The sequence below is a fragment of the Peromyscus maniculatus genome, chromosome 21, assembly GCF_049852395.1.
Source record: "Peromyscus maniculatus bairdii isolate BWxNUB_F1_BW_parent chromosome 21, HU_Pman_BW_mat_3.1, whole genome shotgun sequence".
Taxonomy (NCBI): Eukaryota; Metazoa; Chordata; class Mammalia; order Rodentia; family Cricetidae; genus Peromyscus; species Peromyscus maniculatus.
This window is the reverse complement of record NC_134872.1, coordinates 32,075,108-32,219,286: the sequence shown is the minus strand read 5'-3', so window position 1 is coordinate 32,219,286 and position 144,179 is coordinate 32,075,108. Positions and strand designations below refer to the sequence as shown.

The 144,179-nt window shown below is 42.3% G+C and overlaps 1 protein-coding gene and 1 long non-coding RNA gene across 4 annotated transcripts; one reads left to right on the top strand and one right to left on the bottom strand.

Annotated features, from left to right (window-relative positions):
• Positions 1-56,226: 56,226 nt before the first annotated feature.
• St6gal2 (ST6 beta-galactoside alpha-2,6-sialyltransferase 2) lies at positions 56,227-129,722 on the bottom strand. Of its 2 annotated transcripts, none has more exons than XM_042265845.2 (6): positions 128,937-129,722; positions 89,437-90,428; positions 80,309-80,406; positions 76,376-76,477; positions 75,004-75,178; positions 56,227-60,908 (listed from the first exon to the last, which is right to left on the bottom strand). In XM_042265845.2, the coding sequence occupies exons 2-6, from the start codon at positions 90,362-90,364 to the stop codon at positions 60,637-60,639; spliced, it is 1,575 nt and encodes a 524-aa protein (XP_042121779.2). In that variant the 5' UTR covers positions 90,365-90,428; positions 128,937-129,722; the 3' UTR covers positions 56,227-60,636. The 2 variants fall into 2 exon arrangements, with proteins under 2 accessions (XP_042121779.2, XP_006993980.2); XM_006993918.4 differs by lacking the exon at positions 128,937-129,722 and adding an exon at positions 128,548-128,887.
• Positions 60,806-67,314, top strand: LOC143269896 (uncharacterized). 2 transcript variants are annotated; one of them, XR_013046687.1, is made up of 3 exons: positions 60,806-60,934; positions 62,152-62,237; positions 67,121-67,314. It is a non-coding gene; the product is annotated as an uncharacterized LOC143269896 (long non-coding RNA). The 2 variants fall into 2 exon arrangements; XR_013046686.1 differs by lacking the exon at positions 67,121-67,314 and having other exon boundaries at positions 62,152-62,828.
• Positions 129,723-144,179: the final 14,457 nt, after the last annotated feature.

Genomic DNA, 144,179 nt, shown 5'->3' with positions numbered 1-144,179 from the left:
GGAATTAGTCCAGGTACTGAAGATGGCTTTTCTTAATGCACATTCCTTCAGGAAGACTAAGAAGAATAAGGACTAAGAAGCATCATAGGAGGAGCTGTCAGCAGTGTTACAACAACCACAGAGAACCCAGGTCTTCACAACATTCACTTGCTCACTAGTCTCCACACACCCCTACCTGACCAAAGACTCACAGTGGCATTTGAAGTCCTCAGAAATTGAAAATTATGTTACAACTTTATCATTGCACATTTTGCATGTCAAATAATTCACACATTTTAAGAGTTTAACCACAATGATTTTTAGTAGACTCCTCATTTATTGCAACTGTCATCCTAGATCAGTTTTAGAACATTTTCTCTAGCCCAGTAGGAACTCCCTTGCCTATAGTCCATTATATACTACAAGCCTATAGTAATTAATGAAAATCTCCCTAAGTAAACTGAAAATATGTAAACTTGACTGAGACTTATTCTATTGTGTGGGTGAATGATCATGACTTAGCTATGACTCATATTTAGATTTTTTAAATGTTGTGATTATATAGATAAGGACACAGGAAACACAAGAGGTTGTAAATATTTGTGTATATTTGTCAGCATACACTAAGGTGTATCTATAAACAAGAAATGTGTGAATATTTGTATGGACCATGCTTTGCTGTTCTAGGGTGGTGCGGTGGGTTGCCAAGAGATAAGAAATAAGCACAAGGAGGTAGCATGTGAGGAGAAAGGCTTACTGAAACTTACTAGCAGAGATGCGGTGAGGCTAAGGGTCAGCAATGCTCACCTCCCTCATGTTGCTGAGGCTGCAGGACCAAAAGTGCCTCTCTCTTACCATGTTACTTTACTGCTCAGATTATCCTAAGGTTGGAGTTCTGGAAGGAAGCCCACATAAACAGTGACCTTAGATGCTCCAAGAACGGCTGACTGGACATACTTGCAGGGAGAAGGTAATTGTCTAGGTCATACCACTTGGCCTTGTTCCCAGTGAACATGACAGAGAGGGCCACCAGGCCTTAGCTTAGTATTCTGATCTCTACTACTTCTATTGTTCTCTTGAGTTGGGAAGGGTCCTAGGAACAGCAAAGGGTCTTTCAGGGCCATGGTGTTTCTCTGTCTTTTCCCCTGAGGGACAATACAATATCAATGATATTGGCGGAAATATTAAGGCAACTCTACATAGTTAAAAGGGAGGTTTATTTTATGGGGTAGCTTACAAGTAAAGGGATAGATTACAGGGTCCGGGAAAGGTGCAGTGCAGTCCAACAGTGTTCTCTGGAGAACACTGCTAGGTCTACCTTCAGCATCCAGGATTCAGGAACCAGGAGAGCTGGCACATCTGGATCTCAGGTCTTAAGCACTCCTGTCTCGGCCCTGCCTCGTAGGTGTGACAGTTACTGGAAGCCTCAATGGGGGTCGTACTTCCAGGTCAAAGCTGGAACAGCTACCCACTACATCTCTCCCTTTTGTCTCACCCACTACACAGTACATTTAAGCAAAGAACATTCAGAAATCATAAAAATTACATAAATGTGAAAGAAGAATATGAATATTGGGGAAGTCTTTGCTGATTGTACAGGTGACAAACATTGTCACAGAAATCATTATTGGTGATGGCCGATCCCTACTGTCAAGTGACCACCCAGCATGTATCAGGGCCCCAGTGCCTTCACATTAGTAAAGCTGAGAAAATTATCCCAGGGTCTCCCTGAGAGTCAAGGAAGGGCCAAAGGTGGAGCTTAGCACCTGTGGTTCTCAATGATGGTGGTTCTCAGCATCCTCCTAATTACCCATATCCATTCTTTCTCCATCACATTTGGCCACCACCATACCCACGGGATATTTTAGTTGAGTCTTCAAGCCCAAACAAAGAATTGAACCCTTGCTGGGATTTTTTTTTTAAATGGTACTTATAATTTTAGTAGGTACCGTCCTTATGCTTTATTTTCCAGAAAATTGTGAACTAGATCATAAATGATTTTTTTTTCACTCAGAGTACTTCCTAGTGTTGGATGATTTTATTCAGGCTTTATTGTGACTGTGTGTTGCATTACCTCCTCTTAATAAAAGAGAATGAAAAACCTGTTCTTTTCTAGGTTTTTGTTGTTGTTGATGATGATGATGATGATGTTGAAGAAGAAGAAAAAATCCAATAGTTTGAAGAAATCTGATACCCAGTGCCACAATTGGCATCTCCACGTTCTGTCAGCTGACCTCCTCAGGTACCACTGAGGCTCTGTCTTCATGGACCTCCTATTGCTTATGGGTAGAGGGTCAATCTCAATGAACACAGAACATGGTTGGACAGAACCTGTGGAGATCAGAAGGCACCAGCATGGACTCACGTAGATTTATTACATCACATATAGGTACCAAAATAATAGGTTTGCTTATTTTAATTGACTGTTTTATTTTTTAAATTTTTGTTAAAAAGAAGCCTATTTCAAAGGAATAAGGAGACAATTCACACTATGGAAGTAAATAACCTAGTCAAGAGCCCTATAAAAGACTTTACTAAAGTAGATATGCAGACAGCAAGTAAGCATAAGAAGATATGTTCACTATAACAGATAACATGGGATTTACAACTTACAATAATACATTGTGACTACCCATCAGAATGGTCAAAATCAAATTCACTGAAAATACTATGTGGAGGATGTGGAGCCACAAGTACCCATCTACAACTGTTGTGACATCAAAACAATATCACATTATAGGACAGTTGGGCAGTTTCTTCCAATGTTCAATAAATGCTCAGCTAACCCAATGATTGTGTGTTGCAGGATATTTGATCACACTATGTGAAGGTGTCTCTATTTTACTTTACCTGCCTAAGGCACCTTCTGATTGGTTTAATAGAGAGTTAAATGGCTAACAGCTAGGCAGGAAAGGATAGGCGGGACTTCTGGGGAAAAAGAAGAACTCAGGGAAAGAGTTAGAGAGGCAGAGATTCCACAGTGAGATGTGGAGGAAGTTGGATGTACAGTATGAAGGAGAGCTAATAAGCCATGTGGCAGAATGTAGATTAATATAAACAGGTTATGCCAGGCAGTGGTGGCACATATCTTTAATCCCAGCACTTGAAAGGCAGAGCCAGGCAGGTATCTGTGAGTTCGAGGCCAGCCTGGTCTACAGAGAGAGATCCAGGACAGACATCAAAGCTACACAGAGAAACCCTGTCTTAATAAACGTGTGTGTGTGTGTGTGTGTGTGTGTGTGTGTGTGTGTGTGTGTGTGTGAATTTAAGTTATAAGAGTTAGTCGGGAACAAGCCTAAGCTAAGGCTAAGCTTTCATACTTAATAAGAAGTCTTTGTGTCATTATTTGGGAGCTGGTGGTCCAAAAAAAGTCTGACTACAATTGTGCTCTTTGCTATTTACTCAAATGAACTAAAAACTTATGGTCACATGAAAACTTGTGTGGGGGTATTTCTAGCAGCTGTATTTATACCCACACAAAGGCACAAAGACACTCAAGCTTATAGACATCCAGAACGTCCTTCAGCGATTGAATGGATACACTCTGGTTCCATCCAGAAGATGAAATGACTTTTAGTGCTAAAAAGAAATGGGCTTTCAAACTATGAGAAGAAAGAGGAAAGCTTAAAAGCACATTGATAACAGAAAGATGCCCAAAGTGGCTGCATGCAATATGATTCCAATTACAAAGCACTGTGCAAAAGGCAAATGGACGCAAGACAGAGGCAAGTGGTTGTTAGGAATTGAGGAGAGGGAGAGATGAATAGGTGGAGTGCCAGGCTTTAAGGGCAGTGAAACCACTTCCTATGAGGCCCAACTGCTGGAAGCTGCATTTATCAAAACCTGTGGAATGCACAACACAGAAAGCAAACACTAATGCAAACAGTGGACTTTCATATATAATGAGTTATGAATGTAGATTCATTTATTATGACACATCTGCTGCACCGCTGGGGAATATTGATAGTGGGAGAAATTATGCATGGGTAGGGCAGGGAGGGTGTGGGAAATTTAAAACTAATTTTGCCGTGAATGCAAAAGTGTCATAATGTATTCATACATTATGAATACATACATAAAACATACATAATGTTAAAATGTATTCCACTAACTAGGACTATAAACAACTGTTTGTGTGTATACATGGATAACACCCTGCTTCCCCCATACCCAACTATATCAGTGAGAAGCATTCATTATGTACAGGTTTTTTCTTCTGTCTATTACACTAACTGACCTGCCTTATATCTTGCCTTTTGCACCATTCTGTAATGAACTGCTAAGGGTGCCTGGAGAAGTGGTTGATTATGTGTGTTATACATTAGTCAGTATGCTTCCCTCTCCACTCATAATTTACAGCCTTAATGGTGCTATTTGGAGATGGGTCCTTTAAGAAATCATTAGAGTCAAGTTTCCAAGGGTGGAACTGAAGCCTTGTAAGAAGAGACCCACAGATGTATGATTTCACTTTTTCTACCATGTAAGTAAACCCAGCAGCATGAATAAGAAAAGTGGGACATAAGGTGAGGGGTAAATTTCTTCAATGTCAAATGAAAACAAAAATGTGGATTAATTTCAAGCGGACAGAACAGTTTTGGAAAGAAAGACGTATTAGGGTGGTTTGAATGAGAAGAGCCCTCATTGGCTCATATGTTTGAATACTTGGTCTCTACTTGGTGGAACTATTTGGGAAGGATTGGGAGACGTGGCCTTGTTGGAGGAGGTATGCCACTTGGGGCAGGCTTTGAGGTTTCAAAAGCCCACACCATTCCCAGTTATCTCACTTTCTGCCTCATGGTTGTATCTCATGATGTGAGTTCACAGCTACTGTTCCAGCACTATGCCTGCCTGCCTGCTGCCATGCTCCCTGCCATGATGGTCATGGACTCAATGTAAATCCATGTAAATGTTTTGTAAGTTGGCTTGGTCATAGTGTTTTATCACAGCAATAAAATATCTACTAAGACACATATGGATAACAAAAGTGGAGATTAGCTCCTGTCAAGAGCTGTCTCCTTTCTTTCCCAGCATGCCTTGGATCAAATACATAGAGGGCTGTTTGGAGAGTAGAGTAGGCAGGCCAGGAGGGAATATGTCAGAACATATAGGACCTCAGTGAAACGGAGGCATGAAAAATAGGAGAAATAATATTAACAAGTATGGTGATATCTTATTTGTACTGAAATGTGATTTTATTTGTATGTTAATAAATAAAGTTGCCTGGGGGTCAGAGCTAATAGCAAGCCATAGCAGAGCCGGGCGTTGGTGGTGCATGCCTTTAATCCCAGCTCTTTGGAGGCAGAGCTAGGTGGATCTCTGTATGTTCACGGATACAGCCAGCATGGAGACACACACCTTTAATCTTAATACCAACCATAGAAGACCTGGAGGTCTGTACAGATGGGCAGTGACGAGGCGGTCATGTGGTTGGGTTTACAACCAATGAGAAGGCAGAACAGAAAGTCTATATAAAGACAAACACACAGGAAGTAGGTTTCTTGGCTGAAGAGGATAGCTGCAGCAGTGAAGGGTAAGGCTTTTAGCTCTGACCTCTTGGGCTTTCATCTGTGCATTGGCTCTGTGTTTCTTATTTAATAAGACAGTTACTTCTACAAACAAGTAGCAGGCATTTCTCATTAGGTGACACACAGCATGAGGTGAACCAGGACAGTAAAGGAAAGAAGGACACTCATTGATATGCTGTGGTTGCTGTGATGAATCTCTACAAACCTGGTGCCCTAAACAAACACAGGGTTACTACTTTATAGTTCTGGAGGTCAAAAGCCAACACAGACCTTCCTGATCCCTGGTTAAGATCTGGCTGAGCTGCATTTCCACCGAAGTCTCCAGGGAAAACCTGGTTTCTTCTTTCTAGCTATAGGGATTGCCCACACTTCTGGTGTATTGGTTGGGGTTCTTTATAGAGGAACCAAACTTATAGAATGAATCTATATTTATTAGAGTGGCTTCCAAGTGTGGTCCATCTAGCTCAACAACAGCTATCTCCAAATGAAAAGGCCAAGAATCAAGTAGTTGTTTAGTTTATGAGGTTGGATGTCTCAGTTAGACTTCAGTCTATGTTGGAATCCTGAAGAAGTTCTAATGGCAGTGAATGATTTAGCATCAGCACAGATGAACTTGCCAGTTGGAGTGAGGGCAAGCAAGGCAAGAGCAAAAGCTTTCTTCTTCTGTGCCCTTCTATGTAGGCTACCACTAGAAAGTGTGGCCAAGATTGAGGGTAGGTCTGTGTGTAGCTCTGGCTGTCCTGGAACTCACTCTGTAGAGCAGGCTGGCCTTGAACATAGAGATTTGCTTGCCTCTGTTTCCTGAGTGCTAGGATCAAAGGCATACTAACATCTGGAAATTTAGAGGTTTTATCTTAGATAGACAAGAGGCAAATATAGCTGGGTTTTCCCTTGTCCTTATTAAGAGTATTAATGTTCATAATAAGCTGTGGATACCACAAATTGCAATTTGTATAATTGGCAAGATATGTCCACTGTTGCCATAGTGGCATGAGTATTATAGGGGTACCCAGCTTCTCTCCAGTAGGATTTGAATCCCCCTCTACAGTAGGAAACTCATGTCTGGTACTATAAACCTGGTCAAGAGCCTGTGGCTACAAAGGTCATAGACGTTAGGGCAGAATGAACCTCCTACTGTTGCTATGTCAAACATACACTGTGTCAAACTGCCTTTGAAATACTTAACATTTATATTTGTAGAGTGGTGCTGCTCTCAGCTTATGTCAGGGAAGCTTCTTCATGCAATGGGTAGCACTTTAATGCAGAGATTCACAGTCCATCAAATTATGGAAAAGTGACTATGGCCCTAATGGACAGATGTAATTCCCTCTTCCTCCAAAGCTCAGGAAGCATCTTGAAAGAGAGGGCAAAAGAGTGTGAGAGTCTGAGGTTTGGTAGGAGTGCTATGAAACGTGTCTTTTGGACATGACACAGCCATTGCACTTATGAACATATAGGAGCTATGGCTAGCTGCAAAATATGTGCACAGGCCTGGGCTCTTCACAGTTTACCATGCATCGGGGAGGGGCTCATCAGGCTGGACCTCTCTCTTAGGGACTATGGTTGGCTAATGGATACTAGAGGAAGGGATACCATCTTCTTCAGTGATGTAGCCACTAATCAGTTACCCATGTTCTGGTGTATCACTCCTCACTCATGCTCATGCAAGCAACCATGATGAATGTCAGGGGGTGCAAAAACCAAAACAAAACAAAACAAAAACAAAAAACAAAAAAACACAAAAGCACACCAAAGTAGGAAAGAGTTTGATTGGAAGAAAAAGAGTCAGTTGGGTTAGAGGGGGAAATCAGAAAGGGTAATGGAGTATGTGTGAGGAAATGTCCCAAACTCACTGTATACATGCATGAAATTGTCTAAGATTAAAATAATAAAAATAAAGAGTGCTATGGAGACCATGGGAAGCTAAGCCCTGACAGTGAAGGCCTCCACTTTGATATATGTTTTCTTGATGTCTGTTCAGGTGGGCAATTATCAGTGTCTCTTTAGAGAAAAAGAACATTAAATTTCATTCACCCATTTTGATAGTTTTTGCAGTTTTGGTATGGGGAAGATCATATGTATGGATATTCAGTAAGGAACCACAAACTCTTTAATGCAATAGTTCTGTGGTGTGAGGACAAGGAAATTATGTTGGGCTTAGAGTTTCCTTAGGTGGCCACCAAATATCCTAGGCAGAGGTCAGGTGTAGGAAACACATACTTCCTTGGGGGAGCATGGTCTGAGATCGCCAGTGGATGGCTGTTACTGGAGCTCATTTAGGCAAGTAGCCTGTGCATAGGTGAGGAATCCATTGGCAACCACTGTCACACCACTGTATCCAAAGCATTATGGGGTGGAGCAAAACATGATGTTTTTTCCCTCTATATTTCTAGATTCTCTATCTAAGGATTCAAGTAATTGCAGACAGAAAATATCCTACATGCAACAAGAGCAAGAACATTGCATCTCTCCTAAACATGTACAGATCTTTCTTTTGTCTCTATTCATTAAATAACACACTATAACAATTTGCATGGCACTTACATTGTATTGGGTGCTGTCATCTAGAGCTAATTTCAAGTATATGGGAGGGTGCAGCTGATTTTATGTAAACTCCATGCCATTGTCTGTTAGGGAACTTGAACATCTGCTAATTTTGGTTTGCTAGGAAGTCCTTGAACAAATTCCCCAAGGACTCTAAGAGTGACCATAACACAGGCTTTAAAACAAAGTAACTATGACTACATGATTGTAGAATACTACTGGATATAGACTAAAATTCAGAGGAAAAGCAAGTCATAGGGAGAATGTTAGAAAATAGCAAATACTAAGGAGAAGAAGAAAATCTAAATGAATTCATTTCAGTGATTATCAAGGAACTGACCCTGGTAGAGAGAAAGAAAATAACTAAATTGATATGAAGGTAAGATCTGTTCCTAAAATATATTTAGTATAACTCAAAGGCCAAATCTTGCCAATTCAGAAAAATATGTAGTTTCCAACAACAAGAAAGAAAGAAAGAAAGAAAGAAAGAAAGAAAGAAAGAAAGAAAGAAAGAAAAAGAAAGAAAGGAAGAAAGAAAGAAAGACAAATGAAATAAGTAATGGGAAACTTTTAGATTAACAGCATGAATTTTAAAATAAAGAAGAACGTGTCTATTCGTTTTGGAATGAGTTGGTTCTAAGTAAGTTTAAAATAATGTATATTCTCTTCTGGGAATAGAAACCCCATTCCTGACTCTGTCTCTATTTCTATTGGTGAAATTTAAACGGGCAATCTCCCATTTCATCCTCCACAGGCGTGGCAGGCTTGGCTTTCAGTGGGTTCATGAGAGGAAGTGCTGAACTTATATGAGCTGCCAACTGACAGAAAAAAGTTTGGAGGGCTGCCATGTTAAATGAAGAAGACGAAAATCCACTCTGTGAAATTCTGGAAGGCCAGAGCTCCTCCACCCAGAAGGGCAGGGCCAAGGGCAGTCTGTTGGGAGCTGACCTTCAGGGAAGTGAGCACACAGCTTGCAGCTCACTAGAGGATGCCAAGGCTCTTGCTTCTTTGGAAGTAAAGTCTTAGGCCATAGGAAAGCACTGCTTTCTAAAAGAAAAGGACTCTTAGAAAGGGTTCTAGTCTCCCAGCTCAGATCCTATGGGAGCTCTTGCGGTTAGAGTGAAGCATCTGGCTGCCCAAAGATACCTTTGCTGGGAACAGGCTATGGGTGGCCCTGGTTCTGGAAGCATCTCCTGCCCCAGGGCCCCACAGAGCAGACAAACCACAAAATCAAGCTGAACTCTGAAACCAATCAGCTTTCTTTGAGAGGAAGAGAGGAAGAGAGGAAGAGAGGAAGAGAGAGAGAGAGAGAGAGAGAGAGAGAGAGAGAGAGAGAGAGAGAGAGAGAGAGAGAAAGAGAGAGAGGGAGAGAGGAGGGAGAGAGCAAGGGAGAGCTGCCAAACTGAATTAGCACAATACAAAAGCACTCTTTACTTTTAACCCTATAAAGTGCTTTGAAACAATCAGCTTTCTGCTTTTACTGTTTTTTTTTTCCTTTTCTTTTCTGCCAATGAAGCCAACCTCCTTTGCTCAGCTCATGGCACTCATTCTATTTATGGAATGAGTTATTGTCCAACTCTAGCCTTGTAAATGGCAGTCAGATAAGATGTTTATAGGAAACGTATTGTGGCATCGTCTTGACCTTTCGAAGGACATACTTTAGCCGATTGGGTGTGTCACCCCATCTTGTTTCTTCATGCCCCTTTGCTATTGTTTGTGCATGGGATTGGAGTATACAGGAATAATCATGGGGACCCAGTGAGGGGAAAAGCCCTTCAACCAGGACGCCTGTCAAAGCCTTTGCTAGAAGTGGAGCAAGAATTCCAGCCAAACTTGGTAACCTTAGTTCTATCCCAGGAATCCACACAGTAGAAAAAGAGAACTGGCTCCCAAGTTTTTCTCTGACTTGCACATGTGTGCTCCCCAAATACATACACACACAAATAAATAGTAGAAGCAAATAATTCAAGCACAATTAATGATACATGAGGCTTTCCCCTCTTCCAGGCCATCAACCAGCAACTTATAGAAATTTCACCAGAAATCCAATTTTCAGGGAAAAGACACAGACTACAGCTCCTCTACAAAACTCTAGTGGCTTCTAGTTTTACCTTATCAGGCCATAGATCTCTGCAACCAGGTCATTTAATAAGAAAGATGGATGAGCTGGTGGCCGAGGTGAGATGTACAATCTGATAAGGTAAAATCATTACAAACAGAAGGGTATACAACAAATTCACAACAGAACCCACATGTTAACTTTGGACTCTAAAAAGGACATCGTTTTAGGCCATTTTGCCTGACTCATGTCCCACTTGGTCCATCCTAACCTTTTGCTGAAGGGCTTCTCTCCAGGTTCCACCAAACCCTGCAGTCCCACAATCCACGTATAAAATAATCACTCAGACGCTTATATTACTTATAAACTGTATGGCCATGGCAGGCTTCTTGCTAACTGTTCTTATATCTTAAATTAACCCATTTTTATAAATCTATACCTTGCCACATGGCTGGTGGCTTACCGGCATCTTTACATGCTGCTTGTCCTGGCGGTGGCTGTAGTGTCTCCCCTCCCTTCTTCCTGTTTCCCCAGTTCTCCTCTCTCTTTGTCCCGCCTATACTTCCTGTCTGGTTACTGGCCATCAGCGTTTTATTTATATAGAATGATATCCACAGCACTTCCCCTTTTCTTCCTTTTTTTAAAAAGGAAGGTTTTATTTCTGGTAAATTTATGGTAAAATTACATATAACAAAACAATTACTGAGGAAGAATTATAGTTACAATATTAAAGAAGATGTTCTATCTATCTTATATTTGTGAGTTTAAGGTTTTATATCTAACTTATCTTTTATCATAACTGAGGAAATTACAACTATCTAGTCTTCAACCACATCAAAGACCTGAGAAGGAACATAATGGTACCTGAGAAATGGTAGATGGATGCAAGCAACTTTCGGGAATCTTGCAAGAGTAGACCAAGACAGCTGGCAGCCTGGACAGTCACCTAATGTTTCTCAGCATTGTTGGTGCATTCAAAGTGGCTACAGGCCTAGAGTATATGACAGACCATTTTTAGAAGCAGGAATTCTGAAAGACCATCTTACCCTGTCTTGGCAGAGTACAGTGGTCACTTTCCTTGTGCCCCGCTTATCCAGAAAGGACAGCATTGCATTCGTACTGTTAGCCGTCAAGGCAAGGGCAGTTCTTTGTCCAGTAGGCCATTTTGTGCCAAGAAGACAAACTTCTAAATGGAAATGTCTTAGAAGCCCAACATTCTCTTGGGAACAAATTGGTGCAGCCAGGAGCAATTGTGTCTCACGTCAACAGAATTCTAAGTTATTTAAATGCCATATTCTCTAGGTCTATGAAGTGTTTGAAGATTACCTATCTATCTGAAATATATATATGTATACCTAGAAGGCTTAACTAACATGGCTACAAATATGATTATTATAGATGACTAATTATTAATCTATTTTTAATTATCCATTACAATTTTAAATGAGTTACATAAACATAATACCTCAAACAAGAATAGAAATATATATATACAGTATAACAAAATTAACTTCAAGTTTGTATCAATAAACTAAAATTTATACCAATGTAAAACATTTTAAACATAAACTAAAATCTATACCAATGTAAAACTTTTTAAACAAGTTGTTCTTTAAAAGTAGGTTCCTTAATCTACCCTTTTATCTTATCATCTCTATATCCTCCTATATATCTATATCATATCCCCTTTTCTTTTTTAGAAAGAGATCACATTTATAATCAACCTGTTTTAAATAAAAATATTGGTTTTTCTCTGTCCCACACTAACCCTCCATTAGTCACTGAAGGCTTGTCTCTCCATAACCCCCAGAAAATTCCCTCCTCCACTGCCTAGAGGCAGATTAAAACCCAAACTGTACTATAAAAATACCCCTTTACTAAGCTTTGTTTCTGAGGGGGACTATGCCATGGCTTTCAGCAGAGACCCCGTTTGGCGCAGTCATCTTCAAGGGCTCACTTGTGGCACAAGGTCCTCAGCTGTCTTGGGTGGGCCATTTGTCTCACGGCTCTCCCGGTTTACTAATCTTTGTGCCAATTTGGGAGCAGGCTGGGAAGATTTTGCTTTTGGAGTACAAGCATAAGAACAGGGAGTTGTTACGTTTTCTCAGTTTACTCCCTCAAAGCATGGGCACAGGTAGCTGGTACTTTCCTTCCTATGTAAAAATCCACCTGGGCTTAACAAGAGTTCACACTTACTCTGTTTGCCGAACACAGTATATTGGGTGGCCTGTATTTGTTTGCCCCTTTAATGTTATCCACATTTAAAAAATGGTGTCTAGTCTGTCTTGTGCTGCTGTAGCAGCACAAGAAATACATGAAATACATGAGACTATGTAATTTATAAGGATCAGGAATTCGTTGACTGGAGCCTCTGGAAGCTGGAAATTCCCAGAGCCATGGGTTATCATGCTGCAATGGACTTCTTGCTGCATTATCTATCGTGAAAAGCAGAAGTGCAGGCAGAGTAAAACAGGGTCAGACTTGCCTTCAGTAAATAATTGCACTCCATCCATGTTGGAATCAATCTCTTCCTTCTGCTTTCATGGCCCGGTCACCTCCCACATTTTTTGCATTAGGAATTTAGTTTCTAGTACATTCTTCTCATGCTACACATTCAAACCACCAGAAATATGGGTTCTCAGGAAACTAGCTCATATAGAAAATCATTAAAAACAATTATGTATATGCCTTGCCCCAACAGAGACATTGTCATTCCAATCATAAACGATGATGTGGTACAGAATGTCACAATATTAATATCTACTTATTCACCTGCTGATCTTTTTTAAATGCATTCAGACGATGATTCAGTCGGTATGAGGTGGGTCTGAGAATTCACCAGGGGACCACGTGCTTCTCTGTTGAACAGCAGAGAGCTAGACAGAAGATGGAGCTCCACTGAGCTTTAGGACTCTCAGCCATCTACTAAATGTCTGCAAAGTGCCAGGAAAGACTGCCTTATGTTTACAGAGAACAGAATGCATTAAACCAAGGTGTTGACTAAGGCATTGTCTGAACTATGATTCCTCCATCTTTTTGTCAGATATTTGGCTCAGTGTGCTGAGAAAAGCCACTAGTACTACAAGTACTATAGGCAACCTGCAGGAAAGCTTGGGTGATGGTTATTGTTTGTTTATTTTAATCAGCTTGACACAAATTAGGGTCATCAGGGAAGAGGAAACTTCAACTCAGAAATTGCCATCATGAGACTGGCCTGTGGGCATGTCTGTGGTGTGTTTTCTTGATTAATGATTGATACTGAAAGGTCCAGACTACCAGGGCGGGTGGCACCCCTGTGGGGTGGCACCCCTGTGCAGGTGGTCCTGCATTGTGTAAAAAAGCAGGACGAGGGGCAAGCTAGTAAGCAGCATTCCTCCACGCTCTGGGCTTGACTTCCTGCTTCCAGTTTCCTGCTTGAGTTTCCACCCCGAGTTCCCTCAGAGAAGGACCATGATATAGAAGTAGAAGCCAAATAAACCCTTTCCTTCCCCAAGTTGATTTGGTCAGTGTTTTATAACAGCAGTAGAATGCAAACCAGGGCAGCTGGCTCGGCTCCCAGTGCTCCTAAGTGGAGCTAGGGTTAGTGCTTAGCATTCAACTCCAGAGTTTACCTTGGAACCACATAGTGACCTGCTGGAAGCTTGTGTGAACTGAAGACCTTCTCCCTGCCCACAACCTCTCTTGATCCAGGAGGCTGGCTCACCCAGATGGTATCCCAAGGTCCTGTGCCCTGTGACCTCTAGCATCTCCCTGACTTGGGTTAATGGAAATCAGTGGATATTAAAGAGATGAGAAGAAATGGGCTCAAGGATAGGTTAGTCTGATTCCCTTCTTCTATGGCCACCTCAGGTTGGACTGTGACCCTCGCCTGGGTCACAGCCTCTCTCAGGTGGCCCCTGTGATCTTTAGCATTAACTGTCAACCAGACACACCTATAATCACTTGGAACGAGCACCTCAAATGGGGATTGCTTACATGGGGTTGGCCTCCGGGCCTGTGTGTAGAGGATTTTCTTAATTAAGCCAATTGGTATGGGAAGACCTAACCCTGTGTGTAGGTGGCACCATTGTCTCTGCATAGACTCCTGAGTTGTATCAGACAAGGAGAGCTGAGCAGAAGATTTGAGCGAGCATCCATGCATTCATTTCGGTCTGTTCCAAACTATGGGTGTGATGTGGCCATCTGCTTTAAGTTCCTGCTGCCTTGATGTCCCTGCTATGATGGACTGCAACCTGGAACTAGGAGCTAAATTAACCCTTTTCTTCTCTGAGCTTCATTTTGTCTTGGTGTTTCATCACAGCAAGAGAAATGAGATGAGAAAAGCTTCTTGGGTACTTGTCCTGTCTGTTTTTTTTTTTTTTTTAACTACCTGTCCTTCCCTTGTCTCTCCAAACCCAGGAGTTCCTCTAAGTACTGAGTTGTTCCTTTGTGTCCTCCAAATGCAGCTATAGGTTTACATGTGATCCTGTGTAAAATTCTGATGAATGGTCTCATTTGAGTATAACCTCTGCAGTCTGAGAGGACCATAGACCCCTGTAGACCTCAGTATCATGCATGTGCTTTCTCTGTATTTCATATAAAGAAAATCAGATGGCAGTATGTGGTGCCAAGTAAATGCCACAAAGTTCCAAAGTCCTTGGCAATAGTATGCTATATTTCATTGTTGAACAACCTCCCTTATTTTTTTAAAAAAAAAAAGTCCTGCATGCCCCAATAACACACGACTCTCATTGCCTCCGATGTCATGGATGTCATAGGCAATAGCATCAGGATATTTCGAGTTCTGCTTTCCTCTCGGCTCTCCCGAGAGATAGATTAAACTGTCATCTTCAATTAATAGCAAAGCCAGACACAGCAGAAAGCATGGCTTTCTCAAGGTCACTTCAAGCTAATGACCAGGATAACACTCAAGTGCCGACTCCCTGTGTCTTCTGTGTATTTCTCAGACTACAGAAACCATGTCACAGATCTGGGATCTGCCCAGTGTAATTAGTTCATGGGATGAGCTACATGGAAAACGAGAATAACAAATTCTAAAATTCCATTTCCCCCTCTCTTTATTGAGGAATTAAGAACAGATTTTAGGCAGCTCTTTTTCTGTCTACTGTGTGCAGATGTTGGGGGATCAGTGGTCACATGGGCAGTCTGCTGAAACTGTTTAGATGACTCTTCCCTCTCCCCCAACCCCATCTCTTCACCATAATTTAAATTTTCCATGGTCTTAAAATAGCAGTATGGGATGCTGCAATGTACTAATTCATAAGTGCCAATTTTCTTCTTGTAAATTGCTCTAGATACTAATTGGATCCTAACTGTGCCCAAATGATTTTTGCTAAAAGCTGTTGCACCTGATTCCTTGGAATTGCTCAGGGTTCATTTACATGTTGTTCAGATGGGAGAAAGCTGAAGATGTCCCAGTCTCCTCTGATCCCTAACAGAGTCAACCACCCAGAGATCCCTTAGTGAGTACTGTGGACAGATTCCCATCACTTACGTGTCCACCCCTCCATCCATTGTTCTTCTTCGAAGGCCTCTTTCCAGTCTGGGGTGCTGGAGGTTGGAGAGTGGCTGGGGTCTTACTGTTCAGCTTTTAGTATATATTAAGGCACTGTGACCTCCAGCTACAGCAGCAGATGACATTGTCAGTTTCATCATCCACACACAGGAAGATGCTTCAGCAAGTGGGATGATCATCTAGCTGCCGGTGTAAACAGAGCACAGAATGATACAGCCCCAACTCTATCTTTTCTGAGGAAGGATGAGCAGGGCTGATGTTTGATCTGAAGTGTGTGAAATTCATAAGACCATTAAACTTCATTTTTGCAGAGCAGGTCAAACCATCTAGAAAAATTGCTGCAACATTTTGCTATTGAAAAGTTTAAACGTATAATAAAACTGAAGACATTTCAAAATGAGGGCCCATGTCAAGGGCTGAGTTATATCCTTCCTAAAATTAATGTTGAGGTCCTAATTCTCAGAACTATAGGATGTAATTATATCCAGAGATGAGAGCCGTTAAAGAGATGATATTAAATGAAGTCACTACTGTGTGCTCCAATCCAGTGTGACCGGTGTCCTTACAAGAACTGGCAACTAAAACAGGGTTCAAACATGGCAGACCATGCAAGGAGAAGATCGTACACCTGCAGAGGACAAGCATCAGCAGGATGCTTAGACTCTCAGTCTTCAGAACTGTGAGTAAGTTCTTGATGCTCAGTGCGTTATACGTTGCTATACAGCCATGTGAAGCTAGTGCAAGCCATGGGCCTGTTGCCCGGATCCTAGCATCAACATGCTGCTATCCTTGATTCACTGTTTGAATCATTTGTACACCATTCCCATGTTTTGCCTTCTTGGTTGCCGTCATGCCCCCGCTAAGACACAGAGCAACACACTGGGTCTCTGTGGTGATATATTATGTCCCTCAATATATTGTGCACCTTAATACAGCTTATCTGGAGATCAGAGGAATAGGATAGCAACCACCAACCTCACTTTACTGACTCTTCAACCTCCAAAAAGACCTACTTCCTGTATACCCGCGCCTATATGCCTTTCTGTCCTGCCATCTTACTTCCTCTTTCCACCCAGCTACATCACTTCCTCATTCTGCCCAGCTTTGTCACTTCCTGTCTGTCTTCACAGACCTCCAGACCTTTATGGTTAACAAGTGTTGGAATTTAAAGGTGTGTGCCACCACGCCTGGCTCTGTTCCCAGTATGGCCTTGAACCCATAGAGATCCGGATGAATCTCTGCCTCCTGAATGCTAGGTGTGTGCTGCCACTGCCTGACTTTTATGTTTAATGTAGTGGCTGGCTTTTTCCTCTGATCTCTGTGGTACGTTTACCCACCAACCCCACAGTTCTCCAGTTTTCTTGAGTGTGAACAGCAGGAAATATTAGATAGAGGGATTTAGATTGTGGAGATAAACAGAAAATAAAGGATAACCTCAAGGGGGCCTGGAACCTATTCCAATGAGCCCTGACTATCTGCCCCAGGGTATTTAGAGAAATGCCAAAGGGTGGAGCAAAAGACCTCCCCCCAGCACAGCCAAGTGCAGACCATCTCAGACACCTGCACTCAGGCCCGTGGTCCAATCATCCTCTCTATGAGGACCTGCTGGGTAAAGCCATGAGGAACCTGAAAATAGGCTCCCACATATCTCCAGATAAGCTTTATTAGGGTGTACAATATATGGGGGGGGGGCACCATATATCACCACAGGTCTTGGCTGGGCAGCTATCAGTTCTGTACTAGTGGGGCATATCTATATTAGTATGACCAAAAGTATCTATGAGTCTTCATAGCTGTATTAATAAAAATAAACAACTTTGTGATGCTGGTATTTTTGAGGTGTAAAATAATTCCTGTAGAAACCACAGCCCAATGGAGACCTGGTGGTCTCTGGCTGAATTATGAGCTATGAAGGTTTCCCTAAGAGGAGGAAGCAGAAGGATTTATACTGTGCATGCATAATTCTGGTCAAGGGCAAGCAGAGGGATGAGCACAGTTAAGAAGTTCCCATGGTACAAGTGGAAGAAACAGTTCAAGATCTGGCATCCCATAGTCTAACCAAAGACTTGGTCACCATGTGAAGCAGACTCTCTTTTGAAAAAGCAGAGAGTTGCTTAGGTCTAAGTGAACACTGAACTTCACAAACAGGGTAGATAGTTCCCCCTCCCTTGCCAGAACTCTGGTTCAGTATTACCAGGTTTTTTAATTAGGGTTCCTATTCCTGTGATAAAACGCCATGACTGAAAGCAGCTTGGAGAGGAAAGGGTTTATTGGCTCACATTTCCACATCGCTGTTCATCATCAAAGGAAGTCAGGACAGGAACTCAAGCAGGGTAGGAATCTGCAGTCAGGAGCTGACACAGAGGCCATGGAGGGGTGGTGCTTACTGGCTTACTCCTCAGGGCTTGCTCAACCTGCTTTCTTATAGAACCCAGGACCACCAGTCCAGAGATAGCACCACTCACAGTGAGCTGGGCCCTCCACCATCAATTACTAATTAAGAAAATGCCCTATAGGCTTGCTTACAGCATGATCATATGGAGGCATTTTCTTAATTGAGGTTCCCTCCTCTCAGATGACTCTAGCTTGTGTCAAACTGACATAAAACTAGCCAGTACGCCAGGTAAATCACTGTTAGTGACAGCACCTCTGGGGACCTTCTGGGGAAAAAGACACTGTGGGGAGAGATGCTTTCCTTCTTTGCCTTTTTCTCCATTAGTCTGCATTTAACATGTAGCATGTGTTTATTTATTGATAACAATGATAATCTTGCATTTCTGTTGCCTGGTAAATGTATGCCCAAGGAAAGAAACAAATATACAAATTAATTTTGCTTCCTTGAAGTGGGGTGGGTGAGTGGGGGGGGGGCTTCTTAGATTCTAGTAGTAAAGTTACAGCTCTCTCCTTGAGGACACCTCTGTCACTGTCATACATATCACTGCAATTGATCCCCATGAAGCATTTCCTGTTACTCGGTGTTTGAACTCAGTCAGACTGGCCCCTGAAACTGCTGTTGGAGACCATCAGAGATAATGGTCCAAGGCATGAATGTAGACAGCAATGTCTGGATAGCACCTTCCAGCACAGGCAAGGATGGTAAGAATAAACAGGTAGGACGACATGAAGCTAAAAGGTTTCTGCACAGGCCTCTCAGCGGAGCAAAGAGACTGCCTACAGAATGAACAATACCCATTGCCTGCTGTATACTCCAGGAAGATGAATGCCCAGGATCGATAAAGAACTCCAACCATTGAACACCAGAAACTCAGTTCATCCCATTAATGAATGTGCCAATGAGTTGAATAGAAAGTTAACAGAAGAGAAAAATAAGATGGCCAAATAAATATATTTGAAATGTTCAGCACCCTTAGCCATTTGGGAAAGAAAGACAAAACATTGTGTGTCACATTAAGGTTCCATCTTACTCTAGTCAGATTGGCTACCATCAAGAAAGCAGATGGAGGCTTGAAGAGATAGCTCAGCAGTTAAGAACACGTGTTCTTACAGGATACCTGGTTCAGGTCCCAGCATTGACTCCAGTTCTACTGGATCCAAGGCATCTTTTGGTCTTTACAGGATCCTGCACATACATACACATAAAATAAAATAAATATATGTAAGAAAAGAAACCAAATAACAGCAAATGCTAGGGGGAAAGATGAATAGTTATACATTGCTGGTGGGAATGTTAATTTGTGCAGCCAATATGAAAAAAAGCCATGCTCTTCAAAAAAATCAACCAAACAAACAAATCCAACCAACCAACCAACCAAACAAACAAACAAACAAAAAACTAAAAAAAATTCCAAAAAACAAAAAAACAAAACAAAACAAAAACCACTTGAACTACCTTGTAGTTCCTGGGTGTGTGTCAAAAATATGCCAGAAGACCACACAGACACTTGTGGACCCATTTTAATCATTGATCTACTCATGGTTACCAAGATATGGAACCAGCCCAGATGTTTGTCAGAATAAGAATAGATGAAGAAAATGTGATAGCTATCCACAATGGAGTCTAGTCAGCCATAAAGGAGAATGACATTTGTCATTTTCAGAGCAATAGGCAGAATTGGAGATCATCATGCTAAGAAAGATAAAGCCAGATTCAGAAAGACAAATAGCACTGTTTCCTCTTATGCACTGATGTGAGTGGTGTGTGTGTGTGTGTGTGTGTGTGTGTGTGTGTGTGTGTGTTTGTGTGAGAGAGAGAGGGGGGAGTTAAAAGGGGATTATGTGGTTGGGATAGGGATCTACAGGGTCATGGAGGCAAGAGAGCGTAAAGTGAAGAGAAAGAAAGACAAAACATTGTATATTTTTACTTGGATACAGAGTCTACGTTTAAATACACACTCATATGCATGCATAGGCATACACACACACACACGTGTGTGACACGAAAGCAGAAAGTGTACAGTTGGTGGGCAATAAGGGTGGGAGGGTAGCAGACGAGGACAAGAATAGGCAGAGCACAGTTATTTTGTGCATGAAAAATAAAAAACAAAAGAGCCACAGAGCAAACTCTGATGAGGGAGGAAGGATAGCAAGGGGTGAGTGGGATGGAAGCAGAGCCTGAATTCGTGGAAATAGCAGAGGAAGCGTATAAGGATCCGGAATGAAGGATAATGTTCAGCCATGTTTCCTAGTCAGAGATGGGACCTTCCCTGACTATTTTTTCAGTGCTAGAGATTGAAGCCAGGGTCTTGCACATGCTAGATAAATGTTTACTACAGAGCTGCATCCTCCTTAAGACCCAGAAAACTTCTTGGAGGATTCCAGGAACAAGAAAAGCCTGGTGCCAGCCTCTCTGGAGTAAATTCCCAAAGCCACAGGTTATGGTATGGACAGGAATTCACAGAGGCAGGAGCCCAGATGGAAGCCTGGGAATATCTTTCTGCCTCTAGAAAAAATCAGAATTCTTGAGAGAAGGAGGCACATGAACTGATAGAGAAGTCATGGGGTCAGTGTGATAAGTCCTCGGAATGGGACAACCCAACACCCCACCCAGTTTTGCCAAAAGCATAGCATGTTTCCAAACCCTTTATCACAATAATTTACAAATACTCAGTAAACATGAAATACTTATACATTAAATATCCATATAGCCATTACCTAGATACCACCATTAACATTTCATAATCGTTTTTTAAAAGTCATGTATTATTCATCAGATTTCCATCTGTTTATTAAACCACCTGAGTTTTTCAATCCATTTCAGAGTAATTTGCACACGCCAGTGCACTTCCCACTAAATTCTTTGGTACTCACATTGAGAGGAATCAAGACAGACCTCCCCAGGACATGCCAACACAGCCGAGGATTTCTCTGACGACAAGACAATTGAACATTGCAGATGCAGGAAATGATTCCCTCCAGCTCCTGCCTATGAGCACAGTACCGGTCGTGAAGGTATCTGTGTCACCCATACCAAGAAGAGAAGAACAGCTCTGATCACAAATAGAAGCGGAGCCAGTGTTCAGTCTGCAGACTACTCCACAAACAGCCTTTGGATTGCCTTCCCCTGGGACTTCTAGTGACTTTCTGATGGCCTAGCATACTTACCAACAAGTTCAATGCCCCTTTCCTTTGTCAAGATGAGATATAAGCCGGAATCTGAATCCTTCTTCAGGTTCCTCTAATTTTCCATGATTCCAGTGTGGTGCTATTTGTCATATAAGAAATAAAGCTTGCCTGAAGATCAGAGGACAGAGCCAGCCACAGAGGTTAAACAGAAGTCAGGCAGTGGTGGCACGTACCTTTAATCCTAGCACTTGGGAGGCAGAGATCCATTTGGATCTCTGGGAGTTCAAGGACACACTGGGCTACATAAGATTGACACAGTCTAGGAGAGAAACAGAGGCAGGCAGTGGTGGCATGCACCTTTAAACCCAATATTTAGGAAGCACATATGCCATTAATCTCAGCATTAGGAAGGTTGAGATAGGAAATGAAATGGCTGGGCCGAGAAAGGCATATAAGGCGTGAGGAGACAGGAACTCAAGAGAGCCCTTCAGCTGAGGACTGAGAGGCAGGCAATCTGAGGATTCTTGGAGACAGGATCCTCTCTTTTTGGCTGAGAAGTTGGCAAGGTGAGAAGTGGCTGTGACTTGTTCCTTTGTCTCTCTGATCTTTCAGGATTTACCTCAATATCTGGCTCTGGGTTTTTATTATAAGACCAATTAGGATTCGTTCAACATTCCTGCCATATGAATATTAACTAAGGTCCTATTCCACATGAAATATTAATCATAATGGTGTCCTTTCCTCCTGTTTACTTGCCTTTTGTCACTTTGCAGACTCTGAGCTAGTAAATCTAAGAGGGGAGAAGAAAGGTTTTTCTTTCATGGCATGCCTCCATGACACAGACTTTGGTTTTTGTTTTGTAAAAGTTTAGAACTGTGTAGCCAAACCTTCAATCAGCCTAAATGTATCCACACTGTATAGATTACCCACCTGTTAAGGACTTAGTAGCTTTTTCAGACACCACGTCAAGTGTCATGGTATTGCAGTTCAACTAATCCTTACAGCTATTCATAAGGCTGAGTTAGCAGGAAGCAAACATAAAGAAACTCTGCATCCAAAAAGAAAGAGAGAGGAGGAGGGGAGGGAGAAGAGACAGGAAAAGAATCAGACTTAGAGAGAAAGAGAGAGATGGAGGGGAAGAGGGAGAGAAAAAAGAGAAGGGGAGAAAGAGAAGAAGAAGAAAGGAAGATAGAAGAAGGGAGGAGTAGCAGAAGGAGAAAGGGGTGAGAGAGAGGGAAGAGGAAGAAGGAGAGGTGGTGGTGAGGAGCGGTAAAGATATTGATTACAGTGTTTCTCCTTATTCACAATTTTGAGTTCTACAGTTTCAATTATCTGGGATCATCAATGGTCCGAAAAATATTAAGTGGAAAATTCCATAAAGAAAGAATGCATAAACTTGGAAGTCAGGCAAGGTGACACATGGATATAATCTCAGCACTAGGGGGCTGGGGCAGGAAGATCATAGGTTCAAGACTTGAGAATCCAAGTGAGACCTTGTCAAAACAAAAAGAAAAACAAGAATAACAACAACAACAACAACAAAACCCAAAGACCCACAAAATAAACAACAAAAACTCAAAGAACCCAAACAACAGAGCTTTCTCAGGTCTCAGATCAAGTGTTGTGGTGCTTGTGTCCAATTAAACATTTATTGTATTTAATAATTTTGCTAAGGTATATGATTTGTTACTATTTACCACTCTAGAGGTGGTGGGACCTGGAAGATCAAAGCCTAAAAATGAGGCAGACCAAAATCTCATGCAATAGCCAACTTTATTCAGAGCCTCGGACCCTTTGTACCCCGAGAGTTCAGTGGAGTCACTTGAGTAAAGCATACAACCACAAGGATAAAGTACATGTGACAGCAAGCCACACATGCAGCCAATACCAACAGCCAGTTGTAATGAATAATTTCAAGCAAACTCACTCCTATCTGCTACACCTGGGAGGAGTATAAAAACACATTCCAAAACCAATTCCATGACTTGAAGAAAATGAGGTCACAAGATTCTTGCCTTGTTTTCTTGGAGTTTTCTCACAAGCCCTGAGGATTCTCCTCACCGGACTCCATTTGGACCATGTTCTGACTGTTGCTATTATTAGTTCTTAATCTGCCTAAATTAAGAATTGAACTGCAACATTAGACATATATATTTCATATACATATTTATATATTTATATGCACATATATTTCATATATATGAAAAAGATATTATGTGTACAATGTCCTATGATAAGGATAAGGACATTTCTCTGGTGATAAGGAAGAACTACTGTATTTTTTTTCTTTAATTCAATAAGGTTCATGAAAACAAAAGAACACAGAAGAATTTAAAGTATGTATTTTATAACAAGAATCAAATATTTATTAAGCTTTGATACTTTACTTGAAGACAATATTTTGTTAAAATCTTGTAAATTGGCTTCTGGGGGTTGGTCACTGATTTCTTTTTCTTTTGTGTCTCTATATAAGATAGCAATGCTTTATTCCTATAAGCTATAAATATGGAAATAAAATATACATATATACATATTAGCTTCTCATTTTCAATAACATTCAAACATCCCCTTTTCAAGATGAGGTAACAGCAGAAACCTACCTTGCAGCTCCATTAGGATTGGATGTTGTGTCTCCGATCTCTCCTGGTGGCTTTGTACAGTGTAATGCTGACAGACACACACTGGAAGGAGACAGCTGCGGTGGGAGTAGAGTCAGAGATGGAGAACAGGCCCCTGCAGCTGGTCTGCTACAGGGCTGGGGATGAAAGTAGGGAATTTGTGTGACAGAAAGGAAGGAGAGTGAAGGTCACCCATCTGATTCCCAGGCTGGGTTCCCAGGGAAAGAGTGCCTCTAGGTACCGGCTGACATGAAGAGGTAAGTTGAGGTGGGGGGGAGGGCTGGGTCTTTTGAGGGTCTCCTAAGGGAACTTTTGAATTTGGACCAAACCCTTTTTGCATTATGATATGGTATAAGCCCATGGAGGCCAGGGAGTGGAACGTGGTGGTTTATAGGAGAATGACCTCCATAGGCTCATATATTTGCACGCTTAGCCCACTCCCCCTTGATAAATTGTTTGGAACGGATTAGGAGATGTGGCCTCCTAGTGTTGGAGGAGGTGTGTACCAGGGGCAGGCTTTGGAATTTCAAAAGTCCACGTCAGGCCCACTATCTCTCGCCAACTCCCCATCTGCTTGCCTGCTGATTGATAGCAGATCAGTATGTAAAGTTCTCAGTGATTGCTCCAGCACCATGCTTGCCTGCTTCCCACTGTAATGATAATGGACTAACCCTCTGGAACTATAAGCAAGCCCTCAATTAAACTTCTTTTGTAAGAGCTACCTTAGTTTATGATGTCTCTTCACAGCCATGAAACAGTGATTAAGACAGGAACCTAAGAATCCCAGGACAGAGAGGTATATGGAAATGGTGGTTTGATGAGTTGGAAGACAGACTGACAGACTGGGGTGTAGCCAAACAGCAGCCGGGGCAGCGGCAGGGGGAGAGCTCACCAAACATTGTTGGAGCAGGGTAATGTCTGTGGCAGGGTGGGTGAGTCAGGACTGAGGAGCAGGTAGTGCCCTAGGCTGTGTGAGGTTGAGCTGGCCATTGCTGAACAACTCCTCAGAGAGGGTGGACCCACCCATCATCTAAGGAAGGAGATGCTTTGGATTGGATATTGTTCAAAACTATCCAGACTCAGGTTGAGATGTGGCTGCCAAGGCAGCAGACTGAGGAAGTGGCACCTTTAACACAGGCACTCATCTCTTTCCCATAAGACTGGCATAGGTTTCCTGGGTTGTATTTTTATTCCTGAGAGCAGGTCCTTACAGAGTGGGCCAGTTCTTTCTTTTCATGCCTCTTGCACTCTTTTCTTTCCTGTTTTTACCATGAGTTTGTCACCAGAACTCACAGAGATGATGGTACCATGCTCTTCACTTACAAAACAATGAGGTGGATAATTTTTTTTCTTTATAAATGACCAGCCTTCAGTATTCTGTGAAAGCACCAGAACACAGACAAGGAAAAAAGCATTATAGATATAGTTAATTGGTGTGGTAATCAGTGAGACTGCAGAATTGAATACAAAACATAATGTAACTTTCTTGGTTTAACTCTATGTTAAATTTTAGGAGTTATTGGAGTTATTAAGGCAAGGTCTGTGGGATATGTTGAATTTGTGATCTCCATTGAATTCACAAGTAATGAAGAAAGTATTAGATATAAAAGTCTGGAATCTGTTTAGACAGAAAGGCGAGGTATGGGAGGGGTTAGAGGGAAGAAAGGAAAGGAGAAAAAGCGTGTAGTTACATATATATATATATATATATATATATATATATATATATATATATATATATATATACACACACACACACACACACACATATATATGTTTTTCGAGATAGGGTTTCTCTGTGTAGCTTTGGAGCCTGTCCTGGATCTTACTCTGTAGACCAGGCTGGCCTCGAACTCACAGAGATATACCTGGCTCTGCCTCCTGAGTGTTGAGATTAAAGGCATGCGCCACTGATGCCTAGCATGTAATTATATTTCAATTAAGAAAAAAAATCTGAAAAACCCTCACTCATGATTTGGCTTCAAAATAAAGTAATAATGCTAGTGATAATGATGATGATGATGATGGATTTTAGCTAGAACTTGAAGCTGTCAGACTGGATGTTAACATACACAGCTGTTCTTACAATGGGACTCTTTAACACACCTGGTAAGTGGACTCAGAGAAAAGTAAAAAGGACAAGTTACTTAAAAGCTCATTACCCGAGGGGTAATACAGAACTTATAACTGGCCTCATGACAGAGATGGACAGATGCTGGAGAAGGTTGTATCTAGGTGGGACATGCCTAACGAGCTCTGCGATTGTGTCTGTGGCACAATATGTGCACAGGGCCTAAAACATATCAGCAGCCAGCTGGACTCAAGGGAATGAAGAGTGATGGCTAGTGAATAGATGGGAGCTTGGTGGAAGGTCAGTCAGGTTTGCTAGGATAGCTTAGGGATGGCCCAGGGTACTATCCTTGCTGTGAATGAGTGTGGCGGGGACTCTTTCAAACACTGGCTGTTTCATGGTATTTATGGCCATTCCTCCTGGTAGACTCTGACTTTCTTCTGGTGTGAAAATGAACCTTATCCTCCAGCTTTTCTCTTACACAAGGGATTGTGGGTGAGTGCTCAGGAATCACTAAGCTGAGGTGGGGAAGGGTATGCCAACCTTTGCCTTGGGAGAGCCCAGGGCAAGGGCAGCAGTGTAATGGTTTGCTGCTGTCTTCTTTTCTGCAGTGGGGTGAGGAATGCTGAGGGGCTGAGGCAATCTACTGATTTGCCAGCCCCATGGGTCTCCCAGCGAGAAAAGCAAGGCAGCATTCCTATTAACTTAAAGATTGGGATAATGTGAATGGCTTCTCTAGGATGTCTTGTCTCTTCATTTGGCTAATTAGTAAGGTAAACCTTATTTTCTCTTTACATCAAGCCCCAAGATGCCTTGCATGAAGCTAGGCTGAAGTATTGTTTTTTTTTTTCCATGCGAAGGAATTAGGAATCTTTCTCTAACACAAAACTAAGTGTTCACTTTGTCAGTTGCTATTGCTCTGCCACTAATCTCAGAGTGGAGGCCACTACTGGCCACTGCCAGCAATAGTAAATATTTGAAACAGTAAAGTAACAGTGCAATATGTGAAGGTCAACTCCAACTGTCTAGGAACATATATTGGAAACCCTAGACAAACTAAAAACAAACATAGGAGCAAGTGTAAAATTAAGAGTTTTAAGTCAGCTTGAAGAACATAGCAGGACCCTTTCTATGAAAAAAAGATAGGTGGTCCAATGGTCTTAGTTGGGACACACTTCATAACTGCAAACAAGACCTCATTAATTTTTAATAATTCCTTCCTATTGTTTTCAGTTGTAGCATTTCTTATAAGTCTACATATGTGCAGTCATTGCTCATCTGAAAGTCAAACTTGACTTTGTAATTATCCATTACCAAGCCATAGTGATTAATGACACACAGAAAACCCACCAAGAACAGTGCTATTTTGTATTGGAGACTAAGACTGCTCAGCTTTTCCTGCAGAAAAGTTTTGAGCAATTATACAAGGACACTGAGATTCCCATTCAGGACTCACTTACAATTCAATAGATGCCAATAAGCACTCAGTGTGTACTGTTTGTGTGCAGGGCACTGAAGATACACAGTTCATGAAATGCACACAGCAATATGACCCTCAGAACCTGAGCTTGTTAGGATCATTTGCAGATAGGGTTACATAAAAGAAGAAAGATAACGGTGCTCATCTTTTGAAAACATAGCTGGGCAGAAATATTGTCCTAGTCTTCTCATCCTTCTATAAGAAAATAGCATCAACCCAGTAGCTTACAAACATCAGACTTGCATGCTCTGCACTTCTTGGGACAGGGAAACCAAGGATCAGGGACTGGTTGTGATAACTTAAATATCATACATTCCTAAAGGTTCAGGTGTGATACTTTTAAGATGTGATTGAATCATAAAGGCAGCAATGTCATCCATGTCCAAGCTGACTGGGATATTAGAGGTGGAGCCTAGGAGGCAGTAGGTCACTGGTATGTGTCTTAGATGGGTGTCCTGGTTTCATTTTTTTTTTATTGCTGTGATAAAATACCCTGTCCAACAGTCACACAGGGGAGGTAAAGATTTGTTTACAATTCCAGGTTATAGCCCATCATTGTAGCAAAGGTATAGCTGGTATATCACATCCACAGTCAAGAGCATACAGAAATAAATACACCAACGCTGCCTGCTTCTTGCTAGTTGATTTGCTCCCATCTTGCTTTCTCCTGTCCTATACAATTCAGGACTTCCTGTCTAGGGAATAGTGCCACCCACACTATGCTAGATCTTTCCACATCAAGTAACAAAATAATCCCCACAGCTCATTAGGCCAGCTTGGTTTGAATAAGTCCTCAATTAAAGCTCCAAAGTGTTTCTAGAAGGTGACAAATTGACATTTAAAATGAACTATTTTAAATGGCATGTGTTGCCATTGACTGCCTGTATTCTCACCCCACACTTAGACATTCCTACCCTGCCCTTTCCCTATTGTAGGAAGTGAGAAGGCTTCTTGACCACACACTCCCATGACCATGATGCCTCAACATAGGCCTAAAAGTAGTAGAGCCCACTGATCAGGGACTGAGACCTCTGAAACCATGGGCTGAAATAACCTTTAGTCCTTTTAAATAGTGTCCTAGTCATTCTTACCCAGTGACAAAAGCTCATGTACTGGTGTAGTCCCATTTCTTCATTCAGAAATACACCTTTACATTGTGTTCATTGTGCTAGTGCAGGCCCATTTTCTTATTCATAGGTAGTACCTTTACATTGTGTTCTCCCATGATGGAAGCCATGAGTTGTCTCTCTTGATTCTCTTTTGTAAGTTGTCTCTCTTGGGTCCATTCCATACATGAGGTCTGCTCTCTCGTGGCTTAATTACTCCCAAGGCCTCTCCTCTTAGTACAATCCCAGGAAGGATTAGAATGGCAATGTATGAATCTTGGGGATGACAAAACATTCAGACCACAGCAAGCATTTAATATATATCTTTGTAGGAACTGAATGTTCATTTTCCTGGGACAAAGAGCTTTCCAAATGTCATTTGGAAACATACAGAAAGAAAACTTTTATTTACTGAGTATACAATTGGCAGACAAATCTCTTGAAATGCTAGTGATAAGGGTCACAAGCAATACAGATTTTGGGATTCTGCCACTGGAGGTTCAAGGTTCAATTCAGGATGTCTAGGAAAGAAGTCTAAGCACCTAAACTATAACATAGGTGGCTGGCAAGTTATACCTTGAAAACACCTTGGTAGGTACTTTCCAATGTCTTGGCTAGATCCCAGAGGAGCCAAGAGGGGATTGTAGAGCAAAGGACTACTTCTTCTGAGCTCTGGAAAATGCAGCCAAGAAAGACAGAAATACAGTTTTATGACAAAATAGTGTTTCTCTTTGTATCTGGCAATATGAGAATGGGGGCTAACTAGGTACCTGGAGCCCCACATTATACAATACTGGTAAGTACTAGTCAAAATTTACCTATACCCCTACTCCTTGGTGTTGACTGTTAGAGTCTCCTCTGTGTTGGGTCAGGTCAATGAAATTTCTAACCTGATCACTGCCCTTAAGTTCTTATTTAGATACCCTTTTTATAGTTTTTGGGACCCTGAAGCTATGTGAGGTGTCCTGCTCAGCTTATTCAAAGACTAACTTGGGCTATACTCTGACTTCCCCGCACTACCACATGGGACCTGCTTTGGTCTCTTACACATAACCAAGAACATTAGCCTGCATAGCATTACTCCCAAACACTGGCTTCTGATTTCCAGGTTCCTCAGCTTTTCAAACTGATTCCTCCTTCGAAAGATTAATTATTTTCTAAATCTAGCTTCCTCAGGATCTCACCATTGGCCAGCCTGTATCAGGTTTTCTGTTGTATGTGGTGCATCCAGGCATTATCATTACTGTGTGCTACCAGCCTGGTCTCCTACAGGGCCCTGATACAGGTGCTTGAGAACTACAAGTACAGTCTCATACTTTGTTCTTAGCCTCAAATTCTCTCCTGTTCAGCTTCTCAACAACTCAGATACCTCTACCTCTTATTTTCCTTTCAGAAGTGTTTATTCCATCAGAATTCAGCCCCGGGGGCTTTTCAAGTGAATGTGGTTCTCTTTTTAGACAACACGAACAATATCAATGTGAGCATTTAGTGAATACCTAAATCAGCACATGCAAGGGAAGGTCTACACTTTCCTCTTTTCTGATGAAAGGCAGGAGATGGTTTTTCTCCAGTGAAGATGGTATAAATCATATCCTGGTTTACAGCTGGACGAGGAGAACAGCCTGTTTCTGGCAGAGGGAGAGACTGGGCAGTAGTGGAGTTTGTATAGATGAACCACACCCAAGTAACCTTACCATCATTAGCTTCCCCCAGGTCCCTCTCAGTTCCTTTAAAATAGATGTTCCTAAAAGCTCAAACCAGTTTTCCATTTAGTCATTTCTCCACAACCTACAGCCCTTTGTTAAAGTGGTATATTACCTTCCCTATGAACACAGAATTATCAACATCAATAGATATCATCTCGCCTTATCTCCTTTTAATGTGAATCTAGCTTTTGTTAAGTGAGCTTTTAGGCCTCAGCTATTGAATCAAACCAGGGAGATGCTTTTCTTATATATGCTGGTATTATGATCAATATGGGCATTCTTATCCATTCCTCAGGTATTTTCTTATTACCACTGAAAGCTTAAAAGAACTTAGAACTTAACAGCTTTGCCTAAATTCACAGAGACAGTAACCTGAACAATGTGTCTCCAAAAGAACAATGGAGGCAGTGGAACACAAGGAGTTATTTGGTGGGGGGTGGGGGAGGCCATTGTAAATGTTGAAACTGGTTGCATAGTCATAAGTTTAATGATGATTAGTAGCTTAGGGCATGAGAAAAACAGATGAGGACCCTATATTATTTAGTGTAATCTTAGTTGGATTGATAAATCACCCTCTGTTCTACTTTGCTTTCTATTACTGTGATAAAATACTGTAGCCAAAAGCAACTTGGGAAGGCAAGGGTTTATTTGGCTTATATTTCCATGGCACAGTCCATCACTGAGGGAAGTCAGGGCAGGAACTCAAGGCAGGAACCTGGAGGCAGGCACTGATGCAGAGATCCTGGAGGAGTGTTGATTCCTGGTTTGCTCATCATGGGTTACTTAGCTTGGTAGTTCTTATACCATCAAGGACCATCTGCCTAAGAGTGGTACCCATAGTTGGCAGAGCCCTCCCACATCAATCATTAGTCAAGAAAACACCCCACAGATTTACCTCCTGGGCAATCTGATTTCTCCACTTAGGGTCCTTCTTTCCAGATGATCTGAGCTTGTGTCAAGTTGAAAAAAAAAAAACCCTCAAATACAAAATGATTTAACACAAGCTTCATTTTATTATTTTTTTTTCTTGTGGTATAAGTCTAAGAAGTTCAATCATGAGGGAGAGGAGCTTGGCCTAATGCAGCCATTTATGGACCCAAGTGGACTGAGGCTCTGCCATCTTTAGTTCAGAGTTTCTTTGCTCATCCTGATACAGTCAGAGAAGAGGAATGGACCCAGAACATCACACATGAAAACCACATATGATCCAGCCCAGGAGTCAGTGACTGTCATTACTAGTCACACCCTATGCCCTGTTCTAATCTTAAAGGAAGCCAGGTGACATTGTTAGCCATGCAGAAGGAAGGACAGGAGGTTTCTTGTGAAGCTGGCAGTCTCTGTGCCAGCTCATGTTTCTACTCCCCAAATACTGATTAATTTCCTTACTCTGCATAGAGCATACTGACTCTGCTCAGGTGAGGACAGTTGAAAAAGTATTCAGCGTCTGGATCTGGCTTGAAACCATGTTCTCTAAGTAATGTGCATCTCCTTCATGAAGGTGTGAGTGATGTTCTCTAAGGTTTGACCACCTAAGGAGCAGGTACACTTTTTCCTGCATTGCCTTCCTGACCCAGGGATGAACGCCCCCCCCCCTCACACACACACACATGGTTGTGGGGTCATCTCTTTGAATATCCATAGCAATAATGGAATGCGTTCATGTAGGCAGCAGATTTTGGTTGGAATTTCCTTTGTGGGACTGCCAGCCCACAAATAATGCTTTATTATAAAAGCTTGGCCTTTAACTTAGGCTTGTTCCCAACTAGCTCTTATAACTCAAATTAACCTGTTCCTCTTAATCTTCATTCTGTCACATGGCTATTACCTCTCTCTCTCATTCTGTACATCTGACTTGTTCTGCATCTTGCTGGCATCTCTTGCATGCTTAGATTCATCTCCAGTTTCTCTCTCTCCCTGGAAGTCCTGCCTATTCTCTCCTGCCTAGCTATTGTGCATTCGTGTCTTTATTAAACCAATCAGATGGTGCCTTGGCAAAGACACATCTTCACAATATACAAAATGATTATCCCACAACAGTAGATGGCCCTAGCCTGCAGGAGTACTTCTTGATGTAACTCTGCTTGGCATGAGAAAACTAATGATAGCAAGATGAAATCCTTCCTGACCCAGACAGCACTGGAGCTGGGACATGAATGTGGGAGGGGCTTGCCAAATTTATATAAGTATTTCCTCAATACTTAGAAAAGCCTAGAGGAAATTTCCCCTCACTCTACATGTACTCTGCAGTGTGGAGACATCAATCAAATACACACATAGACCTGTGGAACATCATTTTACACCCACTAATACCACAATAATTCCAACAGGATGCTTCACAGAAGAACTCTTGCTCAGCAACCTTGTCTCCGTCACTTCATGGCCAATGAAGCACACCTCCAAATAGCTTATGTGAAGTTTTTCTTTGTCTCCCCCATTTAGCCTTCTTGAATGTATTATTTCTTTTCTTCATTTTTAGAGGGGTGAAGGTATATAGAATTGGGTATAGGGTCTCACACCTATTAGGCAAGCACTTTACATTGAACCACATCTCCAGACCTTTTGTTACTTTTTTATTTGAGATAGAGTCTCCCTAAGTTGCCTAGCCTGGCCTTGAACTCACCCTGCAGTATAGAAGGGCCACTGAGAAATTATGTTATGGTGCTTATTACATAAGGCTTAGACAATTTGCCAAAATATGCATTTGGGTTATATATTTTTTCCAGATTCTAATATTGGATGATGGAATCGCTGCAAATCTTTCACACTAGAGTGCAACACATCCTCTCTTCACGTTCTTTGCCTCCTCTAATATCTTACGGGAGCCCCCAAGTGTACAATCTGCCATGATTCAGTAGCAAAACATTCATTTTGTTCAATTAAATGCTTATCAAGAATAATGGAGGTGCTAATGGGACGTGCACACAGGATCAAGCCTTGACATTTTGATTTATCTCTGATAGCTTGGGGGAGTGATAAGGAGCAGGGAAAGAATTGAAGTAGTCAGCATCTGCCACAGTGTCAGGGAAGGGAAAACCACCAGCAGTCCCTGGAACTCCCACAGACAGCCTATGGGGTCAAAGACCACAGGAACCCAAATGCCAGGTTTGTGGTTCCTTTCCCTCGGGAGAGAATGATAGTTGAGTCCTCCAAACTTGCCTGTAGATAAAACTGTAGCAGCACATAGTACCTGAAAGTATGTGAGGGTGCTTGAATGGAGTTAAACTTTTCTTCCCTATCTTGGCTCCACAAAGAAAAATAGGACAAACAAATCCGCAAGACTCTAACAGCACCAAAACCCCACTCTTAATTCAGGATACGAGAACAAGCATTTCTTTCCTGATTGAAGTGTTTACTGTTAAATGCTTCCTAAAATCCAAAATTCTCTTTGCCAGGCATGGCTTTATTCCAACACTGAAAAAATAATTCAGACTTTATTTGCGAGGCATTTTATCCTAGGGAGAAGTTATATTAGTTGGTGTCTGTGTTGCTGAGATAAAATATACTAGAAAAAAAAAAACAACTTAAGAAAGGATGGGCTCACAGTGTGAGGTACAACCCATCATATCAGAGGAGTGGCCAGAGGTTGAAGTAGCTCGTCACATCTCATTCACAATTAGAAAGTAGAAAGCAATGAGTGCAATGTTACCTCAGTTTCCATTCTCCCTTTACCATCCAAGATCCCAACCTAGGGAATGGGGCCACCCAAAGTGGGCAAGACTTCCTTGCTGTAGATAATTGGTTGATAAATAAAACACTGATTGGCCAGTAGCCAGGCAGGAAGTATAGGCGGGACTAACAGAGAGGAGGATTGGGGGAACAGGAAGGTGGAGAGAGAAGATGCTGCCAGTTGCCATGATGAGGAGCAGGATGTAAAGTATTGGTAAGCCACGAGCCACATGGCAAAGTATAGATTAATAGAAATGTGTTATTTTAAGATATAAGAACTAGATAACAAAAAGCCTGCCATGGCCATACAGTTTATAAGCAATGTAAGTTTCTGTGTGTTTACTCATTGGGTTTGAGTGGCTGTGGGACTGGTGGGTAAGAGAGATTTGTCCTGACTGTGGGCCAGGCAAGACTGGAGAAAACTTCAGCAACACTTCCTGACTCAATGAACCTAATCAGGATAATCATGCATAGACATGCCTAGAATATATCATTACGTTACAATAAAGATTAGTCATCACAAAAGTGCATGCCCCCATGACTGGAGGGCATCCCAACAAGGGCTGGGTATCTACCAATTCTTCCAAACTCAGACTAGGGATAATGGTGTCAAAGTCAGGGAGAATTTGGCTCTTCTAACAGACTAACACAATAAATCCTGATTGTGATGGAAAGAATGTGATGCTACTGGAATGAGTACTTTCTAAAGTAGAAGCTTTGACTCAGGGCACACAACAGACTTCATTTCCCAGTCTCCTTTGCAATTGTATATGGTCACATGACAATGTGTAGCCAATTGAGCAAAAAGTGGTATTCACACCGCCACAAGCACATCCCTGCATTCTTTCTCTCTACACAACCAGAGAGCAGATATGTGACCTCAAAAAGGCACATATTAGAATGAATGGTGTCTCCATCAGCCTGCACTTCAGAGTGATACTGATCACCATTGAGATGAGACAGAACTTTTGATAAAGCAGTTACTAGCATCACTCTGAAGGTTAACCAATTATTTGTAGGACTGGTTGTCCCCTGTGGAAGTATTGGGTATGGGCTAGGATGTTGTGTGTGCTGCTTGCTCCTGCTTCTAAAAACTTACTGGGAAGACAAATTTTGTGATGTCTGGCCAGCTTGCAAGCAATAATAAAAAGAAAGTAGAGAATATGCATATATTTAGGGTCTTAGAATTCTTAAAACACCCAGACCTCAAATTTTTATATCTAAAGGCTGAAAAGTACTTAGAGCAATGATGATCGACCTACAAAGTCTTCTCAGCTAAATAAAGTGATTCATCCTGGTGGCAACATCAGATCAAGCCTTCTGCTCTCCACCCACAATTGTTTCACATAGTTATAACAGAACTGCCTTTACCATGAGGCAGGCATGGATTCATGTAAGAAAAGGCTTTACATTACTGACATGGAAGAGAGTCAAGTAACATGGGACAGAAGGACACTATAGACAGGTCATAGCCCCTATTATTGTTATTATTATTATTCTAAATGGACATAGTTTAAACTAGCTCATAATGACCCTAAGCTAATGCATCTTTCAACTCCCATCAGAGAAGCTTCTATTTGCAGTAAATGGTCGACAACACAACACAGATACCCACAAATGGTCAGAGTGCAGAGAATAAGAGATTGCAGAATGCAAACATCAATGCCATACCTCCTCCTCTTAAGGCTCAGGAATCTTTGTGGAAGAAGAGGCAGAATGGCTCCTAGAGCTAGAGGTAGAGGATGACCATAAGGAAGCAAGGGTCCTTCAGACACATCAGTAAGGAAGATGTATAAATGAACTCACAGTGAATGTGACAGGATGCAGAAGGCCTGTGCAAGCTTAACTAATAAACTCCAGTTTATTAGTTAAGACTCATTAGAGTAACAGAACTTAGAGAACTAATCTTTCTATAGATAAAAAGAAGATTTATTAGAATGACTTACAGGCTGGGGTCCAGCTAATCCAACAATAGCTGTCTATGTATGGAAGATCGAAGAATCTACTAATTGTTTAGTCCATGAGATGGATGTCTCAGCTGGTTTTCAGTGTACACAGGAATCCTGAAGAAGTGGATTCTAATGCCAATGAAGGAATGGACTTACTAGCAAGTGTGAGAAGAAGCAGGCAAAGAGAGAGAGCTGCCTTCTTCCATATCCTTTATATAGGCTTCTAGCACAGGGTGTGGCCCAGATTAGAAGTGGATCATCCCATCTCAAAAGATCTGGATTAATGGCATATATTCTCACCTTAAAGACCCAGATTACAAGTGGATCTTCCCACTTCAAATGATGTAATTAAACAGAAATAAATAAGTAAACAATCAATCAAACAAACAAGAGAATGAATGAATGAATAAATAAATAAATAAATAAGTCCTCAGAGGTATACCCAGCCATTTTTGGGTTTTAGGTAGCTCCAAATGTAGTCAAGTTGAGAACCAAGAATAGCTATCACACTCAGCATGGAAAAGAAGTAAATTTGATCTCCCATTCTTAGCAGAGAGCTATTGACAAGTGACGGTTTCTGGGAGAGGGAGATTTCATTTTCTTGAAGAGTGTTGCCCCCGGTAAGTTGACCATGCTCCACTGGAAGGCCACACATTCTAGAGCATATGGGGAGCACAAACCAGACATGATGGGTGGAAGTAAAAATGAGGTGGGTAGAAAAAGGGTGTGGATCTGGAAGGAGTTGGTGGGGTGGGATGAAAAAGGTAAAAACACACTGTACAAAATTTTCAAAGACCTAATAAAATCGGGGCATCCTCTTCCAATATGACCTGATTGTGTGTCAAGTTGAGAAAACAAACAAAAATAAACAAACAAACAAATGCCACCATAATAAGTGCAACCTTGCCGAGACTATATATCCCGCAGAACATGAACCAGCAGAAAGTGGCCTCCAAAGAACAAGGAACAGCTGCTCAATAACATCAAACATGTTTTTGTTTCCTTCTAAATTCTTCTTCAAAGAAAAACAACTTTAATCACCAAAGAAAGAATTTTGAAAAACACATATCTTGAAAATATATACATCATTTGTGTTCAACTGGCATCAGTAAGTGATCTGACCAAGCCACCTTTGCTGGCTAGTTTTATATCATCTTGACACAAGCTAGAGTCATTTGGGAAGAAAAAAAAAGTGTTAAGAAGATTCTTCCATAGGATTGGTCTGTAGGCAAGCCTGTGGTGCATTTTCTTGATTGATGATCGATGTGGGAAGGACCAACTCACTGTGGGCAGTGCCATCTCTGGGCTGGTGGTACTGGGTGCTTTATAAAAGCAGGATGTGCTGTGGGATGTTCTGTATGTCAAATGTGTTTATCTGATTAGTTAGTAAATAAAACATTGATTGGCCAGTAGCCAGGCAGGAAATATAGGCGGGACAAGCAGAGAGGAAAATTTTGGGAAGTGGAAGGCTGAGGCAGAGAGACACTGCCAGCTGCCATGACAAGTGAGATGTGAGGTACCGGTAAACCAAAAGCCATGTGGCAACTTATAGACTAATAGAAACGGGTTAATTTAAAATAAAAGAACTAGATAACAAGAAGCCTGCCACAGCCATACAGTTTATAAGCAATGTAAGTATTTGTTTACTTGGTTGGGTCTGAGTGGCTATGGGACTGGCAGGTGAGAGAGATTTGTCCTGACTGTGGGCCAGGCAGGAAAACTCTAACTACAAAGAGAAAACTCTAGCTACATGGATGAGCAAGCCATGAGGAACAAGACAAGTAAGCAGCACTCTACCATGACTCTACTTTAGTTCCTACTTCTGGGTTCCTGCTTTGAGTTCCTGCCCTGACTTCCTTCATTATAGACTATAAAGTACGCCTATAAGCTAAAACAAACCTTTTCCTCCCCAGGTGGCCTTTGGTCATGGTGTTTTACCACAGCCATAGAAATGAAAACCTAAGATAACATTCAAGGTCAGAAAGGCAGGAAGAGCAAGGCAGAAAATTTCTAGTGGTTTGTGGGAAATGTGATCATATGTACCAGCTACAGGCAGCATTATAACATTTATGAACTGCTCATCACACAGTATACCCATTGCTCATAGCAGGTTCATTCTGTAACTTGTAGTCATGGGGTGTGTTTCAATAGCAAAGGACTTTGTGGATATAGGCTTCATTACTTGCCCTTCTCAAAGAATAACCACATTAGAGGTTGGCTTGGTTCGGAATGGCATCATAGGGGATGGAATTTTCTAAAATTTCATGAATTAAGGCACTGGCAGAAGCACGGTTTATTCTCATTTGCAATTTCAGTGACTTCTGGTCAACCATGACTAAAAAATATTAAAAGGAAATTAGCAGAAATCAATAATTCATAACTTTAATTTGCATGCCATTCTTAGTAGTGTGATGACAAACCCTTGCACTGCCACTCCATTGCATCCAGCATATTCACACTATGGGTGTAGCCTGACCATGAGTCCATTAGTAGCTATGTTTGTTATCAGATTGACTGTGTGGTAGGGTGCCACAGCACTTGCGTTCAGGTAGCCAATGGCAAGTCATTCATATCAAGGAGAAATGACAAGATGCTTCTTACAAGTGAATGCACCACAGAAAGGAGCAAGGCGAGAGGCTGAGGTTGCTGAAATCTACAATAAGGATGGATTTGCTGTTTATAAAATTGTGAAGGAAAAGAAACTCATGGTATTTTCAGTGCTGTGAGAAAGCTAAAGTCAGGGTACATGTCCAGAGATCAGTGGGGATGGACATGTGGTCGATGTGTTTTGTTTGTGTATGTAGAGGGAGAAATAGTACATAGAGGGTTGGGGACTTTATATGGTAGTGGGCATCCATTGGGGTACTGGAACATACTTCCACAGGGAGGGCTTGCTGCACCACAGGCAGGGCTGCAAAGCTATAATTGAAGTAACGGTTCAGCAAAAGCACACCATCTTCCATCTTCTTCATACCCACCTGGGGTCCAGTAGGCTGTGTGGTGAAGGAGGAGGTGAAGGGTATTGCCCTGCACTGTGGTGGACTCCTTGATCAGCAGCTAACTATATTTTGTTGGAGGATGACCATCAAACTTTCCATTATGAGCACTATGCTCACAGACCTACTGGGCAAGCTTTTAGGAAGGTTCCAGAGGGATTGCCTGGCCCAACTGCGCTATGCTACTATTTTAGAAACACTCTAGCTACCAGGTGTTGTAAAAAGCCCCAGGATACCAATGCTCTCTCATCCTGTGACTTCAGCAAGGTCCACTCCAGGGCTGATTCCTAGAGTAAGTTGTGTTGCTGGCATCTCTTCTTGCAGCCATAATGAGCAGTCCCAGGAAGCCCTCCCTCACCTCTTCCCCAGAGGCGCCTCACCTTTTAGGCTGGAGAGTCATCGATGCCACTTTCCAATACAGCTGTATGTGTCTGAAAACAAGGTCCATGATATATTTTAAAACCTGAGTCACTTGGTTCTTGGGGATCCCTACTAGGCCCCCAATGTGTGTTGAAGGAGAGACGTTAGGCAGGAGAAAAAGGCACACAGAAGTTGGAATGCTTACGTAGTCATAAACCCTGTATTCCTAAGTCTTGCTGGAGCCTGTTTCACTGTATGACACTTCAACTTGATGATGGGCGGTGGTTTCCCATACTCAATTTTGTAGCTGAGTGACTTAAAGAACATGTGATTTCTTAATGCAATTTGGGATCATGTAGAAACTACCAGAAGGTATTGTTTGTTTCCTCCAGAAAGAGAGGGTAAATTTGTTCTAAAACCTACAGGTGACCTCCTCTCGGGAAGTACTACAGACCACATGGGATATGCTGGAAGATATGGTTCCTGTGAAGAGCATCTTGCCCAATAGGATGGATTAGCTATAGAACCTTCTCCTACTATGGGCTCACATGAGTCTGGTAGCCTGACATGTAGCTAGGAATACAGGCTAGAATAGTATGGTCAAATGTGTTGTCTCCAGAATCTATTTCTATGTATGTTCTTACCCTTAATGCATATTGGTTAAATTTTGTTTCTTATTATATGTATAGGGCCTCCTTTGAAATGACATTTTATGCTGTGCTTCTGTGGTCCACAGCGGATCCATAGCTGTCACCAGACTCAATCATGATGAAGCCAGGAGAGTTGCTCGGCTGGTTTGACACAAATCATCCCAGCAAGGTGCCCATGTAGGTGTGGCTATCATATGGTCTTGAAGGAAGCATAGACTCACCTGCCCAGCCTGAGGAAGCTATTTAGAACAAGAGAGGTTTGCTAGGGTATGCAACTCAACTTACTCAGCAGCACAGAGATCTTTCCTAACTATCCCACTCTAAGTGCAGCGAGTGCTCATTTTCTTATCTACGTCCTCACGCTATCTAAGAGACCTGGAAAGGCTGTGATGTTCATCTGTGTTATAATTCAGTCAATTTCAGAATTCTGCTTTGGGTGAGTCCTCCTACTTCCCACACTGTTTGGCTGTGGGAAATGAAGCCTATCTTCCAGGCGGCTCTTGCAGCTTCCTATTCCGAACACATACAGTCAGGGGAGGGCTGAAAGCAATGCGATGCTCCCCCCCCCTTCCCCCACAGATTCTGCAGCAGTAATACACAGCCATTAAAGTCCACACTCTTCATTCCACCAGAGCCTTCCATGGAGCAGCCAGTCATCCTGAACCTGGCCTTCCGTAGCATGTAGGTTCAAACAACTGCAGTTTAGAATTTACAGCTTTGCACAGCATTCCAAGGATGGTTAGCATCTCATTTTCCCTTCAAATCTGGCTATGTCTAAGGGAAAAATATTACGTTCTCCAAATTGTATCCATCAGCATTCAGATGCGAAACAGCTACTCCACAAACTTAAGTGTAAGAAACACTGGCTTTCCCAGACCGCCAGGAGAAATGGCATGTGAAGGCTGGGGAAGCTGATCCCAGTGACTCCAGGCTGGCACAGATTCACAAGCATACTCCCTATAGCCATTATACTTCTTGGGGTGTCTGACAACATTCCATCAACTCTCTGCTGAGGCAGTGGAGTAGGGGGACCTTGCAGGCTCGCTAGGAAGCTGCTTAGAATCACACAGATGACCAGAGCTTTACCCCCGCCCTCCACCCCAGCTACCTTTCGGAAGCCATGCTGTTTGTGTGAGGATCCAGGGGAAATGAGAAGCAAGGCTTCACCTCTGTGATGCAAAGAACCAAAAGGGAGGTTTATTTGCTATTGCTAATGATGGTATGCTCTCACTCTCCTAGACTGCTCTGTGTTTTTCCTATGGCACTGTGCTATTGTTTGGATGTCCTTTTCAAAACTCATGCAGCTGTTTAACTCCATGGGGTCTTTCAGAGGCAGCTAGGTAATGTACACTCCTCCCTCCCAGTCCATCACATTTTTGTGGGAGTCATCTGCCCATGGTGGGTTATAGGAGTATGTTCACTCAGACTCCACTCCCCTCTGTTCTGCTCACTTGCCATGTCTTTCATTCTTCCATGATATGAAACCACTAGAAACCCTTGTCAAATCCCAGCATGTTAAGCCTAGACTTCGCAGCCTCCACAAGTATGGAAATTTCTTTTTCTTTCTTTCTTTCTTTCTTTCTTTCTTTCTTTCTTTCTTTCTTTCTTTCTTTCTTTCTTTCTTTCTTTCTTTCTTTCTTTCTTTCTTTCTTTCTTCCTTCCTTCCTTCCTTCCTTCCTTCCTTCCTTCCTTCCTTCCTTCCTTCCTTCCTTCCTTCCATAAGCTATCTAGTTTGTGATACTGTGTCATAGCACCAGAAAACAGAGAGTAATAGCAGTTTTCTGTTAAGAAAAATTTATGGGGAAATAACAGTGGTTTAGATATGGATACAGGCTTGTAGCAGGAAAAATGAGGTCCAGGAACTAACTGCCCAAATGCCACATTTCCCCCTACTCTGAGTGCATGTCCTTTAACAAGTGCTACTTTTTCCTCACCCACCCATGAAGTACCACAGTTCCTTTCCCTCTCTCTGAATGTGTAAGATGTCTGTGAGCTTTGGACCCCAGCTTTTGTTTGCTTGGAACTCTGTCTAGACATCACCTAGGAAGAAGCTGACCACCTCACAGAAAACCCAGACATCCCCACAGAGAAGTGAGAGAAGCCACTCAGCAGGCGCACTTCCTGCCAGAGGTGTGAATGAGACCAGCTTAAACTTGCTGGCCCAGGGCCACCCACCAGTTAGGATGCTCAAGAGAAACACATAGGTAGATTTCCCAAACAAACAGCGACAGTGTGAGAAAGAGCCCTGTTTTCACCTGTGACAGTTTGCTTTGAAGCAATAAACAGTATCCAATAGAGCAGGGAAGCACAAATAGAGTGAAAAGAAATTGGTCACACCACTTATTTTTGGTTATATTTTCCCTGGGGTGTTTGTACAGATTTTGACAAGAATCGCTGAGATATTCTTAACTCCTTTGGGGGCAGTCAGTCAAAGACCTCTTGGAAATAGCTCTAGAAATAGAAGTAGGGGAGAGGAAGAAGAAGTATATTGACCTGTGGTAGGGTTTCCTTTGTTTGTTTTTGTTTGGTTGGTTTTTCCTTTAACTTTACAGAAGATGTTTCCCCAGGTTTGTTTAGGGAGTCTGGGAAACAAGCCACCAGACAACTTCAGTTGCTTTTAAATGTTAACGAGATGAATGTTCCTGAAGGCACGGCCATCTAGCCTCTATTAGAGTTCTTTCTTTTTTTCTTTTTGGTTTTTTCCGAGACAGGGTTTCTCTGTGTAGTTTTGGTGCCTTTCCTGGAACTCACTTTGTAGCCCAGGCTGGCCTCAAACTCACAGAGATCCTCCTGCCTCTGCCTCCCAAGTGCTGGGATTAAAGGCATGTGCCACCACTGCCTGGTGTTAGAGTTCCTTTCTATTAATTAATTAGATATATTAGACTGAAGAGATCAAAATATGATAGTGACAAGACCACTGATAGTTCACTTTCACCAGGCATCACACAATGTTAAATGATTCATCTACATTGTCTAAATCCATAGTCATAATAATACACTTGGTGGGAGCTCTTACTGTCTCTGCATTACCCATGAGGAAATGAACCTTAGATGTAGCCATGCTCAAAGCTCATGTAGTAGTTCAGGAGGCAGGGACTGGACTCTGGCTTTCTATTCAGCAGTGTGATTCCAGAGGTTTACCATGATGATTTGGCCACTGATACAGTGATGATGCTGGGCATAGGAGTTCTGACAGCATGAGTTGCTGTGGACATTTGGGGCTCTGACACAACTAGCCTCATCACACAATGAGCTAAAAAAAAAATCAACAGACAAAAGCAGGATGAAGATTTCACCTCTGATCAAGCCCCATTGTGCTCCATCACCAGGACGTGAAGTTTTCAAAATATTTTTAAAATATGCTTTCTGTGATCATATGTATTGGTCTTTTAGAGATGTGTGATATAAACAATGACCATTCTGATAATTATTTTGTTCTTCTAAAAGACTTTGGGTCCTACAGATATGAGTGATTCAATATGTACATTCAGTCAATCTTCAGAGTCCATGAAGGATGGGGTCCAGGACCCCTGAGGTCAGAATTGTATGATGTTCAATGTGGTGGTATTGTGTTCCCCAAAATATTGTGCACTCTAATAAACTAATCTGGGGTCAGAGAACAGAACAGCCACTAGATACAGAGGCTAGAAAATGGTCACACTCATGCCTTTAATCCTAGCATTCCAGAGGCAGAAATCTGTCTGGATCTCTGTGAGTTCAGGTCCACATTGGAAACAGCAAGGCATGGTGACACACGCCTTTAATCCCAAGAAGTGAGCCTTTAATCTCAGGAAGTGAGGGCAGAAAGCAGAAAGGTATATAATGTGTGAAGACCAGAAACTAGAAGCTTTTGGCCTGGCTAAGCTTTTAGGCTTTTGAGCAGCAGTTCAGCTGAGATCCATTCAGATGAGGACTCAGAGGCTTCCAGTCTAAGGAAACAGGATCAGCTGAGAAATTGGCAGGGTGAGGTGGCTGTGGCTTGTTCTGCTTCTCTGATCTTCCAGTATTCACCCCAGTACCTGGCTTCAGGTTTGTTTTTATTAATAAGACTCTTTAAGATTCATGCTACATCTCAAGTCTTTTATAAGATGATATAGTATTTGCATGTAGACTGCACAATCCTCCCATGTGCTTTAAGTTGTGTTTGAATTATTTACAAGATGCCAAGTAAGGAGTTCTCATGCTGTATTATTTAGGAAATAATAAGAAAAAAGTTTTTCAGTATAGACACAAGTTTTAAAGACACTTGATCTGTGTTTGACTCATGCATAATAAATCCACAGACATGGTGGAGTAAATGTACATGTTTATAAATAGTGTATAAATATGTGTGTATATGTGGGAAAGAAGGTGACTAAATTACTGTTTTCTATCCTGGTTTCCCTTGGTCTTGGTACACACTGTCATCCTTGTGTGTTTGTAAACATACCTTTCATAGCTGCAAGAGATTCCCTTAATGTTTTGTTCTATGAGCTCAGATGTTTCACCAAATTTAGAGCACAGAGGAGCTAGACCACAAGGAAACTTCCTTGGAAATTACACCAATTCACTGTGGATGTTTTTTTGACATAGGTAAGTCCCAGGGCTTACACCTGTCTTCAATTTTCTTCATTAGGCAAAAAGTTAGGACAACAAACAAACAAACAAAAACAAAAACAAAAGAAATCACTATAGGCTTTAGGTGTGAAGACTTGAGCTCAAATCCTGTCTCACTGCAATGATCTTAGTCAAATATAAGAGCTCCCTGCAGTCTTGATTTCTCCTCATAGGAAATGTGTGATGATATCTAGAACCAAAGGTATGAAAATGGCTACATGATGGGCATCCAGACTTCACAGTTATGTTCATTCCTTTCAGGATTCTACTTATTTATTTATTTAGGAGAAAAGGAGAGAATAGTTAGGTAATGTGCATTGATATGTGTGCATGGATACAAGCATGCATGTATGCAGGCATTCTCCCTTACTATTCTCTATCTTATTTTTTTAAGACATAATTTCTCACCGAAGCTTGTGCTTACACAATGATTTGGATAGACTGGCTGGTTAGCATGTCCCAGGGACCCTCTTTTTTTCTGCTTCCACAGTGCTGAGGTTACAGACACAGGTCCCATGCCTGGTTTTTACACGGGGAGCTGGGGATCCATACCCAGATCCTCATGCTGTGTGGCAGCCATCTCACCAGCCTAGCTAGTTTTAAATTCTGATTTTCTTGAGCTCATAACATCATTTGAAATAGCTATCTAGTATGTCCGATAGATAATATGACTTTTAGTAAGCTCCCTTAATAGCCATAACATATCAGAAACACAAGAAAGAGGCTAAGGGCTGTGGATGCAGCTGCTGGGCTTGATTTAGGAGTTTGACACTTATCCACTTTCCAACTTGAACTAATCTAGTCATTTTTGTCTCTGTTTTCTCATATGCCAAATGCAAAACCCAGAGTTTATCCTCTTGATCACCACATTACCACTTGTGATGCTCTGTGGCAGGACACTGGCCCCCAGAGAGGGCTTCATGTATGCTGCCTCTGTGATGAAACACCATTTTTACCACCAGGCAGGTGGTGGATTTCAGGCTGACAGTGTGGCAGGAGCTCTGCCCACTATCTCAAGGCCTGAACCCTGAGCTGCCCTTTCAAATCCCACAGTAGTGTGTCCTCATATTCTGGAACAGGCAGAAGGTGATGTGGCGGGCTCTGAAACCCTCAGGGGAGGAATCTGTACCTTTATCATGTGGAGAGAGGAAGACATGTTGGCTAAACACCCCTAGACTCTCATGTAAACAAACCTTAAGTCTGGAGTGTAGACGTCGTTACAGCAGCACACTGCTTTTCAGTATGTCAGTCACCATTTTCTAATACAAGAGGGAAATCCTGGTAATTGATAAACTTTTTTTTTTTTTTTTTGATGAAAGAGGTGCTACATAGACTTTTCCCTTCAATCTTTGGCTCCTTGGTTCATTGCCAGTTAAGGATACCAGCTAATGAAAGATCAAATCACCAAGTCATAAATGAGAAATTGGAAAACTGGCATATTGATCATTCTTGCTTCAGAAATATTCCCTATTGGTCTTCAGGGATGTCCATGGTTATTTTTATATTGAATACATTTAAGTGTGGGTTGTTATGAATCAGACTTCTATGGACATCTTAATTCTCCCAAATTCTGTGTCTGAAGTGGATGATGTTATCAGGATTAGCATCTTGCTTCAAGTTAGGGTAGGAAACCAAGGGCAACAACAATTACTTATATTATCTGAGAGTCTTTTGGACTCCCCTGGCCAACTTCTCTTGAAGGGGGTTTTCTCATGCCTGTCACTGGGAGTCTTGTTAGTCTCCAGCTCTTTGGGTGAGCATTATCATCCCAAGTAATGTAATTTCATCTAAACTATACACACACACACACACACACACACACACACACACACACACACACACACTAAGTAAACATAAAAATATTTCCTTGTGAAATTTTCAAACATCCTTAGTGTTATTATCTGTCCTCTTTTTCTCTCTCTGTATTACCACCACTCCCCATCCACTGTTAAAGTATGCACAGAGAGAGAGAGAAAGAGAGAAAGAGAGAAAGAGAGAGAGAGAGAGAGAGAGAGAGAGAGAGACTTTTCATTTTCCCCTTTATGCACCCTTGCATCTCACTATATTCATCTTTTAAGTTCTACAACCTGTTGTACCTTGACTTTCCTGGTTTCAATAGTTACTTCAGGTTATATACTCACCTCCAAAGATTTGAAGCTAGGACCATAAATAAGAGACAACAACTCCTTGACCTGCTCAGTTTGGGTTACTTCACCCAGTATATTTTCTAGTTCCCTTCATTTTCCTGCAAATTTTATGATTTCATTTTTCTTTACAGCAGACTACGTACTACATCTCCATTACCTATCCATCAGTTGAAGGGCATTTAGACTGTTTCCAGTTCCTAGCTTTGGGGAATAGTGCACCAGTGAACATGGCTGAGCAACCATCTGTGGAGTAGGATTTCAAATCCTTTGAAACTATGCCAAGGAGTGGTATCACTTGGCCGTTCGCTAGATCTACTTTTGGCTTTTTTGAGAACTCCTCACACTAGTTTCTACAGTGGCACCAGTTTCCAATCCCACCAATAGTGAATGAGGGTGCTCCTTTCTCTGTATCATCACCATCATTTCTTGTGGGTTGTTTTCTTGATCTTGGCCATTCCGAGTGCAGTGAAGTGAAACTACAATATAATTGCTAAGGATTTTGTACTCCTTTAAAGACATTTCCTAGGGCATTTTTACTCCTTCTTGTGGGAGTTATCTGCTCAGGTCCAAAGCCCCATTTTTTAAAAATTGGTTTGTTTGTTTTCTTGATTCTTTGTTTTGAACTCTTGGCATATTTTGTATATTAATCCTTTATTTTGTGTATTAGTCCTCTTCTGGGTAGGTAGCTGGCAAAGATTCCCACTCTGTGTGTTTCCTCTTCACTTGCTTGATTGTCTTCTTTGTTGTACAGAAGCTTTTTGGTTTTAGGAGATCCCATCTGTCATTTGTCCCCTGCATAAAACTCAACTCCAAAGTCATCAAGATGAAAGCTGAAATGCTGAAACTTTTAGAAACTTAGGCAGCATCCTACAAGACATAGGTGTAGAAAAAGATCTTCTCCATAGAAACCGCTAAAGAAATAGGTAGTTGTTTTAAGTAATTAAATCCTGTCACATTCCTAAGTGTAATATATGGGGACTCTAGTTTTTCCTCACTTTTATCAACACATGATATGTTTCCCACTATCTTAGTATGTCAACTTGACACAAGCTAGAGTCATCTGAAAAAGAGAATCTTAATTGAGGTAATACCTCTATACAATCCCATTTTAGACATTTTCTTTATTAGTGATCAATGGGGGAAGGCCCAGCCCATGGTGGGTTGTACCATCCCTGGGCTGGTGGTGTTAGGTTCTATAAGAAAGCAGGATGAGCAAGCCATGGAGAGCAAGCCAGTAAGCAGTACCCCTCCATGGCCTCTGCACCAGTTCATGCCTCCAGGTTTCTGCCCTGTTTGAATTTCTGTCCTGACTTTCTTTGATGACAAACAACAATATGGAAGAGTAAGCTAAACGAACCCTTTTCTCCCCAGCTTGCTTTTTGGCCATGGTGTTGTAGAGAAAGAAACCTAAACTAAGACAGTGGGTGTATGGTGATAGGTATCACACTGTGTGGTTTTGATGCCTAGTTCCCTAATGATTAAATAATGTTGAGATATTTCTTTTCCATTTTCATTGGTGTTATATAAAGGATGTCCCATGACATCTCTTTACATGTGTGGTTTGTTCATTTCCATTTCCTCTCTCTTTTACCTTTCCTGACTGTCCTCCCTCTTTCTCTTTGCCCTTCCATATCTCTAGTAGCCCCCTATTTTACTTTCAAGTCCTTCTCCCTCCAAGATTCAAATATGCAGAAAAGCATGTGATTCTTTGCCTCCTGGGTTTGGCTTATTTCACTTAACATAATGATCTCCAGTTAAAAAGTTTCATTTATGGCTAAGTAAAACACAACCCCCCCTTCTCCCTCTCTCCTCCCTCTTTCCCTCTTTCTCTCTCAGTGTCTCTATCCAGCCAGCCGCTGATGTGTACCTAGGCCAATTGCATAAACTGTCTGTCATGGAAAGTGCAGCAATAAAGTTGAGAACGCCGATATTTCTATCACAAGTAGACTTTGATTTTGAGAGTGTTTCTTCAGAGGCGATATGGCTGGATCACATGGAACTTTTAACTTTTTAGAAACCTCAGTAGCTGGAATAATTTACATTTATATGAGAAATCACAATGCTGAGTAGAAGTCACTTCCCCTCTAATAATAATACCCAGTTTTTACAACTTATTTGTAGACATACCTATTTGAAACTTTTTCCCATTTAAATAAGGCTTCTTGACTGTTTGTTATTGAGGTGTAAGAGTCCTTTACTTCTAGCAATGTGTGATCAGTGAATAATTTCCACTTAATGGACTATTCTTTTATTTTGATGATATTCTTTAAAGCATAAACGTTTTAAATTTTGATAATGCTCAGTCTATTTTCTTACTGTTTTTGATTATGTGATTACATATATATACATATACATATACACATGCATATATATATACATATATATGTATGTTTGCAATATATGCTGCAAATAATGAATATTTCTTTGAGATAATGTGTTTTGTTACTAGTCTATAATCTATTTTAAGCTAAATTTTGTGTATCGTGTGGAAAATAGACAAATTTGGGCTTTCCTTTGATTCATTCTTTTTCATCTATGATTATAAAAAGAGGATGTGTGTATACAGACTGAGCAGGTTGTACATGCCCAAACACACACACACACACACACACACACACACACACACACACACACACAATTTCGAAGAGCTGGGCAGTGGTGGCACATGTCTTTAATCCCAGCACGTGGGGTGGAAGACAGCCAAGGCTGCACAAAGAAACCCTGTCTCAAAAAGGAAAAAGAAAGAAAGAAAGAAAAGAGGTCATGAATTTGAGAGAGAGCAAAGAGGGAGCAGTGCATGGCAGGGGTTGGAGGGAGGAAAGGGAATGTGGAAAGTGATGTAACTATAATCTCAACAATTATAAAAATACATTTTGGGCTAAGGAACCATAAAAAAGAATACAATTAAAAAATCAAAAGTTAGATAAAAAAAAAATAGTATGTGTGTGTGTGGGAAGGTGTCTGTCTGTGTTGGGGCCTGTCTACAGCATTCAGCTGGATGTGAGACTTCCATGCAGGCACACTGTGGCTGTGAGATTCACAGTGATCACATGACCAATTCTGAGACAACCATGGGCATCTCATTTCCTAGTGGATCCTTATAAGTTGGCATCTTATTGCACCAAGGAGGGTCTTTATCAAGAGCTTTGGAGCTTTACAATTCCTGCTACATGGTTTCATCAAACACCCCATGGGTGGGGCTACCTCCCAAGAGCTGAGTCAGGTGTAGGAACTTCAGAGGATGGGACATCTCAATGGGCTGTGAGGATCAGAGACCCGGCTTCCTGGGCCGCCTTAACTGTTCTGACTCCTCTGGTGAATTCTGGCCTTCTCATTTCCCAACTCCTGCAGTGTGAGGCTGTCATGACTGAAGACAGTTATGGAGCTGGGGAGTAAGGAAGTAGACAGGGCAAGACAAAACACCACAAAGTGTCCTGTTCTTACTGAGACTGCTCAGTTTTTCTTGAATTGAAAATCCTCAGTTAATTTTCAAAGATAGGAAAATTTTGTTTGGAGAAATAATTGCCAGCGTTTTTGCCTTCATGCAGGGGGTCGAGTTTTGGGGGGCCTCATGCTTCTAGGCCAGAAGTACCTCTGCAGCCTGGAATTCAAATGTAATCCTTAGGAGAGTGGGCCTAAATCCACACTAGATCAGAGATGGAGCTTATATACACTTGGGGAGGGATGGGCTTAGTGAATCATGTTGTTTATCATCCTTTCTCGTGTCCTGTGTCTTTACAAGTTTCCCTCCAAGAAAGAAGGTTTTAATCTGGGAGGAAAGAGCTGTACAACAATCAGTATGATGTCTTCTAGTTTTAGCCATGTTATTCCAAATCACAGGACTTTTAGGCTGAATGATAATTCCACTGCATGTATATGTATACACACATATATTATAGATGTCTTATTTTCTTCATCCATATATTTGCTGATGGATATTTAGGTTATTCCCTGGCTACTGTGAATAGTGCTATAGGAAGCATCAGAATATGCAGAGGTCTCTTTGACATGCTGCTTTTATGCCCCTTGTATATAAATATGATCATATGGTCATTCTGTGTTTATTTTTGGAACTCACATATTGTTTTTCATAATGGATGCATTAACTTGCCTTCCCAGCAATAGAGTACAGGGCCCTTTTATGCCTCACCCTTACCAGCAGTGATTTTCTTTTCCATAATAGACACTCAACTTTGATGAGATTTCATCTCACTGTGCTTTGGATATGCATGGTCTCATTCTAATAAAGCTGAGCTGATTTTCACATGCCTGTTGGCCATTGGAATGTCTTCTTTTAGAAATGCCTATTAGGTGTATTGCCAATTTTAAGAATCTAACTATTCTTGTTTTTAACAGCTGAGTAATACTCCATTGTGTAAATGACAACATTTTCTTTACCCATTCCTCGGTTGAGGGACGTCTAGGTTCTTTCCAGGTTCTGGTTATTACAAATAAAGCTGCTATGAACATAGTTGAGCAAGTGTCCTTGTGATATGACTGAACATCCATTGGGTATATGCCCGAGAGTTGTATAGCTGGGTCTTGTGGTAGATTGATTTCCAGTTTTCTGAGAAACCACCACATTGACTTTCAAAGTGGCTGTGTAAGTTTCCACTCCCATCAGCAATGGAGGAGTGTTCCCCTTGCTCCATATCCTCTCCAGCATGAGCTGTCACTTGTATTCTTGATCTTAGCTAGTTGACAGATATAAGATTCAATTTCAGAGCATTTTGATTTCTCTGATGGCTAAGGATGTGGAACATCTCCTCAAGTGTTTCTTGGACATTTGAAATTCTCTCATTGAGAATTCTCTGTTTAGCTCTGTATCCCATTTTTAAATTGGATTATTTGGTGCATTTACACAATGGAGTATTACTAAGCTGTTAAAAACAAGAACACCAGGAAATTTGAAAGCAAATGGATGGAAGTAGAAAAAAATCATCCTGAGTGAGGTAATCTAGACCGAGAAAGACAAACATAGTATGGGCTCACTCATAAGTGGATATTAGATATAAAATAAAGGATAACAGAAGAGACAAGGTAACAAGGAGGATTCGATGGGGGGACACCCAGATCTCTCTGGGAAAAGGAAATAGAAGAGATTTCATGAGTGGATTGTGGGCAGGTAGGGATAGGAACATGAGCGATCAGTTGGTTAGGGGGTGATAGAGGGGAGAGTGCTGAAAGAGACTACTGGAAAGGGGGGAGTGCACTTTGGGGTCAGGTAAAAAACTGGCACAATGGAATCTTCCAGGAATCTACAAGGAAGACCCCAGCGTAGACTCCTAAAAATAGCAGAAAAGGAACCTGATCTGGCCATCACCTGTGGTGACAATTAGTGTAGCTGAGTTGTCATCAGAGAGGATTCATCCAGCAACGGATGGAAACAGAGACTCACAGGTGAACATTAAGTGGAGCTCAGGAAATGCTGTGGAAGAGAGGGAGGAAGGATTGTAGGAGCCAGAGGGGTCAATGACACCACAAGAAAACTCACAGACTCAACTAACCTGGCCTCACAGAGACTGAACAGACAACCAGGGAGCCTGCATGGGACTGACCTAGGCATTCTGCATATGTATTACAATTGGTCTTCTTGTGGGACTCCTAACAGTGGGGACAGGGGCTGTCTCCAACTCTTCTACAGGTGTTTGGGGACCTACTTCTCTTACTGGGTTGCCTTGCCCAGCCTTAATACATGGGAGGTGCTTAGTCTTACTGCAACTTGATATGCCATGCTTTGTTGGTACTCATGGAAGACCTGCTCTTTCCTAAACAGAAGTGCAGGGGGAGTGAATTGGGAGGGGAGGAACAGAGGAGGAGTTGGGGGGGGGGTACTGGGAGAACATGAGGGAGGGGAAACTGTGATTAGGATGTAAAATTAATTTAAAAAATGAAAAGATTTAAAAAGTTATTTATTTATTTATCTATCTATCTATTTATTTATTTATTTATTTATTTACTATTTATTTGTAATCTAACTATTCTTGCTTTCTTTTCTGGCCATTGGAGCTGTTCTTGTATTCTGGACACACGCCACAAGGGGGATTCAGAGTGAGCAAAGAATCTCCTCCATTTGGTAGGAGCTCCCTCATTCTGACTCTTTTGCACACAGGAACATTTTGTTTTGATGTCATCTTACCTGATTTTGTTTTCATGCCATCTAGCCTGATGTTGCTTCTGTCTTCTGTGCCCAGTCCAGTGTCTCAAAGTATTTCCCCTGTGCTTGATCCTAACTATTGCAGAGTTTCAGTTCTCACATCAGTCTTGAAATCCATTTTTATGTATGTCACAAAGTAGGAATCCGGCTTCTTTCTTCTTCATGTGGGCATTCAATTTCCCTGGCACTATTGGCTAAGGAGACTGTCCCCAGTACCTGTTTTCAGCATTTTTTTTTTTTTTTTTTGGCCATTTGTTCCACTATGAAGATTTCACTTTAAGCCTTCTAATAGGCACATTAGACAGGCCCATTTGGACTGATTCCTTTTAAATACTTAAAAATTACATTCTCTCTCTCTCTCTCTCTCTCTCTCTCTCTCTCTCTCTCTCTCTCTCTCTCTCTCTGTGTATGCGTGTGTGTGTGTGTGTGTGTGTATGTTGGTGTGCATGTCACATGTACATGTGGAGGTCAGAGGACAAGTTGCAAGAATCGGGTCTGCTTGGTAGTGGTTCTCAACTAACTCATCAACTGCCATTGGCTCTCGCTATACTGAGCCCGGGTGTGCTGTAGACTCCATCAGGAAAATGTCTCTTTGTAGGTTCTTCCAGAGCCCCATGGCTCTCCCTTTCAGGCTCCAATGGCTTCACCAGCCTCTTTTTAAGCATGACTGCAACATGGGTTGCTGTTTAAATCCCTTGTGTTACTGTGTTTTCCTCAACCTTTGGGATGGTAATGAAGTCAGTGAGGACAGAAGGTAGTACCTTTCCCAGTATCATTGATTTCTGCCATACTTTAACCATACTAGACTGGAAAAGTGTCTAAGCTGGAACCTCAATCTTCAAGTTAGACCGACTTGTTTCCTGTGTATGTTAGAGTTCAGTTAGGACAGGGGGAAGGAGCTATGGAGTGTCACTCACTGGTGGCCGTCTGACAGCTACACATGGAGTTATTTTTCATTGTGCTATAGCAATGATATCCAGCTTCTTACAACAGAGAAAGATGTATACTTGCCTGGTACACATAGATCAGATCCACATAAGAGTTCTGGGGCTTCAGAGAACTAGAGAAGTCTGATTATCCACAAACTTCCAAGCACAACTTCTTCCCGATATACAAAGTAATCACACTTTGCTTAATGATGGGGATGTGTTTGCAGAAATGCACCATTAGGCAGTCTCCTCATTGTCTGAACATTAGTGTGTACTTAAACAAACCTAGAATGTATAGACCACTACACAGTGCTTATCTGATACACAGAGTTGAATACCTGATCTTTCAATTGATTGAAATGTTATTGGGTAGAGTTAGTAGAGTCCCTGCAAAAATGAGTCTTTGGTTTGCTGGGCAGTGGGACTGTCATGGATTATGGCAGCAGCTCAGGAGGGGGCCACTTTTAAGGACTGGCATCATAGTTCTCATCACACACTCTGAAATCAGACAGAGACTACAAGTCTCCATGTCATTTCCTGGCTGTGTGATGGCTTAACCTCTTAGACCATGCCTTTCCTGGAGGTAACAGAATATCTGCCTTGGAAAATGGTTTTGAGAGAACTTGTACGCACACCATTTGGTCCAGAGTTCTGGGTAGACTGTGTTTATGATTGGGATAATGAACCAGAAAATAATAATAATAATATTTTTGGTTGTATTGGCTACAAAACCTCCATCCTAAGGACTCAACTTAGCCAGTGGCATGAAAGCCAGCTTTTTGGAGCCTGGTGCCTATGGTGAGACACTTGGTGCAGGGAGGAGGGACTTCGACCTGCCTCAACTGAATGTACCAGGCTCTGCTGACTCCCCATGGGAGACCTTGCCTTGGAGGAGGTGGGAATGGGGGATGGGTTGGAGGGGGGGAAGGCTGAGGGGCAGGAGGAGGGAGGACAGGGGAAATCTATGGTTGGTATGTAAAATGAATAGAAAATACCTTAATAAAAAAAAGAAAGTGAATGAAGGGGCAAGAGAATCAGCCTAGGGAAATGGGCATCCCCATCAAGTTCTATGCACTGGTATTCTTGGAGGTAGACTTCATTGCATTCAGCTCCTGTGTCTTTAGTGAGGAAGTAGTTCTGTTGCTGAGAAAATGACTTTGGTTTGAAAGTCATGTCAGAGAGCCCAGCACTTACTTTTTACTTCCTGTTCCCTGGTCCTAGCTGTTCTCCACTCTCTCCTCCTCAAAAAAAAAATGACTAATGTTCCTAACCTTTATACACTCTGGCTCAGCAGCAAAGCACAGCACAGTGGCTGAAGTGCCTGTCCTTTGCCCTGGTTGATCACAGGAGACTAAAACTGTGGCTGCCACCCTGCCCAGGGTTGCCAGAGAGGACTGGATTCCATAGCTCTAGATCGGGGAGAGGGGGGGGGATCCAAATTCTAAGACAAAGTATGGTTCCTCGTGAGTAAATTGAATAATTCCAAACCATTGGTTAGTTCGGGACATCTCTGATCTACCCAATCGAATTCCTTTCTTTCCAGATTCTTTCAGCAGCATTGAGATCTCAAAGCTCAGGATCTCTGTCTTAGTTAGGGTTTCTATTGCTGTGAAGAGACACCATGACCAGAGCAACTCTTATAAAGGAAAACATTTAATGGGTGGCTTACAGTTTCAGAGGATTAGTCCATTATCATCATGGTGGGACATGGTGGTGTGCAGGCAGACACGGGCTGGAGCTGAGGGTCCTACATTTTGAAAAGCAGGCAACAGGAGGTGAACTGTCCCACTGGGCATGGCTTGAGCATATATGAGACCTCAAAGCCCACCTCCACAATGATATACTTCCTCCAACAAGACCACATTTACTCCAAGGCCATACCTCCTAATAGTGCCACTCCCTTTGGGGGGCATTTTTTTTTAAACCACCAATCTCCTATACACGTGCTTGGTGCTTAATCACCAGCTGCCCCCTGGGTATGCAGCAGCAACTTTCTACCCCAATCCTACTCTTCCTAGCACAGAAGGCCAGTTTTAATTATCTGTAAGAAAACCCATCATTTTGTGAGGGAAAACAAATGGCCAATGGTGCGAAAAGAGGGGTCTTCTGCAGGTCATCACAGCTGCCCCCAGTGACCTAAGCTTCCTGAGCTCCCCAACTGTCCACATCCATCTTCACATCAAACCCTGACACTTGTGGTGATTTGAGGAATTAACTACAAATGACCCAGAATGATGTTTCAAGACCTAATTAGTTGATTTTTCCCTTCCATGGCAGGTGTGAAGACCAAGGCTAGTGTAACATTAGAGTGGATGTGACTTAAAGCCTGGTAAGTGAGGAGAATAACAAAATTAATCAAAACACTTGGTACTAATGGTATATTAGCCTAAAACATGTGATTTTCTACTCGATATTTACCCCTGACATTTTTCTAAATGTGATAATTTATCAGGAAGAAAATGTGATCCAAATGTGACCTGCTTCTGGTTTCTGGCCAAGCTGTATTCCTGTGTGCACTCTGGAGGCCTTTGGTCACTGGGGATGCTCCTCCCCTTCCAGGCCTAGTGTGACTCAGTCTATCTGTCCCCAAAGGGCTGCATGGCTGCTCCCTCATTTGTAGGTGCAATGTTTCCAGATAAAACAGAGACACTTCTAGATAAATGAAAACATGTTTTATTTACAAGTCTATACACTGTGTACACATAAAAATATACAAAACCAAAATAGAAAATATCCAAGTGTTAAAATGTGTACAAACACTTTTAAAATGCGCTTCTTGGAAAAACCTCAAGCCATTAATTAGTTTGAAGAGAACACGTTTTGTTTTAAAAATTATCATACAAAAAAATTCCCCAAGCCTTTAAAAAAGTTCACTGGTTTCCAGCAGAAAGATCCCATAAGTATTTATCTAGAGCAAAACAGGGTGGGTGTTGTAAACTTAGGTTTTAACACTACTGTTGCATTTGCTTTGTTGAAATCTATTTTCCAGAGAATCAACAAGTGTTCTTCCCTTAATCTTGTAAAAGCCATGGGCAGTCAACACACTCTTCAAAATTCAGAGCTATATATCAGGCGTCTGACTAAATACAACACTAGGGTAATAGTTCTATGAATTGTACCTTTCAATGTTTTGGTCACGGTTTGTTAATGTGGCCATGGCATGTAGAATGTGTGTGTGTGTGTGTGTGTGTGTGTGTGTGTGTGTGTGTGTGTGTGTTCAGGGCAGAAGACTGGTTTATTTTTAGCAGAACATAAAATATTTGCTTCCTTCTCTTAAAAAATTAGTGTTTTAATAATTAAAATTTATTGTAAAGCTTTTATCATAAAGATGAATGAAAAAGATAATACAAAACCAACCATGTGTGTAGATAAGTATATATACAGTGATATAACTATCTACATGCACACTTCTATGCTAAGAATAAGAAATCTATCAGCAGCCTTAATTCTTCAAATGTCACTACCCTAGTCTTGTAGAGAATATACTGAGTTTCCTTTGTTATTGAAGGCTTCATTCACTTAACAAAACAAGAATCAGAACTTGCATTTTACTTTCATGAGCTGCTAGAGAAATGCTGCTTACTCACCAAGTGTCTAAACAAAGCCCAAGTGACAGAAATGCAAAATAATCTCACACTGGAAATATCCAGCTTTAAAGAGTGTGCTGAAATGCGGGCATATTTTACCTAAGCAATTCATGTCTAAACAGAGCTGCCTTGATCAGTCACATAGCCATGAAGTAGCATTCCAACTATCAGAAAGCCAGGAACTGAAATGGACAGTGTGATGATACAGGTCTGGAGACTAGTGCACCACGTGTCCTAAGAAAATCTCGGGCAACGTAAGTCACCAGTTCACACCAGAGTCTTTTATCATAGCAAAACTTATGGGAGACGATTTCACAAACAGGGCCCAATTAATCCAGAAAGTATGAGTATGGTCAGCTGGCAACGGGCTGAACTCTGCCCCAGCAGATGTACTAGCTCATAAACATGACAGAGTAAGCCAGGCCTTTTGACATCCAATTCTGAAAACACTAATGACTACTGTAGCACAGCTTTTGCTCAGATGTTACGGTTCCAATGACAGAGGACTACCAGAGAGTCCAGGTTGACTGGCTGAGGGACAAAGAGGTCAAGACACAAGCAAAGGGCCATTTCTGAAGCAAAGCGACTTGAGCTCAGAGATCAGGGATGAAAAAACACAGCAATGCGGATGTACGCAAGCCCCTAACTTGCCTATTAAAACACATCTTGGATGCCTGCATGCAACTTTTCAGTTGATGACTACTTGTCCTTCCAGAGTCTGCCAGAGAATTAGCTCTGTGAGACGTGGTGGGCATGGTCAGTCACATGGGCCCAGCCCTGATACTCTGAGGAATTGTCTATGGTTGAGCATCCTCATATACATTATCCCTTGCCTCCTGTGAGCAGCTAGGGACACAAGTTAGGGAGAATCTGGAAGTGACTCAATTGTTATTCTTGGTCAACACTGGTGTCTTTGCAACAGGAACAACAACAACAAGAAACAGAGTGCTGATATTTTCTTGCAATTCAAAGGAATGTGACATCTGTCACACCTGAGGGTAGAGGAAGCAGCACCTGGTGGCTCCTGGTGACACCATGAGGATCTAACCAGAGTCCCTTCACAGAAGAGGTCAGACAGTCCTGGAAGAGCCAGAGCCAGAGAGAAATGAGGTGGCAGGCCAGTTAGTGTTGCTTTTCTACAGCTGCTCTACCTTCACTTCAGGTTAGTAAATGTGGTGTGAAAGTATTTAATCAATGTCTGGCAAAATACTGCCACTTAGGACCCATTTAGTTAATACAAGAAGCGGCCATCACATTAGCCATCACTGTGTGACATTTGCAAGAGGCTAAGCTATTTAAACTTTTAAATACAAGAGTGCCCAGCCAACAGTATATTAATATGGGCACCACATTTTCTGAATGTTTAACAGACTCTGATTCCCAAGAGTCTTTAGGGCCATAATAAATTCAAAAAATTTAATTAAATTTCCTTTATGCTCTGCAGTCTCCTTGTAACCCCTGTAAAACTGAGAGCCGCCTTTTAAAAGTACATGTGTGACAACAGAATGCTATTTAACAACCTTTGAAGTGTTTTGTGGGGCTTTTGAACTTGAATATTTACACTGACCTCAATAAGTTATTCTCTAACCAAATTCTCATGCCACCAAAGGGGATTGTCCGGGATAATAAGTATGCCTGTAAGTGAATCCCCTTCAAGACTATAAAAGGAAACTTAATGGCTGTGAGCATTTAAAATGGCAAAGCCTGGAAGATCTAGAAATATCCAAGGACTCCAGGAGGAAATACGTATCCCATGCACACCAGCACTTCCTCCTCCAGAATTACAGACATGATTAGACATTTCAACATGGGGATAAGACCAAGCTTTTGTGGGACTGCACAGCTGGACCAGGATGAGCTGAAGGTGATGCTCAGCTGTGGACCTCAGAATGGGCTCTCAGCAGATGCTGTCATGACTGAAACCCTGACTCTTTTCACTTAACTGCTGCAGCCAGCCATGGGGGATGTCTGTATCCCTGCTTCAGCTCTGCTGGGGAGAATAACCAAACACAAGCTAGCAGTCTTAGAGAACTATGCTTCCTTAGGAAGCAATCCTTAGAGCATTCCGGAAAAAGTAATCGTGAAACAATTTTTTTCCCCTACAAAACTCTGGGAGCCACACATTTTGCAAGGGGGTTTGCATTTAATTAAGCTGCCATTGTCACTGCCAAGAAGTCTTAACTACACCACTGAGAGTCGTTTTGATTTGATATTGAAACAACAGCCTGTTTAATTACAGAATTCTAAAATGCGTCTCTTCACTATCTCCACTGAAAAACAAACAAAAAACCCACACAAAAGGATGTGTTGGTGACCAACGCTTAGGTTAAAAATCCGAGTACAGCTACACGCTGGGAAGAACCGTTTCTCCTGCCTGTGTATCTGCCATACATATATTCACCTTGTTAAAACCCATTCTGTGGCTCTACCACACCGTTAACATAAAACATGCCCATGAAAACAAAGTCGGATTCCTAGCCATTTGTCAGTAGAACTGCGGAACATTCAGAGGACAGGAGGGTCAAGTTTATAATAGCTGAGAAAAGCCTGCAGGAATTGCATACAGCACTGACAGGCGTGCATCCCCTGTAGCTCCGAGTGGGCACTCCAAATTCACTCTTTATTGTTTGGAAGGAACAAGGGTGTCCCCTGGCTGACCTGCAGAGACGCAGCAATTGCCCTGCGTGTTACTGGCTATGTAAGAGCTATGGGGTGCCTTTGCAGGCCAGGAGCATAAAGTGGAATAGCCAGGGCAGGGACACCTGACCAGTCATGACCTTGCAGGCCTGTGTGTGTGCCAAATGTTGCTGGCCAGGTACTGGATGCTGCAGGGAGACAAAGGAGCTGTTCTCTGCTGACAGCAGCGTTTGGCTAGGCTTCTTGGGATGGATGAATTGTATTTTTCTAAGCATGGCCTGGTTCTCTGTCATAACACCCAGAGAGCACTGGGAAGCAGAGCTTCAAAGCTGTGGTTGAAAATCCTGTGCCTGACAAGATATACGGAAGATATCACATCTGAGTAAGAATTCAGACATTTATCACAGAATCCAGGCTGGCTGCTTAACGAGGAATGTATGTACAAGTGACATGCTAGCTACAGACCTCAATTTGAATATTCCTAGATGGAAACAGTGTTATCAGTAGTATCATCCTAACTTCTGGCTGGAACCAACTGTGATAAAGAGTGTCCCTGCTGTAGAGGTTAACATGTTTAGAGGTATCATGCCCATGGGTACACAACTGTTTTCTTTCTATATATCCTGCTTTTGCTTCTTTCTTGGGTAGTTTTAAAGTTCCATTTCTATATTCATAGCAATAATAGTTACCCAATGGCTTAGACTAGAAAGAATTCTCATGGCCACTAAGTTACAGTTAAAGACAACACATTGCCTAAATCTATCTTCAAGTATTCTTTTGTGACTTTGAGGACAACAGTAGTACCTTATTGCACATCAATTCCCAAGAGTTCCATTTTAAGAGTATGTATTGTTGGGGCTGGTTACCGGGCAACGCAGGGCCTGGAAGCCTGGTAGTACCACCTTGCCCTTGTGATGCAAATCTGCTTGGGTGCCCATGTTCAGGCGTTGCACCAGGAGCTTTTCATAAAGCAGCGGATGGTATGCCCCCAGGGTACATGCTGCATCGTAGTACAGCTCATGGTAGTGGCAAAGCTCTGTCTGCCGGACAGATGGGATGTACTCATACACGTGTACCTCTCTGCACATGGACATCATGATGAGGATTCCTAACAAAGAAGGAAATGAAAATACAGTGAGTGAACAGTTGCAAGAAAGGAAGGACTTTTTATTTTTCCTGGGGAGGGTACATGGAGTTGTGGCCACTTACAGGGACGACTGTGGCGAGAGACACATACTTTACATTTGCAGTGTTACAGCCTCCGTTATGAAGGGTGGTTAATGGTGGAATGAGTACATAAAGATACAATACTGCACATAATCTTTCACTCCTTCAGCTATTACTGCAGACATACAACTGACAAACCAAGATAAAACTCAACGGAAGGTGGTCTTGCTCCAGTGTGTGATTTATAACATCTAGGTCACTCTTTTGTGCTACAGTCAACAAGTGTATCCCCAAAGGACTGCTATCTTCTGAAGAAACAAATGCTATAAAATGTGATTATGAAAGTTTATTATCAATGAAATATAAACCATTCTTCAGACAGTTCTAAAGTGGAATCCTACAGTGGAACAGCTCTATACAATGGAGAGTCAGGGTGTAGATTTTAAGATTTCTGCTAACAAAATTATGTTTCCTAGTCACATGTGATGGAGTACACCATGTAGCCTGGGCTACTTTGGGTCAGGAGGATTGCTTGAGCCCAGGATTTAGGGAGAAACTTGTACTCTCAGGAGTACGGTGAGTTAGAATACAGGTCTTGTGACAATGACAATAAGTTATGATTCTCATGAAGGCTGTCATTGTTGAAGCTGTTTTCAATTTTAAGTGTTTCCAGTAGACAACTACAAAACCTCATCATTAAATGATGTTGCTCTTTGCATAGGGTGGTTTTTCTTTTCTTTCTTTTCTTGTCATGTTATTTCTGTTACATTTAGCTTGTTCTGCAGAGGACTGCCATATTTTCCAAGAAATTAGCCATGCTTGGTCCACAAAAATCTAAAACCAAGGCTAGAAGTGTGGAGTGTTTCCCTAGCATGGGAAAAGCCTGAATTTGTCCCCAGCACCAGAAAACATAACTGATCCCAAATCAAATAAATTCTGTATGAGCTCTGTTGGGGAGTGGAGTGAAGGAATCTCCTTTTGCCAAGGGGGATCTGGAAAAGCTGAAGCTGAAATGGTTTCCTGGTAGGCAAGGGCTAGAGGGGAGCAAAGGGGTGCTGCTCCAGTGAGTACTCTGTCACTCTGTACTGAGAACCCTAGACCATGGCAGGGTTCTGTGATACCAGAGACTCCAGGGGAGGTCAAAGCTTTGTGTGACTCGTCAGTTCCTCTTCTTTCCTTCCCAGGTCTATTAGAGTTCTTTCTTCCACCACAGCACATGACTAGCCGGATGCCATCCCTGCTCTGGACCATCCTCAACTAAGTGATGTTGGTAAGGCCAATGGAGATTGAAGAGTTGGCACCTGCTACATGACCTTTGGGCACCTATCCACCAGAACATGCAACCCACACCACACTATTCTCTCCATCTGTGTGGCAGTAATGGTTCTGTGAACATTACTCTCCTTGGGCAAAATCACCAATAAGGGATTATCTTCTTTGAATCTGATGTGTCTCCTCCAGGCTCATGCCTTGAATGCCTGTTCCAATGACTGTGGTGTTATTTTGGGGTTGGTGGAATCTGTAGGACATGGGGATTCCCTAGCAGATGGAAGTCAGTAGGGGGCAGGTCTTTATTATAATCAGTCCCTGGTTGGGTACCTTCACGGCTTCATAGTCTGTGGCCACATGAACAGCAAGCAACATGCCCATCTGTCACCACGAACTGACCTACTCCATGATGCCTTTCCCACCATGATGTACAGAAACCCTGCTGAATCTGCGAGGCAGAATAAGTCCTTCCTCCATTGTTTCTGCCAGGTGTTGAGATACAGTGTTACAGTAGGAACCATTACAGGCATTGGTATGATGGGTGAGAAAGTCATCCACACACAGAGGATTAAATTATTTGTTCTTTGTCAAATGGGTACCTCTCTGATTTGTCTGATCTCAGCAGTTGAATTCCCAGCTCCAAAGTCTATGGAGCTGGAATGGTATGAGTTCTCTGGTCTAGCTGTGATTTTACCTCTGCATCACTCACTTTCAGTTACCCAAGGTCACACATGCTGTGCAGATGTGTCTTTTCCTCAGTGATTAACAGCCAACTGGGACTTTATATGCTAGGGTTCCATACTTACGGATTCAACAGGACATATTCAGAAAAAAAAAAACAAGTCTGTGTTTAACATATACAGACCCATTTTCTTGTTATTATTGCCTACAGGATAAAGGGTAAAGGCCATTTATATACTATTTCCCTTATATTAGAAATTATAAAAATCTAGAGATGATTAAAATATATAGGGAGAAATACAGATTTCATGCTAATAATATATCATTTTGTACCTAGGACTTGAGTTTTGGTGTCCATAGTATCCTGTAAACTCCCCACAGATACTGAGGGACATTCTTGTAGCTTCAAAAATTTCATTCATACAAAGGCACCTTAGGACCCATCAGCTAGTTACCATAATATAGGTCATTAAAAAAATACTGTTTCTATGCATCAGTAATGCAGCTGCACCCATGAGGACAGGTATCTGTTCTCTGGATCCAAACTGTGCCGTTTATATCTTTGGTTCTTTTCTTATTTTAAAATTATGTGCATGTGTGCACATGTATGTAGGTTTGTGCACTTGAGTCCAAGTGCTTGAAGAGGCTAGAGGTACTGGATTACCTGGAGGTGGAGTTACAAGTGGTTGTGAGCCTCCTGATGTGAGTGCTGGGAATCAAAGCTAGGTCCTCTGGAAAAAACAGTACACGTCCTTAACCACTGAACCATCTCTTTAGCCCTATATCTCTTGTTCTTAAACTGAATAGCTTTCCAAAGCCAATGCCATGCTAAGAAGAGCATGCTGATCACACAGCTGGCCCTGGGCTTCCCAGTAAAGTAGCAGCTCCCAGACCTGACAATGAAAAAGAACTATTCAGGCAACTGATCAGGCAGTTGCTGGAAGTCATCTCCGTGCCCAGAACCTGGGCTTCCATTGGTTTGTGTGTGGGGCAAACTCTGAATCTTTAACAGGCATTCCTAGGCTAACTGTAGGAAATGCCCAATTTAAAAAAAAACAAAAAACAAACAAACAAACAAACAAACAAACAAAAAAAACATTCTGGCTGGTCACAGACCAGAGCATCAGTATAACACGATAAGGATGGATTATTAAAGAAATGATACTGAGCCTATGTCAGACCTGCACACTATTCAAGATGGAGTAAATGATGGATGCTCCTGGCACAGTGATCTGCTGGTCATGCTTTAAGGCTCAAGCTGGTCTAAGACACAGCTCTTTGAAGAATGGCCATGAAGGGTCTCTGAGCTCTCCCAGTAGAAAAGCAAAAACCTGTTGCTGGCAGCTAGACCAGATCTGAACAGATGCCCCACCCAAGTAGGAATGACTATAGGCACTTTTTGTAGATGTCCCTGTTGTTGTTTTAGTCAGGGAGAAGAGATCAAACAGACTTTTGTTAGAGTATTCTGGAGAAAACTTCACTCCTGTTGCTAGTTGGCTGCTACATTTAAATTCCTATCTCTGTTAAACGTGGAGTATATATTTTGTTCTAAGCATAGGCAAAAAGTTATGCTTTTAATATAGTAGGCTGTATATGTATTTTCTTATATAAATTCTTTGTATCTTCAAACAACTTCAAGACTCCCAGAAATAGAAAAACTGGTCAGTTTTTCCAAAAGTGCCCAAACTAAAGGTTGATGGGGGCTATGCCAGCGCAGGGATCTGTCCTGAGTTACCTGCACAAAGCCTTCTGAATTCTGCCTATAGACAGAGACTTAATGACAGTGCTTTCCCATTTCATTCTGCATTCTCATGTGAACTTGTGGCTTCCTGGAACTATGAACCTGGCCAGAGCACCCTAAAGTTCAAGTAATAATCAATCTGCCCACAGTGTTTATGTGGCAGCCAGCTGAAGTATGGATATCATAACTGGTGTGGAAGTACCTTCAAAGAGAAAGAAAGAAAGAAGTAAATATTAGTTTACCAGGTACATGGGAAAGATGGGCTGGGAGACTTAATGTCCTAAAGAAAGATTATTCTTTAATAATTTAATCATTTAGAAATCATCACAAATAATTATTTGGCATATACATACTTTGTCTTTTTACTTTCTTTTTCTTTCTTTCTTTTTTTTTTTTTTTTTTGGTTTTTCGAGACAGGGTTTCTCTGTGTAGCTTTGCGCCTTTCCTTGAACTCACTTGGTAGCCCAGGCTGGCCTCGAACTCACAGAGATCCGCCTGGCTCTGCCTCCCGAGTGCTGGGATTAAAGGTGTGCGCCACCACCGCCCGGCCGTCTTTTTACTTTCTTAAGGCTATTGTTAATATATAAATTTAGATTATAGACTCTGCCACAAGATAAATACTGAAAATCATCGTAACATTTAAATTTATATACCACCTACCTAAGTTACTAGTACACAGCAATAAACCAAAACCTGAATAATATACTTCTTTAGAGTTTGCAGAAGGAACTAATGAGACATCAGTGATGGGAGATTGTGACAGCTCTCCATGGTTCAGAGCATGTGTGTGAGGACAGGGCATGTAGGAATAGGGACTGCAAAGAGGTAGAGCAGGACTTAAGGGCAGAATCATTTGAGTGCTGTTGGAGACCACTTCAATGAGTACCCAATTTTATAAGGGTAGGTACTATGAAAATCACTAGGGCTTTAGAGAAATGCCTTTGAATAAACGAAAGAACTCATACTTACATGCAAAGATGGGGCTAAGCCCATTTTTAGGATGACTTGGGAAAGTGTCTCAATATATGCTGAGAAAAATATTTGACTTCCACTGGAGAACCTCTTGGGCAGGGCTGTGACGACCTGAGCTTCTACAACTAATGTCAGAGCTACAGCACTGGGCTCCCTTGTCCTCCGACTGACTTATAAGCTACAGTGTTGGAGTCTCACACACCTCTACAGTTGATGACTCACGAGGGAACTGACAGGATCTAGCACACATCTCCACTACATCACAGCATAGGACGCATGTAAAAATCAGCAAAAGAGAAGCTCAGGGAAAGCCAGACACAAGCTTCTGTCACCTTCTTCCAGGAAGTCACACAGGATGCTCTTCACTCCTCCAGCAGTGAGTGTGACACCTGCTGAGGACTGAAGGCATCCCCCTGAAATTCATCCCTTGAGATCCTCACTCTGAGGTTGACAGTGATGGAATGATTAGGTGAGCATGTTGCAAAGGTTGCGTGCTCATTGAGGGCAATGAGTGGTGACTTATGGATCTATCCCTATATCGTGTATGTACACAGCAAGAAAGCAAGAAGGGAGACAGCCCTCTTCAGGACATGAACTATCCAGAACCTGCATCTTGAGCTTCTGTCTTTGAACTATGTGGGTCCCATTTGCTGCTGCTCAGGCTACAGAGACTGCATTATTTCTGCTACAGTAAGCTGAGCTGATGAAGGCAGCATTACATCTGGAATGCTAACCAGGGAAGTGTGTCAGATGCTTGGCATTTTGGGGTTGCTTGGGAGTGGGTTACAGCAGGTCTCTGCTTGGCATGTTCCAAAATCTCAAACTCTCAAGAAGAAAGCAGGAGTTACACATGACCCACACAAGCTCACAGGCTCAATGAGCAGCATTCTAGGTGTAGAGGGGTAGAAACCTATTCTAAGACCAAGTTCCTAAGTAGTAGCCAAGGGAAAACGTCACAAACAGGCCTGAGAATGAGCAGCCACACCTTCTTGGACAGTTTTTGTGTACAGATAACATAGACACTAAATTCAAATATCATTTTGTAAACATTTCCCTACAGTAGACTGACATAGGAAATTTATATCTGGTTATGCTAAAAATGTTAACTGATCTTATTTTTAATTTCTGCTGAGAATTACATAAATTAAAAACAATTGAAAAGAAAAAAACAAAACCCAAAACCAAGTTTCCCTAGTTTAGCTAGTACTACATAATTCTGTAGCTACTAACTTTGAAAAATTACTTAAAGCATGTTTCTGTTAAATAATCTTGTTTACTGACTACCAAATTTTAACTGCTTTTCTAATTAACGGAAGTCTTGCTCCTTTCAACTTGGAGCTGGACTTCTGAAAGACAGACAAGTACCTACGGGTTTTTGATGTATTTCCTAAGCTAATCAAATGGGCATGTAATCAGCTCCTTAAAATCCTTAAACAAAATTCAACTCAAGACTTTTTATACAGCCAAGTTTTTTTTTTTTTTTCTTCCAGAAAACTCCTTATAAGGGATTCACTTGAACAGACAAAGATATCAGTATGTTCTGGGAAGTTATGACTCAAGAGGTATCCATTTGCCAAACTGTATGTTTTTGAATATTGTATACAGCAATGAAATTATCAAACCAATTAAAAACCATTTCAATTTGTCTTAATAAAATGGCATGTTATATGACTCAGCATGATAAGCAGATGGATAATTATTTGCTTTGAAAGCTAAACCAAAGAAAGTTGACCCTTTGTTCATATTATATTAAGCTCTGAATGAATAGTGTTATTTATACAGCCCCACGGGTGTGCACACAATCATGATACACCATGGGAGTCAGGCAGCCTCATGGGCACGAAACACTACAGGAATCAGGCAGCCTTGTGGGCATGCATACATACACGTGACACACTGTTGGAGTCAGAAAGTGCCATGGCCCATGCATATATGCATGATATACTGTAGAAGTCAGGCAGCCCTGTGGGCATGCATGCAAGCATGGTACACTCTGGGTCTCAGGTAACCACTTAATATGAGCAGAATTTGATTCAACAAAAATTATGCTGCTTTCACCTGGCAAAATATTTAACATTGGCAAATTCTTGGTATAAATATCTTTCCACTGAATAGCAAAATGAGCTATTGATATGAAACAGCAATTTGGTAAGTAACAGTAAAAATCTAAGTCACTTTTAATAAACACTTGGTCATGTGGAGTCAATTAGGAATTTCAGAGTAAGCCCAACAAGACAAGGAAGACACAGCCTAGATGGGTGGTGAGAGCATGAAAAGACTTGGGGCACTGAAACATGCCCCAGTGCTAATGGAAATCCTGCAGCTGCTTTCCGACTCTTTCCATACACTTGATCATCGGATGGGACACTTAATAGGCATACTTCTGATTTCTTCAAGAGAATAAGTGACTTTTAAAGTGAATTTACAGAAAATATCTGCGGTTAAAAGTTGCTGGAAATGTGAACTTACATCATAAGAGACTAGTTTAAGAGGCATCTACCATATCAACGAATATAACACATGCAATAATAATATTTGAAAGCCAATTTTAGTTCATTTATTTTATGTCATTTGATTATTTACAGAAAAATACAAAAAGTTATGGTACATTTTATACCATCACCAATGAAGACTTAATTGGCTAGTTATTTTTGCATTAATGTTCTCATTTTGAACAGTATATTGGAAAACTGGATCCTGAAGTGCAATATAAAATGGAAAAAAGGAAGTTATAACTTATTTTCAAGCATGTAATTCTTGTGTGTGTATTAAATAGCCTGAAATTATAGTGTATGCCTCTGTGAATTCTAGAAGTATTACTTACAATATCATCAGTAAAGGTTGCCTTTGATAAATGGATGGAGTGTTGGTGGTTTATATTATGAAAAAAATTAGCAGTAGGTTATTACTGTGAATTTTAGAAGTATTACTTTCAATATCAGCAGTAGAGGTTGCCTTTGAAAAATGGATGGAATGTTGGTGGTTTACAAAAAAATTGGCAGTAGCACATTACAAAACAGCTCAGTGTCTAGTATGCTAGACTCCTGATCATAAGTTGCCCACTAAGATCAGGGAGGTTGGCTTTTCTGGATTGCTTGGACACTTTCTGCACACTAGCAGTAGTGAGCCAGGCTTAATGACTCTCACTGAGTATATCCACCCTCCATGAAGTAGTTAACCTCATGTGGGCAAAAGAGAAACTGTAGGAGTCCAAGGAAAGAATTCTCTACTCAGCTAAGCTGCAGCAGAATTAATGACCTCACTGCATCAAGCATCAAGATGCAATCGCTAGTATCTAACTAGGGATGAAAGAGAGAAAAGGCAATGGATTAAAACGCTGTCCAAAGAAATGGGTCCTTTGGGATCATCTAAATGATCCTGCTGTATCAGCTTAATTTATAGTATTATGTGGCTCAGCAGGTGTAAGAGTCTTGTGCTGCTTCTCTGGGGAGTCAGGACTCACTCTACATCTCCAGAGCATCTTCTAGGGTAGTGTACTCTGTGGACAGATGTAGACTCTGATTAGAAATGCAACCAGGTGACTGATGAAAGTGAGTTTTGTTTGCTCAGGATGGTCACCTAACCATAAGGCTTGGGACTTAAGGAAGCAGTTCAAAGAAAGGAAAATTTATGTCACATATTGAATACATTTGTAATATGTATTAGCACATGGTTAGAGCAATGGCTCTTTGACGTAATTGCTCCATGATACTGAAAATTCTCAGCAATAAAAAATAAAACAGGCAACAACTATGGTATGTAACTAACTCTATGGCCTTTTGAACATCACAGGAAAGGAAAGGGTACTTTCACCTTGATTAGGCCCTTAATGAGGGAGCAATCTATTTCCAGTTGGGAGTGTGGTATTACTTCACCTGGAGCACAATGGTAGATGAGGCACGGCAGAGTCAGAGCTAAGCATCACTACTATTGAGTGGCTATTGCGCTTAGCCACATGAAAACTTCATTACAAAGATTTTGTTTTATGTATAGAAAATAGGGGGTTAGAGCTAGTAAATTGGGGCCCTGATTTTATTCTGCTCTCTGCAGAATTCAAGGTCTTAACCACAAAGTGACCCAGAAGGAGGTAAGCATCCTGCAGAAGATACATGTTATACTGATGGGCGATCCAGGAGTTGAGAGACCTAGTCCCACCCACTCATTCTCCCAGCAAGTGTTGAATGTGTGCTTGGGCTGTGGGAGCCCACTGGGGGCACACTTGTCATACTAAGACCAGGATGTGGTAGAGACATGAGCTGGTATCAAATAAAATCAGAAGGTGGTGGTAGGAAGGGTGAGGAGAATTAGTTGGTGTTTTCAAAATGCTTGAACATTTAGTTAATAATGTTATTTATTTCCTTTTATAGAATCTCTAAAGTTACAGGAGATTCTTAAAAAAAATAAAGCTGCCAATTACACCTGCAATTTCAACACTCAGGAGGCTGACACAGGAGAATTTCCATGTTTGAGGTCAGCCTGGACCACACGTCAAGACCTTCACCCGAACCTGTTGCCAAGCAAAGCTAATGAAACCAGGAAGCACTATTTTCTTTAAGATTTGGTGGAAATGTTAGGCTTACATCTATCTGAGAACAAATAATAGCTCCAAGCGTCTTTTGACTTACATACTCATGAAATGGATTTTTGAAAAAATTTTATTTTGGGTTCAGTGAGACTATTTAGTGGATAAAGGTACCTGGCATCAAACCTGATAAATTTGTGTCGCAGGACCCATATGCTGGAAGGACAAAACCAACTTATGCAAATTGTCCTTTGACTTCCACATGTGTGTTATAGAATATGCGTGTGTGTGTCTGTGCGAACGCGCGCGCGCACACACACACACACACCCCTTCAGAAGTCAGGTTTTTCACTTATTTTTAAGTAATGACCATGCCTCCAAGTCAAATATATCCCAAATTATTTAGAAATGTTTTGAAAGATGATTTTCAGTTATTAATATGTAATTTGAGTTAATTTTCAATGTTTAAATGCAATAAATATTCATATTTTAAATAATGATTCTTCAAATATTTTGACAGGCAGGTTGTTAATTTGTAACATGGATTTGATGTTTAAAATGCAGAAAACATGATTTTAAAGTACTCATCCAGAATTTCAGAGGACTAACAACATTATAAATACAAAAAGTTTAATAAGTATCTTATTAATATTAATGAATACAGTGAAAGTATAGTTTAATTCATTTAATATGAATATGTATTTACATTAATCATTATAATTATTTGCACATGTCTTCTAGTTCATTTGTTATTACTATTTAGAGATTTATTCTTTTTATTTCAATGTACATGTGTTTGTCTGAGTTTACATGCATGTAGGAGCCGGTGGATGCCAGAAGAGGTCATTAGATCTCCTGGAACTGAAGTTACAGATAGTTGTGTGCTGTCTGTCATGAGGGTGCTGAGAATGGAACCCAGGTCCTCTGCGAGAGTAACAGGTACCCTTAACTGCTGACCCATCTCTCTAGCCCCGTTATCATTATTTTAAAAGGACAATAATAATTCCTTAGCTTTGATAAACTCTACTTACATGAACTGCAACCCCCTGAAAAAAGAGATAATTGCCCAACACTGAGGTGTGGAGAGGCTGTAGAGTATTTTCTTAAGTAACTAAAGAGGCCCCATTGGTTCCAACAATTCTATAATGTGCTCAGTTGTAAATGAAGCATTTTTGTTCCAAACTGATCCTACTGGAGAAGCTGATTATGAGAACGTGCATTCTAAAGCATGGAGGAAATGGCTTAAATCCCTCACTGGGATCCGGCCCCAGTGTTGACATGGCTCTGGATGCACCAGGCAGCCTGCACAGGTGCAGATCTTCTGGGCATCTCTTCCCTCTAACACTCTGCTGTCATTGAACTACCTGCCCCCTGCTGTGTAGACCAACTTAACAGACTCCCTTTTGTGATGGACGTACATCCCATTAGATCTCTGTTTTTCTGGAGGATCCTGGTTATACACATTTCCTGTCATTTGTGGATCATTTATATTTTATAGGCACACAGAACAGTGTGTATGAAAGCCAAAGAAAGACTAGGGGAAGGAAGGAGACAAACCATGGACAAGAATGGGGACATGAATTGGGGAGTACAAGCGGGAGGAGTGTGATCAAAACACAAGGAAACATTATGTACAAGGAATATGGACCAACACAAACAGTCAAATATACAGTTGTTTATGTTTGACTTTGCTTTGTCCATTTGTGAGTTCAAGAAAGGAGCACAAGAATACAAATGCAGTTAATAGCCAGTAGGGCCAGAATGTAAGATTTAATGCTACACCATTTCAAAAAATGAAGATGCATATCATATTTTGAAGAACCCTGTATTATTTAGAGTAAATATAAATAAAAAGCAATTATTCTACTTGTGTTTAATCACGGCCATAATTAAGTGATAAGCAGGAGAGTGGGTTGGAATTCTGGGTCCCTTCACGGCATCCAAGTCCATCACCTTATTGATATATCTATCCGTACAGAACCTACAAACTAGGCTTTTACAGTTCTCTGCAACTTTGATTCTTTCTATGAGACTGAGAGTGGGGATCTGAGACTACAAGAAATGGAAATTCCAACCTCCTCCCCTTACTCAGAAATCTTTGGTTTAAAAGGCTGCTGCAGCTAGCCTCCAAGCTGGCTCTCAATGTTCCTGCCTGCCAGTCATGCCTCTGACCCCTCTCTCACAGCAAGAGTACTGACTTGTGTAACAGAAAGAATATAGCTAGTCTGATAGCCTGCTAGAAATGGGCAATTACAACCTCTGCAGAGACTGTGGGCCAGCATAACCCAGCCCATCTGTGCCCGGATGACTGACTTGCATTGGTCTGGAAGGTTATACACACTAATCATTCTTTTCAGTTGCTGAATTTTGCTCTGCAGACATGGATTACCAATATAGGAAACTCATGGGAGATGTGAGGCATGCTAAACTTTGAGAGCCTGTGAGCAAAAACATATTCACTCATCAAATATTGTCATTCCTTCAACATCTGGGGAACTGGACCCAGGGCCCCATGCACATGCCCAAATCCAAGCGTGTTCAAGCCACTTATAAGACATTACAGCATTCCATATACCTTTGCACATTTTCCTGTGTGCTTTACGTACCCCTAGATGACTTACAATACCTAAAACAGCATACATGTTATATAAATAGTTGATAGTGTTTGGGGAACAAAGGCAAGAGAAAAGGTCTGCACATATTCAGAAAAAATGTAACTAAAAACTATTTTCAGTTAGTGGCTATTTGAATCTGTGGGTGTGGAGCCCAGATGTATGAGGTCTCTCTACTTCATTTGTGCAAACTCCTCCGCATGTGTAACACAGAACGTGTCTGTTGCATGAGCAAGCACCCATGAAACTACTCCTTATAGATGGATAGCAGTTAGTGAAGGAAGTGATTCTCTCGGCTTCACCGGGCAGAGCACCAGACAGGAATATAGTGCAAGGTGAGGAAGACCCTGCTTTGGGCTATCTCTGGATGAGGACCTCCTAGCTGACGAGCTCCCAGGTACAGTGATGAGTGTATACTGAAACATTCTAACCCTCATTGCCCCTCTGAAGCAGGTTTTGTTTTGGAGCTGATGTTAGGGCTTGAAGCACCTAGAGATAAGAGACACCGAGTAACCAAGTCAACACTTCAGCAGGACTTTAGAGCAGGAAAAAGGCACTTGAAGCGTACTTTTGATCACAGCAACAAAACAGTCCACCTCACCGATTTCGCAGTTCTCTTGGGAGAGAGTCTGAGAGGTGGCTGACATCATTCCACATCTATTTGAGAGCATCTGATAACTGAACAGATCAACCGCATCCTATCCAGATGTAAGAAGAAGTACAAAGACTACAACAGTATGGGGATGCCCAGAGGGCACTGGGAAAGGTTACCCAGGTTGCTGCCACCACCCATCGTGGTGTGAATCTCACACCCTTCAGGAAGAGGTGAGGCGTAGAGGCAGAAAGTAAGCCTACTGAAGCAGATGCCCTCTATTGCAGCTGGATCTTCCACCACACAGCACGGAGTGCCTGGTGGGAACCCAATGTTTTCTTATCAATTTGCTGCATCACAGTTTCTTTTCATTGGCCAAACTCAGCCGTGCTCTCTGACATGGCCCTGTGACAGTGGGAAGACTCCCTATTAGTGCTGTCTAATATGGTAGCCACCAGGAGGATACCACAACTGAGCACTTGAAATTGGGCTGGTCGGCCTCAGAAGCAGATGTTATTTGCTATTTAATTAGGATTAATTGAAATTTAAATAGTCCTGTGGCTAACAGATGCTACACTGAACAAAGGCACAGCTAGGAAACAACAGTTGCAGCTGGCCAGCCATCTACCCAACTTTGCCCTCCGGAAGACTTTATGACTGCGTCTCATTGGAGGATGCTGAGGACCAAGGGAACAAGCAACTTGAGGTCCAATGCCTGCAAGCTGCAGAGAAGAATGCAAACACAAACCTAGGTATCCCCAGCCCCCTTGGTTGCAACGGCAATGAACTCTAGTTCACTTCCTGCACAGAAAGATACAGAGACATCACCGGGCCTTTGAGAACTCCACGTCCACAAGGAACAGCCCCGAGGAGAGCTGCCCATGTGGCCTGAGCTCCTCTTCAAACTGGGAATTACTTTTCATGGCTATAACCATTTGACTGGACCTTTCAAATTTCAAGTCTCTAAGAGTTATGTTTGATTCCACCCCCAACTTTTTTTTTTTTAATTCTTGCCTTGATCAAATATGGTGATGCTATGAAAACAGACTCTATTAAACTTGGCCTCTTATGCTATCTAATCACTATTCTAACACATTTACTCTTTGCTGAAAACTGGATTAAATTTCCTTTCCTAAATCAACAAGACTTTAGAAAACTACAAAAGATAAAGAATTGGAGATTTCAAATGAAATTGTCAGAGGCATGACTTTAAAAGTAGTCACACTAAGGTTTTAATATAAAATATTTCATATCACTGTGATGATATAACCCACTCCAAAAGCTTCAAGCCTCATGCGAGGATACTGTGTCCTTAATTTAAATGAAGCCACTGTTGTCTCTACAAATCTTCCCTCTACTGATGGAGACACTCTGTGCAGCCCAAGGAATACTGAAAATGTCCTGAATTTAGGGTGATAACAAACCCAATACCTTTGGTTTAATTACAGCCTCTCATATCCCCAGGGCATTCAAGACATGACTTCAAAAGCCCTATATAGGTAATAGAAAATAAATGGGGTGAAAAGTGCCAACACAGATGAAGAAATGGAGAATGGAGTAAAACCATATATTTTGAGTATCAAAACATGGCTGAAAAACACAATACAAGCCACATACAACTAATTCCCAACTTTCAGACACACCTACCAATGAACCCAGAAGATGGTGGGTTAGGCTGGATTTTCTCCCTTGTGTTCTCCTGGATAATGTCCCAAAGCTGCCATATGAATTTGGGGTGAAGGATGTAAAATGGCTGAGTTGGGTGTCTCCGGCGATGCTGGATATAGGGAGTGAAAAGGTTGTAATCCGGCTTCTTATACCACTAAAACAAAACAAAAAGAATTCAAACTGAGTACAGGTCAAGCTGTGAAAAGGAGACAGTGCTATGCATGTTCCGGGGGACTTAGAGGACAGTGGGCCAGTCTAGAACTGGAGAGAGGGGAAGTGTCCAGTCACGGAGGGAAGTACAAAGAGAGACCATAGCTCTGGTCCTGGCAGGAATAGTGCTTTATCTTTTAATTATTTCTTTTATTTTTGATACTACAATGACATAATTTCCCCCTTCCCTTTCCTCGCTCCAGTCTCTCCCAATGATGATTTATTCATGATAAAGTAAGACCTGGGGCTAGATAAGAGGCGGCAGGCATTTTCTGCAAAAGGTCAGAGAGTAAAGACCTGTGAGGCTCTGGACCAGAGGTCTCCCTGGGCGGCATGGAAACAGTCACAGCAGTGGAGGCTGACAGGCATACTGGGTTCTGCTCCAGCTTTGTGGAGAGAACTGTGGCAAGGTTTGGCTCACACTGTAGTATGCTGGGCTCCTGGTACTCAAGCAGTGTGTTTTGAAAGTAGATTTTCCAAATGTCCACCCACATTCATCTTAAGAAGTCTGTACGCTCCCTGGGTTTGGTAAACCGAGTCATGGACACTTACTCCTTCAGCCAACAGCACCTCCAACTAGCAGGACTATCATCCCTTTTACTAAGCCCTGTAAAAAGAAATGAGCTCACTGGCTTCTCATACAAAGTTCCATGCAACAGGGCTAGTTTCTTCCTGGGGAAGGCAACAGTTTGCCCTGAGTTTAAAATGATACAACTTGCTTGTATTTGGTGGTTATTCCATAAAATTTAACGCATTCAGAAAGAGCCAATGCGAATCATCCTTAAGAATGTCAGAGACAGTCTTTATGTAAACAACGATGAACAGTTTCGATTTGTTTTTGCCAACCACACACCAAGTTTATTTCCAAAGCCCTTATTACCATCCTATCTCGTTGGAATAACTGCCAGTTTGATTAGTCTAATTTCCGGTGTAACTACAACTTTCTCAGCCTTTATATATGCTGTGCTTTCTCTATTCCTCAGAGAAAAAGCACCATAGCAGAAGGCAGCTATGTTATTCTAAATGGTGTCGAAAGATATGATACACACATGAGTTAGTGTCCATCACTGACCTGCTCTTGTGCATAATTAATCAGAGGCACTGTCTAACCCATGGTCCAGGGCATCAAGAAAACACTTACCAGGTTAAGGTTAGCAGAATAAGGAGCTGGGTCCCAGGCCACCAGGATAACATCTTTATATAAAGAGCTGTCAATGAAGTGATGGCTGGGGTTGGCTAGAATCTGTAAGCACACAAGGGGGGAAATGCTCTTTATGACTAGTGTTTTCTTCTTCAAAATTATGTTTTTAAAACAAGTCACAACTGAAGAGTGGAATGAGCTCAGCTTTTATACTTTCCTTTGGGGGAGGGAGTGAGGCTGGTATCACATGACAAAGCACTTGAAGTATATTTAAAGACTTTTTTTTTCAATAAATAAAACAAAAATGAACCCACAAACCCCTCCATTTTTATCAGGGCTGCACCAAAACCAGTGCTCTGGATGCCATCCCTTGCAAGATGAAACTTCCCAGCTAATTCAGACTCCCAGCTTCCTCATTACCTTTGATACGTGACAGGAGACAGGTGTAGGTAAGGAACAGCTAGAATTGAGTTAGGAGGTGTCAGCTGCTGTCTCTCCTCCCAGGTCCTATCTGATTCTGGATGGATCCATCAATTTCACCTGCCATCCATCTTTTTAAAAAGCTATCAAGCACAGGCATTAAGACCAACCACTGACAAATGGGAGCTCATAAAACTGAAAAGCTTCTGTACAGCAAATGACACCATCACTTGAGTAAAGCATTGGCCTAAAGAATGGGAAAAAAACCTTTACCAGCTATACATCTGACAGAAGGTTGGTGTCTAGAACATACAAAGAACTAAATAACTAAATAAATAAACACTTAATACCATGAAAACAAACAATCCAATTAAAAATTAGGGCATGGAACTAAACAGATTTCTCAAAAGAAGAAATACAAATGGCTGAGAACATTTTTAAAAAATGTTCAACATCCTTAGTGATAAGAGAAATGCAAGTTAAAATTATTTTGAGCTTTCATCTTACCCCAGTCAGAACAGCTCAAACAGCATTTTAAAAAGACAACAAAGGTAAGTATGACTGTGGGCAGATGGGAAATCTTATCAATTGCTGATGGGATTGCAAATGGATACAGCCAGTATGAAAATCAGTATGGAGCTTCCACAATAGGCTAGATATAGATCTAGTCTTTAACTCATATAATGTACCTGGGCATATATCCTAGGACTCTATCCTACTACAGAGATACATGGTCAACCCTGTTCATTGCAGCTGTATTCACAGGACAGGAAAAGGAAACAGCCTAGATGTCTCTCAACTGGTGAGTAATGAAAATACAGTACACATACACAATGGTTTATTATTCAGATGTTAAGAAAAAAATGAAATTTGTAAGTAAATGGCTAGAGCTGGAAATAATCATTCAGAGTGAGGTACTGAGAGCCAGAAAGACAAACATTGCAGGGTTTCTCTCACATATGAGTGCTAGCTTTGAATCTTCAGATAGGATTTTGAAACTGGAGTGTGTAAGAAGTCAGAAACCCAGTAACAGATCATGGGAGATGGGTGAGAAAACATAGATGGCATGAAAGGGAGATGGGGGAAAATGGAGCAAGAAGGATTAAGTGAGGTGGAGGATAGGAAGGCAGGGCATAGAATGAAGTGTGTGTAGGGGATAACTAGATGAGATCCGTTTGAAAAAGTTTTATGGAAACCGACTACTGCAGAAGCTTCCATACATATATATTTGTGTGTGTGTGTGTGTGTGTGTGTGTGTGTGTGTGTGTGTGTGTGTGTGTGTGTATGTATGTATGTATAAAAAGAGTTTAAATAGAGCTACCCTCCAAGGGAGGGAGGCAATGCATCTCCCAGATACCACAGGCTATCAAAAAAGAAGCCAAGTGCAAATGAGTTACCTCTTTGGGATTTTTTGATCAGTGTGGCTCCATAGGCCCTCAAACATTATAGGTTATAGCCACTGCACTTGGTTACCCTCTAGAAACTGATAGTGAGACCCTACTAACTGAAGACACCACATACTTTTGTCATTAAGACTTGAAGAAATCAACCTGGCAATCATTGGAGGTTTCATCCCTAGCTTTCATAGCGCCCTGAGGTGCTATATTACTGCAGGTGAAACTATCATCAGTCTCACCCAGATGTGAAGCCTGGAAGCCATAGTCATGACTGGCCCAGCATGATGTGCCTACTAGAATAGTGGCATGAAAATTATGGGAATAACAACCCATTTTCTCTCTGGATTTCAGGCCTACTCTATAAAATGGAACCCATGTCTGGTATAATTAGTGGGGTCATTGAATTATAATAGGTAGGCCCTGGGGGGGGATCTACTACTATTCTGCTAAATAGCATCATTCTGACTCCTAATGACTTGGGGTTATACCCACAGACTCATGTATCTTTCACTCCTGATCAGAGAGGCTTTTTTTTTGCAGTAGATGGTGATTAAGGCAGAGAACTATGACTGGTCAATATGCAGAGAATACAAGACTTCAGAAAGCCCAGCACTAAAGGATACATCTTCTTCCTAGGTTCCGGGATCATTGAGAAAGAGTGGGTGGAAAGAGTGTAAGAGCCAGACATGGTGGATGTCTACACTGAAACAGAGTTTTTCGGATACAACAGCACAGTTGCTCATTTCAACAGACAGTAGTTGTGACAGCATGCACAAAATTAAGCCAGACAAAATTCCAGCATAGGGAAGGGTGGTAGACATGAGGAGCTCTTAGCAATTGATGGTTTCTGAGAAGAGACAGTCAGCTATTTTCAGGGATGTAGCTTCTGAAAGGCTACTAAGGCTCCAGAAGATGGCCCTGTGTCCACGCGCATCCAGGCTGCACTAAGTGGAATTTGTGGTTTATAAAACAAAACAGAAGATAATGCATGAAATTGGGAGGGAATAGTGGTGGGGGTAATAAGGAAAGAATTGGAGGGGAGGGGACGGGAGGGTGGACTTGGTCTAAACACATTTCATGCATGTTTAAGATTCTCAATCAATTAAAAAATTTCACCATTATGAAGATTCACTTTTTTCATCACATTTTAATGCTTTTGCAATGAGGATGCATCTTACAGGATGCATGTATTTTAATTTGGTGGGGGTTTATCACTTTCTGAGAAATTACTAAATAAAATGTAGCTCTTACTGCCAGTGACATCTATGAATTAAGAAAATATGGTAATTGTTTTTACATTGCTGCAGGCTGCCTGGTGCAGTGAACGATGCAGGGCGTTAATAGCTTGCCATGCAAGCAGTTCGCCATAAATCACATATCATCTCATTTTTTTCTACATATTTTGGAAATTAGAAATTGTGCCTTGTTCTGAGAATAATTTTTTCCATAAATTTGAAAGACATTTTTATTAAGGACATGAAGAAAAGAGGTATTTCCATTTCCCATTAAGCAACTTCTTTTCATTTTTCAAATTTCCAAGTCAAAACCTGAAGTTTCAAAGATATGCTGAAAGCTCTCATGTTTCATGTGTTTCTTTTCCCTTTATTGCCATGATTTCTTCTGTAATTAATAGCCTTTTGCAGTTAACAAACTGAATCGTAGTCTATGACAGTGGTTCTCAATGTGTGGGTCACAAACCCTTTGCTACAATTCTTACTCCAAATTTGCCATTCATAACAGTAGCAAACTTACAGTTATGAAGTAGCAATGAAAATAATTTTGTGGTTGAGGGTCACCACAGCATGAGGAATTGTATTAAAAGGTCACTGCTTTAGGAAGATTGAGAATCACTGATCTATGATAACAAAAAGAGATATACACAAATAAAAATCATTTCTCTATGCTTAATCTGAGTTTTCTTTTGATCTCACTCATTTCTTCCTATTGAAATTGCATCTAAATTCCCTCTGTATTTTTCTTCACCAATTCTTCATGCTTAAAAGACCCAAAGAAATAACAAGATACTGAGGTTATAGCTAACCATATTTCTGTTCACTCATCTAGTTAAATGATTTGCCTACAAAATGTACCGGTGAAAACACTCCATCCATCTTACCTGGGAGTTAATGATGCGTACTGTGGTTTTATTTCCGACATCTTTCTCAAAGCCACGTGTAGGGGCAGAATTAAATCTCAAAACTGCATCATGAGAATCTAAGGGCACATAAGTGACATTTTTTTTCTCTGTGAAATCACATAATCTAGGAAAAAAAGCATTAAAACAAATCTTGCAATATCTGAAACTTAGAAACCACTAATAAAGTTCATATACACATATGCAGAGTTTTAGATAATTTGCTGCTGATTTAGCAAATTTTAGATAATTTGCTAGGGAGAATAACTTGGAATCTCAAGAGTGACAGCACCAAGGCACACCAGTCAACACCAGGTCACAGATATTTATAAATGTGACCCTAAGTTGTGCTGCCTAGTAACTGTGAATCCTTCTTTTCCTAAGTGCACTCTATGATGGTCACTACTGGCCAAGTCACCTAACATTGATACATTTCCTGGGATATGTCCTCTTGCTTCTTGATAAGTTACTGTATGTCTATACCTATACATACATAAAGCCAACTGATTACAGGTGCCCCTGTTTTGCCCAAGTTGCATTTAGATGCATGGTTTTTTTTTATACTGTGTATATATGTCATACTTTGTGTAATTATTCCCCTTAAAAGTTTCAAAACATACAGAAGTTGGATTAAAGGAGCAGTTAAAGGTGCTGGGAGCCTGGAGGCAGCTCATTTGGGGCTTCCTAGTCTGTAGAGCTGAGGTCACTAGGTCACCCATGGTAAGAACTGCATCTAATCTTGCTCTCTTCTCTCACAGATGAAACCTACAGCCCTTGAATCTGCTTTATCACCTTTTAGTGAAGGTTTAGGTTTAAAAGGAAACAGTCTCGGTTTCCATGAAGCCTCATCTCCCACTGGGGATGCCAGGGAGTCCCTGAATTCAGAGAAACTACCAGTGTCACCAGTGGCTAGGGCTTTTGTGCAAACAGTAAGGGGATTTCTATGGTCACCTTTAGCTTTAAGAATCCTGTGCTTGGGGGCTGCAGAGATAGTTCAGTGGTTAACAGCACCAGCTGCTCTTGCAGAGGATTTGAGATCAATTCTCGGCACCCACATGGTAGCTCACAATTGCCTGTTAACTCCAGCTCTGGGGGATGCAGCATCCTCTTCTGTCCTCTGTGAGTACTGCACTCACATGCACAGACACACAGACACACACATTAAAAACAAACAAACAAACAAACAAACAGACTCCTATGTACCTTCCAAGTTTAATTTGCAGCAAGTACAGTGACTGGCAGTGTGAATGAAGGGCAAACTCATGGGTTTCTGACATGGCTAGGAGTCACTAGGACACATCCATGCTGTACTTACTGTGACCACAGTCCACACAAAGCCTTGTGACAGCCTGCTTTATAAAAGAGGGTTCTGCTATTCCTTTCTCAGAGTCTTTACCACACTCCTTAAAGAGTAAAAGCCACTGGGCATGCCCCACTGAAACAATGATTTTAAAAGGTACCTACTGTTATTGACAAGTTCTGAGCACAATAAGTACATAAAGGTACTTGGCCATGCCATCAAAAAAACAAACTGTCGTTTTGGGGGATGTTTGGAGGAAATGACAAGCTATGATCAGTAGGGTAAATGTGGTCTGCCTCTGCTTTAGTGATTAGAGCTATACAACAGACACATTTATTTGTGTAAGGGTTAGCCTTGCACAGCTGACTTTGAGACAGAGACTCCGTGGCCCACAAAGTCTGAAATATTTACTACATGGCTCTTAAAAAGGAAAAAAGTTTGCAAATCTCTAGATTTCAAGAAAGCTAAGCTCTTCAGAGATAATGCAAAACCCTTGAGGACTTTCACAGGTCAAGTACTGCTTTGCATTTTTTGTAACGAACTGCTTTATTCATATTTTAATTACATACTGCATAATAAAAATTGAATTTTTGAGCTATAAAAGTTGTATTACACAGAGCAGAAAGTTCATATTTTAATCTTGTTACCAGGACTTTTTACACATACACATACACACATGCACAAACAACCAGATATAACTGAAAACTTTAAAAAAAAAAAAAAGGATTAGACTTTCTAAGTCCTTCCAGAAAACTGAATATTCTTTGATAATCTACCCATACTCGGCAAGTGGTAGTTTGCTAAGAGCTGGTTGTATTGTGGCATTTCAAAAGCATGTCAATGAGGGTTGTTTTTTCCCCCCAAATAAATTGCTGACAACCAACTTTTATTATGAAATGCAAAGCAGGGTTCTTCTGGCAATCTGCTGTCTGTGCCCACCATTCAGGCTGTCTTCCTGGCACAAAGCAATGCATTTGTGTCTGAAATAATAAGGCCTCCAAAATCAATTTTTTTTTGAAATATTAAAATGAATGGCTATAAATCCAACATTCCACCTAGCTCACAATTTTATAATCTATCCCTGTCTTGCTCTTAAAATGGGTCTCTATCCATGCAAAATTTTGTAATGTTGTTCAATGTTAATTTGAAAACTCGTTGGGAACACATTGGGCAGTGATTCTAAATATTGTCATATTCCATGATAAATTATCCACAAGCCATATTGGTTAATATACCATGGATCTCATCAGTTTTCAAGTGTGGGAAGCTTCCAAGTTCATGGTCAAAAGCTTCATTTTTTTTTTTAACCATTGCAACAAACCCTGTCAGTGATCTTGCTCTGAGTGACAGTCTCATTTAATCCCTTCCCGAGAAGGACTCTGCCAAGCGTCCAGCTCTGAGTAATTAAAGTCTGTCTGTCAGTCATTTTATTTTTCAGATAAAAACTGTATTTCATGGCATGAGGGGCTGGTTCATCCTCCAGCTCAATCCCACAGGGCCTTCCCATCATACAGTGATAAGCGTAAGTGCCTTCCCCCACTTCCTTCTTTGTCCCTCAGGATCTGAAAAACACCCGCACTCAAAGGGCTGAGACTTCATGAAGGTACTCATTTTGACTGCAGCATCACAGCCATTCACAGCGAACATGGCAGTGTTTCCTTTTACTGTTACACTTAGTGGAAAAAGATACCATGGTGACTAGTGTTATGGGCACCCCTCCCCAGACGTGTGCTCAGAAGCCAGTAGTTTTATCCTTCACTGCTTTTGTTTCACCTGTATAAATGTTAACGTTGAAAAAGGAAAGTCTTGGGGGTATAAACCAAAAATGGAGTTTACCTTCTAGAGCCCTGAAAGAGTACTGGAAACCATAAGTGAATCACAGATGTGAAGTGGTCACACAGGTCCACCCATCAAGAACTCAAGTGAGAAGAGGGAGACACCAAGCTGTTGCTGTACTAGAGCTCAGAAGGATTCTGTCACCAAATGTGACACCGAGTCCCCAACCACAGCTCTCCTAGGAAGCCATGCTGCCCATCCCTGTGGCACAGTCTGCGTGTCGTGATCTGATGAACAGAACCCCAGTCCTAAGCAATGGATCTCTTCCAAGTAAATTGGTTGTAATTCCAACTTAATCCAATCACCCTTGTAAATCCCCAGGCATTCATTCAATTGCTTATTACCCTAGGTGGATTACTAGTGCTTGGTATTTTACAATGTCAGAAGACCACGAGTGTCCCTGGAAAGAGTGTGTTGGTCTCAAGAGTCACAAGGTCACTTGTGCATAGGAGGCAGAGTGATAGTCTGCTGAACCTGATGGAAGCAGTCAATGAACAGGACCAGGGGACAACAAGCTCAAACCATCAACTGTCACACCCATACACACTTGGTAAATACACCCCTGACTGCATGGTAATGCATCTTCAGAAGCTACGCCATTCATTCACACGGAGGAAGGGAGCAGATCAGACAGTAAGCACACAGTGAATGAAGTCAAGCTTCACTTCTAGAGAAGGCATATCTGGGCCAGAGCAGAGCTGTCCTGACATTACTACAGAGCCCATCAAAAAGCAGCCAGGCACGCTAGAGGTCCTGGCACCAAGTCACCATCTAGCCCTGACTCAGGCCCAGCATCCTCCCCTCTTCCTCCTCCTGACTTGTGCTGATCAGAAAATAAAAACTAAACAGTCACAGCTGCAGCCTTCAGACACCAGCCAATGGCCTGCAGGGTAAGGACAAAACCATGAATTATCTCTATCAGTTCCCACTGCCTCGTCCCTCTCCTCTCTGACCTGCCCATTCTACTTGAATTCTCTCATGCCCCCAAACCCAGGCTCATGTGTGATGTCTTTAAAATAAAACATTCACACTTAGGCTTCCTTGCCTCAGATATCGTTGCCCTCAATCCCTAGAGACCCAGCCTGCAACTTCAATCCACACTCTGCCCAGTGGATTCTAGATGCCTGTGTCCTATCTAGAAATGGAAATATACGTACCACTCAGGGATGTTGATTTTACAGCAGTTAAAAGGCACAGAATAGGGCTTTGTCTACAGTAAACACTCTCAGCTGGCAATATTACTGCAATCGGTGAATGGAGTTTGGCCTGTGTAAGCACCAGAGTACCCATGTGCTGCCCTCTCCCACCATAGCCAGCTTCTTTCATGCCTACTCCTGGCCCCTGTACTCACTGAAGCTTTGCTCTTCTCATAGCCTGTGCTGGACCCTTGGCCTGGACCAGTTTCTGCAGGAGAGTATTTCCTGACCTCCTCTCTGCTAACCAATAAGAAGCCCTCTGAGTGGGTTAGGGTTCTGCCATTGTTTCTATCCTGCTTGTCTACACATTTCTCTGCCTTTCTCCCATTCACAGGATACTGGAATTGTCTGTTCATGGTCTGGATTCTCCCTAGGACTGTATGGAATTTAAAATCTATGTCTGTCACTTATTCACCTTTGTGCTTAGCACAGGATCTGATGGAGAGGTGGTGATCAGCCAACATCTAATGATGGTTTAGGGACGCTATGAACTGCTCTCTTGGCTTCTTAAATGTAAGGTTAAAGAACTTGCCAAATCCAAGACAGGCTTTTGAAATTGCTGTGGGTTCTGTCCCCAACATACCTCCCATTTCCCACCTACATGACAGTATTCCATTGTTCAGTAATACAGACCCTGATCTTCCACATCAAGACTGTGATGTCTCCCCACAGTGGACTTTTATTTTCTGTGGTGTACTTCCACAGAACTGCCAGGAATGACCAGCAAGCTGTTGTCATCTGTTGTATGGATGACAAGAGACTGTCTCACAAGTCCAGGAAGGGATGTTCCATGTTTCCAAAGCAGCTGAGGTTACATATTCAAAGTAAAGGCATTTATAATCACTATACTTTTATAATCCCAACAACTGTTCTTTCCATAGGAAAGTCTAGCAGACTTTCTAACTGAATGGGGCCTTGGGAGAGGGACTCAATGCCCACTAAATACCTAGGGGATACCTAGGGAAGCCAAAAGGTAGCCAAGCAGCAAACAGACTTAACTGGGCCTCCTTCTAGAAACACAAAGGAACAGAAGACCTTAGCCAGAGAGCCTTACTGGCAGAGCTAAGGGTGGGCTATGATATAGGACTGCCTTTGGCATGCTTTCAATTTTTCATGACATTTGCCATGTCAACTTTTGGCAACTCCTTTGATCTTTAGTTAGCCATTCCAGACAGGGTAACTTGAGGTTAGTTGCGCTGTGCTCTAACATTCCAAGGTACATGAAGAAATCTGCTACATGAGATTGTTTTTGCTCTGAGAGTCGTTAATGACCAGGTGGGTTTGCAAGGACAGCCACAGATGAGCAGGGAGAAGAGATGCCTGCTGTGGGATGGTCTGTATGTCAAATTACTCTGATTGGCCAATAAATAAAACACTGATTGGCCAGTGGCTAGGCAGGAAATATAGGCGGGACTAACAGAGAGGAGAAAAGAAAAAACAGGAAGGCAGAAAGAGTCACTGCCAGCTGCCACCATGACAAGCAGCATGTGAAAATGCCGGTAAGCCACAAGCCACGTGGCAAGGTATAGATTTATGGGAATGGATTAATTTAAGCTATAAGAACAGTTAGCAAGAAGCCTGCCATGGCCATACAGTTTGTAAGCAATATAAGTCTCTGTGTTTACTTGGTTGGGTCTGAGCGGCTGTGGGACTGGCAAGTGACAGAGATTTGTCCTGACTGTGGGCAAGGCAGGAAAACTCTAGCTACAGATGCTAGCCTTGGCATATTCAGCATTGGTCCTGCCACACCAGCTTACAAAGGTGAAGAGCTTTTGGTCTATGCAATCTGAGCAATACTAAGACTTAAAAACACCAGGTATAAAATATAAACCTAGACAAAACAAGACAGAACCAACCAACCAGCCAAAGTAACAAATAACCCACACAATTCCATTCCCTAAGTTTGTTTGTGACTTTGCAATTCTAATCATGAAACCACATGCTGGAAATTAAATTTGGATACTGGGCACTAACCAATATGTAACAGTGTCCTTTCATGTTTCTCAGAAACATGGCTAAGGGACTTTCGCAACCTCTTCCAAATTTTGAATTCAGTTTTAAAGGCTCTAATCATGATCCTTTATGCAAGAAAAAAAAAAGGACAAGAGATTTCTCTTTGGTATGAGAGAGCCATTCAAATACTATATATTTACGATGCAGAGGTGTTTAAAACTAAACAAAACCAGAAATAAGTTATTGCCTGCTTCAAAGCATAATACTTAAATTCCTCTTCTGCATTATTAATATTGGTCCTTGGAAATGAGAAAGAGCTGTGGTGTTATTTCACCCTGGGGACTTCTAAACCACTGTTCTTTCTTAATAAATTGCAGGCTGCTCTGCTCTGGGTTTTGCTACAAGCTTATGTGAGGCATGGATAGTGTTATTATGAGCCTGATGTAATGTCAGCATGGAGACACAGGGACCTCACACAACAAGGCCACATTTGTTGCCCTGGGTTTTTAACTTAAAAAACAAAAAAAATCCCATTCAGTCTCATTCCCATGAAACAGCTGAGGTGAGGGGGTTTCTGAGGTGAGTGCCATTCAAGTTGGCTGCAGGACATCATCACTCTTCAAGGACACAGAACTAAAGGATCTGTCTAGAAGAATACAGGAAACAGTGAGTTACTTCTCTGTAACAAAGAAGCAATGCCCCTCTGAATGTCATTTCCACACTGGTGACTTAGGATCTGCCACCATCTGCAGTGAAACTGTAACTGTGGTGGTTGCTCGTTGGCATTCAGACTTGAGGCTGAAGGTATGTTTGAGCCACATGTGTAGTCTGTGCCCAGTAAAGAACCGGTTGGGGGATTAATACACGCTTGTGAATTAAATAAGTGAAGGGCCAAACTGCTTGCTTAGGGAGACAGCAATAGAATCAACCGGATCAGAGGGGTCCCAGAAGAAAGGCTCTAAAATTGCCAGGGAGAGAAGAGCTGCGTGAGCCAGGGCAAGGCAAAACAGCAGATACTTTCTCTGGCAAAGAAGGCTTGGGGGAATGAATGCTATCCACCAAGCACTGAGTATTCTGTTGGTGAGCCCATGTCAGCCCATCTACAGCAGGATCTAGACTCTGGGTGGCAAATATACTTACTGCAACCATACTCCATTCCCTTCAAACCAAGAGATTCTAGTCCTGTAGTCCTGATATTCTACTCTGAGGCATCAGAGAGCTGTGGCGGTTGACACTGTGTGCCAACCTGGTCATGCTATGTGGCCTGGTTGTCACTGTGAAGCTTTCTTTTTTTGTGTGTGTGTTTAGAAAGCACATTGCTGTGGGATGTTCTGTATGTCCTGTGGGAGCCCTTCTTGGGTTCTTTGTGGCGTTACCCAGCAGGTCCGTATAGAGGATGATTAGGACCATGGGCCTGAGTGCAGGTGTTTGAGATGGTCTGCACTTGGCTGTGCTGGGGGATGGTCTGTATGTCAAGTTGCTCTGATTGGTTAATAAATAAAACCTGATCGGCCGTGGCTAGGCAGGAAAGATAGGCGGGACTAACAGAGAGGAGAAATAAAAGGACAGAAAGGCAGAAGGAGACGCTGCAGCTGCCGCCATGACCAGAGAGGCTGCAGCCGCCGCCATGACCAGAGACACTGCAGCCGCCGCCATGACCAGCAGCATGTGAAGACGCCGGTAAGCCACCAGCCACATGGCAAGGTATAGATGTATGGAAATGGATCAATTTAAGATAAAAGCACAGTTAGCAAGATAAGGACAGTTAGCAGGAAGCCTGCCACGGCCATACAGTTTATAAGTGATATAAGCGTCTGAGTGATTATTTTATAAGTGGATTGTGGGACTGTGGGACTTGGGGAACCTGGAGAGAAGCCCTCCAGCAACAGCACATTACTCTCCACAGTGTACTGGGCTTCATCCAATCAGCTGAAGGTCTTAAGATCATGCACAGAGGTATCCCCAAAGGCTTTGCCTCAATGCAGCATAGAAGGGTTGAAAAGATGGCTCAGCCGTTAAAAACAGAGGACCAGTGTTCGGTTCCCAGCACCTACATGGCTGCTCACAACCTTCCCTAAACTCAGGTCCCAGAGATCTAAGGTCCTCTTCTGGCCCCCACTGACTCCAGGCATATACATCACATACTTAAGAAAACTCAGGTAAGGTGCTCATACACATAAAATAATAAAAAACCTTTAAAGGATTTAAAAAAAAAAAAAGAATGTACCATCAAAGCTCCGCCTGATGTCCCCCACCTGCTCGCGTGTCCTACGAACTTCAGACTTGCAAGCTCAGACAAATCCTTTCAATCTCTCCCTCCCTCTCCATGTGCTACTGACCCACAGAGACAGTAAGGAACCCGTGCTCTGCAAAGACACAGGTTTTGAGGACAGCATATCAAAGTAGACAGCAGTCAGAGTACGGTCATGTTGCTCACCTTCACGGAGAAGGACCCCATTGTGCACACAGACTGTAACCCAGAGGTTGGGCTGACAGAACAGTCCGGGACTAGAGCTCATATCTGCTTGGGAACTGTTTTCAGTAGTCGTCTAGCTCTCCTCAGAGCCCCGAGACTTGGCTTTAGTCCTTGAGAGTTCAGTACCATTATTACCATTCACCTTAAGGGTGGCACCCACAAGGACGACCTCCTTGACTTCCTCCTCTCCCGTATTCCCACCCGTTGCCCCGCCCCCTGTTGCCATGTGCTCACGCAGACCTTGGTTTCTATGAGGGATGAAGCTTGTACAGCATCCTGGGCACTGCCCCAACTTGGAACCAGAAGTGCAAAGAGCTCAGAGAAGAGCCACAGCCCCGCGGGAACCTACCGATTTCCTCCCCCAAGGAGGAGTTCAGGATGGCACCAGCGGACATGACCACTGCACAGCTGCGTAGGCCGCGCGGGTGGAGCTGGCTCAGAGGCACCCCGGGTACCAGCGGCCGCCAGCCCAGCGCTGAGAAGGGTGGCTCTTTGCCGTCCAGCGTGCGCACGCGCACGCGCCTTCGCAGCTCGCACAACAGCTCCGGCCCGGATCGCCTGGCTTCGCGCCGCCCGCGGAAGCGCACTCCGTGCTTATTGAAGGACATGTAGTAGCGCATGGCCTTCTGCAGACGCGGGTTCAGCATCTTGGAGGACACGGTCCCTTTCCAAAGCCGGTACAGGAAGGCTCTGGACATGGAGGCCTGTGACAGCATGTCGCCGTCGTAGACCTCCTCAGGCACGCGGCTCCGTCTTGCACGGTGAAACTTTTCCCGCTTGTGCTGGGCGGGTCCGGCCCGCCGCGATGGTTCCCCCGGGGAGGGCAGCCCCAGGGTGTCCTGCGTATGGCGGTGCCACCCTGGCTGACCAGCAGCAAAAAAGTAGCCGTCTTCCTCCGGGTAGAAAGCACTTTGCGATTTCCTCCCAACCTGGGATGAAAAAAACTCTTCCCCATTGTCAAAGCCCTCTTGCGACTGGTCCCATTTCTGTGGGTCCCCAGGCCCGCTGTGGAAGGGGCTGGCAGGGTGGCTGCCCAGCAGCGCTTTGCTTGCTTCCAAACTCCTGGGCAAGGAGGGCTCCTGCAAAGCGCCCATGATGGCCCGCTGCTTGCCCTGCACAGGCAGGAGGCCGCGGTTCTCCAGGAAGGAGAAGGAGCTGGGCACAGGCGCAGCAGGGTTGCTGTTGGTGAAGTAGATGAAAATCGCCAAAAAGAGGAGCCCCCAAACAAATATTCCAAAGAGTATTCGTTGTCGCCATTGCTTCAAGTGCGGTTTCATTGCAGACCCCTGGGGCCAGCACTTCACCTTGGGGTTTAAAGCACTGCGAGGAGGCGGGTAGAACCTGAAAACGACAGGAGCCACAGTTAGCGTGGGAAACCTGTTCAGACACTGCTAGGGCAGCATTGGTGAAAAAATAGACTGAAAGGGACATCGGAAGTCAGCCCTGCTGAATTCACTTCTCTGCACCCTTCACTCTTGACCTTTGCAAGGTCACCGCATCTCAGCAGTCTTGGGAGAGAAAAATCTTTCCCAAGGGCCTCTGGGCATGTCTGCTGTTCTAGCCCGAACACTCTTGTGGGGAACCTATGGCTGCACTCTCCCTATACATCCAACATAGAATTCTGGTTTGGTGAGGCAAAGTTGTAGAATTTGCCTGCTTTTATCTGCTAGCACTTCATCAGCGTCTCAACTCATATATATTATTGGAGGCATCAATGCTGGGAATTTCTAAATTCCTCATGATCTACCTGGAACATACCAGAACTCCACCACAGGTGGTTCTGAATAAATCAATGGGGGTGACTGTAGCTGCAGGTAAACACTGTGCATGGTACCTGCTGACTCATGTGCCTTCAAGGATTGTCTTGCCCTTCTGCAACCACCAGAGACACAAAGGTAACCTGGGAGAAATAGCAGCAGTTGTCTGGCTGGGTTCCAAGCCCTGCGCTTAGCACTTGTCCTGAATTATCTCCTTAGGTATGTTCAATTTTGAATGAGACAGAAAGCACTATTATATCCATTTCCAAGAATTAGAAACAGAGGACTGGAGACATGGCTTAGCAGTTAAGAGCACTGGTTGCTCTTCCAGAGGTCCTGAGTTCAATTTCCAGAAACCACAGGGTGGCTCACAACCGTCTATAGTGGGATCTGATGCCCTCTTCTGGCATAAAAGCATACATGCAGATGGAGCACTTACATACATAAAAGATATTTTTTAAAACATTAAAAAAAAAAAAAAAAAAAAAACAGGTCCAGAGAAGTAAACTAACGTGCTCAAAAACAGGTTATAGCAAGCAATGTTGTGTCCGAACCCATCTTGATTCTAGGGCTCGCTAAACTTTGGAACTATCTGCTCATACCAAGGAAAGTTGTATTTTCTAAATTTAGCTTGTTGTCTATCTGTGGCAAAGGATCACTGTTACCCAAATTGCTAGTCGCTGCTATACCTTTGTGTTTCCTTCTGTACCAGAATGTCATGCCCATGCCAATTACTGTCAAAACTTCTAAGTGCTTATTCCTTATATGTCCACACATCTCACTAGGAAGTGATAACGGACAGTTTCCTACAGTGCAGTCTGGGGCCATGATTTGAGTGCCATCTTCTACGTTACTTGACTAACCTGTCCATTAAGGACACAGTCCATACTGCTTCAAGTTATAATGTCCACCAAAAAGGTCTAGGAGCCTTTTCTAGTATTTTAAGGAACCAGTGCAAATCAGAACATTAAGCATAGTAACAGTTATCCTATTTCCTCTAAAACTGTGGGCACTGAAATATCATTCCATCACTTGCTACCTAGAGTTGGTGCTAACTCTATAAGATCAGGTCCATATCCATAAGATTTCCCTCACTTTGGATGCCAGCTGCAGGTGGAGTCACCAGGCCATGCTTCTGATGATTCAGCTATCAGGCAGGAAGTCCCCACAACACCCATTAGGTTTGATACTTTGCTAGAATAACCAACAAAACCAAACAAAATGGTATAGTTAATCATTTTAGTTTTAGATGCACAATGCCCACAAGGTGATAAGATACATGGATATACCTCTGGTATATCAAATCTTTACCAGTCAGAGAGGCTCCATTGAGCTTCAGGCCCAATGTTTTATGGAGGTTGAATGATATGGGTGTGACTGGGTGAATTACCAGCCTTGAGAGTAAACTCAATCTGCAGCCTTCCTTTCTTTGCTGGAGGTTAAACCCAAGTTCCAACTCAGAAATTTCACATTGTTAGCCTTTCTGAAGTCCCCACCCTAAAGCTTTGTAGGGGCCTGTGACTCACTTCATTAGTAGAATGAGAGTAGTTGTAGGAGCCTGCTGAGAGTCAGCTGGGTAGCTGGGTAGAGGCTTGCGGATTGAAGAGACAATGAAGAAGACAGAAAAGAGTCAAGAGGTCTGCCGGTCAATGCCGGACAGCCCCGAGTTTATTTCACAGCCAGCTTACATACAGTCTTGAAGGACAGAGGTAGAACAATGCACAGCACAGGCATTCAACCACTATCTATCCTGCCTTGCATCAAGGAGCAGGCAGTTTCATTTTCTATCTCGACGTACCTCTGGCTGGCAACAGCAGTCTGCATCTAGCTAGATAGTGTGTTCCTTCCTTTGGGCCAATCAGGACTTTCTCACATCCCTGGAGCAAGCAAGCTTGACTTCTATTGACTCAGAACAGACTTCAGATTCAAACTGGGAAACTGAGTCAGTTGTGGGCTCCACACATGGTCCTATCACACGATATTTGAAATTTTGAAATAGAGTTTCAGAAAGGATCCTACGACAGAGACGAGAAGAGTCCTCCAGCATTCACCACACCCCAAGGCTGCAGGTGCAAATTTGAAGCTACCTGCCTTCTTACCTCTGGCTGGGAATGGTTTCCCTGCTGTGAGCAGCATTTGGGTGGGTCACGTGAGAACGATAATAACATCATTTCAGCATTAGCCTGGGAGAACATTTTTATAACCTACCGATAAAGGTGAGGTGTGTGCAGAGCCAGGGGTATAAACTAAGAAAAATAGCTTTGAGCTGTTGGGAAGGAGCCAGATACCTCTGGCCCCTGGGGCTGTACCCCCTATCCTATGTGAATTCATGTTGCTTTATAGTTTAGTGGCTGCGGGAAGCCGCAGTGAAGCCAACTTCGAAGGTGAACCTGCTGAATTAGACAGAATGATTCCCAAGATCAGAGGCTTCATTGTATGAAAATACCTCTTTCCTTGAAAAAGAGATGTGAGGCCTTTTCTGTCAAGGGAAATGATGGCTGGCACGGTAGGGAGAGAAAATAATGAGAAGATGTCTGGGGATACTTGGAAGAGAAGGTCCTGCCGGGTACCCAAGGCCCCATGGCCATTTGTTCTTTCTTGCCTGATGTGCTTGCTAGGCAGGAGAAAAGTGGAGATCATCAGAGCTGCACAAAAGGAATAAGAATCCCAAGATAAGTTCTCCATCAGGTAAGATGCACATGCCTCCTGACACATGGGAATTATAAAGAGGAGGAGGTTAGCTGCCTCCACTCATGATCAGGCTGCAACTCTGAATAATCCCAAAGTCCTCATGGCAACGTTGGTGGCTGAAAGCCTTCTGTCGCTGATGAAGAGACCACTCTCCAAAATGGTTAAATCTCAAAGCAGTGGCAGGTCCTCTGCTAGCACAATACACAGAATTCCCTCTGTTTATTTCCGGTCTCCACCAGGCACATGTGCGTAACAGATCGAGGACATAAAGTTGAGGGGCATCAAAGTTAAAGCATATATCCCTCGTCCATGTGAAAGGGAAGCTTTTGTTATGCAAAAGAAAGCATCTTTTCCTTATTATCGTACATCTGAAACATTATATTAACCAGGGTTCCCGGTTACACTCACTGTTATATGTCATCATTAGCTGGTGTGATATAGATGGCATCAGAGATGGATAAGAGGCCCATCAGGCAAATCATCTCTCCCCAGATGCCAGTGAAAAGTGCTCCCTAAGCAGACCTTCACATGTATATTGTCAATGAGGGTTAAATGACTGGGGCTGTCAAGTTCCTGCCACTTTTCCCCTGAGAACAGCTGTGTCTAGATTACCAGCATCCAGGACCAGTGTGGCTTTCTCTCCCTCCCACAGCCACTCTCAATGATTACTCAGCAGCAGGAAGGTTTAGCTTCCCAGTGGACCTTCTCTGTTATTGGTGCTGCCTCTGTCCTATTCCCATCCTTCCTTCCTCTTCAGTTTCTTGTCTAGACAAACCTCCAGGGAAATTCTATTTTTTTTTTTTTACATAGGGAATCTGTCCATCCATCCCTAAAAATTATTCGGATTGCCTTGCTCATCTAGAAAGGTTGGTGGGTCTCCTTAGCTTAGACGTAGATCCCCCACCACCACCCAACAAAAGAGCCCAGTTGTCTTAGGGATAATCATAATTACACAGAGGAATGCTTAAATTCTCCTTCAAAGTGTTCTGAAAGAAATCACAGTTTCTCAAAGGCACAATTTATCACACATTGTCAGATGAAATTATGAAATGTAAACACTTCTTCAAACAGTACACTGCGGCACGATGTTAACCAGTAAGTTCCTATTTTGCTCAATAGCGAAGAGTTTAATCCTAGGCCTTGCCTCTTTAATGGTGTCACTCCACAGCCCTGAGGTTGACAAGCTTTATCACCAGGTTTTGGGGTTCAGGTTTGTTGTTGATGGTGGTGGTGTTTAACATGGCCTTGATATGTTTGCTGTAACCCCAGTGGCAAGGTTTTCTGTAAGTCTCAGAACCATGCACATTTTTTATGCGTTCAAAGGAGTTGTTTGGATCAATTTCAAATCTAAGTATTTACCTTAACACTGAAATAATACAGATTTAAAATGTGAAGTATGGAGAGACACCCATAACTTACTATTTTTTTTTCCTTAAAATTAGCTCCTGTTACATCTGAGAAGACACTGGGCACACAGGAGAGAGGCACCATCCATCCTCCCGTGGGAAATCTTCTATCGCCTCCTAACCTCACCGGCCTCTTTACAAATGGCCCCTTTCCTTTCTTCACTTCCGTAAACATAAGACAGTCTCTAGACATCTAAGTACAGAAGGCTAAGAGTCCCAGCCCATTTTTAGGCCAATATGCAGAAGAACAGAAGGGAAAGGTCAGCCAGGTGAGGGGAGCTTTGTGGTGCTGGGATACCGGGCCCCTTCTAAGGAGCACATCAAATCTTTGTCTTTAGAAGGGCAGTCCCCCTGTGATAGAGAGGCATCTTCCCTGTAAGAGGTTTAGGGTATGGTTTGTGCCCAGATGGATGTAGAAATACATGCCTCTTATATCAGGAAGGGATGAAAGGCTCACAGGACCTCACTTGGCAAAAGAGTGAGCTAGCTCGATTGCTTCTTTCGTTCCTTCTCTTCCTCCCTTCCCTTCTCTCATTTTCCTTCCTTCCTTTTTATTTCCAATACATCCCTACCAGTTTCCCTTCCCTTCACTCCTGCAGACCCCCCCTCCCCTGCCAGATCCTTTAGAAAAGAGCAGGCCCCCCCAAGGATATCAGTTGAACATGGCGTAACAAGAAAAAATACGGCACAAACCCTCTTACAAAGCCTGAGCGGGGCAACCCAGTAGGAGGAAAGGGGTCCCAAGAGAAGGCAAAAGAGTCAGACACCCCCCACTGTCACTGTTAGGAGTCCCACATAACAAAAACCAATCTAACAACCATATGTGCCGTGGGCCCAGGGCAGACCCACGCAGGCTCCGTGACTGCTGCTTCAGTCTCTGTGAGCCTTGCTTAGTTGATTCTGTGAGCCAAGCTCTCCTGGTGTCTCTGACCCCTCTGGCTCCTACCATTCTTCCTCCCCCCTCTTCCCTGGGGTTCCCTGAGCTCCAAGGGGAGAGCCCTGATGGAGATGGAGATCTCCAATTTGGGCTTTCTCTGTACCTAATCTTCAGCTGTGGTTCTCTGCATCTACTCCCATTAGCTGCTAGCGAAGCTCTCTCTGATGATAACTGGGCTAGGTACAGATCTACGAGGGTACCCGAGGCAATGGGTAATGATCAGGTACTGGGACAAGCTACAGTGGCAATGACTGCATTCCTCCTATAGGTGGCAGCAACATCTTACTCAGTCTTGAACACTCAGAACAAGAGTGGTATGGCTTATGGGATCTTCTTAACCTGTATCTCTCCAATAAATGACTGGAACTGGTAAAACGGAGGGAATTCTTTGCTTTGTAATTGTCCCCATAGGCTCCTGGTTATTTAGGAGGATGGCTGGTTGGTGTGTGCTTCTCAGCCTATGAGAAGGGTCTGGGCAACTCCAGGAAAACATATGGTTAAATTGTTAGATGGTTAGGACTTTTGCATGTCTAGGCTGCTATATCATTGAACGGCTAGGCTGTTCTGTGTCTATAAGGTCATACCATGAAGCTATTGAATGGATGAAGCTATTGAATGGCTAGGCCATAGTATGTTGTAGGTGGCCGTATGGTAGGTTGTTGAATGGCTGGGCTGTGGCATACGGAAGCTGCTATGCAGTTAAGATGTTGAATGCCAAGGCTTTGGCATGTGTTGGGTGCTGCATGGTTCATGCGTGTCAGTACACACACATACACACACACACACACTATATCAAGCATCACACCTACAACATCTCATTTAAATTCATGTTAGCATGACATACAACAAAATATTCAGCAAACATTCTCTCACCCTGCATAAACCTCAGCCTCCAAGAGATTCTCTACAAAATTCCTCTTTTCCAGCTATACCCTGAATCCCTGAAAAAATTGCTATGTACTGTGTTGGTACCAACTCTTAACATTTCAATGTTTTCTGTTTTTTTTTTCTTTTTTTTTTTTTTTTGTCTCTGCTACAAACTATGTCCCTAACTTCTGACCAGCTCCTTAAATTTACCAGTCCCATGTGATCTCTAAACATCACACCATCTCAAAAATCCGGTTTCATTTGCGGCAGTAACCATTTTTTTCCCCACTGAGGCCTCAGAAACCACATCTCTGCATAGGTAGTGTGCTGTGGATATCACTCTATATAAATAAAACACTGATGGCCAGTGACCAGGCAGGAAGTATAGGCGGGACAAGGAGAGAGGAGAATTGGGGAAACAGGAAGAAGCGGGGAGAGACACTACAGCCACCGCCAAGACAAGCAGCATGTAAAGACGCCGGTAAGCCACCAGCCACGTGGCAAGGTATAGATTTATAGAAATGGGTTAATTTAAGATATAAGAACAGTTAACAAGAAGCCTGCTACGGCCATACAGTTTGTAAGCAATATAAGTCTCTGTGTTTACTTGGTTGGGTCTGAGCGGCTGTGGGACCGGCGGGTGACAAAGATTTGTCCTGACTGTGGGCAAGGCAGGAAAACTCTAGCTACAGTAGTGTTCACTGTGATGTCTTGGGATTCCACCCCTACATGGATTTAACTGTCACAGTGTGATGCTGGATAACACCTCCAGAGAAGTTACACACGTTGAGGCTGGTGACCCATGACTCTGCACACCCTCCTAATCCTCCTGACGACCCAGTGTGTGTGTGTGTGTGTGTGTGTGTGTGTGTGTGTGTGTGTGTGTGTGTTTAGAGATGTGCACTAATGCAAACCTGGAGTACTTCAGTAGAGAGAAGGCCTAGAGCTGGACACTGATGATGAGGGTGGGAGAGGGGTGGTTGATCCAAGCCTGGCAACACCCAGGCTTGTCCCTGCATCGAGAGGTGTACAGAGGACAGGTAGTACAAGAAGAGCAAATGGTTTGGGTTGGCGGAGGGTGGGCTGCTCTTACAAGATGGTGGCATATCTTCCTAGGTCAGTTAATGTTTACAGTGCGGTGTTTTTACTGAAGAGTCAGGCAGGTGGGAAGTGGTTTTAAAGGCAGATTTGCATATGTGAGTCTCTCCAGCAGCCTTCAGTAGGATGGGCAGGGGAAGGGAAAATGATTTGAGAAGGCTATCATTGGTTGTATGAAGACAATACAAGCTGCCTAGTGCGAGGGTCTACCGGCTTCCTGAAATAGCATTCAGGCTTTGGGCACAGTGGCTATCTGTTTTACAATCATTAGTCTTCAAATATTTACAGTTTACACCACCAATGTTCCAAGGCTTGTGGCTGGAGCTGTCAATTTGATTCAGCACTGATGTGTTAGCTGTCCAGATGTGAAGTTACAAGCCTGTCTTTGACACTTGGAAGGCTTATGTGGACTCCTAAAATGGAAGTGGGCTTGGAGGTAACATACAGGGAGCCAAAGGTGGCTCTTAAAAAGAGAGTTCTGTACAAGCATAGGCTACCATTTCTTGCAAAAAGCAATGTAGGTTGCTCCCCATCCTAGCCCAAGAGGTAGCTAGAGTATCACCATAGGCTGGCAGTGCATAGGTGCATGCTGGGAAGAGTGGCATGTTAGAGCCAACATCTCTGACCTTGGCATTGTATGGTACAGAATAACAAGGGTGACAATGGCTCGGGGTGTGGCTGGTTGGTAGAATGCTTGCTTAGTGCGTGCAAAACCTTGGGTTCAGTTAGTCACACGAAATCAAATGTGGTGGCTAACACTTGGAATTCCGGCACATGGGAGGCAGTACTGTGAGGGGCAGCAGTTCAGGATTATCCTTCCTTGGCTACTTAACATTATACCCTATCTCCAAACAAACACAAAACATCAAAAATAAGAGCAACCCGCAACCTGGGCTTGACTAGAAATCTGTGTGGCCAGAAGATGGTCACTTTCTAACAGGACACTAGACTCTTAGCTTCCATACCAAGCCTGAGCTGTGACTATGCTTAATCGCCATTGCCTTATAAAGTGAATGAATGAAGTCACATGATCAGCACAGGGTCTGACCCACATCAAGAGCCCAGTTCCTATTTTTCTTTTTAATGTAGATTTCATATTTTGTACAAATGGAAAGAATGGTCTAAGAAGTTTGGGCTCTACTGTTTTTGACTTTGGGTCCCATGTGTTCACTTCAGCATTTACCAGTAGGCATCCATCCCCGTCTCCTTAAGTGACCTAAGTTGAGGCATCCTCAGTTAGACAAACACTATTACCTGACTACAGCTAATAAGCATGGAATAAAATCCTCCCTAAATAAAGACCTGTCTCTGCTGCTTCAGTCATGAATGTAAACCTGCCCTGGAAGAGCTGATAAGTATCTGCTAATGGGTTCAGTGTGCTAATCAGCTAATTCTGCTAGAATTCAATAAATGTTTATTAAGCTGAAGGTAAGGGTGGGTATATGTCACATGATCTTGGTCCTTGGAGAACTGACTTGGTAGTAAAAGCAGAAAGTAACAGGAAGGATTCTACAGAGTCAAAGCCCCACATCTCTCTAGGCCAGAAAATGAGGACCCTTAGATGAACCGAAGGAGAAGGGGGTTTCAGGGAACTTGCAGCAGATTTTAGAGGCTCCATGTGACATTTACTTCTCCCTCTGAAAGAGGGTTTGTGTATAAAGATCTCCGTGAAGAGTAAAAATAGAAGAAAAGCTGAACATCTTGGTGCTATCTCCATGAACAAATATCAAATATGACCCGGGAGGATGTCAGAGGCTGGAAAAGCAGACACACAGAATGGCCATTTATGTAACAGTGTAAAACATATCACAGAACTCCATTAACTAAACACCTCAGAGGGGAGCAAAGAGATTTCAATAAGTAAGAGGGAAGGAGGGTGTGTGCACCATGCAGAAACATTTAAGGATCGGGAAGAGAAAATATTGCCATCATTAAATCTGGATCTATAAACTCCTTTATTAGCATTAGCATCTGTTTTATCACATGTAAAGTATGTAATAATTTTAAATAATAATAACAACCACGAAAGTTGTAAAAATAAGACAGAAATATCACCAATTGCAATTATATTCTTGTATCCAGTCCCAAGGCCCTTTAGGTAAGAATTCCTGCTAAGAGAGTAACACAAAACAGAAAATGTGTATCTTACACTGGACTCTGGATTTAGAGTCAGAACTTTGATGAGGCAATGTTATCAGTCAAGAAGAGACAAACTAATTTACCGGTTTATAAAAGTGAAGAAGGGCTAGTGGGATGGCTCAGTGGTGATGCCTCTGAGCTTGCTGACCTGAGTCTGAACCCTGGGACCAATATGGTGGAAGGAGATGACTGAACCCTGCAAACTTTCCTCTGACGTTCACACACATGTATACCCTGATTTACACACATAAAAGATGTAATAATATTTTTAGGGCAATGAAGAGCACAGAGCTCACACTGGAACAGGCTTTAAGTCAACAGTGGCTACACCCACATGAACTTGGGTGAGTTTCTGTACTTGAAGCTCCCTCTTTGTATGTACATTGAAGAGAATCCCAGCCCCTGAGTTGCAATCTTCCACTTTCGCCCTCGCTTTTTGAATTTTCACATAATAATTATATACACTAATGGGGTATAGTCTGATATTTTAGCACACTGTGTATTCTTCAGAGTATGGTAAATCCCATTTTTATCTCTTTATCACATCTTTCTTTGGAACTTTTAGCTCCCTTCTTTAGTTTGTTCTTCATAAAATAAACAGGAAGTTATCACTGGACACAGTCACCCTACTGTGCTAACACATCAGTGTACGCGGCACTTTTGCTGTTGAATTTCCTTAAAGCCTAAGTCCCAAGGCAAACTCCCAAGAAACACGATAAACTAATGCAATGCCACTCCTTCCTTAAACAAGTATAGGAAATCATTTAAGGAGAGATTGATGGTTAAGGAGATTTGGTGTTTTAAGGGGAGACTGTTACTTACTTGACTATTACTATATTTTCACCATGGCCCTACCCGTTCAAAAATTTTTTTAAAGACATTATTATTCTACTTTCACAGGAGTGTTGGGGATTAACTTGGTGTCCTGAGCACTTGTCTAGAATAGGAAAATGACAACTCAATCCTATGCCCTGGTCCATCTTGAACATTATGAATATATGCTAAAAAGAGTAGGGGTATCTTAAATTAAAATAAATAAATAATCTACCCCCAGATGCATAAATCCCAATGCAAAAGCACAAGAAACACAATAAATTAATGCAATACAACTCCTCCCAAAATTAACAATTTAATCTGAGTGGATAAAATGAAACCCTAGGCAAAGGATACAAAGGAATGATCATAAATATGTTCAAAGAAATCAAACAGGACAAAAATAAACTCCAGAATGGATTTCGACACAAACAAACATGTGAATTAAATAAGGAATTCAATACAGGATAGGAAAGTGGAATTCAATAAAGAGTTACAAATAATGAAAAAAGCCAACTTGAAATACTGGAAATGAAAACTTCAATAATGCCAAATAAAAATGTCCCTGAAAAATAACATAGTTCAAAGGGGGTTCCAAACATCAAGCCTTAAAAACGGAAAAGGAATTGGAACATTTAAACATTGATAAACATAAAATAATTAAACCATATTAAAAAGAACACTAAGAACTATGGGATATGATGGAAAGACCATATCTATGTATCATGAGCAGAGAAGGTGAAGAACTTCATGAAAAAGGCAGGAAAAAAACATTTAAAAAATCACAGCAGAAAATTTCACAAGTATATGGAAAGATACCCACCCAAGTACAGGAGGCATTGAGAGTGATAAGAAGACAGGACCATAAAAAAGTATATTATAGTTAAAACATTAATATACAGAGCAAAGAAAATACATTTAAATCTACAAGTGAGAAACAAATGGTACATAAAGGCAGCCACATCAGAATAACAGTTGGTTTCTCTGAAGAAACTTTAAAACCTAGAAGGACTTATAATCCTGAAAAATCTATTATTCCTAGTAAAATCATCCATCATAATTCAAAAAGAAAGAAAAAAAACTTCCCACAATAAGAATAGGCTAAAAGAATTAATGACTGTCAAGCCATCTCTCTAGGAGATGCTGCAGACTCCTTTAGATTGAAGCGAAAGATGAACATATCCACGAGGCTACAGGAAGGATGAAGCCATGCTGGAACAATAGTGAAGCAAACGAGGGACAGTGAAACACCAAAGATTACAAACAGCAAGTGACAGTAATTAAACAGTAACTTCAATACCGTAGTCTGAGTAACTGATAGGTCATTCTGAGAAAAAATAAACAGAGAAATATTTGAGTTACATGACGACCAGGATCAAATGGGTCTAACAGCCATCCACAGGACATTGCACACAAACAGTGCTGAACACACATTCTTCCCAGCAGCCTTTAGAATTTTTCTGAAATTGCTCATATAATGTGGCACAAAGCAAGCCTTAACAGATACAAGAAAGTTGTATTTTATCTGACCACAATGGATGCTAGCTCTCTACAGCAAGATAAACCACAGAACATATACAAACTCAAGGGGATTAAACAGCATACTATCAAATAAAAAACAGACCACTGAATAAATCAAGAAAAAACGAACTTCAAGAATGATATGAAGATGAGTGCAACATAGGAGAACCTATGTACTATAATGAGAGAAATCCTAAAAAGAGTTTACTGCTCAAGTGCCTACATTAAAATCCAGAGAGGTCTCAAATGAATACATAAATGATGCTCACCAGGGTCTCAAAAAATTAAGTCAAATCTTAAGGCAGTATACAGAAATAAATATAGCTTAGGGCAGAATTTAATGAATCGAAATGGGAACAACAATTACAATAGTAGCAATAACAAAATACAAAGCACAAAACAGTTATTTTTTAAAAAGATAAAGCAAGATTGAATATCCTTAGCCAAAGAAAACAAAAGAAACAGAGAGAAGACTAAAAGTAATTAGAGTTTCAAAGGGACACACTACCATGGATACTCATTAAATCAATACAACATAATTTAAAAATATTTATGGGAGTGTGCTGGAGAGATAGTTCAGCAGTTTAGAGCACTGGCTGCTCTTTATGAGGTGAGGATTCAATTCCAAGCACCCATGATGGCTGATAGTCATCTGTAACTACGGTTCTAGGGGATCTGATGCCTTCTTCTGGCCTTCATGGACACCAGCAACAAATGTGGTACAGACGTACATGCAGGCAAAGCACCCATACACATAAATATAAAGGTTAAAATTTTTAAATAAGTAAATAATGCTAGTTACTGCAAAAATATTCAATTGGAAAGCCTGAAAGAAATGGATATAGTTCTAGACTCATAAGACCTACCTTAATTAAGCCAAGGTGAGATAAACAATTTAAACAAATTTATAATAAGAAACAGGATGAAAAGCAATGGTAAAACATCTCCCAACTAAGAGAAGCCTAAGCCCAGTGAATTCACGGTTGAATTCCAACAGAATCGTGGAAGGAAGTAACCCCAGTCCATCTCAAGCCATTCAATGAAATATAAAAAGAAGTAATACTATAAAACTCTCTCTATGAAGCGAGTATTACCATGACACCAAAACCAAATAAAGATAAAATATACAACACATGACACATGAAGAAAATTAGGGGCTGGGAAAAGAGGTCAATCAGTAAAGTGCTTGTTTTCATGAGAATATGAATTAAGACCCTAGAACCGAAGTAAATGGCTCCTGAGAAATATCATTCAAGGTTGTCATACATACCCACAAATACACATGTACACATACACACACACACACACACACACACACACACACACACACACACACACACGATAAATCCCCCTATTGAACATAGATGCACAAATAAAAAAATACTCCAAATAATCCAATAACACATAGAAAGCTCATTTATCATGATCAATCTTCATTCCAGAGATACGAGGATGGTTCAATACATAATGTAATCATAAGCATTCACTGTCAAGTTGACAGGATTTTGAACCACTTGGGAGACAGACTTCCACACACATCTGTGAGGGATTAGTTTCTGATCATGCTTGTAGAAGATTATCTTGAGTATGTTCATTAATGTGGGAAGGCCCCTCTTCACTTGGGGGAGGGACATTCCCTAAGAGTGGAATTATGCAAGGTATAAAGTGGAAAGAGTGAGCTGATCACGGGCATTCATCATTTTGGTGTGTAATCTCAGCACCTAGGAGGCAGAGAGAGGCAGCCTTCCTGATTGTGGATGCTACATGACCAGATGCTTCTACTTCCTACTGCCCTTTCTTCCCTGACATGATGGGCAATAGCTCAAACTGGGAGCTAAAAGAAACTGTTTCTCTTTTCAGTTGTTTTAATTAAGTTATTTTATCATTGCAACAAGGATAGAAACTAAGCCATATGGAAATCAATAAATGGGCTCAAGGGCAGAAATTATATGATCTTCTCAATAAATGCAGACTTTTCTTTTGACAAAATCTAGCATCTCTTTATGACAAAAGACCAAAGAGATTAGGGATAAAAGGAATATGTCTCAACAAAGTAAAGATTTTATATGACAAGTCTACAGCCAACACTATACCAAGTGAGGGAAAACTCAAAGCATTTCCACTACAAATAGGAACAAGACAAGAGTCTCTCCACCCTTATTTAATATAGTACTTAAAGTCTTAGCTCAATCAAAAAGGTTGGTGGGGTATAAAAGGGATACAAATAAAGCAAAAAACAAGTCAAGTCCCCTTAACTGTGGATGACACAATTCTGTATATAAGAGAATCTGAAGACTCAACCAGACACTTACAGCTGATAGATACTTTCAGCAAGGTAACAGGCCACAAAATGAGCATGAAAATCAGCAGCCTCCCCACATACCAAAGATCAACATGCCGAGAATGACATTGATGAACAATCCCCTTCGCAATGGACTCCAAAACATGACTTGGGATAAACCTAACCAACAAAATTAAGACCTCTACAATGAAAACCCAGAAAGAAAGAAATTGAGGAAGACACTAGAAAATGGAAAGGACTCCTATGCGGATTGGAAGAATCAATATTGTGAAAATGACTCTCTTACCAGAAGCAATCTAATGATTCAATGGACTTCCCAGCATCCCCCTATGTAATTCTTCACAGAAAGAGAAATATCCATGGTTCTTTCACAAATACCAAGAAGATAAAACTGGCGGCTCTGCCACACAGCAGCAGCAGGTGTGCTATTCACTTAGGTGCATACGTGCACATCTTGACTCCCAACCTTCAGGGACAATGGAGCCTTTTCTGGTGCTCCCGTTTTTCCTTCCTCCATCCATCAGTTCTTCCTGAATAAAGGGAAGTCCTCAGCCCACTGAGAACCCATGATCCTGGTGTGATATTCTGTCACAGGCTGTGTAGCCCAAACTGTTGTTCATACGGGTTGGTCCAGATATGCAGGGAAAAAAGGCTGCATGACATGGCTTATCAGAGAATGAGTGAGGTCTGCATCACAGTGCTGCCAAATAGCCAATGGGAAGAAGATGTATTGGGGAAAACGCTTTAAATTAGAATATCTTACCACTTCATTCAGTTTTCATTGTTTGAGTCACTGTCAATTTGGTGATTTTGTCACAGTGATCCTACTCAATTTTTTGTTTCACAAAGTAAGTTTAAAGGAAAAGATGATACTTGTATGCATTTAAGAAAGCCCCAGGATAAATTACAGCCAGGAGAAAATGTCAGGTAAATAAAGATGGCGATTGTTTGTACTGTGCCGCCATTCAAAGGATGTGGTGAGGTGGGATTAGCACTTCTGAAATTTGGTTTTGAGGATGTCACATTGTGAAGAACTGCCAAGTAGTTAGTGAAGGGGCTAACACCTGGTTCCCAACGATAGGATTCATTAATAAAAGTCATGGGATAAGCTGGCCAAGTCTTCCCGGGTGGAGAACACGGGAGGGTAACAGTGCTTTTATATTAGAGCTCATATATACAAATATTTTGGAATGAAATACAAAATCAAGTTGAGTGTTTATCATGTAAAGCGGGACTTTTGAGACATTTCACAGTAAGTTTGAACCTCTGAACTCAGAAGTTGTTCTCTGTCCTCACAGAAACTTGGAGTGGCACTGGCTTCAGGGGCCTGCTGAACAAGAGTCAACCCTACTGTGGATGGAGAAGCCCCTTGGGGTGGACCAGGCGTTTCCTAACAGCACTCTGGTCCAGTTTGCATCTCATCAGGTGTTTTTGTGCAGGTGTGCAAGTGCACAGATGAGCCCAGATGTCCATCACACATTCACCTACTGCTTTTTACCATTCATTCCTTTACAGGTATCAGGCTCCTACTTCACAATGCTGAACAGATAAAAAGTAAAACTGGCCCTCTATAGCCAGGGGTCTAGCATTTATGAAGAAAAACAACTGCAGATTTAAAATAACTGGGGAAATAATTGTGTCTGTACTGAGCACATACAAGCCTTTCTCTTTCTTTTTGACATTATTCCCCAATCAATATAGTACAGTAAGTATTCACCTGGAACCTATACTCTACTTGGTATTGTAAATCATCTAGAGATGGTTAAAGTATCCAAGAGTGTGTACAGATATTCGTTGTTAATGCTACACCATTTTATATAAGGGACTTGAGCACTCACAGATGTTGGCAACCATCGAGGTCATATAACCCTCCTTTGCAGTGACCAAGGAAGGACTGTGTTAACTTGCCTAATGGAGCAGACAGTGGTGTGGGGAAACTGAGCTCAATTACACATGAGTGTGGTACCATGTAGTCTTCACTGATTTTTTTTCCTACCACATTCACTTTTACTCTGTGATTTCCCTCCATTTACGAGGAAGGCTTTCCATCCACAAAAGATAATGTCACAAAGGAACCTGAGTATAGTCCTACCAATTCATGGTCAAGTCTAAAAGGGACATTTCCAGAGATGAGGCAGGAACAAGTTTGCTGAGCCAGTTTCTTTTTACTCCACAAAGGATAAAACTGATCTCTTGGTGCTCGAAGGTAGACTAGGAGCTAGGAGCTGGAACCAGAAGAGTCAGATGCCAGCAAAGGCCTCTAAAGAGCACCCCAAGTTCAAGCAACCCCCACAGAGTAGCACCATAGTGACTATGTGCCAGCATATCATGGACTCCACTGCCCCAATGTAGTGGGGACAACTTTGAGCTGCTCTTTGCTTCTTTCCTGCCTCCTTAGTGGATGCTCTATGTCAAAGTGATAGGTTTGGGGCGTTCATTTATTTTTTTCAAATTCTTCAGTAATTTCATGCATGAAATCAATGTATTTCTATCATATTCTCCCTTTCTGCTCCCTGAATACATCTCCTTCTTAATCTCATTTCAGTTTCTTCCTCCTCCTCCTCTTCTTTACCCCACTGAGTCCAATTAGTGCTGCTCATGTACACATGGGTGTAGGGTGTCACTCACTGTTGAAGACAACTGACTCTGTCTGCCTCAGAGGCCATCAGCTGCCAATCATTCCTGAGCTGTAGGTTGGGCTTCCTGAGCCCCTTCCATTCCCGTACTGTGTATGACCTTGTCCTATGCAGATCTTGTGCAGATGACCAAAAGTGCTGTGAGCTAATGAGTGCAGCTGCTCTGTCATATCCAGAAGATATGACTTCAAAGCAATCTTCCTTGCCTTGTGGTTTTTATAGTCTTTCTGGTCCTTCTTCCACAATTATCCCTAGACCTTGGGGATAGGGAAATTTAGCATGGCCCCATTCCTTGTTCTTGACCTAGCATTACGTTCTTTCTTAATGTTCAAATACCTAGAGCATTCACGCTGGGTGCCTTTTTTCCTCTTCTCTGACCGTTCTGGCCCCTTCCTTAGCCCCCACTGCTCAATTCTACTTCTTGAACAAGCTCTGCTCATGCTGCCACAAGGTGTTCGCATAGGCCCTTTCCTCTGCCAGAGCCCATCCTGCTCTAGACTGGCCTGGCTGCCTCTTGGTTTTACTGATGTGGAAATGTTTTCTCAGTTCTCCTGTGTCCTCTCTGCCCAGGTTAGGTGGCTTTGTTTTGATGTTTGACGTTGACCATTAACTTATGTGGGTTGCCCGCCTTCTTTTCTAATGGGCTGTAGACTTTCTTGTGAACCACTCATCCTCAGTGCCTACGACAGCCTGCCCAGGAAGGAAGTTGGAAAGGAAAGATGAGACTCAGGGACATAATCATTCTAAGTGAGTATCCTGGAAAAGTCTAATGGAGACTGAGATATTTAACCTGGGAAGAAATGGATCATGAGGAGTAAAGATTCTTGAACACATTTCAAGTGAAGGAACCTCAGCAGTGAAAGGGTAAGGTGGCTAATAGCCTGGCCACCATGCACTGTAATTTGGGAAAGTTTTTGGCTTATTTAACAACAGATAGAGTACACCAAAGAGAAGAAAGATATTGTGGTCTCTGGAAATCTCAGAACCCAAGACTTCCTGTCCAACAATGGTGTCAACAAGCATCTGCTTTCTGTGCAGTCCACCCTCTTCCTTCATTGTAAAGATCTCTGGCCTATGCACAGAAATTGCCATCTGCCCATTTGAGGAGAAAGCTCATTTACAAACACATAGAAATGTTAATTTACAACACATTAAGAATTTGGTTAAGTATCTAAAATTCAAAATGTTCCAAAGTTGAACCTTTGAGGGCCAACCCTATGCCACAAGTAGAAAATTCCATCCTTGACTCCTGTGAGTAGCTGCAGAGAAAATGAAAGCACACTAAAAATCTGGAGTGAAGTTGCCTTCCTTCTGTCTACAAGCTGAGCACAAGACATAAAACAATTCCACGTTTAGACATGGGTCCCTTCCCCACGACACCTCATTATGCACATTTTAAAAATTCAAAATCAAAAAATCTGAAACACGATTGGTCCCAATTACTTTAGACAAATGTGCACACACTGCACATATCCTTTGGACATTTGCTAAGTGCCCAGGTACTGTGCAAAATGGTGTGCATTAAACAGATGATGCAGAATAGTCTTATTTTCCATGGTCCTAGAATTAGTGAAGACAACCAGCAACACTGTCTTCATGACATGTGAGTCACTTGAAGGCATTCCATAAATAAGTGAAACAGCTGATGTTTATTATGTCATACTCTTGGTAAGTATATAAAGGACATACAATTAATGTATCTGAATCTAACATCCATATTGAGTAAACTACGTTTTTTTTTTTTGCAGCAGCAGCAGAAATTATTTATTCATTCAACAAACATCCCTTGCAAGCCACTTATATTCAGACGTAAAATTGCTAGAGACCATTCCATATGTGACACACAGCTTAAATGAAGTGCTAAAGCCACTGCTATGCACCCATAAAGCAGCCCATTTTTACGTGTTGCCTCTCATTCCAGTTTGCCTTTGCTCATTTCATTTCTGCTCTTGGCGCTATTTAAATAAAAGCTCCTTTTCTTTCCTCTACAAATGTTTGTGGCATCTATTTTACACCAGCTTAACACAGCCTTAACTACACTAAAAATACACACTCCCTAGATTGCTTTTTGAAACAGGAAAATGTTTATGATGTCTATCAAAGAAACATTGAACTCATCAGTCAAATTTCACTTAAAATGTCAGATGAGTTGGATAAAAAAATCTGTATCTACAATTCATTTCTGAACAATGTCTGGTTATTGCTTTCCTTCCAAAGGAAAAAAAATGTACCCCCTCCCCAGAAAATGTTCTGGTTCTTTCAGAATGGAATATCCAAATAAAGTCATGTATGGCTACTGCAGGTTTACCCCACATTCTGTGCTTGCCAGCCTGGTTGGCTCTCTTGTCAGAATGAAAGTTTTAGTCCCAGTTCTTCAATAAGACAAAGTACCAGATCTAAATAGAATCAATGGGGAAGCAGGATGAGATGAATGCAAACTGCTTTCAAACCCAGGAGCAAATCTGAGGCAATATGCAGAGCAAGTGTCCCCAGACACAAACAGCCATGCAAACAAGCAATGTTGGGCCAACCAAATCGCTGAGCTATTTAAATCTAAAGAATTTGACAGGCAAAATGCATTCCTATTGTCCCAGGCCCTAAATACACGAATGCAAGGGCAGAACCATGAGTCTGTGACTTACATGCAAATATTTTGTCCTAGACCAAAGAATGTGCTATCAATGGGGTTGCAGTCTTTGGAGCAGATCTTACAAAACTTCAGCATTCTCTTCTAAGAGAAATAGAGAGATGGACCAAGTTACACAGGGTTACCCAGCTAGCTGGATGCAGATGAGATGAAAACACAGGTGTCTGGCACCATGTCCATTGTCTCCTTCTCAGTTTTATTCTGGCACCACACAATGTAAAGAGAGAGAAGTCCTTAAAGCCTCAAGAACTCTAACTTGCGTGAGTGAGGCCATCATCCAATGATATTGATTGGATGGGCTCATGGATGCTGTTCCAGGGCACAGTCATATGACACTTAATGACAAAGAGGTGCTCTAAGGAGCGTATCACTAGTTATGTTCAGGACTGTGCAAAAAGCTTAGTGTGTGCTTACACAAACTAAAATGGTTATGGCCGTCCCTAGGTGCTCTAATGTCAAAGGGTTTGTGCTCATAGAATGCAGTTCCCTGTGGGTGGAAATGTTACAGAGTATGTGTTTGAGGCTTAGGATCTGCTGCTGTAGGAATGGAGACCAAGGAATCTCAAACATGAGATTACTCATTGTGAACTCTAAGGGATTATTCCAAAGGAACTCAGAGTTATTTGGCAAGCACAGGGAGTCCTCCCCACAGTTGAAAGCACCATGTTTCGGAGACTGGTGCTGAAGCAGGCCACCATGTGATGACATCCTCACAACATGTTGGCAGCAGTTACTGTGAGGCTATGTGCACCCAAGAAAAGCACATTGGCAAAATACCCAGAAGTCTGGGTCTGGCAATTGCTAATGGGGAGACCTGGTGCTACTTAATTAACCTGTGCCATATGAAGATGCGTTCTCTCAACTGTAAACTAAGAAGAATAATTAATTGCTTGCAACCTCTCCAGGCGACTGTGGAGATCCACACACAGACTGCGTGTAAAATAAAGAGAAGCTGGGAAGATCTTTACTATCGAGGGCTTGTCCTTTCTTTTCTTGTGGCTATCCAAGAAGCTGCAAAACAGCAGTTCCCAACGCTTGGGGCTGCTGCTGCTGCCTTGAAATCTCAAAGAAAGTGTGTTTAAAATGCACCATCCTTGGGTTCTACCCGAGGCTCAATGGACAGCAGACCATGGCCCAGGAGCTGTCTTAGGAAATCTTCACACTGGAGCACATACCTGAGAGAAATCAAGGAGAAGCTGCATTCCAGGTGTGCTTCGGTGGTTTGGCACTCTGGGAAGTTTCCCACACAGACAATGTTCAGCATACTGATTGGAATTAGCAAACCACCCACAGATGTCTGTCTGACCACAATCTTCAAACTCTACCTCCCAGTGCCTCTACCAAAACCAGCCTCTTACTTCAATCCTGGAGACCACACAGGATGCCAGGCACACATGTCCTGGTTTTTTGGAAGCTCTGTTTTCCTAAGACCTTCCCTAGCCTTCCTAGGTCCCTTCCTCCACTTATAGCACCTTACAAGCAGCTATACCCCTATGGTGAGGCTATAGATTAGGGATAAAGTACTTGCCTATTACATGTATGACCTGGGTTCCATCTCCAGTACCACACTACAACAAAACCAAATACATTCTTATTTCCATTGACTAAGGCAAAGAAAATGAACATTTGAGTCACAAATACCTGGACTCAAACACACTTCTAACCTGGTTTTTGTTTTGTCTTTTTCATTTATTAAGTTTATCAACTTGGAAAGATTAAGAAGCCACAGAGCAGCTTTTTTCAACTGCAAGACTAGGAGAGTCTCACACAGCTTAGCTCATCTGGAAGAAGATTTTAATCAGACTTCAGGTAAAAGGCAATTAATGTCTCACCAGGTATTGTTGCTCAAGGAATGACCACTCCATCCTCTTTTCCCTTTTCACATTTTCTAATGGCTTCTGTAACAGCCACAGTAGCCACAACATGGAATGAATCTTCCAAAAGGAATTTGTGATTCCAACTCAGCAGCTTGCTGATGCTTTACAGTCAACTCTCAGAGAAATGGAGGGAGAAAAGACACCTGGCTGTTAGCGTGTATCCATCATTGTTTATTAACCCTCAGATAATTATAAACTAGCAATGTGATGTCCCTGAGCAGAACAGAAAAGATATCTGCAAAAGTCCATCACTGTAGACAGCACATATCAGATACAATAAGAAGAGACAACATTGTCTAAGAATACATAAGATGTCATCAGGTCTGCTACACAGTCTTGGAAGGCTCACACTAGCTAATGTCTTTTTGCTGCTGTCTGAAATTTTTGTTCTGTGGATGAAGTGAATTGAGAGAGAAAGGAACAAAGCCTATGGGCAGAACAGACACTGGTAGCATATGAACTGTGTACCCACCATGCATTGCCTCCATTTACTTACCAACATCCTTGATGTCTCTAGTGCACAGGATTTGGCCAATCACAAATGCACGGAGCTCAACGAGCCTGAACAAGAACACAAGGTAAATAGGCTGCCTTATGGCAAGAAGGGATTCAACTGTCATAGAGGTCATGCTATCTGCTGGAACCATGTGCTGCTTCCAAAGCAACAGGAAACAGCTGCACTCCAAGAAATCCAAATGATTTCCAAACCAGGGCCCCTCCTGGCCTTTCTGGTTTCTTTTTCTCGGCCAACCAATTGCACTAAAGAGGACAGTATAAATATGGAGTCCTACCTTCCTTTCAGGGCACCTATTTCCTACTTTTAAAGACAACAACAAAAACTCCTTCATTTTAATTTTGATCAGCATCCCACAGCCAGTGTTGTAAATAGCAGCATGGAGTCCCAAGCAGGCTGACTAAAGTTACTCTGCACTGGCACTAGCCTATGTAGCTTCCCAGGAAAAGGCTCCTCAGTGTCTAGAACTCCCACCGTTGTTCCCAGGTCGGCAATGGATCTGGAGAGAGACACCTGGAGACCGATGACTGACTCCCTTCCCCTACCCCGCTTTTCTGTGCAGGGTCTTTCAGCTGTCCTTCTGCCGTTCGCTCACTGCATGCTAAGCACACCTCGCAGGATGCATCGGCCCAACCTGCAACTTCAGGAAGGGGTATGGCAAAGTCACCTCTGATAAGCTTAACAGAAAACAACCAGACGACAAACTTCACATAGCCTCCAAGCCTCTCTCTGGCTCATCTCATGTTTAATGACCTCTTTGACAAGAGGCTGTAGCTCCGGGCAGGTCTGATCTTCTAGGGCACTGTACAAACAGGAAAGAGGGGCCAGGAAAGTGCCCTTGGCTGCTAAGAGGCATTGAGTTTCAAAGGGCTGTTTTCAGCGAGGACCAGATGTGCACTGGAGGTAAGGGATTAAAACTATGCGCTGGAGGTCCGAGGAGGAAGCAACATCGAGGATTTCCACCACGAAGCGTTACTGCTCGTTCTCCCCCAAAACCACCCACGGGCTTTTAAGTGACATCAACCGCAAGTCCCTTTGCAGAACAAGGCATTACCCAAAAAGTTAATGTGGAAGAAAAATGCCACGTGGCTTAACCCAGGCTGCTGAAGCCATACGGGCTAGGTAGCTGTCCACTCCATCTCCTTTGACTAGTTGGCTGTGTTCTGAATGGGAACAAGGACGCTGACCTTGAGTCCTGTGCAGGTGTTCTGGCTTGCGCCTCAAAATACTGCTCATCACCAAAGAGCCTTATGGTACAGAGACAGAGCCCAAAGCTTAGAATGTGCTTAACTCTTTTTTTGTTTGGTTGTTTTGTTTTCATTTACTTTAAAAGAAGAAGAGGGGGAGGAAGAGGGGTAATAACAACACAAAATGGAGGTGGGGGAAAGAGTGATTCTCAGATTTCCTCAAGGCAGTGCCCTAGGATTGGAGTCTGAACTCGCCGAGTGGAGCCCGGTCCTCTTCCACGGCTGCCCTCTATAGCTTGCAAAGCCCTTTCACAGGTGGGAGAACTCAGTGACACTGGGTTCTGATGAAAAGTCTCATTCTGACCTCGGCTCCACTCTGAAAATAAACTTTTCATAGGTCATAAATTTTTAGAACTGGCCATAACAAACTAAATATCTATGTGCAGGTCCCAAAGCAACAATAACCCTGCTGGCCCTGCTTCCTGGAGCATGTCGTCATCACTGAAGTACTGCTGTGGTGGCCTGGAGAAAGATCACAGACCAGAAAGAAATTCCAGGGGAGGGAAAAAGTGACTGCAGACTTCTGAGGAAACCCAATATAAGGAAACACCATTCACCCATTCAGCCAACTTATATCTGTTCTTAGGAAGGGAATTTCCAACCTTCTAATGTACTTTACTGCTCCCAAAGGCATTACTTATGACTGGAGAGTATGAATCAGTAGATGATACTTAAAGAAGAAAAACCCCACCCCACCCTCCCAAAAAAGCTACTCATTAAATACATTATTTACTGAAGTGCATTATTTTCTTTCTTTCTTTTTTTTTTTCTTCCGAGACAGGGTTTCTCTGTGTAGCTTTGTGCCTTTCCTGGAACTCACTCTGTAGCCCAGGCTGGCCTTGAACTTGCAGAGATCCACCTGCCTCTGCCTCCTGAGTGCTGGGATTAAAGGCATACGCCACCACCTCCCGGCATTATTTTCTACTGTGTACGGGCTAGGTAGAGATGGCTCAGCAGTTAAGAGCACAGGCTGTCCATGTATGGGACTTGAATTTGCACCCAAATGGTGGCTCAGAACTATCTGTAAGTCTAGTTCCAGATGATCCAATGCCCTCTTCTGACCTTCACAGGCAACCGTCATATATGTGGCAAAACACTAATACACATCAGGAGCGTAGGTTATAAGGAGCCCACTGTTACTATAACAAGGTTTCTTTGATCCCAGTTGTTTTGGTCAAGTCTCTATGGCTGTGAAAAAACACTGTAACCAAAAGCAAATGGGAAGGAGACGCTTGATTTCAGCTTAGAGTTCATAGACTATCACAAAGGGAAGGAACTCAAAACAGAAACCTAGAGGCAAGACCTAAAGCAGAATCCATGGAGGACAGCTGCTTACTGGCTTGCTCCTCCTGAATTGTTCAGTTTGCTTTCTTACACATCCCAAGATCACCTGCCTAGGGGTAGCACATCTCATAATGGGCTGGGTTTTCCTGTATTATTCATTAATCAGGAAAATCCCCCCCCCCCCACAGACTTTCCTACAGAACAAATCGGACAGAAGCATATCTTCAATTGGGGTTCTCACTACCCAGATGACCCCAGCTTGTGTCTAGTTGAAAAAAAGAACAAACAAACAAAAATCCTCCCATTAGCACACCCCTCATATCTGTGAGAGGTAACTGGTACTGGTAACAATGTAGGTTAGTCCAGGATTTAGGGGCTTTGAAAGAAAACCTGTTGCAGGGAATTTGGAGGTGGTAACATCCAGGAGACAGCAAGGCCTAGGAGGACAGGAAGGAGCTGAAGACTCACAGGAATTCCCCATAGGGAAGGGAAAGGCACCTTTCGAATCTGTAACCCACCAGGAAGGGAGGCAGCTGGACCCTGAGCAGCTTCTGTGTGCAAAGCTGGTGGTTAAGATACTTTGAGAAAACCAACTTGATGCCAGTGTGCTAATTTTCCACTGTAGGCGGAAGCCACACCTTGTCTCACCATTGCCTCCCAGGAGCTCCCAAACTACTACTCCCTCAACGCCTTAGGTTGTATCTAATCTTCTTGCCCCAGGTAGTTTCCAGACTGAGGTGGGGGAAGAGGGAGCTCCCTGATTGCCTGTTCATTTTTCTGACACCAAGGGAAAGACCTAGTGCCTAAGTCTCCTCTCACTAGCCTCTGGGCAGTAGGTGGGGTTGTCTTCAAGCTACCGGTTAGGTCTTTCTCTATAGAACATGAAAGGGCCTGGGGAGGATAGAGTTTTCACTTGCCTTTAAGCCCTACTCAAATTAATTCCCCAGATAGCTAAGCTCCATACTTGACCCAGCAGGGACCCAACTGAGGTTTCAACTTCTGCAGTCCGATGTCCTCCATCACAGCTGCTCAGGTAAGGGCCTCTTCAGGGCTGGAAGGAGGATGGAACAGACCACCCTGCCCCAGAGGCTCCCAACCTCAGAGCTTGGAAAGGCAAGTTAGTTGTGAACAAAGTAACAAGGCCAACCTCTGTCGGAGCAGCTTTGCACCCGGCCTGGTTGGACTGAAGGACACAACTAACCACTGTGGTTGCTGGGAGCCCCTCCCCAGAACAGTGGCAAGAGGTGCCAGGCCAGAGCTACACAGCCATCACCAGGGAGCCTCTGACCTTTGCCCGGGACTCTTCTATACAGACATTCCTCTGGGCAGAAGTGTGAGGAGACGGCAGGAGGAGGACACACACACACACACACACACACACACACACACACACACACAGACAAAGAGAGACAGACAGAGAGACAAGCATTGAGACTAACTCCCACAGTACACATCATCCTAACCTTCTAAAGAAAAGGCTTTTATATCCCCTGCCCTGAACAAAGGCCACTATTGTGATGTGTGAAATTAATGGTTAATAGTAAATTTATCAACAGAGCCCCAAATGCTGAAATTTCCAATTACCACAGATGATCATGAACACAAACAATGGCAAGACTTCTCGCTCATCAGCCTATTTTGCCAATTTTCTAGGAAGCCCTCACATTATATTCATTTTCACTGTCCAGGGATTAGAAGGCAGTTGAAAAACACAAAAAAGAAAATCCAGCAATAGACGGGCACAGTGTCCACCGGCCTGTCGGTAGAGAGATGCCAAGGCCAGCATCCTCTTTCCCCCATGCCTGGCATCCTTTGGAAGGCACTGTCAGTGTCCATGCTCGTGGGTTTCCTGCAGTGTTCTCTGGCTGACGGGTTGGTGTTCGTGCAGGATGAAGCTTTCTTGGCTGGCACCAGTATTCCAGAACAAAAGTAGAAGACTTTTCTAACCACATCCTATTATCAAACCCTTGTTACGGACAACAACATAATTAAAAGTACACAGAAACCAGCTGGCGAGGCAGGCCTATTAAGCTGGCATAGCATGACTCAGAAAGAAAATGAAAAGGGCTTGGGGTGTGCAGAGATCTAAGATTATTACAAAACAAGAAATAATTTTTCCAGGGTTCCACATTTCGCCTGTGACTATGAACAACAGCAACACACAGACAGATGCACTGAGACCCACCCAGACTCCTCAGAGTAGAACTAGCTTTCTTAACTTAAGAGCATCATTTTTCTTGGTGTGTGAATTCAAGGCCAGTTGAGCCTGAGTTGTGAAGACAGGGGTCACAGCTCAGGTGCTGGTGGGGCCATCAGACCGCAGTGCTGGTGGACTGTGACAGCCCGCAGGATAACGGTTAATAGCTAACCCGCACAGAGCCATTAACACTCACTTAAAGTGATTATGAATGCCAGGAAAATGATTTCCAGGGTGTGATGAGTCCACTTCGGTTCTCCTCTTCACTCCTAGCCAGTCCTAGCATCTAGTCCATCGTAAATGGACAGGGAAGCAATTTCTATAAATGCTCCAAGCACTTTCCTTTGTTTTAGATTCCACCTGTGTGAATTAGCAAATGCGTTATTTCCCACTCACAGTCATTCAGTGTCTCCAACTTCCAGCACTGGTAACATCTGCTGTAGCCTGAGAGTGACTGACATAACCCTTTTAATTAAGTCACATCTCTCAGGCAAGCTCCCAGTTTCAACTTGACCTTTTGGGGGAGACAGCAAAATTTCAAAAGCCGAAATATAAAACCACACAGATCCTGGGGAGGAGAATGCAGAGTGCTTAGGACTCAGAGATGTGGGAGTCCAGGGAGATACCCTGAGGATACACAGAGAGCTCCTGACAGACTCCGACAGGCCACGGTGGGTGCCCACTGACCTGCACTAGTATACACTGACCCTTGACTCAGCCCCTCACCACTGTATCTGGCACCAATGAGGAGCATCGGCAGAATAAGACCAGAGCTGTGCATCTGACACTGTGTTGGGGTGAGGGGCAGGGGACATCACAGCACATCCTCAGGCTGTGGGCTAAAGGTGTGTCAGATTCCTGACCTGTAGTTGGGCTTGGACTGAACTCAGGGTCAAAGCCCTGCATATATATAACTCTTCAGAGGCTTGAAAGTAATTTTCCCATATTCTAATAGCTATTCGTGGATGGTACTTGGGCAGGAAGAATTAAATATGCAGTCTAATAACAAAACGCTGCTGAGCCCATTTGCACTAATGCTGCCTTATTATCTTTGCCAGGTGTTGGTACTGTGTGCCGTCCTAATTGTTAGGATTTAATACAGCATTTATGAATTCTAGATGATGTGCCGTCATAAATCCTCCAAAGACAGATCCTACCCAATTTATGTTCTAATTATTTGCTAGTTTCTCATGTCCTTCAGTTCTGAATGGGTTGCTGAAGACAGAAACAAAGCCATTCAACCTTATTTAGAATAATTACAGAAAGAAATGTGCATTTCAGGTTTCTCTTTGAGGTTCACAATTGTCACGAAAATTTTAAGGTTGAATGGTTTAACGCTGATTTCACAACATTGCTAATGAATGTGTCTCTTCAAAGTGATTAATAGAAACTCTTAAGCACAAGATAACCTATATTAAGAAGGATCCACGTGGCCTTGGGCCCATCGTTTTTTACTCTATTCTAAGTGGGGAGCAATATCCATGGGGATTTGACTCGAAATAAGAGGGGCAATATATATTACCTACTCCCCTCCATTTTCAGAACTCACATTTTAGGAGTGGGAAGTCCTCATTTCGGTCTACTGGGATTCTTAGAGCGATTCATTCAACAAACATTCATGAAGCACCTACTGAGTTGTTGAGTAGCATGTACATCATGGGCTATGTGGCTGGAACACAAATCCTTAATTATAGCCAAGAAAGGGAGAGAGGGGAAAAGGCACTTGTAGGACAGTGGCAAATGTATCCACAGAAAAGAAAAGTCATCAACTCTCTCTCTCTCTCTCTCTCTGTCTCTCTCTCTCTCTCTCTCTCTCTCTCTCTCTCTCTCTCTCTGTGTGTGTGTGTGTGTGTGTGTTGGGAGGGTGAGGGGTGTCTTGGAAAAATTAACATGAATTGGTGGGGGTTGGGATTAGGGAGAGGAAACATGAAATGATCAGGGTTATTTGGAGTTAAAAAGGAGAGAAAATAGCCTGAAAGGAGAATGGGCTAGAAGGAGAGTGAAGTAAATGGAGACCATGAACTGGCCCCGTCCCGAAGCACTTCACACTGATGCTCCAGAGCAGAGGCCTGGTCCTGAATGCCATGGAGAATGGCTGGGATACCTAACGAGGGAAGAAAGTCACATAATAAGGTGACTGACAAAACAGAATGCAGACAGATGTAAACGGGAGCTGGGGAAACACAAAGCAAAGGAAAGAGACAAATGTTTAAATGTATCCATGCAGTCAACATACCCCCACTGTGCCCCATAAGCATGCAGAAGTAAAAATAGATGGACAGATATTCTTAAAGGATGGGAGAGACAGAGGCAACCCGGATTCATCCTTCATAAATAGCCATTTCTCCTTGATATTTTCCTTAAAGGATATGAGACCCTGAAACTGAAGCCCAAGAAACAGTCACCCTCCAGAAACCATCAATGTCTCTGTCTGGAATAGGAAAGGGGCTTGAGGAGCACAGCGGGCAAACCACATATTCCCAAACCCTTAAATAGCTCTTGCCCCAGGGCATGCTGTGTGTGGAGAAGCTGCAGTTGCTGGGGGCAGGTCGCAGACACAGCTTCCTCCTCAGGAGGTGGCCATAGAACCTCCCCGCGTGTAGGATTTTCTGCCTCGGGTCTGGTTCTACATGGAGCACCTGCAGCTGGCATTGGATGGAAGCCAGCTTTGGCTTCAGGGGAATCCCGAATTCATACAGCACAATCTGAGTACAGCTAACCTTTATTAAACAACCTGCCTGTTACCCTTATTATCTGAATCACATTTCCTTTCCATTTTTTCCCCACAATTTTCTATTGTTCTGCATGTGCATGTGTGTGTGTGTGTGCCTGAGTGTTTACATGTGCACTACAAGTGTGGAAATGCCCAAAGATGCCAGAGGAGCACATGGGATCCTCTGGAGCTGGAGTTACAGGTGGTTGGGAATCTTATAATATTGGTGCTGGGAACCAAACTCAGGTAACCCACAAGAGCAGCAAGCACTCTTTACCACTGAGCCATCTCTCCAGCCCCACACCTTTTTTTCTCCCTCTCTACTAAATTTTCAGACATCTGCGAAGTAGAAAGTTATCACCAAGTTGCTCTTCACACTCTAGTATTAGCTAGGAAGCTAATGTCATGGAACACTCTGAGCTAGGTTTTCAGAATCTCCATTTATTTCCACACTGTAAGACAAACCTCTTTAAGAAGATAAAAGCGCCAAAGACTCAGTCCCAATTGACCTCCATGCGGCGATACTTTCTCTACCATATTTCCTAAGAAAACTAGGTTGTGAAAATTGCTTCTATAACTATGTATCCATTTGCCAGTACTAAGTTATCCCAAATTCCCAATTCATGTGAGGTAAATTCAGTTGGAAATACAAATTCCACCCACTGTGTTTTTGTTCTGCACTGTGCATGATTTGAAACACAACATGGTAGCTTTTAGAACTCTTTAAAATTTACTTGTGAGCCACATCTGCAGTCAGCAAAAAGAAAAAGCCTAGGATGTCCACCCAATGACAAAGCTAACCTCTTGTGACAAAAACCATTCTAGAGTTGTTAACTCGCAGTACATTTCCATGATGAACAACTACAGACATTTTCAACTTTAACGTGCAACCAATACTTCCCATTCCTACTTAACTTTACCTTAATTCTGCAAGAAAACATGTTAAATTATTGGTCATTTTGATTAAATCATAATGTAATCAGGAAGAGAACATGTATTTAGCCTGTTAGAAACCAAACAAGGACTTTGGGGACAATGACAAAAAGGGGCAGAAGAAGGCTTGATGACGTGGTGACATCCGTTTTTCCATGTTTTCTGCAAACATATCCCATTCATGAACAGTCACCAAATGGTGTATTTATAATTCCAGCACAGGTGGCACTGGCAAAATATTTAACATTTCTCCATTTAGCAACACTCTACAGCTCTGAGAAAAGCCAGACAGTGCAATGGGCCCATTTATAGCCTCTAGATCTACAGATGCAGCAAACTATGGGTTAAAAATACCCCTTACTCTCCCCCACCACAAGTCACATATATATTGAACACAGATTGTTTTCTTGTTGCTTTCCTTAATATATGCATTATAACTATCTGTATTAGGTACATGTCATCTAGAGATGATTTAAAGGACACCTGGATAATGTATGTAGATTTTTGCAAATATTATGCTGTCTTATAGAAAGGATGTGAACACTAGATATTACTAAGGTCTTAGATCCTTCAAGAGGTGTGTTTAAACGCCTCCTGAAATTGCCAATCCTTGTATACTTGCAATATTAACAAAACAAAAAAATCAAACAAGCAACCCAAAATGTGTATGAATTTGCTTAAGTATTGATGCATACCCACCTCCCATTCTATATACAATTTGAATTGTCATTTGGGAAGGGAGACATTCTGAGTTCATAGGAAGTATGGATCCTAAGAAGCAAATTAATTGCTCTAGGTATGCCATCTAGCTTGGCAAGGAAGGACCCCACCAATGGCTTCTGAAAGAGAGTCTGATGTATAGATGAAGCAGAAACCTGGCACTTGGCCCAGGACCTGGCTGTCCATTGTAGCATCACAGAGCCAGCACCTAAGGGCTGCTTCTTGGGCACTGCATGCTATTTCCCAGAACATTGTGTAAATCACTCACAGAATGACTCCGAGCATCACTTTTATAAGTTTCAACATCATACACTCATCTGCCATATTCCACATCTATCCTGCTAAGTACCAAGTAGATTCAGTCATCTGGACTGAATCTATACACAGAGATTTGAGGTAAAATAAGTTAGTTTTGCCAATACAACAGGCACACCACACACCTGATTAAACTCAATCAGTTCTGCAAGATAACTGGGTTAAGCACACCATCTAGAAACAACACGGATAACTTGGTAGAGGATTCTTTTTTTTTTTTTTTTTTTTTTTTTTTTTTTGGTTTTTCGAGACAGGGTTTCTCTGTGTAGCTTTGCGCCTTTCCTGGAACTCACTTGGTAGCCCAGGCTGGCCTCGAACTCACAAAGATCCGCCTGCCTCTGCCTCCCGAGTGCTGGGATTAAAGGCGTGCGCCACCACCGCCCGGCGGATTCTTTTAACTACTCCATAAGAGGGATATTGAGTAATGTGTACTAAAGCTTCTCTTTGACCAAATGATGCATTGCTAGGGTATAATTATTATATAGTGTGATATATTTTAACTTCATGGTACAAAGAATAAAATGAAGCACATAAGTCACATTATTTAAAGGACACCATATAGGTATTTGTTCTCTATATGATTAATCAGTTTTTTAAACCCCCTTGCCTCAAATGATTAATACAACAGTTTCTTTAATGGCATTCAGACTGCTATTATGATGCATGAACTGCAAGATCTGCTCTAAGACAGTGGTTCTCAGCCTGTGGATCACAATCTCTTTGGGGTCAAACAACCCTTTACCAGGGGTCACCTAAGACCATCAGAAAACACAGATATTTACATTATTATGATCCATAACAATAGCAAAGTTACAGTTATGAAGCAGCAATGAGAATAATTTTATGGTGGGGGAGGTCACCACAACGTGAGGAACTGTATTAAAGGTCACAGCATTAAGAAGGTTGAGAACCACTGGTCTAAGACCACCTGCATACTCAGGTCCCGGCATATCAAATGACAGCATATGCACAGAAACTACATGCATCCTCTGACTTAGGTCAATCATCTCCAGATTATGCATGTGTTACACTGAGTCATTTATGAATGATTCTAAGACGTCCATATATGTTCAGAATAGACACAATTCTATGAAATTATTTCCAAACAGACTGCAGTTGGTCAAATTGTTTGTGTGGGATCCACAGATGCAGAGGGCCAACCTTATTAAACTGGACAAATTACTTAATGAGTTCAAGTCTCCTCTCTACTAATTTTCTAAACGCAAAGCAGAATAACTCCTAATTATACTATGAGTCAAGTTGGGGAGGTTCCCTTTGAAAAATGGAAATTATATACCCACACATAATCACATGCATATTACAGCTAGACAGAGTTTTTAAAAATGTTAATGCTGACCCACTTGCCACTTACTCATAAACTGGTATACTCAAAAAAAAAATCCCTGTGAGAATTAGGAAGTGTAGTATTTTAAAAACAAAAGTCTTGGGCTTACTGTTTTAAATTCTTTAACCTGCTATCACCTACAGTGAGCTAGAAGACACCGCGACTCAGGACAACTTCAAACAGCATTTTGTTCCCTGGGGGAGAGGCTGAGTAACCTACATTGTTTGACCCACTTCACGTTGATCTGAAATGGGTGGCTCAGTCTGTCACCTGGGGAAACAGCTTACACAGAGCAGCTGTCTAGTCTTGAGTCTGAGGCTACTCCACTCCAGAGCTAGTCTCCCCCTTCGGAAGCAGTTTGCAAACCACCAAAGGCACCTGGAAGATGCTGACTGCTATTAAGAATCCTGACAGGCATGTGCCCCACAAATACACATACACATAAATTAACATACATGCTTCCACATAGGTCCCATTGATAGGAAACTAATTTAGGTTCTCTAAACCCTACCCATTTGGATAACTTCTGATAAGCCACTTGTAATTTGGAGCACAGAATTCTGTCAGAGAGAACTGATATAAGAAAAGGAATATTCTCTCAGTTAGAAGGGCCAAATTCTAGTCCTGATTAGTTGTTTAACCGTTATAAATCCCAGACCAAATACCCTAATTTGGTTCTCATTCCTAGCTGCTGATTTAAGATACAAATAAGGAATTTATTCCTCCTTTATTTGTGTGTGAGTGTGTTTGAGGAAATGTGTGTCTATTTAAAGGCAGTCGACTTTTTCATATGAAAACGACTTTTCTTTTCTCTTTCTTCTTCCCTGCTCCTCCCCAGTAGGAGATGAGGCAGTGCATGCTAGCTTGGGATTTCAAGTGTTTACCGCCATACCCAACTCCACATGGAGATGCTAATAGGATTTTTTAAAAAATCTAAAACATAGTTTACAAAGTTAGCTCCCTCCTCAACAGCAAAAATGAATTCACTCATTTAATCACACACTATAGATTCATCTTACACTTGAGTGAACGAACATGAACAAATCCCATGTTAACTAAGTTTTCAGCCACAGCCATATACTATCTATCATTCACAAAAATCATCATTACCACCATGCTCTCAAGGAAGCTTCTTTTCAGATTTATTCCTGAATAATAAAGTAATTGGATTACATAAGAGGCTCACCTTCCCAGACTTTAATTTAAAGCCATTTTAGAAACCACAGCAAGAACCTCGACTTGAAAGAATCTGTATAATTCAAACAGGCAAAGCCAATTGTTTGAAATTTAATAAAGCGTGTTCCTCTCGGGGGGAGGGGGGGGCTCAAACTAGAAGCAGCACTGAACAGAACTCAATGTGTGAACAATAAAGTTATGAAAACAGAGACTGGTAATCAAGATGGCAGGTTCCACTGTACAGTGAATCTTCTGATGCTTTCTCCAATATACCTCTAAACGTCCCAAGAGACTACGCTCTGAAAGCCTGCTCTTCACTGCCCAGTAACTCAAAGCAGATGTCTCCTTTTTCTCCAACCTCAGCCCAAATCTTTCCCTGAAAATTTCACTCAGTATGGCCTCCTTCATATCAAGCAGAGTTTCATCCTAATCCTGCTGGTCTGGATTCTTGAAATACCATAGCCCATTTAAAAATTTTTAGCTTGAAAATTTCTTCCTGCTTGCAGGGTCTCTGAGGGCCCCTACCTTCTCCTTCACCCTGGTGCACCTGCCCCACCCAGGAGCTCTAGCACAACAGAGAAGAAAGTGATAGCTCACAGTCTCAGCACTCTCTGGCCGGACACGATGATGACGGTGGCCATTTGGGTTCTTCTTTAGAGCGGAGCTCAGCCCAGCAGCATGAGCTTTGGGCAAATTCCCCAATGCTGTCGAGACATTTCACTTCTCTGAGGCTCAGTCTGCACACTGTTAAAACAGGGTAATAGCACTTCCTAGGCTTATGGCTGAAGTGTACTCAAATAGTCTATGCAAAGCAAAGGGCAGGGTGTGGCACATAATGCCTGCAAATCAGTTGCTGTTATGATTCCTTGGATTGATATCTTCTCCAGGAGCTACAGGGAAAATCGATTTTAAGTACACCAGAACATTAAATTATTGATCTTAAGAATCCAGCACCAGAAGTCAACTTGGAGTAGATTCGGTCCCTATTTTTCCTTTATAGCCCTGGAAACTGAACCCTGGTACAGGGAGACTTCCTCCAGAATAAGTCACTGCAAGGCCACTGATGGCCAGCTTTCCTGATCACTTTGTTCTTCAGGAAAGCCCATCACAAAATGGTAAGCTCAGTCTTCAGACTCTTCCATCTCTCTAGGGCCAAATTGTACCTTGAATTTGGAATTTTTTCCTAAAGAGGAACACTGGGAACAGCAGGAGGCAGGACAGGCTTAGGACAGGCTTAGAACAGTTGTGTAGAGATAGTATGTTTGAGAATGGGGGGCAAGCCTCAGGTGTCATTTCCTATCACATAGCCACTCCCCTGCCCCCATCCCTGCACACCAGGAAGCACTTGGTTCTGGGGGGTGGTGTGGAATGCACATGGTGACTGACACAGCTGAGATCCAGCTTCCACCAAGTGGCCAGGTAAGAATCACTGGCAGTGCTGGACTAGATCGCCAGTTCCTACAAAGCCTGAGGGCAGCCTAGTCCCTATTTTAATCCATTCCAAATGCAGACTGGGTAAGTTCCAGGCATATATTCCACACTGCAGCTGTTCCCTATCCACTCACGGGGGTTCTGGGAATTTCAGATCATTGTAAACTTCAGATTTGATAAGAGACCTAATAAATATAGCCTCCCCCCACCTCAAATGCTGTAGTCTTGGCACTTAACATGTGATAAATCTCTCAAAAGTGGTACATGGTGGGTTTTCAAAAAAGGAGAAGCTTTATTAAACTGAAGGTATGTTAATTTGCTAACAGTAGCTGGTCATCATCCATAGCCCATTTAGTCCTTGGCACTGACATCAATAATTGGTGCTAAAAACACTGAAAATTTCTGTGTAAATGTGCACCTGTTCTCGCCTGATTCCAAAATTAGTGTCTGATTCCATGCAACTGTTTCTTTCATACTTACATGAGTCTCGTCTTTGGTAAAGCATGAATTTTGAGTTTTAAGGCTTAAAACAATTTTAAAACTTACTATCTAGTGACCACAAAAGGAAGTCTGTTTTGCTTAGACACACTTGAGCAAGTTGAATTAAACAATAATTGAAGCAATTAAATTTTAAGGTTGTACTCCAGCACACTCCAAAGGAGGGAAAACACAATCAACAGGGAATACCATAATACAGTACACTTAAAGAGAAATCCATGTTTAAAACAAGACATCCTATTATCATGCACGAGATATTTCTATTCAGAGTATCAGAAGCAAGGAGGCAGAAAACCTGCAGATTAATTAAGAATTTCCCAAGGGATAAATGCCTGCAAGTTTCTCTGAGACCTAGTTATCTAAGCAGGGGCTGTACTGGTCTGAGTGTGCCAGTGGTTATCAAGAAATGACTGGATACATTCTGCACTAAAGGATGGGGGTTCCGTTAGCATAAAAGCAAGCGATCTGCTCAGAAAGAGAACCATCTCAGAAGAAGAAGGAGGAAGAGGAGGGAGGAAGATGAGGAGAAAGAGGAGGAGGAGAAAGAAGAAGAAAAGGAGGAGGAGCCCTAAAAACAAGGACATATGTATAAGATATCCCTGCAACTAGTACTGCATCTGATCTGTCCTGATGGCTTGGCTAGACTGCCCTGAGACACTCGAATCCATTCCCTCTTAGTTTTCATGGTCAGAACTAAGCACCGATGACTGTCCCTTTCTGCACAATCTATCATTCACACATTTCCAGATATTAAAGTATCTCAGCCCAGGTCCTCCAGGCATGTGTCTTCATCCTTACCTTTAATTCAAAATTACGTACACCAACCAGCACCCTAAACCATGGAGTTCAGAGCTCTGTCAAGAGAGGACCGGACCCATGTCAAAATTCCCAAGAGGATTTGGCTCAAAACTCAGGAAACATCATCTTCACTGAGCAAAAAGGGATGCAGCATGCTCCAATTTCTATCAACTGTGAGAAGCAGATCGAGAACTTCGGCATGTCTGAGTCTCCGCCCCCACTCCCCTTTGTAAAATTCAGAACCCAGTCATCTATTATTTTTATTTTTTTCTTTTCTTCAGTTACAGTACCCAACTAACACTGCTGACAGTTTTTCTAACACATTCGAACAAAATGGGGGGTGGGGAGGAACTGGTTGTCAGTTCCAGAAAAATAGTGGCGGAAAAAGTGGCTAAATGGCCACACGTTGCTTTTCCTTTAAAAAGAAGAGCTACCCCAAATTTACCACCCCAACATTCGGCTACTGAAATGCTCCCCGAGTCATACGCTGTATTTCAAAATGGTAAGAAAAAAAAAATATTGATCAGAATTTTTGAAAGTCAACTATCAAGTAACTACCAGGAAAAATAAAGGCTGAAAAGCTAACTCCTGTTAGTTTTTTGTTTGTTTGTTTGTTTTCTTTTTGCGTGCAGAAAGTGCAGTGTTTAAGTCAGCCTAGGAGTCTCCTCATCTAGAAAAAGCAGTCCGCAGGAGAATCATTGTGTGCCTCTATGTACTAGAACGCTCAGTAACTCAAGAGACAATGATTTCCACCAAAGACGACCTATTTCTCATCAAATTTTCAGCAGGACCTCCCGCCGTCCTCCCCCACCCCGAAGTTTACTAAAACCCAGGTACACATGTTAACTCCTCACCCCATAGTTCTTTTGGATTCCAACACTTCTTTGGAAGTTCTGCCCCGAGAAACACTGGGGGAGACGCTGGAAGGCAATCACAAAAGTCTCATTTAAATTCCTGGAAAGCACAGCTTCTCCAAACACACTGTTCAGCTCTCTTTGGAAAGCCTCATTTGCGTCGAACCATGAGTTTAACTTCACTGGTCCCCCAGCACTAGTACCATCAGGTCCAACGGAGATAGATGTCACATTTCATACTAAAAAGAATTCATCACCTAACCACTCTACAGGATGGGAAGTGAAACAACCCCAACGTGGAGTTTTCGCCAGCCAAGTGCATAAGAATTAACACGGACTTTGGGGGAGGGCGGCTTCTAAAGAGCCCTTTACACCTAAACATTATAGCCACACAGGGGGGAAAATAAAATCAGGATGCTCTCTATGAGCTGTAAGCGCGCTAATTTGCATGAAGATGGGTCCAGCAATTTGATAAAAAATCTTCACTTCCTTTCACAACTAAATCACATCAAACCAATGCACAGTTTCGGATCCCCAGAGTGAACTGTGTCCACCTGTCCCCAAAGCGCAGCAACCCTTCCCTTCTTTGCTCACCCTCTTCGGAGCGTCCTGCTCTCCCCACACAGCGCTGGCTTCTGGCAGCTGAGCTCATCAAACTCTGAGTAGCTCAGCGCAGCGGCCAAGGCGATTCCAGCAAGACGCGGCGAGTCTCAGATCCCCGCACACCGCGCGCTACTCACTCACCTTGTCCCTACGCCTGTGCTCTGCACCGAAGTCAGACTCGTGCGTGTCACATTTTATTCCCCGGCAGCCACGCGGGCGGGCGCGCGCACCACGCGCTCCCACACTCACACGGACGCCCTGGGAAGCGCGGCCTCGCTGGGGGCTCAGGCGATCCCGTGCTGGCGTGGTCCCCTATCCGGTAGCGCGCGACCGCGTCGCCGGCGGCTGCAGCTCGGCCTCCCAGCCGCTGCGAGGCTGCGCTCAGCCCCGCGCCGCGCACCTCATTGTTCCAGCCCGCGCGGCTGTGGCACGGTTGCTGGTGGCCCCGTGGGCCCGCGATCGGAGGCTGTCCCGCCCTGGAGCCCCATGCACCCCCGCCCTCCCGGTTCCGGTCTTCCGTCCCGGCTCACCTAGCTGCTGGGCGCCGGGAAGTTGCTCGGCCTCCCGCGCGCGCCCTAGCCCGCAGCTTGCCCGGCGGCCGGCGCAGGCGGGGAAGCTCGGGCGACGCAGAGCCTGCCTCTCGCACAGCGATTGCAGACTCTGCTGCGTGGGGCGGCGCGGCTGCCTAAAAAGGCGTGCTAATCCCAGCCACCGCCTCCACCAGGCGAGCGGCTCTGAGGGCTCCCCGCACGGTCTCTGCTCCTCTGAACCTGGCACCCGGGGTTGCAAGAGTCCAGGTGGTGGCCGCAGAAATGCCACCGGCCGCGAGTGGTGGGCAGGGCGGCCTGGGAGGCTGGCCTCAAGGAAGTGAGTCTTTGTGTGCTGGCCTCGAACACACAGCCCTCTGCAGAGCCAAAGACCGGCTACCTGCACGCCAGGCAGCGTCCTGGCCCGCTGGGTGGGGCGTGGGGAGCGCAGCATCCTCTGGGCCGCCGGCTCCCTTTGTTCAGGCTCCGCCGGCTCTAGCCGCCTGCATCCTCACTCTGGCGGCTACAGAGAGGCGCCCTGCTGTGCAGGGACGGACTTAGGAACGGGTCGCTTTCCACTCGGAGCTCCCCACTTGCCCACCAACACAGGTCAATCCAACCCTGGGAGGGGTGGCCAAGTTCTCGCCTCTGAGACGCCCCGGACTGTCCGAGGGGCGCAGGGATGACCTAGAGCCAGGCTGTGGGAGCCGCAGATCGGGTGTGTCCGTCTGCTCACGTGCGGAATGCCCATTTGTCACGGAGGCCCTCCTATTTTTCAAAGGCAGCACAGCTGTCCCGAGTTGCGGGTAAACATGCTTCTGTGAACTTCGCCCCCTTGGATATGGGTGTTCCCTATGAGTTCTCTTGCAGAGTTCAGAAAAGAGCAAGGGCGAGGGGTCCTGGTAGAACAAGACTCAGTTGCTGATTGTACCCGACAGGACTGTGGTCAGGCAGATCAATCCAATCCTCCCAGACTCTGGGTCCTTGCAGGGACGAACATTTTGGAGACAAATTCTTCACTGAATGCATTGTTTTAAAGTTCATCTAGTTTATCGATTTTTTTTTTTTCAGTGCTTGCTATGTGTTTGGGACTAGGCACCACGATAGATGAGCAAAACTCAATCCAGAAGTTTACAGACATTTAAAACATTACAGGAATTGAACTCAAACCCGCAGAGTAAAATGCACTGTGTGGGATCAAGTGTAGCTGGGAGATGCTTACTCGGATTTCCCCAGTTCTATTAACTGTTTCTGACACTTAGAATTTCTAGGAACTGCCCGAAGGGACGCTGTGTCACTCAGATTAATAACTGCGTCTTATACAAATGAAACCCATATTGTCTAACATTCTATGCTCTGCCCCCTTCCTACCAGTGGACACAGTGGACACTTCGGGGCACTGAGGTGATGTAAACTGTGGCTCTAAGTTATGTCTTCCGTGTAATGGGTACATTTGGAAGTACCATCAAGGTATGCTGTATAATGTGCAAAGAGCATCTTCGCTGGTCCTTAAAGTCAACAGCAAATTGAGTAATAATAATAATAATAATAATAATAATAATAATAATAATAATACGATAGTGGCATTATTAAAGTATTTTACTGAAAAATTAAAAAGCTTATCACATTCCTTTGAGACTGCAAACATGTTTTATTCCCATCTTGCTGTTTTTACAAGAATGCTGTCAAAGTTGATGGCTCTGTGACTACCTTAAAAAACAAACAAACAAACAAACAACGTAAGTGTGCTTCCCAGCAAAAAAAAAAAAAAAAAAAAAACCAAACAAACAAACAAACAAACAAAAAAACTGGCAAGCATGCTTCCCAGCAAACAAGTAACTTTGTGCCTGAAGAAGAATAACCCAGTATGCCAGTTTCTGTTGTCGCAATTTGAGTGGGTTTAGTTTATTATTTATGGCCCAGGTAGAAAATGAAGGGGCACCATACCTGACAACCTGTTGCTTCCCAAGCAAATCATAAAGGCAGTTTGCATGCAGAAGGCTGTATGTCAGTGCTGGCTTCTGTCAGAGTGTAATGGTGAATGACATATTTTCACATGCCTTAGTTGTTCGGCTCAGAGGACCCCTAAACAAAAGTAGACCTGTTTTCTAATTGGTCTGCTGCAGAGCTCTGCTGACTCTGTAGTATTCCTTTCAGTTTCAAATGAAAAATTAAGCAACAATAAAGCCAGGAATCATTTAAAAATCCACTTTCTGTCTATGCTCATACTAACTTGCATTTCTGTTCTCTGTTAAACACAGATCTTCTCTATCATCCTTGTCCTAACCCACCACTTGCCAAGTACTCCTACTAGACTCTTGATGCACAGTTCAGTGCCAGCTTGGTTTGTACACATTCCGTGACTCAGGTAGGTGGTGCCTTGATCAACAGGGTCTTAGCATTAATTTCTGGACTGGAACCAAGAGCATTAGAAAAAAAATCTGTAATATCTATGAGACCACACTAACCAAGAACTCCTAAAGAGGAAACCCATTCTTGACACTGGAGTTTTCACTTATTAGTTGGTCATGTCTAGTAGGGGCATTGTGGCTCCATTATAGGGTAATTCCTTTTAAGATCTTTTTAGATACGTGTGTGTTTAAGTGACAGGAAGACTTGGAAGACTTTGCAGTAGTGGTTTTCATGAGGTCCTTAGGGTTAATGATACCTTCCCATATTCCCTCCTCCACACTATCCTCCCATCTCCCACTCCATTTAATCCTTCCTGTCCCTTTACTAGGATTCCCTTTTTATATAATATGTTCTTTTTTCTTTTCCTTAAATACCCTCCCCTAAATCCCAGGACCCTTCCCTAATTTTCTGAACTCTATGAATATTCCAAATGAAGCATACATCTCTAAAGGTTTAAAGCTAACATACATAAATGAGAAAAAGCATGGATCATTTCTCTTTCTAGGTCTATGTTCCCACTCAGCACGATTGTGTGAGTTCCATCCACTTTTCTGTGAATTCATAACTTTTTTTTCTTAACAGCTGAATAATATTCCATTGTATAAATGTACCACATTTTAATTATCTATTCATCAGTCAGAGGGATATCTAGGCTGTTTGTGTCCTGTCTGTTGTGAATGGAGCAGCAATGAACTACCCACCTCCTTAGTAAGATAGTCTGTCTTTTGGCTATATGCCCAAGAGTGGTGTAACAAGATCATGTGGCAGATCTATTAGTAGTTTCTTGATGAAGTTCCACACTGATTTCCTTAGTGGCTGTAAAGGTTGCACTGATTAAATGTTTCCTTTTCCCCATAGCCACACTAGCATGTTATCTAATTTTTTTTTTAAATTTAGCCATTCTGAATGGAATAAGATGAAATCTAAAAGTAGTTTTAATTTGTGATTCCCTAACAGTTAAGCATGTTGAACACTTAAAAAAAATATTTCTCAGGCATTTATATTTCATCTTTTGAGATCTCTTAGTTTTGTTCCATGCCCCATCTTTGATTGGGTTGTTGTTTTCTTGATGTTTGGTTTTTCTTTTTTCTTTTTCAGTTCTTTCTTCTAGATAGTGTTTGTAAGTTGCATAGTTGGTAACAACTTTTTCCTTTTTCTCATTCCTTAGGATGCTGTTTCTCTGGCGAGATGGTATCCTTTGCCTAGCGGAAGCTTTTTAGTTTCATTTGGTTCCATATTGCAGTTGCTGATATTAATGCTTGCACTATTGAGTCCTGTACAGAAAATTCTTTCCTGTGCCAATGAGTTCCAGTAGGTGTCCTACTTCATCCTTTATGAGATTCAGGGTATCTGGTTTGAGGTTCTTGATCCCCAGGGTGTTGAAATTTGTGAGGGTAGGATTTGTTTCATTCTTCTACATGTAGCCATCTTGTTTGACTACTACCAATTGTTGAAGATGGTGCCTTTCCTCCAGTATGCATTGTCCAACTCTGTTTAAAACCAGATGGCTGTGTGAGTTTTGGCTTATATATGGGTCCTTAATTCTATTTATTGATCAATGTGTCTGTTTTTATTGCCACCACGATGCTGTTTTTAATTAATGTAGCTCTATAGTATAACTTGGAATCTGGGGTGATGATATCTCCAACAGTTTATTATTATTTGGGATTGTTTTGCCTATTCAAGGTCTCTTAATTTCATTTGAAATTTAAGATGGTATCTTCAGTGTCTGTGAAGAAACTGAAAAAGGTACTAAAAGATGGAAAGATCTCCCATGTTCATGTGTTGGTAGAATTAATATTGTGGAAATGGCCACCTTACCAAAAGCAATCTACTAAGTCAATGTAAACCAAATAAAAATTCCAATGCAATTCTTCACAGAAATTGAAGTTATCATCTTAAATTTCAAATGAAATACAGTATCATCATCCCAGATTCCAATTTAAAACTCTTGGAAGTATTACTAAGCAAATAGAAATACCCATGATGAAGAAACAGCCTTAGAGACTCTGTTTAGGTGTATGTGGGAATCAAGCCCTTAGGCCACCCAAGGCCCCCTGCCCACCTTCCCTTCTGTATTTCAAATGGGAAAGAAAGTAAGTTTTTGCATCCGACACAAGAGAGATGCCATCTGCACCATCAGCTGTGGGAGAGATGATGCACGGATGCTGTTGGTGGCCTTTAGGCTTGCCAGCATCCAGTCAGCTCTTGCCTTGCAGAATCAAGCCACCAGCAGATCTGGGGAGTCACAGTTCAGCCTTAAGGAGCATCACCAAACAGGCGTGGAGAAATGGTTTTTTGTTTTGTGTTGTTTTTTTCTCTTTTACTCTTTTGGAGGGCCCGCCACCCAGTTCTCAAATAAACCACACATGGTGGCGTATTCTTAATTATAAATGCCCAGCCTTAGCTTGGCTTGTTTCTTGCCAGCCTTTCTTAAATTATTTCATTTACCTTTTGCCTCTGGGCTTTTTTATTTTCTTACTTCTGTATACCTTACTTTTGCTCTTATTCTGTAGCTGACTGCTCTTATTCTGTGGCTGTGTGGCTGGCCCCTAGCATCCTCCTCTCCTTGCTCTCTTGCTCTTTCTCCCCCTACCCCCAAGATTTCTCCTTCTATTTACTCTCTCTGCTTACCAGCCCCACCTCATCATTTTTCCTGCCTTGTTACTGGCCATTCAGCTCTTTATTAGACCATCAGGTGTTTTAGACAGGCAAACTAACACAGCTTCACGGTGTTAAACAAATGCAACATAAAAGAATGCAACACCTCTTGGCATTATTAAACAAATGTTCCACAGCATAAACAAATGTAACATATTTTAAAATAATATTTTACAACAGAGAAACATGTCAGAAAGTAAGAGACCAGACTTTTCCACAGTTCCAAGACCAGCAGATGGAGCTGAAACATGTTTTGCCCCTGACCTCGACTCCTCAGTTCTACTTTCTGAGCTTCGACAACTCATTTCATGGTCTGGATGAAGGTCATCTAATCATTTTGCAGAAATAGCTGAGCTCACTCACAAGCTCACTATCATTCACAAACGCTTGGCATTTCATACTTCATATAAACCTTCCCATGAATTATCTCAATTTTGAAAAGTCTGAAAGATGGAGTGAAGGTGTGAAGGACTAGGGAAAAGGACAGGCTCCAGGGCCAAATAGAGATGGCCCTGTCTCTTGTTAATTGTTGGCAGTAATAACGGTACCTGTTCACTAAAAGTGCAGGCCAGTTCTCTAACAAGTTACTTTTTTAGCCACATAAAACTACCTTAATAGAAAATGTAACCAAGCTTTCCCGAAATATTGATACCTTCATAGATATGGTTTGGTATACCTAGACCTCCTCTCTATTTAGAATTTTCCTTGATCCTTGAAATTTTGGAAGTAAGCTGTACATATCATGCCCCCTTTCCCCAAAGACTCTTTAGTATTTCATAAGAATATAGTCCCTCCCACACACCATAAATAGAAGGAGATATATAATAATTTTCCATATCTATGAGGCTCAGTGTGATAATCCAGTACTCAATGAGCAATATTCAGACAAAGTCATTATAATTTCCATTTCTCAAGCATTCATCACTGGTGACATTATCATGTCTAGATCCCCTGTTTCTTTATTCTCTCTCATGTGGGAATTTTCCTCAGTGTACCCATTTTACCTGATCTTTGAATATTAAAAATATTCAAACCATTTTCTAAGTGACTACCAGTGTGAGCATGTTACCCTACAGTTTAGACTCAGATGTACTTTTGGCTTTTGTTTTCTTTTACTTTTGGGCTGGAAACACCCCAGACAATCATTTTCCTCTCAGCACATCTAAAAGGCTGTTGTACTTATTTCCCCCAACAGTGGATAATGGTAACTTGCTTACTCAGGGAATAAGATGTTCTCTGTCCCTCTCACCACAGCGAAGTGCTGTTCATGCCTTCCCAGTGAAATGATAATTTATGTGGGCTGGCTTTGAGGTTGCTTCTCTTTCAGTCCACTCTCTAATTTTAGTTTCCTTTCATGAGTCCTCCTGCATATCAGTCCTTCTCTTTATTGTTTCTCCTTTCACGCTGTGTAGCTAGCATTTTTCCCTGGCAGGGGCGGGGTGGGGGGGTGGGGGGGTGGGAGGTTTTTTCTGCTCTGTTCATAACATGTTTGGGGGAAAGCGTTTTTGTCTTTGGTGAAAGGCATCAGGATAGAATGTGAGTTTCCCTGGCTTACATAGTTTCTTAGTGCAAGTAACTCAGACAAGACAGCTAACTCTGAAGCACATTCCCATTTGTAAGGTACGAATGATAGCATCATACCTCAGGTCAGCTCAGAGGATTTCATAAGCTGATGATGTCCAAGTGCCCACTCCGGTGTAAAACATTGCAACCGCCAATAAACAGAAGCTGTTTTTTCAGAAGGATGGAAGGAAGCCCAGACTGCAGATACCGACATACAGTGAAAAGCTTAGAGAGAGGTGTGCTGGGATTTGCTATAGAGCAGGGCCATTTCCATCCCTACCCCATTCCAGCAAGTGCGTGTCAGGTGTCAATACCGTAGCTGATTCAGGGGTAACATCTGGAAATGCAGAAAGGGTAGTCCTGGACTTGTCTTCACTTCCTTTCATGTGATCCAGGCAAGACACAGACAGACATGTGCTCCTCATCTGCTAAACAAGACACTCTTAGACATCATCCTGCAGCTTCCCGGCCACCAGGCTGTCACCAGCTCTCACCAGAAGCCTCCCGTTCTCTCCAGTCTGAAGCTCTCCCACCTGTCTGTCAATTTTAAGTGTCTGCAACCCACCAAGGGTGTTTGTCTACTTTCCTGCACACTACAATATATTCTAAAATCTAGACTTTAGTTGTTGGATTTTTTTTTGTATGTGTGTGTTTCCACACAACAGAGAGGATAATAATTAGAAAATTAACAGAAATGCATCTCACGGCTATCTGGAGATGGTCTGAAGACCAATGGAGGCATTTCTGTTTGAAACATTATTTTAAGAGAACAAACACCCTATATGGGAGACTCCTTTGATTACTTTCTCAAAGACCTCTCTTTAGTGAGAGAGCATTGTAATTAATTAAAACCCACCTTGACTCTTGGTTAGTTTTCCCTTGATTAGCTTAGCCCAGCAATTTCTCATCCATCCCTCACAAAACACTAATCATTCTGAGTTGAAGCGGCCTGATCTGACACCTGGCTATTGTGGAGCTGAAAACACCATGCTATTTCAGAAGTCTAAATCCTACAGCAATTTAAATTTTGTTCAGTCACAGATAGAAATGATACAAAATAGCTTTCATTATCGAAACTAATGGATAATAATGACACTAATTTAAGACTTCAGAGGCATGAACACAAAGTGGAAACTTTGGACCAATTAAAAAAAAAAGCCCTCCATACTTTTAAAAGAGAAGTGCTAGGTTGCCTGATATGTTTCTTCTTTAGCTTGAGTTTTTCTTCTCTGCACAGTTCCAGGTCTCAGCTAACGACTTAAAAATCAATGCAGTTTCCCGGGAGTATTCCTCCGTGATTGAGACTGATGGTAAATTACATATGGAGCAGCGTAGCTCAGACAGCTATGCCTTTCTTCCAAACATCATAAACGTTACAAAGAATCACCAGTGTGGCTTACTCCTGTAATCCCAGCTAAGGTACAGCAATTTTCATGGATACAAGGAAAGCTGAAGCTATAGAGTGACCGCCTGTCTCAAAAGGTAAAAACAAAAACAAGCCAACAGAAGTCACCGATGTAAATAGTATCTATATGACACACAGGGTGTAATGTTAGAATTTTTGAGTGACTTGCGTGAAGGGAACCAAAACCAGTTATCACGTGACAGGTAAGAATAGTAGAACAACAGGGACAGACTCAATCTCTTTGGCTCTTTTGGCTCAACTAAAGCTTATGGTGGCATCCTTGATAAGACACATGGGATAATTTGTTCATAAAAGGCTAGCACTTTGAGTTCCTATTTTACTTTCTAGTTTACATGGATTGTAAAGAGTGCTCCTACCTATTGCACCACTGAGAAACAATAAAAGGATGATGCATCCGTGATTTACCTTTTAAAAATTCCCCCACGTAGGACCTTATTTACAGAAGGCACAGTGCAATGGGGTTGGCCTGGGCTGCTGTTGCAGGTAGGTTGGTTTTCCCAGGTATCTTCTCAAATGGGCAACAGAAGACAAAACAGAGTACTGGTCCTCAACCTTCCTAATGCTGGAACCCTTTAACACAGTTCCTCATGTTTAACACTACTTCATAGCTGTAATTTTGCTACTGTTGTGAATTGTTATGTAAATACCTGCATTTTCTGATGGTCTTACATGACTCTATGAAAGGGTCATGTGACCCTAAAGGGGTCATGACCCTCAGGTTGAAAACCATTGCCCTAAAGTGTGGCTCAGCACCCACGGGTCTTTGGGATCATCTCAGAAAGAGTCCCAGAAGGCACTAAAGTTATTCTTGTAGCACAACAAAACTCCTTATCTGTGGCTTCACATTCTGAGGTTTCAGTTACCTGCAGTCATTCTTAGGTCAGAAAACACTAATTGAATAGCTGTGGAAATAAGTAACTCTCAACTGTTACCTCAGGGTATTGTTATAATCATCCTATTTCATTTTTTTAGCTACTGTTTGTCTCTTACTGTGACTAATTTATACTTTAAGCTTATCATAGGTATATATGGCTAGGAATAAACATAATATATAGGGTTGGGTACTATGTGTGGCTTTAGAGATCTATTCAGTATCTTGGAGCCAAGCCTACATAGGTAAAGGGCACAATGATAATACTGCATGGTATTTAATGCTTTCACTCTCTCATGAATGCACAGTGGAAATTTCAGTGTGCTGTGTGACACATAATATTCCTGCACATTAGTTTCAAAAGCAACCATTAAAGTCTACCCATGTTTTAAAACCCACTTATGAAGTGGCCAAAATATAAAGCAACATGATTCATGTGACTAAAGTTCTGAAACACACACTCAGGTTCTCATTTAAAAGTGTTTGAGGCTAATATTAAATGATTATGGTTATTTTTATTCCTTTTTTTGTGGTACTGAACTCAGGGTCTCTCTCTCTCACACACACACTAGGCAATTGCAGCTGAGCGACCCCCTTAGCCTTGTTTATTTATTTATTTTATTTAGCCAGTTATTTAAGGCCTGGCCTCTCTAAATTGTCCAGCAAGGATTTGATATTTCAGTCTCTTGTCTCAGCTTCCCAAGTAGCTAGGGGTACAGGCATGCACCATCATATCCAGTTGGCCTAATATTTTTAAAAGAATTATGTGTGTCTCAAATTTCCCAATAATTTCAAATGAGGGAGGCAAATATCAATAGATAATGTATACATACAAGCACTTTCGAGTCTTCAGTAGTTTTCAGAGTGGCAAGGATGGCAGAGATGAGCAAGTTGGAGAACCAATGTTCTTGACAACCTTCTCTTCCTTGATGTGTTCTAGTATCTTGTGAATCCCTGGCAGTTCAAATAGCCCAAGCTCCAGTTGTCTCATTTCTGATCAATACCCCTTTAATATTTGATAACAGCCTTACCATTGCCCCTCAGGTGGACCTTTTCTCTCCCTTCTTTCTAATACCCCTCAGATGCTGGGCTGATGCTCTTCTCAGCCAACCTGAGCTTTATGTTCCTCTTCCTCCTCTGTCTGCCTTCTACCTCCTTGAGCAGAGATTCTTCCCATCCTTCAGATTTCATCCTGAGTAAAACCAGAAGACTCAACTTATACCTCAAACAATGGTAAGCCCCTTTAAAGCACACCACTGTGGTCTACAGTGCCTGTGTATGGTTGCCTTTAGCAGCAGTGTGGTCACAATAAATATTTATTGGATGTTTTCTCTATGCTGAGACTTTCTCTAGATGAAAAAATAAACCTACAGTGACGAAAATAATGAGAAATATCCAGTCCTTGTGGGTCTTATGGTCTTGTATGTGGCAGTGGGGGTGAGGCATGGGGTGGCACCGAATAAGGAAATAAATATAAATTATATGACAACTCAATTGGTAATAACAGCCACATACAGAACAAGCACATGAGGAGGATCTAGGCATGTTGGGAGTGGGCATGTGGCTATGCTTTTAAAGGCTGATCATGGAAGGCGTAAGGTGAAAGAGCAAAACACACTGGAGCAGGTTGCTTGGCATTGGAAGGGAGAAAGCTTCAAGAGGCATTGAGAATAGATGCTCATTGTTTTAAGTATTGTAAGGAAAGGTATACTTTTTTAAATATTTAATTTTTAACTCCGTGTGTGTGTGTGTGTGTGTGTGTGTGTGTGTGTGTGTGTGTGTATCTCTGTAGATGCATGCACAAGTGCAGCCTGTGGATCCCCAAGAACTGGAAGAACAAGTAGTTGCGAGCCAGTCAGTGTGGTTGCTGGGAACCAAAATTGGGTCCTTTACAAGAGGGCCTTTTAACTACTGAACCCTCTCTAGATTTCCAGCCCCAGAAATCTATACATTTTAAGAACACTGACATACATTCTTTGATCTCTCTTTTCTTTGCTAACGTCAATACAGGCAAAGATGCCACCTGTTGTTGAAAGAATGATCACTGCTAACGCTGCTTTCGGAGCCCACTTACTTTCCAGCCAGACACATGGTGGCTTGCTGAAAATGACTTAGCTGGTAAAATCTGGCTTTCTTCCTCTGTTTTCTCTGTAGCAATGTTTTCTGTAATCCATCACACAAAGGGGGAGTCCTCTCAGTGCAGACTTGTCCTCTATAAGACCTATCAGCAGGACACCAGCCAAGAATTCCTAAAATGATGTGCACTTGTCTGGACCTTCCAATGATCTCTCCCCAGACCACATGCCTGAGGACATGTGCCTGCTGGGAACCTTAGAACTCCTTGAGTTTTAACTGGGATCAGATTTCTGCCCTGACCCCAGCATGCTGCTCCCATAAGAAACCCTTTGAATGGGCGGGGTCACAGTCTGGAGGGAAGGTAGGCTTGTAACTGTTACTATGTCTTCATCTTAGAAACAGTGCCAGATATGTTTAGCATGAGGCAATATGTTTGATTTCAAGAGGCTTGAATGGAAAATGAAAGCTGACTAAAAAGCCTGGAAGTGAAGTTTGGGCCCTTAGAAATCTAAGAGGAGCTGGGCAAGAGGCCATTAGTGCTCCGAATGGGTTGGCATTGAACAGAAGAGGGAATCAGGCATGGATACCAACAGTGTTTAACAGAGGCATGGCTAAAGAGTAGCTGATTCAGGGCAGCAACTGGGGTTTAAGTTTTCCTTCTTAGAATACAGACCTGAAAAGCATCCTGGAGGTGAATCATGGGAGCTTGGCTGATCGAATTGCTTCCACTAAGGAAGCCAAGATCTGAAGGACAGGCACAATCCTTCTTCCCTAACACCCATTATATCCTTCAAGTCCTAAATTCACACAACTAAAAACAAAACTGTCCTCCTCCTACATTTTGTAAAAGATTCTTATCTTGCACTGAAATAACTGTATTTCCCTATCTCCTTGCCATTAATTTTCCTTCCACTCTCCATGATGACCAGATTGGGCTCCTAAAAATAATACTGCACAAACATGACCTAGTTATGTGTTTCTTTGCATAGTTATACCTACATCTTGCATAAACACACTAATTTGCCACCCTTTCCTCTTAGAAACTCTCTTTTACCTTAGGAATAAAACGTAAGTACTTTGAAAGAGTGTCTGTACTGGTTACTTTTTTTTTTGGCAACTTGACACAAACTGGAGTACCTGGGAAGTGGGAATTTCAGCTGAGGAATTGCCTCCAGATTGGCCTGTGGACATGTCAGCAGAGCAGTTTCTTAATTGCTAAATGATATAGGAGGGCTTAGTTCATTGTGGGTGGTGCCACCCCTAAGCAGGTGGTACCATGTTTTATAGGAAATGTAACTGAGCAAGGCAGAGAAGGAAAGCCAGTAAGCAGTGTTCCTCCATGGTTTCTGCTTCAGTTACTGCTTCCAGGTTACTTCTTGAGTTTCTGCCTTGGCTCAGCTCAGTGCTAGACTCTAGTCTGTAAGCCAAATATTTCCTTTCCTCTTGAAGTTGCTTTTGGTCATGGCATTTTTATCATAGCAATAGGATAGCAAGCTAGAAGAATGCCATGGTTTAGAAATGTTCACCCAAAAGCCTAGAGTAAGTGTGATTGGCCTAAATCTTCACTAGCATGTTAGGAGGTGATGTAACCTTTAGGGGAATCTAGTGGGAAGAAGCTGGGAGCTTGCTCTTGAAGAGGGCATTATGACCCCACAACTCTCTTTTCTTTTTCTGTTCTCAGGCCACCACCAGGTGAGCATGTTTCTTGTGCTACACGTTTCTGTCATGAAGCACTGCCATGCCACTCTCCCAAAAGTCATGAGGCCAAACAACCATGGCCTGAAGCCTCCGAAATAATAGCCTCCAGCATGAACCTTTCTCATTATGGCTTGATTTTTCTCAGGTATTTCTTTTTTTTTATGTTTTGTTTTTCAAGAAAGTATCTCTTGGTGTAGCTTTGGCTGTCCCAAACTAGCTCTGTAGACCAGCCTGGCCTCGAACTCAAAAAGACCTACCTGTCTTTGCCTCCTGAGGGTTGCAATTAAAGGCATGTGCCACAACTGCCTAGCTCAGTATTTCTTATAGTGACAAGACAAAACCAAAACCCAAAACCTCACAACTACCAAGTGGTCCCTAAAGTTTTCACCTGTGGCTTCAAAAGTTACTTTTAGCCATGCTTTTGCCATTTCTCAAAAATACACAATTTCTTTCTATACTGTGAAAAATGGTCACATTGGTGATCCCTTAGGAAGTCTCTTCAGTTGGTTCTTTTTTAGCTCTACGGTTTGTGGAAGGGCCCAGCCTGTCAGAACAGCTCAGTGAGCTGCTGCCAGGCACTTCACAGTTCTGAGGGAAGCAGAGATTACCTGGTCTGTCATTGGGCTTGTGTAGTTTGACTGCCTCAACGTGCCATGGTACGGCACTTTTATTGGTGATGTTACATCTCCTTGAGATTGTGTTTCCAGGATTTATGGTGGTAAAACATGGCTGTGAAAAATCTAAGTGAAAGAAACAAAGCTGCTGATATTCAACAAGACTGGGGTCTAAAGAATTAAAGAGCACCAGCTGCCTTTTAGTACATACACATTACTAAGTGCTACTTAAGGATGAAGTAAAAATACTGCTTCTTCTAATGTGTATGCACTACTTCTGAAACAGCTATAGTTAATTCCCACTATTTGATGTGGTTGTATCCTGGGAACTCCCCGGGGATTCTGAGATCCTGAATACTAAACTGTGCCATGGTTATGAGAACAAGATAGGCCACTGGTCTCTGCATTCCTTTTAGTTGTGGTTTGAATTTAAGATGTCTCCACAAACTCGTGTATCTAAACACTCAATTAGCAGTGGATTGTGATGTTTGTGGAAGGCTGTGGCACTTTTAGGAGCTGAGGCCTCTCTGGAGGAAGGAGATCTCTTGAGGAGAGGCTTTAGAGACTATCTCTCAGCTCTGATTTCCACCACAGTTTCTCTGAGCTTCTTGATACACTGGCATGTAGTAGACCATGATCTCTTCTCAAGCTTCAGTCATCAATGCTAGTAGACATTTCCGCCACTGTGCCTTCTCCTCCATTACAGACTGTGTCCCCTTTAAACAAAGCCAAAATAAATCCTCCCTAGAGTTGCTTTTTGTCAAGTATTTGGTGGTAGCAATGAGAAAGGCAGAACACCTGGGATGGGAAATTGTGTTCTGTACGTACTAATGCTCACAGTCATTGTTAAGAGTAAATGCAATTTGCAGAATGATAAAAGAGACTGGCAATATCCACATATCAACAAATAACAGAGATCATCCCTACAGAAAACAAACAAGAAGACTGAATGAAGGCCTCATGAAAAGATGTAAAATGAATAATTCTTGGTTTACCATAGATTTAAAAAATGTTACCTGTTTTGTGATCACTGCTGGTATATCAGTTGGCTTGAATCAGTTTTAAATGTGTTTCCATATCTTACCTGGTTCGGCATTGTCACTGTAAGAGTAGTTTCTGTTCTTCTCTCTGAAGGGTCTTGGGGCTTGAGCTCTCATTAGTAGGTTGTTCACTAAGAAGATCACTAGTAAATTGAATGCATTGTGAAGCCCTTCAAACATAAAGCATAAATAACAAGATAGTAATACATTCAGTATTTTTAAAAGATTTACTTTATTTTAATTATGTGTATTTGTGTGTCTTTATGTGGGTATTCCTACATGAGTAGAGGTGCCTGCAGAGGCCAGAAGAGGGTGTCAGATTCCCAAAGCTAAAGTTGTAGGAGGTTGTGAGGTGCCTGATGAAGATGTGGAAACCACATCTGGTTCCTCTATAAGAATAGCAAGTGTTCTTAACAATTGGGCCATCTCTCCAGCACCATGTTTAATCATTTTATAGTTTGCATTTAAATTTATTTTGAGTTGTTAGGTGAGGTTAAAGTTGAGGATCATTTTTTAATCATTTAAAAATATTTGATGTTTATGGATTTTGCCTGTACATAAATGTCTTTGCACCACAATCCCCTGCAATTGGAGTTACAGCCACCTGTGAGGCACCATGTGGGTGGTGGGTGGTGGGAATCCATCCTAGGTCTCTGGAAGAAACACCAGTATTTTTTTATTTCCTTTCCAACCTTAGCATCCAATAGTGGCCTTAGTATTGGCCACTGCTGCTCTATCTTATGATGGGGGTGATCCTTCCTACCCCATTAGGAAGTGATAACTCCCAAGTCATCCTTCATTTTCATGAGAAATTCAGTTATTTCATGAAGTTTTGTTGTCTTTCCAAGTACATTTTAGAATCTTGTTTGAATCTGCAAAGATTAT

Bases quoted from the DNA above. Each gene is read 5' to 3' on its own strand.
- St6gal2 (XM_042265845.2), bottom strand. From the start codon at position 90,364: ATGAAACCGCACTTGAAGCAATGGCGACAACGAATACTCTTTGGAATA. The intron at 80,407-89,436 runs GTAGGTTCCCGC...ATGTGCCCTTAG, and splicing joins CTCCTTGGGGGAGGAAATCG to ATTCTCATGATGCAGTTTTG. The intron at 76,478-80,308 runs GTAAGATGGATG...GTGTGCTTACAG, and splicing joins TACGCATCATTAACTCCCAG to ATTCTAGCCAACCCCAGCCA.